The sequence below is a fragment of the Pteronotus mesoamericanus genome, unplaced genomic scaffold, assembly GCF_021234165.1.
Source record: "Pteronotus mesoamericanus isolate MK-2021 breed Mesoamerican mustached bat unplaced genomic scaffold, CSHL_Meso_final contig_180, whole genome shotgun sequence".
NCBI classification, from domain to species: domain Eukaryota; kingdom Metazoa; phylum Chordata; class Mammalia; order Chiroptera; family Mormoopidae; genus Pteronotus; species Pteronotus mesoamericanus.
Window position 1 is genome coordinate 354,901 of NW_026555076.1, and position 118,732 is coordinate 473,632.

A 118,732-nucleotide genomic window follows, 5' to 3' on the forward strand; every position below is an offset into this window, starting at 1 on the left:
CATCCACATGCAAAAAAAAAATGAATCTAGACAGAGACCTTACACCCTTCACAAAAATTAACTCAAAGTAGATTATAGACCTAAATGTAAAATGCATAATTATAAAACTCTTAGAAGATGAGGAGAAAACTTAGATGACCACAGCTATGAGGTCTTTTTAGACAGAACACCAAAGACATAATCCATGAAAAAAAGGGCTGACAAGATGGAATTCCTTGAAATCAAAAACATCTGCTCTATGAAAGATGATAACAAGAGACTTTGAAGATTCGCCACAGACTGGGAGAAAATATTTGCAGAAGACACATCTGATAGAGGACTGTATGGCAAAATACACAAGAACTCTTAAAACTCAACAATAAGAAAACAAACAACTCCTTTAAAAATGGGCGAAAGACCTTAATAGACACCCCACTGAAGAAGATACACAGGTCACAAATAAGCATAGGAAAAGATGCTCTGAGGAGAAACAGACTAACTGTTGCAGAGAACAGACTGATGGTTACCACATGGCGGGGGCATTGGAGGACTGCATGAAAAAATGTGAAGAGATAAAAAAAAAGTACAAATTGGTGGTTACAAAATAGTCATGGGGATGTAGAGTACAGCATAGGGAACAGAGTCAGTAATATTGTAATAACTATGTACGGTGCCAGGTGGGTCCTGGAAATATCGAGGGGATCATATTGTAAAGCACATGATTGTCTAATCACTATACTATACACCTGAAACTAGTACAAAAAATATTACATGTAAACTGTAATTGAAAAATAAAATTTAAAACAAATAATAAAAACTAACGGTATTACCAAAGTAGAATTGAGACAACATAATTTGCCCATTTTTAACTGTACAGTTCAAGTTCTGAGATATGTATACATCCATGAAACCATCAGCACGATCGAAAAATGAACATATCCACCACCCCAAACGTTCCCTTGTGCCTCTGACATTCTTCCATCCTGTCTCTCTCCACATAATTCCATCCACAACTTTCAGTGACTATTGGTGAGTTTGCATTTTCTATATAATTTTACATGCATGTACTCGCCTTTGTCTGTTTTCTTTTACTCAGAATAATTATTTTAATATTCATCCACTTTGTGTGAATATGAAAAGTTCATTATTTTTATTGCTAAATTGTATTCCACTGTATGGGTATACAATAATGTGTATATACATTCACTTGTTGATGGATGTTTGAGTTGTTTTGGGGTGTTTTGAGTATCAAAAATAAAGGTGTTATGAACATTCTGGTACAAAAAAAATGCTCTACATAATATGTCATCAGGGAAATGCAAATTAAAACAATGAGACATGACTACACACCTATTAGAATGGCTAACATCCAGACCACTGACAACAGCAAATGCTGGCAAAACGCGGAGAAGAGGAACTCTCACGCATAGCTGGTAGAACTGCAAAAATGGTACAGCCACTGTAGAAGACAGCTTGGTGATTTTTCACAAAATCAAATATACTCTTACCACACAACCCAGCAATCACACTCCTTAGAATTTACCCAAAGAAGTTGAAAACTTATGTTCATGTAAAAACTTGCACATAGCGTTTATAGCAGCTTTATTTATAATTGTTAAAACTTGGAAGCAACCAAAATGTCCTTCAGTAGGTGAATGGATAAATAAACTGTGGTACATTCAGACAATGGAACATTATTCAGTTATAAAAAAATAAATTATTAAGCTTTGAAAGACATGGGGGAATCTTAAATGCATAATACTAAGAGAAAGAAGATAATCTTAGAAGGCTACGCACTATATTTCACCTGTATGACATTCTGAAAAAGGTAAAAATGTGGAGACAATAAAAAGATTAGTGGCTGCTAGGGGAGGAACAAACAGATCACAGAGGGTTTTTATTTTATTTCTTTTATATATATATATTTTATTTTAGAAGGAGGGGAAGGAAGGGAGAAAGAGGGAAAGAAACATTTATGTGCAAGAGAGACATCAAGTTGTCTCTCGCGTGCCCCCAACCAGGGACCTGGCCTGAAACCCAAGTATGTGCCCTGACTGGGAATTGAACCAGCAACATTTTGTCTTGCAGGATGATGCCCTACCCACTAAGCCACACCAGACAGGGCCCACAGAGGATTTTTAGGGCAGTGAAAATACTCTATGTGATATTATAATGATGGATATGTGTTATTATATATTTGTCCAAACCCAGGATGTACAACACTAAGAGTGAACACTAACCTAAACTATTGACTTTGGGTGATTATGATGTGTCAGTGTAAGGTCATCCTTGATTTAGAAAAAGAAGTACCATTGTGGTAAGTAGTGTTGCTAATGAAGGAGGCTATGCATCTGTGAAAACAAAGTACATTGGAAATCTCTATCTCCCTCTCAACTTCGTTGTAAACCTAAAACAGCTCTAAAAAATAGTCTTTTTAAAAAGCAATCTTTAAACAAAGAGTAAGATACACTTTTTACACAGAAGCATTTTGGAATGCAAACATTCTTGAAAATTATATATATAGTAGCAGAAATTAAAACTCATTTGAAGGACTAGAAGAGAAAATTAAGGAAATCATCCAGAAAGTAGGAAAAAAGACACAGAATGCTCACTTCAGCAGCACATATATTAAAATGGAATGATGCAGAGATCCGCACGGCCCCTCACATGGACAACACACAAATTCATGAAGCCTTCCATGTTCAAAGAAGGAGGACTGGGAGGGGACGGGAGGAAATAGCAAGCGCTGGTGAGGGTGCAGAGAAGTTGAAACCCTGTGCACTGCTGGCGGGAATGTAAGATGGTGCAGCCACCATGAAAACAATCGGGCAGTGCCTCAAAAAATTAAACGCAGAGTTACCATATGATCCAGCAATTCTACCCCTGGGTATATACCCAAAAGAATCGAAAGCAGGGATTCGAGCAGATATTTTTGCATCCATATTCATAGCAGCTTCATTCATAATAGCCAAAATGTGGAAGCAACCCAGTTTACTGATGGATGAAGGGACAAACAAAATGTATATACTTACAGTGGAATGCTGTTCAGCCTTAGAAAGTTAAGTTCTGACACATATCACAACATGAATGAACCTCAAGGACATGATGCTAAGTGAAATAAGCCGGTCACAAAAGGGCAAATATCGTATGATCCCACTTACATGAAGTGCCTAGAGTAGTCAAACTCACAGAGGCAGAAAGCAGAATAGAAGTTACGAAGGCCTGGAGGTAAGAGAGAGTAGGGAGCTACTGTTTGAAGCGTATAGAGTTCCAGTTTGGGACGATGACAAAGTTCTGGAGGTGGATAGTGGTGAGGACTGCGCAACAATGTGAAGGTACTTAATTCCACTTACTGTAACTGTACACGTAAAATGGTATAAATGGCAAACCTTCTTTTATATATATTTTACCAAAATTTTTAAAACCAGCAGTCTAAGCATATAACTTAGAGATACAGAGGCAAATACAAAAAAAAAAAAACCCAACAAACTTCCAAGATTTGGAAGTATTTTCTTCTGAAAATAGGAACATGGTGGGGAGAGGAAAGCTATTTTAAAGCAAGCTTTGTAAAACTATCTCTTAAAATTATGTGTCTGTAAAGTTTTCAAAATACTATGAACAAATAACAATCAAAATAAATTCACAATAATTCTAAGTCTCTCAATTTTATAGATAACCTAATGAAATCATGGAGAAGGTAGGACCCTTGGCCAAGATAACCCAAAACAGTAAATGGCAGATTAAGGAGTTGAATGAACATGTTCTAAATCAAAGTTCAGCATCAGCACATTGCACCCTCCAGTAATATCTTCCTGAATATCCTAAAATAAACTTCTGGCAGTCCTGCCTTAAGTCTTCTTAAATTACTTTTCTTCATGTTTTATTAAATGTCTAATAATACTACAGATTTTTCCATTTTGCCTAGCATTATTTGTTTAAAATGAACTTTTTTAATAATCTAAACATAGTTTTGAAATAACTTACTTTTCTTCTCTATCCTCACAATTCAAACTAAACAGGATTTTTGAGTCTTGCATTTAATATTGCTCCCTAAATGGTTGGAGAGTCTTTGCTGCTGATGAGTAGACACTGTCCTCTATTTCTCACATGGAGTATCTTGCAGAATCTGAAAACCACCATGATAACTGTTATGGCAACAAACAGCATTTCCATTTAAACATTTCATTTCAATTCAACTCAAGTCACAGGTTTAATATTAATTTTAATGTTAATTTTTCCATTAGAAATATGATATCATTATAAAGAGCAGCTAGACTAAGCAATGATATATAATTTACCATGCTCCAGACTTTAGAGTAAAACCCTATGTGAATGCTGCTTCCAACAATACTCCATTAGTTATCAGTTGAACATATACTAATGGGCAGGTATAAAATAATTTTTTAAAGAACTGTAAGGACCTGTCAGAAGCATATCCTCCAACACTGACAAAGTGCCTTTCCCAGAATAATGTGTTTGATAAATCATCAATCTTAGAATTCTAAATAAGATGTATTATACTTTTAAGATATCTCCCTTTATCACAATACTGTACATTACTGTGTATGGTTTCTAATCTTATATGACTGTCTCACCCAGTTTGTGTGCTTCCTGAGGACAATGTAGCACAGGACTACACATGTAATAAATACTCATTAAGCCTTTGTAATAATTAAGTAATGAATCAGAGTAGGGAATCATGGAATGTTAACTCAAAACACTGATTCGAAAGAACATGAGCACCTCTAATAATACTACAGATTGTTCCATTTTGCCTAGCATTATTTGTCTGTGTTAATTCCAGCATTATTTACAATCACCGAGATGTGAAGCAGCCCAGGTGTTCATCAGTAGATGAGTGGATAAAACAACTATGGGACATTTACACAATGGAATACTACTGGGCTATGAAAAGGAAGAAAAGTTTACCCTTTGTGACAGTATGGATGGACCTGGAGAACACTATGCTAAGTGAAATAAGCCAGTCAGAGAAAGACAAGTACCATATGATTTCACTCCTGTGTGGAATCTAGTAAACAAACTGACCTAACCAGGAAAATAGAGACAGACTCATAGATGGAGAGCAGGAGGAGAGCTGCGGGGGAGGTTAGGGGGTGGAGGGGTTGAGCAAAAAGGTAAAAGGACTCACGAGCATGGACAACAGTGTGGTGACTGTGGGGGTAGGGGGAGGGGGATAAAGGGACTTAATGGTAATGGAAAAATACAATAAAAAATTAAAAAAAAATACTAATGAACACTATGTCAGACATTTCATGTGCATTTGCTCACAGCAGTCCCACTAGATAAGGAACCAGGAGGTTAAGTAATGTGTCCAAGGTCACACAGCTGATCGGAGTTAACACCTGGATTCAAAAAAAGGTGGCTGGAGATCAGAGCTCGTGCTTTGATGAAGCCCAGAGATAGACTTACTGACTCACGTGTGACCCCACGGCTGGCTGCGCGAGGGGTCAGGCCTAAGCTCAGACTGGCCAGCTTCTCAGGGCAGTGGCTCATTGTCAGACCCATTAGTGCATATTTTAAGTTTAAAAATGAGTTTCTGTTTGATGATGCTCTTGACAGTGATTACTCATTTTTATATAGTAAAATTTGAAAAGAGTGTACATGTAAATTACTTCTAGAAAATCATCTCCCTGAAACATCTTTGGAATTTTAAAAAAAAATCAGCTTTGAATCTCTCCCATTTCTTAAGTAAAACAGAGGCTCAAGATGAAGCGACTAGTGCAAGGCTGCCACAGCTAAGAGAGACCAGGGACCTGGGACAAGGTCACCCCCCCCCTCCTGGGGCAGGGCTGCCCTCCAACCCACACCCTTGGTTTTTTGTGTTGAAAGAGGTCTCTGTCTCTCATGCTCTATAAACCCATATTCCAGATATATCCTTCTGGAATTTTCTATTTCTCCAAATACTTTCATTTGTATTTACAAATATTCCCAGTCTCTGATTTATTTGCTCCTTACCCATTACTATCTATATCAGACCCTCACATTAGCTAGTTACCACTTGCGACTTGCTCAGTGGGAAGCTCTGGCCACGGCCACCCCATTGCCTGACTAACACAGCTGGAGTTCTCCTTGTCCAAGGGGGAGGCCAGAGGCTGCCATGGCCTCCATCAGCCCCGCAGGGCAGCAGCCATGGCAGCTCCAATGCCAAGTCCAATCTTACAGACCGACAGAGGCTCTGTGCAGTATGGCATATGGATATCCCATCAGCTGCCCAAAGGGGTCAAGTAACACAACAATGGGGCAAACTTTGACAGATAGGAGTCATAAGGCAGGAAGAAACCAACCGATAAATCCATTTCATTTTCTTTCTTTCCCATAACGAACTGCTTCAAGGTACAGTGGTTCCAAACAGCCTATCTTGAGATGTCCTGTGTGACCAAAGTGCCAGCTGTGTCTCTTTTGAAACTGTGGCCAGTACAATAAGGTTACACACACACATCTCCTTCTCTCTCTCTCCTCTCCTCTCCTCCCCTCTCCTCTCTCTCTCTCTCTCATCCTTGTGCTCCTTCCTCTCTCCTTCCTGCTGTCCTGGGCTTACATTCCCCAATAAAACATTTGCATGAATGCTTTGTCTTGGACTGTTTTCCAACCAGCTCATATCATAAAAGATTAAATTTTGGAGGAATAAGTCTCTTATGAATTAAAAATATTGTTACACACACTTAGCTGGGTGGATGAACCTTCTTCTGAGGTCTGAGTTCTGGCAACGGGGAGGGAGTACATACAGTAAGGGACACAGAAGATGGAGAAAGAAACCATAATGCTCATCACAGGCCTCTACTTTTCTCTACAATTTAGAAACCAGTTTAACATCTTTGCATTAGAAAACATTTTAAATTTATTAATGAACCTAGAAGAGAACGTCTTCATCTGAGGTGAGGGGATGGATGTGTATATCCTTCTAGGCTACCTGGATTATCCAGGCAATCACAGTGTGGAATCTTTGGATTGCTCTTAAATTCAATAATTGGGGCCAGAAACTCCCTTCCCTTTGAAAGTTAGATGCTAGCTACCCCCTCTGATCCTGTAGGAGGGAAGAGGTTTAATTTATGGAAGAAAGTCTCAGGAAAACAGCTAGGAGACCTTGGAACTGAGAAATACCAGTCCAAATGTACTAACCATAGTTTTTATTTTCTATACATTATGATGCTTGGACATCTTGGAGCCTTGAAGATTCAGGAGGGACTGCCCTTCCCAGAAGTAATTAATCCCTAGAGACAGCTAACAACTCGGTTCTGAGCATGCCTTTATATGCAAACCAACCAGTACAGAGCCTCTGCCCACAACCATCTCCTTTATCAAAACTCTCATACGCGGAGCCAATATTCCTATTGCCCTAAGTCATTCCAGGGAGAGATGCTGCATAAATAGAGACCACCCATATAATCCCGAGCCTGCATAAATTATTCAAACCAGCCAATTCTAAACTGTTTAACACACCCTACCTTACTTTTCTTAAAGAGACCACACTTCTCCCTCCGTCTTCCACCTAACCCACCTTGGTGCTTCTACAGTGGCCCTGCCTGGAATACTACACCCCTAGTTTTAGAGATCTGTGCATATAAACTTCTTCCTTCATGAACATTTCTATGTCTGCATGTTTTACCACATCTGATTAAAAACAATCTTGGGTACATTTTTCAAGACACCTTCCGAACAGCACCCTTTCTCAGAGACCTGACTTTCAGCTCTCCAGAGCCCCGCCTCTCAATTTCTAAGTTTTAAATATTTCAACCTCTTTCTTTCCTCAGTCCTAGGGGGTGGTGGTTACCTCATCCAGAGTTCTTCTTTTGTTTTTTCAAGATTCTCTCTACCTAGGCAACAATTCTTTATCTTAAATTTTCTCTGTCACAGTAACTATTGTGTTTTCTGCCTCTTGACTAGACCGTGACAAATACACCATTTTATGGTTAATCCTGGCACGCTTGGGTTTGCGTCACAGCTTAATAATTTATCAATAGCTCATGAGATATTGCCAAGGTAAGGGGGAGGTGTGTGTGGAATAAACCAAGCCAATAAAAATTCTGGGAAGCCAAAGAGATTCAGATCAACTTACAACATGTCATTCTCAAGAAAATAATGCAAAATTTCTCATGTCTTCCAATTCCTAATCTTATGCAGTGACAATATTCTAAATCTTCACCTTTTATTAAAACAATACTGGAGACATATCCAAGTGTCTGTTGGCACTAAAGGTCATGATACATACCTAATCCTATGAAAATCAAGAAGGTGTCAAAACATGTGCCTGTGTCAGTTTGGGCCTCGATAACAAAGCACTTTAAACTGGGTGGCTTATTTCTCTGAATTCTGGAGTCTAGAAGTCTGTGATCAGGGTGCCAGCCTGGTGGGGTTCTGCTGAGAGCCCCCTCCTTGGTTGCAGACTGCTGACTTCTCTTGCATCCTGACAGGAAGGAAAGGGAGTGAGCTAGCTTTCTAGCTTCCTCTGTGGAGGCACTGATCCCATCATGAGGGCTCCACCTTCATGACCTAATTACCACCCAAAGGCGACACCTCCTAATACTATCACATTGGGGGTTAGGTTTCAACATGTGAATTTTGAAAGGACTTAAACACTTAGTCCAAAACAACATATACAAGAGAGAATAAGATCGTGTCCTGCGAGAGACTTTTCAATGACATCCTTATCTTCCTAGCACACAAAAATCACTCGGTCACACCAGCTATCCCTGTGATGATGGCTAGATGGAAACACCCTGGTGGAGGTGGTAAAGTACCTTGGTTCTAACCTAGCTGTAGGACTTCATACTAATTTGGTGACCTTGCAGAAAGCATTAAGCTCCTTCAGCCTCAGTTTATTTATCTGTCAAATGGGGTTGTTAACAGTACCTATTCTACCTACCTGACAGGATTACTCAATTCACTCAATATATGTAGATCATCTATAGGCAAGATCTTGTGGTAGGTATTCCAGGATATACAAAGAGATGTAGACCATGGTCCTTGCCCTCAAGGAGTTGGTAATCCAGCATTTATTTACACGTTCAACAAATAGTTATGGAACACCTCCTCTCAGGCACTGTGCTAGGAGATAACAATACAGAGGTATCTAAGGTACCTTATTTCCTTCAAGGGGCTTACATTCTGATAGAGAGATAAAAGGGGGGCATTCACGTGTAACTAGAACAAGAAGTAGAATGTACAATGAAAGATTGAAACAAATCAGTGGGACAGTTAAGGAATAGCAGGCCCACACCTAGTTGAGAGGGTCAGGGGAGGCTGTGAGGCCCTCGTGCCATTTTAACTGACCATGAGCAAAAACCTGAAGGTAGAAATCAGAAAGAACAAATGAATATCATGCTATTGGATGAACAAAGCTTGGAAATCCATCTGGGATAATTATAATAGCAATTGAGAGTTACCGATGAGGATACAATGGCGAATAAAGCAGGTGTGGCCTTCGATTTCAAGGAGCTTTTGATGAGCTGGGAATAGGAAAACATTTGAAAGTGTCCCTAATATGGTCTCTGTTTTAAAATACAGTGTAGCAATAGAGAACTGGAGGTTCAGTAAGGCCCACAGGTACAGGAGATCGACAACAGACATTAAATAGACGGTTTTTCTATTTACAGGTCTCCAAAGGAGGTGGCCTTCCATGCCACACCATGGGGGCTACACGGGGAAACACCGGGTCTGTCAAGAGGCAAAGGAAGAGAGGGAAATCATGGGCAGGAGCCTTTGTTATGGTTTCCATGGGAAGGAGAAGTGAGGCAGGGTGACAGGTCTAGGCTTGGCTAGTTTGAATAATTTCCGTGGGCTCTGGGTATTTAGGGGCTGTCCCTAGGAGTGACCCTAAGGTGATTATGACAGTTGGCTGGTGAGAGTGCCTGGTAAGGAAGGAGGTAGGGGGTGTGAGCTCTGGACTGGCTGGTTCACATTGGAAAGATGCACTCACAGGTGAGTTGTTTGCTAGGTCTAGGAATTAACTAACCATGGGAGAAGACGTTCCTCCAGAGTCAGCAAGGCCCCACATGTCAAAGCTCCAGAATACAGAAAATAAAACTTGTGGTTCATGCAATCACCTTAAAAGTAAGGGAGTTTGTTTAGTTATGTATCCCCAACACTCAACCCCAATACTTTGTGCATTATAAGGAGACACACGATAAGTGTTGAATGATAGGGTTAATATAGCTTCTTTTTAACACTTTAACTTTGTTGGATTTGGACAACTCGAACACTTCCCTGTGCATCAGCTCAGCGGTCGCTTTCCTAGGGAGGCCCTCTTCTGACTTCTCCGAGCAAGCCAGGCCGGCACCCCTGCGGCAGACGTGCAATGCATCCCCCAATCCCTTCAGCAAAGGAGGGCTGACAGCAGCCAGCCTTCAGAGGTTGCCTTGGAGAGACTGTAAATAAAAGTCACATAAATAAGTGATCCTTTTAAAAATTAAAGATACTATGAAAACTAAAAATGAAAAGTGGTTACTTCGTTTGTGGCCAAGCTACTTTATATCATAATTAGTATTCTTTCCATTTCAAGAGACAGAAATCCAACTCAAATTTACTTAAGAAAAAAAAGACAATTCATTGGTAATGTGAATGGAACTGTCTTTGAGCAGGGCTGGATCTAGGGGGCCAAATGATAATCAGAGTTCTTTCCGTCTTTATCAGATTCTCACGTCTATTATTCTCTGTGCACGATCTCATCTTTCTTTTTTTAATCTCTGTAAAATTTCAGAGAGACATTGATGGACCTTTATATCAATCAGGATCCAGTCAGGAGACAGAAACCACATCGGTTATTTAAACAGGGAAAATTTAACATAAACAATTTTTAACTAAAACAGTAGAAGATAGTTTATTTAAAGTTAGCTCTCGTTTTAAAAAATGGAAGTTATTAAACAAAACAAAACAGAAAGAAAGGGACTCTAATGGGTCCAGAAATAGCAGGTACGAAACAGCAGCTACTAACTTGAGGCTGAGGATGAGTGGACAATAAAGGACTGAGGATTAAAGGGGCCTTCTCTCCCTGGAGGATGACATTCAGGCCTCTTTGAAAGGAGCGTGGCTTGCACAGGAACCAGAAACCTGCTGGGCTAACCTGACCTGCCATAAGGCACCACCCAGGGCTGGTCTATAGAAGCAGCCTGCCATTGTGGGAGGGCGTGGACAGGCTGTGGTCTGTAGAAGCAACCACTGGTTGCCGGAGGGTGAAGTGGGTGTTGATGGGGAGAGCACAGCCTGAGAGAAGACCTGGAATCCCCCTGTACAGCTTCCAGGTCGCCACTCTAATTAATAATAATGAAGAACCAGAATCTGGAAGGGAAATGTCTTCCTGCTGCTATTGCCTTGCAGGGTCACACCATTGTCCTCTATTGATGAAGTTTAACATTCCACTGGCAGGAAGAGGAGAAATGTTTACGGGCCCAGCTCCAAGATCACAAAGCAAGGCGAAAGAGGGTAGATTTGGAGCCAAGAGACAATAGGTGAGGCATCTAGCCTGCTTGGATCACATGCACAGCCCTGAACCAATCACTGTGACCAGAGGAAGGAGGACTCTCTTTAGCTCAGATGGGGCCAGGGTCATGTGCTCCTGCCTGTGTTCTGGTCAAGCAAATGGCAGGGGAGCAGCCCCACCCCCTACACTTGGGATGGCTTTTCCACAGAAAAAGGTGGATTCTTCTACCAGAATAAAGCAAAGAGTACTAGACAAAGAAAAATAATAGGTAACCTCTGCATGTTTTATATTGGTGGATGTTTGTATGCAAATATCTAGTTCTATTGCCTAGTTCTACTAAATGTCTAGTTCTATTGCCTAGTTCTATTAAATGTCTAGTTCTATTGGTGGGTGTTTGTATAGAAAAGAAAAAATGAAGGCCTTTTTTTAAAGACTAATAACTGCATTTTCATTCATTCAAGAGACATTTATGAAACCCCTACTCTGAGAGAATCTCACCCTCTTTATTCTGAACTACGGGCATCTAAAGACACATCAGAATTGAAAGGTCTAAAAATGAAGAGGCAACTGAGAAAAAAAAAAGATTGAGACAAGAATACGGTACCTCTATTTACCAATTAAATGTCCTAAGTAATATATCTATGACTTTGCAGCAAAGTTTCAAAATACTACTCATACTGTTCAAATTGGAACAAGGCAGTATGGCCCGGTGGTTCGGAGCATGGATTATAGAACAAGACTTCCTGCAGTCAAATCAGATCCACTGCAATGTGACACTGGGCAAGTAACTGGCAACTTGTGCCAAAGTTCACACAGATATAAAATTTGGTTAACAATAATACTTACCTTATAGGATTGTTGGGAGGATTAAATAAGCTAATATCTACAAAGCTCTTAACACAGTACCTGGACCATATTAAGTACTATATGCTTATTAGCATTTATTATGAATTGGCTGCTATTAGATTTTAAGTTATGAGACTTTCTCACCATTAACTAATTTGAAATCCTCTTATCTCCAAAATAAGAAAAAACTTTTTGAAAACATCTGTCTAGAGGCTATATATATTTTAGTGTAGACAAAGAAAGGCCATACTATAGAAACAATTTTATTTTCACTACCTTATGACTTTAAGGAGCCTCTTCATGAACATACATCATGTATTCCATGGGACCAAAAAGAAAAACAAAAACAAAAAAAAATGTTTTTGGTGCTATTCTGTAGCATACAGAAGAAAATCCAAACCTTTCCTTTACCACTTGTCTTTAAATGTTGATAAAATTGTATAAAAAGAAAAAAATCTTCCCTGAAAATTGACTTGTATATATACTTTGTCAAAAGGATACTTTTTTCCATGGACTACTTTTGGAATTTATTTTTCATTTTCACTTTGAAAAGGAAACTGCCTCTATAAATCTAATGTTTTTAAACGGTACTAGAACATTCCAAACAAAGAATGTACTCTGTCTCTGGCTGAGTCAGAGCAAGCCCTTCCTAATGAGGACTCTGGCACTGACTGCGAACCACCGAAGCCTTCCTATGGGGACACATTCTGCAATATTAGTGATACAATGAAGTCTGAGATATCAAGTATCTCAGTGAGTCCTCATTGGTGAATGTCAGAATGTCAGGGAAGAGGGGTCGCAAAAAGAAGGAACTGCTTTTCTTTTCCTTTTGGGGATAGGGTTGTATTTCCTAATAACTCTTACAACTGTCAGACTTTTGGGACTGTACTCCAAATATCTAAAACCAGAAGAAAATAAACGGAAACATGAGAAAACAACTCACAAAGTCCATCCATTTGGAATTTGTCCTAAATACACACACACACACACACACACACACACACACACACACACACACACTTTCTTGGTCAGTTTGGGCAGCTCTAATAGTGTATCATAGATTGGGTAGCTTAAATAAAAGTGTTTCTTATACTTTTCGAAGCTGGCAAGTCCAAGATCAATCAAGGCACCGGCAGGCTGGTACCTGGTAAAAACTTGTGTCCTGGCTCTTGCCCTGTGTCCTCACAGGGCGGCCCTTCTCTGGAACCTCTTTTATAAGGGTGCTAATCCAATCTGTGAGGGCTCCCCTCTCAGGATCTAGTCACCTCTCCAAGGCCCCATATTCTAATGCATCACATTGGGGGTTAGGATTTCAACATATGAATTTGGGGGACACAAACATTCAGTTCATTGTACATATTCACGTGCACACACACAAACAAAATGTCCCTAAACTAGAATTACCAAGGAAGAAGTTTGATTAGAGAAGAAATATTTCTTGGATTACGTAAACTGTGACGTGATATAGTAACAACGGATGTGTGTAATAGAAATGAAATATTTTGGCCAATACGGTCCAGATTCTTACAAATAGAAGTTTATGAAATATAACACAGAACTGGCATTTTTCAATTTGCTATACAATCACACATAAAATGACATCAAGTTCAGGACTTTAATAATGAAGAACATTTAGTAACAGTGACATTTCATTACTAAAGACATATTGCCAAAGAGACAAGCAATAAACGTGGGACAGAGATGCATCATCCCTTTGTGGGGGTTTAGGACAGGCCAGCATGTTTCCACAGAATTGTGTTTCCTCATAGGGAAATCGGGGACAGTCATGTATCTACTTCTTAGCTTTGTGGAAAGACTAAATTTAACAATGTATATTTTAAAGGCCAACACTCAGAATCCAGCATTGATAAGTGCTGATAAATAGTATTTTTTCTCCTCTCCGGGAGGCCACTCCAGGGCAGAGTGACGTGAGGGCCTACACAACCACAGCCTTTTGCTTAAGCAAAAGGGCTTTGGAATGTGGATCTGGAATACCACAAAGAAGTCAGGATCTCTTTTCACAGTATTTCCACTACCTTCTCAGGCACCTACAGAGCAGCCCTGCTTCCGCAAACAGCCAACTAGGCCAACCCTTTAACTCCGGAGGACCAGTAAGTGCCTTAGCCCTGAGCGCTGTGTAAACCTACCATTCTTATAACTTGTGAATATGCAAAAGGGAGAATCTTATGCACACGTTATTATCCTGTTATTTATGGACAGGTAGGATACTTACTCCCAGAATTTTTTTTAAGCAAATAAATAATCCTGTGTTTTCATGAGAATGTAAAACTTTTAAAGACTAGGTTGGGAAGTGATTAAAACAAGATTCCAAAACTGAAAAGGAAAATTAGTGAGAGTAAAATAGATTTGGACCATTTTTAGACTTAGAAATTATAGTCTACCCTTCTAGTTGAGGGTCTTTTAGAATTCAGGCTTCAGTTCCTCACCTAACACAAAAGTTACTTAATCTGAGTCTTATAGGCAAGAAGGTCTTTTCTTTGGAGTACTTTGCCTCCTGAACACCAGCTGGGCTCTGGGTACACAGACACGCCCCTTATGACTTTACCCAGGATAGTGGACTAGCTGGGCCTCCCTAGTGAAATGGTAGGTATGAAAAATTCCTTCCCTGTAGGAAATACATTTGGAGTACATTGGAATATTAAAAATAAGTGATTCCAGAAAAATGCAATCTCCATTAACAGTTTTGTAGCATCTAAGAAAATAAATGTATGTACTAGAATAATCTTTAGCTTTGAGGAAAGAATACCAGCATTTTAGTAACTCCATTAAGTATTCTAATGAACGCTTTTTGGATCTCTGTTATTTTTCTATAACCTCTTCTGTTGTTAGTTTTCAAAGGTTTAGTGTTATATTTCTCTTATTAACAAAGAAATCAGGATCTCTAAAGGTTTTCCTTATTTCTGCTTTTAATGAATTGTCATTCGCACTTCTTTTAAGGTTTTATTCTTTGAGTTTTTATTACTTATATAATTTTTTTAATACAAAAGAGCTTACAGTTTTTATTTCTTTATTACATAGTCATTATAAAATTAAGCTGCATGGAAACTTTACATATTTTAGTATGTTAATTGTATAATATGTATATTTATAGTCTGTTTTAAATTATAATATATATTTATATAATATGTATTGTGTATTATATACTTAGATAATGTTTTGATAGATTATTCTTATAGAACTAATTAGAACTTTAAGAAAGACATTTATTAGCATTTTAACATGACTTTTTCCCTATGACTGTCAATCAAATCGATACTATAAAAATATTCAAACCAACTGGCATATCACTTCAAGCACACTTAGTGGATAGCAAACATTTTATTTTGGAACTAAAAGATCCTTCTGTTAGTTCCCGAGCCTCTAATTTCAATGTTACTTAAGACCTTACAGGAACACAGAGCCACTCTTTTCTTAAGAACTTCCAGAGTAAGTTGTAGTATTTCCTGCAGAAGTGCATCGGAGACTCTCACAGCTAAAGACCATATATTCCTGGCAACGAAAGCAAATGGACATTGATAAAAAGATTAATGATTGGTAGGACTAACAACTGTTTACTTGACCTGTGAGGAAATATAACTGCAAAATCAGCTACACACACACACAAAATTGTCATTATAAGACTCGTTGATTCATTTAGTCTTCTAGTAAATATTTATGAATAAATTGGGTGAATAAATGAATGCAAAAAATGTGTATGATGTGCTAGGTACTGCATACCACATATCCTGGATTTATGGCAAACAAGAAAACCACGGTTCTTGCCCTTATGAAACTTACGGTCCGGCAGAGGAGAAAAGCATAAAACATAGAATCGCGTAAATAAATATCTAATTAAATTTCAATGAAAATGTTGCTGATGAGTTGGTCTGACTGCCATACCAGTCTCTCCTCTCTCCCTCTCCCTCTCTCACTCTCTCTCTCCCCCCTGCCCCCTCTCCATGTGAAAACAAAGACATCCAGGAAATAATTTTTCATGTGTAAAAGAAATAATTTCTTCTCTAGAAACCTACCTCCTGTGACAGGAGCCCATTTACCCGTTCCCTAGCTGGAAATACAAAGTGCTTGTGTTATATTGATGCCACCTTTCACATTCAGTTAGGTGCTATGGCTTATTGGTTTTACTATCCAAATATATCTTATATTTGGATATATCTACTCTTCTTTTCCATATCCAAAAGCATGGTACTAGTTCTCTGGTCCTCTTGTCCACATTATTTACATAGATTCCCAGAATCGCAAACAGATTAGGAGAATGTGAAGTGGGAAAAGGCCCTGGAGGTCATTCTTCAAATGAGGGACCTGAAGCTCAGAAAGGCAAATGTCTCACCCAGGACTCGGTGCAGACTAGCCACAGAAATGCCATCCATTTTTCCTTAGAGCAGCCACGGAAGACACTGATGTTTTCCTGCTTACAGTTATTCCCATCCGCCTTTTTTCTTGTTAGAAAATCCCCCTTCCCAGAATAGGAGCCAAAAATGACAAATACTTAACTTCCCTCAGCATGGCCACATTTTGGCCACTGACATGTAAAGGGAAGTCTGCTGCCTGGTTTCGGAGAAACAATTTGCTTTGAACAAAAAGAGAAATCAAGTAGAGCCACCCCTCACCCCCAGCCACTTTCTTCCTGTCTTTGGAGCTGAACAACAGCCGGTTGAGGATAGAAAGCCAACATCTGAGAATGAAGGATCAGAAAAAAGGAAAAAACCTGAGACCCTCATCTATGAGCTAAACTTGGGACCACCTTCTGGCAGACCTCTTATTATGTGAGATTGTTTGAAGGCTCTCCTGTTTCCAACTTTATGTCACATATTCTATTCCTCTAGTGCACTTTGAATGGACTAGTGCCTTGTTTATTTCTCTACCTTCCATCTACCCCACTAAGCTCCACAGGGACAACAGATTGGTTTATGTTTTTCATTTTCCATAGTCCCAGTTCCTACAGTAGAGTCTCGCACAGAGTCAGCCCTTGAAAAATATTTGTTGAATAAATGAGAGCCCCTAAAATCATGATTGGCTCTCTACTTCTATAAAATCAAGTCTAAAGGATTAACCTGGCATTCAAGGCCATTCATGATCTGGTCCCAATTTATCTTTCTAGCCTTATCTTCCTCCACCCATACTACAGCTTAGGAAAACTGGACTATTTCCTGTCCTCCCAAACACTCCCTGTGCTTTACTGGCTTACAAATATTCCTTCCACAGAATAGGCTCCTATTTCTCCACCTTGATACATTATTTCATTTCTCAAGCCCCAGCTCTTTTCCCATAGAAATTTCTCTGATGCTTTCCCAGTACAAATATATTTTCTATGTTGTCTTCTCTTTTGTGCCATTTATCACTTTTAAACATTTGTTATATTTGGGTACTCATCTCTATTAGGCTGTAAGCACTCCTTGAGGTTAGGAAAGTCCCTCTCCCAAGAAATAAATACAATGCTTTGCCTCAGTAAGTACCTAGTAAAATTTTCTTTGTGAGTAGCGAAATAAACAACACGGAAGTGAGCCCATTTTAAAAATAAGTTGGACCCAGGCATTGGTGCTGACTCTCTCAAAAAAAGCCAAGATCTGAATGAATTTCAGGAGGGGGAAGCAAGGAGGAAGAGGGACTTGTTGGAAGTGTCAGGAGCAAACGCGAGTGCTCTTTCTATTGCCGATGATGACAAAGTTCTTAATGGAAGATGATCCCAATCAATAGAGCCAAGCAGCTGATTTATATAATGGGATCAAACTGAAGTAGTGGTCTTCCTCTGCAAAGTCGTGGGAAAGGGGAAAAGGCTGCTACACGAGAACAATCAGGACTCCACAAGTACATCTGCTGGTGTTCATAAATACGTTCCCCATCAGCAAACCACAGGAGAGCTCCAGAGAGCAGCCGGCTTGAGCCTGGATGCTGAGGAGTGACAGTGGGCTAGTGCTGCTGCTGTGTTGTGGCTGCTGCTGCTGCTGCTGCTGCTGCTGCTGCCGCTGCTGCTGCTGCTGCCGCTGCTGCCACTGAGCAGATACCGCAGCGAGGGGTCTGACCACCGAATGCTCTGGGAGCCTGGGTCTGGCTAGGAATGAGATGTTAAGAGAGTGAGAGCTGGAGGTGGGCAGGACTCACCAAGGAGCTGCAAAACAAAACAAGAAATCTAGGCAGCAAAGGGGAAGAAAAGGGTAAGCTTAAGCCAAGATATCAGGCCAAGTGGAACTGGAGGAAATGTCATCATTGGTAAAGGAGGACTTGGAGAAGAAACTGTTTAAGCCGCTCTCGCAGAATCTGTATGAGTTTATCGAAATAGAGTTCTCGGTCCAGGACAGATATTACCTCTGTGTGTCAGGTAATATGTTCTTTCTGTTATCATTTCTAAATGTAAATAACCCCAAGAGGCATGGGTGATAGAGGGACATGCTTTGCATTTATTTTCCTATACAGTAATAGCATGTGCATCTTCTCATGATAGAACTTAGCTATGCCAAGTTTCAGAATTTGGATTCTACAGAATTTTTAAGTGCTAAAATGGAAGGCAGAAAAGAATATTGTATTAAGAATATTTTGGCTAATTGTTCAGAAATGAAACTGAGTATGTACTTTTCCCTATTGGATTATTTTGTCTCTGATCTTTTATGTAATTCACTTGCAAGGCATGCAGGTTTACTGTGGAAGAGCTCACTTTTAAAAATTCAGCAGAGAACTCTGTATATTTTTAAATACATTGGAAAATTGAGTTGTACAGCTCCATTTCCAAGTCGTCTGGATAACTAGGGTTCTTCTTTTGCATGCTGGGAAAGAAAAAAGATCTTAGATTTTCTTCTGAGGGTTTATTTTGAATAGAGAATGATCTTTTAAAATTTCTTTCTTTTATAGTAAGTATGCTCACAGGAATAATACTTTAATGGTAGAACTTAGTTGATGAAGATGGAACTTTAAGAGAATGTTCTCTAAGCTATTTAACGAAAATATTTTCCCTTATGGTTTTAAAGTGTATGAAAATTGTCCAAAGGTAGAAATAAGCTTTTGCACTTAATTATGATTTGCCTAACCAATAATTTTTGTGCTGAATTTAGACAGAAATACTTGTGCAGTTGTTGAATTTAATATACAGTATTCCATTTTTTTTATGCAGGCCTTTTAATACTTTTGAGGGACATAGGAGGAAAGAGCTTAGAAACTCAAAGTGTTCACTGTGGACTTTCCCTTATAAGACACACACCTCATGGTTTTTGGAAAACAACTCATTCAAATTCCCTTCTTGGTAATTGGCTTAGAAGGATTTTCTAAAGATGTCAAGAGGGAGTACTGTAAGGGAAGTAGAACATCTTACAAAAAGTGTTAAGAATTCTTTAAAATTCTATCAATCCTAATAAGTATAATATTTACTCAATAATAAAGACAGTGAAATATATACATCCAAAGGTTTACCTGCCATATTTTGCTATACATAAATACAAAGTGTGGGAGCTTGGCATTTTGGTGAGGTAAGAAGTTTTACTGGCCCAGAAAAAGAATTCAAAGTACAGAAAAAAATTAAATGAAACAACTTTAGAAACTACATTGTATCTTAACCATCAAATCTTAAATTATTTTGACTTACTATATTAGATAAGATGTTCATTCCAACAATAACATTTACCTATTGAGACTCTAATTTACAAAGCTAATTATATATTATGTAACATTAGAATACAAGTATTTTTTAAGAAAAACTTATAAAAAATGAAATAATCAGAATAATGTATATATTTAATATACCCAATAAATCTTAATGCCTCCCTCAAACTATATAATTAACTAAACTTGCTCTATCTAAGAAGAAAAAAGTCTCCTAGAACTAAATTTTTGGATATGGGTGTGATTTTTCTGCTCTGCCCTCCTCCCCACCTATCCTTGAGTTCTGAGAAAGACACTGTGGGCTATGATCACCTGCTGTCTTTGTTCATAAATGACATATATCTTTTTAAGTAGGATTGGAAGGTCAAGGGGTTGACATTATTAACATGTGTGAAGGCAATCCCTTTAAGGTTCAATTCTCTCATCTGGGAAATGACCAAGTAAAGTAGGTGATCACTGTCATTAGTAAAGTTCAATGATTCTAACATGTAAAAAGCAAGGAAAAACAAGGTCCTCTTGGATGTGAGGAAGAGAAGACAATATTGTGAAATTCCTGATCAAAGTTAAGATTGTAAGTCCTATTAGTTCACTAAGTTTCACAGCTCTCCTCTATATCACATCCGTCAATTTGAAAACACTTTCCCCAAATGTAATATCAACATCTCTTTATGACTATTTCAAATACATTTAGACAGAACAGTAATTTAAGATAAAATCAATGTGGAGCTTGACAGTCCTAAATCTTTGACCATACTTTACCCAGAAAATTTCCATTGATATGAATCAAACAGGCCATATCACAATCGTTGAGGCAGGTAAGTCCAGGTTTGAATGTTGGTCACCTCCGGGGAGCAGAGATACGTAGTTATGATTTCCTTTTATGTCCTACAACACAGCGGTTCCAAATTTTTAAGAATCATAGGTCTAGAGTAGTCAAACCCCATCATGCATTTTTCAAATTAAAGAAGATATGTTTAAATAAGTTAAACTTTCTGTTTATTTGATCAGAGCCTTTCACTTGCAGGGGTCTCACAACCAGATGGCTGTGATTTGCTGTTATTTTGACACATTGCCCGGTCAATGTCAAAAATCGGATGTTACACACTCAGTCACCTTCTCTGGAGTTTGCTAGGATTTACTGTGGGGATCTCTTGCCATCTTAGTACCCCCGCACCGCAGGGTTTGCACGATCCCTTCCCCTCAGGGATAGCTTCCCCTAGGCCAGAACATCATTATCACTAGCCGTTAAAAGCAGCATCTTCTTATGAAGGAGTCAGGAACCCTATTATGTGTGGGCGCTTGAAAGGGATAAGTCACTTGTGCAACGACAAGAGTGCAGTTGAATTAAAGAATTTCTGAGGAATTGAAATGGCATATAAAACATTAGCCATAATTAAATGGAAAGTAGCAGGGCATGGTGGAATGAATCTTGGAAGGCTTGGACTTGGAAAGAACTGGTGTGAAACTGAACTCCGCTTTGCCCACCTGCCAGCTGTGAAATTTGGGGCAAAATAATGAACCTCTATGGATTCAGTATTGATGTCTCTGAAATGGAAATAATAACACCTACATTGCACATAGTGCTCTCCTGTGAAGTCCTAAGGAGGAAAACCAACCATGATAAATTATATTCCAAATAAATATAATAAGAGGTAGGGTTATTATTTTAATATACAGAAAAATATATTTACTGTGAAAACATATGCTGAAATATATTTGTATAAATAGTATATTCTATAGATAAATATTTGTGAGAAAAATAAAATATGCAGTATATGTATAAAAGTACATATATTTAATATATAATAAAGAAATTATATATTAAATTATGGATTTTATCAATAATTATTATATATGTTCAGGTAGTTTTTTTGTATTTTCATATATTTAGTAGATATGTTCCATTCATGGAATTAATTTGAAAATAAATGGCATTTGCTAGAATTATAAAAAGTTTGCATAAATTTTCCACACATACTACATTTTGATATGAGAGCAGAACTACTTCTCTGTGAACTAGAGAATCTAACAATTTTGTCAAATGATTTATAATAAGGATGTTGTTACATAAAAATGTTAACAAGGGTGTTACAAAAGAAGAACTTAATACAGCAAGAGTATTAGAAAAGAAGAAAAAGAAACAGTGCTAGAGACTGGGTGGCTTATAAACAACAAGCATTTATTTCTCACACTTCTGAAGGCTAGGAAGTCTAAGACCATGGCATTGGCAGATTCCACGTCTGGTGCGGCCCCATGTCCTCACTCACAGTAGTCTTACTCCTATGACCTTACATGGCAGAGGGACAAGGGGTCTCTCTAAGGTCTTTTTGTAAGTGCAGGCACGCCATTCAAGAGGGCTCTCTCTCCCAAAGGCCTCACCTTTTAATACTGTCACTTTGGGGGTAAGGATTTCAGCATATGGATTTGGCTGGGGAACACAAACATTCAATCTATTGTACCCAGTATAGCCCCTAAATTGATTTTATAAAAATATTTCTAGTCCTGGCCGATTTGCTCAGTTGGTTAGAGTGTCCTCCAATGCACCAAAAAGGTCGTGTGTTCGATTCTGGTAGGGAAACAGACCTGGGTTGCAGTTTGATCCCCCGTCACCCCAGAGCAGATGGATGTCTCTGTCTCTGTCTCTGTATCTGTCTCTGTCTCTTTCTCTCTCTCTAATAAATGTATCCTCAGGTGAGGATTAAAAAATATTTCTGGAAAAAAATATGAAAATTACTTTCTTGATGAAATCAATAATAGCGTTCTCAATAACCCTGAGACATCATCGATACATTGAAACATCTTCACTGAAGCTTCCTGTCTTTGATAACTCACAGTAATTTTCCCCTAGTATTTAATTTCAGTGATGAAAAACACTAGGGTTGTAAAATAACAGTCGTTTGTTTCGTTAAAGTATTGCTGTGCAGCTTGCTCAGGAGCTACTTCTTCCTCCATTCTGCCAAATTACACTTGTTCAGTTGGCCCATCTTCTTCCATTTAGCCTCTAAATAATAGTAACTATTTTACCATGGTAATAGAGTTATTAATGACAATGTTTATTTTGAAATTAAAAGTAAAAATAAATAGTGGGCATGATTTAAGATTATAATTTTGAAAGCACCAACTAAAATATTGAAACTGGAGCAGGTTCATTCTGAACTTCCCTGAGCCTGTAGATATTACTCCCTAAACAATAATTATTCAATGTCATCTCTGATATTACTGAAACCAACTCTCTAACATTTGACTATATAAACACATTTCTGTTTTAAGACAATGTGATAAGTTTCCACTTTCCCACTCCATTAATGTGGATATGGCCATTTAATTTTGGCTGGCAGCACAGCTGAAGTGTGGGAATTAGGGATTGGGTCCAGTCCAGCCCGAGTAGACTTCTTTGACTCTTGGCTAAAGATAATCTCAGAGCCTCGTTGTCTCCAGAGGAGGCTATTTTGCCAAATTAAGGAGGCTGGACTGTATCTGTGCTGCATCATTGTACCAAAAGATTAATACTTAAAGCATGCTCTAATTTTCTTAGTTTGGTGTTAGTGGGACAATGACCACTAATATAAGGAAACTTGGTATATGATAGATTCTACTTCCTTAACCTCTCTTTCTTCATTCCCTCCCTCCAATCTATCCTTTACAGAATGCCAGGGGGGAAAAAACTTTCTAAAATTTAAAGCTCCTATCTATTCATTTAAAATCCTTTAGTGATAACCCTCCTCCCAAATCCCCACACACACAGCTTTCGGGGTGACACATAAACTCCTTCGCCTAGCATTCTAGACTACCGTGCTCCTTCCCATTCTCCTCGGTATCACCTAGTCACGCTCACACCTCAAGCCGACAAAACCAACTGCCTGTAAGGACTCAAAAGTGTCAAGTATTTCATGCTTTTGTACACATGCTGTTCCAGAATTCTCTTCACCCGTTTCTTCATTCTAATTCCCACTGCCCTTTACAACTCAGAAGACACCCTTCAAGAAGATCTCCCGAACCCCCAGAGGCATGAAGATGTCCCTTCTCCATGTTCCTAATTGTCCTTGCTACATTCACAGCACTGTGATCATGTGGGTTTTTTTAAACATAATTTTTCTTTTGACTTTGAAATAATTACAAACTTACTAAAGAGTTGCAGCAATAACAGTACAAATACCTTTCTTCCAGAAACAGTTGAGAGTAAATTGCCAACATGATGCCCCAGTGCCCACATTAAAACTGTAGTGTATACTTGCTACAGTTTGCTACAAGCAAGGGCATTCTCCCACACAATCACAGTACAACCCTCACAATCAGGAAATTAACACTGATTCATTACTATCAACTAATCCGCTAGCCCTATGCAAGTTTTAAAAAAACTCTATATTAGTTTCAGGTGTACTGCGCAGGGTTAGACATTTATATAATTTACAAAGCGATGAGATCATGCATTTCTTCAAAAAGCCCCCACTCCCTGTAATCTTGGTGAGAGCAGCAAGGAATGGTGCCTAAAGTATATTCTTTATTTCAACACTTAGCACAGAGCTTTATTCAAAAGGGCACTCAGACACTTATCAAATCAATGAATCAAGTGGCTCTATAATCAATTAGCTGGTTATCATAAAATGTAGATGAGGCAGTGGATTTGCTTCAAATTACATTTCAACACAATATCCTGTTATTTCTCCCTATTCCCATCCTCTCCCTGCTCTAAGTAGAGAGGCAGCCGGGCAGAACAAGAACATTGTCCTTTGGCTCAGAGGAGGAGCCTTTATCTGGACAGACACAACTGCCTCTTCTGTCCACAGACAGGCATTTTTTAGGACTGGAGACATGCACAAAGGCAGTAACGCATCAATTTTTGCACACAAAGCCATTTCTTTCTACCCCTGGTTAGATCTTCTGCTCTAGGTCCCCTCCAGGATGTGGCTCTCAGTCACTCCCTTGGTCTCCAAATATGCAATCCCTCCTCTTCCAAACTCTTAAAATATATGATCTAAATTATAGCCTTTAGTCTCTTCGTATTTCTTCTTTTAATCCTACCTAGCCCAGGAACTAGCAGACAGTGTGCATTCAGTGTTAGTACACGCAGGAGTCCGCAGCAAGCTGTCTTCTGCCTTTACTGTTCCACAAGGAGGGAATCGATGATCTCTCCCAAGTCAGATTCAGTGCCTGGGCTGAACTCTTGCTTTACCCAACAAAGTAACTGCACAGGATTGTCTCCAAATCTTTGAAATTCTCGTCCTCTTGTTATCTATAGCATTGCACTGTTAGGCTTGTTTCCTTTCCAGCAGCCCCTTCTCAGCCCACTCTGTTGGCAAGGTTTTCTCCTCCAACCTGTCTCACCTTTTTCCTCTGCTCTTTTCCCTACATGCCTAATCTTGCAAACTTGTCCACAGAGAAAAATCCTAAGTCCATATCTCCATTCTTAAACTATAAACTTCCATCTCTTTCTCTTCTAAGGTAGATCACTATTCCACCTATAAACCAGGGACTACACTCGGTCATTTATATATTTTACCCTTAATCTTTACACCCTATGAGTTTCTAATGTCTACTTTCTACATAAGAAAACTGAGTTTATCTTCTCTAGAGATTAAGTATTTTATTCAGACCACAGTCTAAGAAGTGATGTGTCAGGATTTGAATCCAGAATGTCTAATGCCATTAAATCGCTCTGCCTCTTCCAGGGTCCTCCAGTTCCACTTTCTGTTCTTCTTCAGCACATTCTCTGTATCACTGCTTCCAGAAAAATGCTCCTTCAACAGGACACTATTGTATTACTCTCCTGCTCAAAGACAGAGACCTATTAACTATGTGTTACTATCTGAGCTTTCACTGAACGCCTGTCATAGCTCCTCTTTGATTTGTCCACCTCCTGAGACTCGCTTCTCTAGGGGGCTGACCTGAGCTCCATCGTCAATTTGAAGCTCAGCTGGTTGTCTTGATTTCGGTACACCTGCACCTTCAGAGGAAAATTACTCCCTTCACCAACCGCAATTCTGGAGTTCACGCCAGAGTGTAGGGGTCGGGGTGGTTCAGATACCACAAGCCTGCAATGGTTTCTGTCACTTTTCAGATCCAGAGTTTTTAAAAACATTTCCGCAACCTTCTCAACCTAGTTAATCTGATTGCCCACTATATCCTAACACTAGTCTATACAGATCACTTTCTCCAATTCAGGCTGGTGCGGCTCTGTGTCTGTTGTCCATTCTCTTCCTCACACTGTCCTTCACGTTGGAATGCCTGCAGTCATCCCTGCCTTTCCAGACTGAAACAATTTTAAAGCTCTATCTCAAATGATGTTTCTTTGATAATTCCTACCTTAACTATTCCAGTCCTCCCTCTTCTCAGAACTCCCGTTGGGCATACAGTCTGCTTGCCATCACTTACCTATCGCTGTAATTATACTGTAATAGAATGCTTTATACAGTTTTAACTAGGAGGCCATGCCAAAGTAGCATTTTCCAGAACCAAAAGAGAGTCTTTCCTAAAGACAGATTCCACTTTCACTCTAAGAACACAGAACCAGTTTACATCTCAGTGACAGCATCCATCTTGAAAGAAAATTTAAGATATCTGATTTTAACTGCCAGCTCTATATATCTTTATAATATATGTCTGATGAAACTCACGTTTGTTAGTTTTGTCTTTCTTCAACAAAACCATAAATTTCTAGAGGAAAAAGACCATGTCTCATACTTGTATCCTTTGTGGCATCTATAATAATTCTATTGGGCAAATGGCAGGCACTCAAAATAAAATAAATACTCCTTTATTAACTCATCAATAATTTTCAATTCAGGAGTTCTAATATTAAATGTGGATTCTTCTGATGTGTTCACGTAAAACCAAAGACAATGATTTTAAGGCCAGGAAATTATTTCCTAATTTTGTTCACATAAAATAAACATTGATTTCCCCACATTTTTTAAAAGATAGTACTGAAACTTTTTGTCTGGGTGACACATTTTGAATACTAGAATTTTGGAGACACACTAGCGAGGATCAAAAATCTCAAGCAATACCAATCAGGTCAACAGTAGCTGTGATGCAAGCTTTTCTACATCAAAAATCTCACAGTGCCTTTAAAAGAAAGCATATTTATGATCACTCTTTAACACTGTGTTGCTGCGTGAGCAGCACTGTTTACTTTCCTGACCTCACTTACTTATATTGTCATAAATTAAAATTCCAAATTGTTCTGGTAAACACTTTGGCACTGACTGTATGCTAACGCTAAGCTTCTTATTTTCTGCCCTGAATTGAACCCCGTTCCGCACCACAAAGCATAGTTGAAAGCACAGAGCTCAATGTTCTATCTGACAGACATTACTGTGGCTGTATGTAACCACAACTGTAGCAAAAATAAACACATTGTGCAAATCTGGGGGCAAACTTGTGAAGGTTCAGATACATCAGGGTTCATCAAGGGGATGCAGATATAATGTAGGTTCAAGCTCATTATATGAAAAAGGGATACATAAATACTGACAAGTATGATGATGAATAACTTGTATCTTCTGGGAGTTTATGTAAACTAAGTGTTTTTCTGTCCTACAGTGACCAAAAATGAAGAAGTAAAAATAATTATGGTGAAACACTACAGAATAGGCTTAGATGAAAAATATGAAGTAACTAAAAAGTGGTCTTTGAACGATCTGCAGATGATTGATGGAAAAGAAGCAGATACCGTAAGTGTTACACTTTGTAAGGGAGATGTGGGATCAATAAGCTGGAGATGTTTATGTTCAATATCCTACTTCATATATTCTTGGCATGTAATTAAGTGTTAAGATGACATATTGTTCCTAAGTGGTAAGGTTCAATCTACTGGGATGATATACAGGTTTTATTTTTTTGTTCCATTTTTGTCAGCTTAAATTTGAATTTTGTCTATTAAATTTAAAAGCATCTTTCCCAAGGCTTCTTAACAGGTTAAACACACTCTCCACATCAACCCAGACACTTTAAATATATGGCGCATCCTCCGCCACTCTCTCTTACCACCCCAACTCCCTCCATAAGGTTTGTGGATTCCTTCCCTCATTTTCTTCAGATTTCACGATCAGTTGGCCACTTAATCCTCCAGAGGGAACAATAATTCTTGGAAATCTTACAATATTAAGGTTAAAAGGCGGGGGAAAGGGTATACACTCCAATCTCTCCGCTTGACCATGCCTCAAGTGGTTTTCCTGGTGTCCTTGAATTCTTCTACTGATGGAGAACTCGTTACCACATGAGGCAATCCACGCGATTTCTGAAATGCCATACTTTATTTTTTATTTTTTTAATGTTATTAAGTTTATTGAGGTGATATTGATTAATAGGGTGATACAGGTTTTGGCCATACTTTTTTTTTTTAATTTCCTACTTATGTTTAACCAAAATATCCACCCATCAGTCCTCATTGGGTCATTTGTAGCGACTCCAACCCTGCTTTCATATAGCAGCCTTTCCAATACTTGAGGACAATTATAACGTTCCCTCAAGTTTTCCCTTTTCTAGGTCAAATGTTCCTATTTCATTTTTTAAATGACTTTCATATGAAGATCACATAAGACAATATGACAGGACAATATAAATACTAAGAGGTAGTAGCATCAGTGTTATTGTTTTCCATGCCATTGCTTCCACACCCTTTACTACAACTATTTTCTCTCTTCCGGAATGCTTCTCTTTTTCCAGAATTAATTGCATTATTTTAGACTTAGGGTGACTAGTTGGTATTTTCCTTGATCTGGATTCCGTATTTCATTAAACACTTCATTGAAACCTCAGGTCTTTTGTGTATGACTTGCCATTTAATCTGACTTACCATACCCTCTACTTACATGGAACAAAATCTGAATAAAGGTCCTTGGTGACCTGGCTGCTTTGTCACTGGTCATTCCACCTTTAACTTCACACATCCGCCATGCTTAACTACTGACTCTTGAGGCTTAGAACGCCCAGTCACCTCTACCGCTCACCCTCCCCCCAGATTCTCCACTGGGTAAAGCCCTACTCGTGTCTCCCTCCCCCAAGCCCCCATTAAATTGTGGATATAAACATATTATAGCCATAACCCCACAGATGGCAACTGTTGGCTTTTTTGTCTCTTCTCAGGATGGAAAGCTTCTAAAAAACAAAAACCAAAAAACTAGGACCATGATATTTCATCTTTTACTGTAGCCTTCAACCTGGCATGTATTAGACACTCAGTAAATATTTGTATTATAGTTGGATAAAGTAGAATTTAAACTCGTTTATTCTTAATCCTACTAAATACTGTATTCTCAGTCTGGCTAATTCTTCCATCTATCAAATCTTCTGATAATATGATTTTTAGAAGTCACTGTGATGTGATGCAGGTGTAATAAGCATAACATTTAGGACTTCATTCAAGTCAGTAATAAAAACAGCGAAGCAGGGAGAGCTAAGAGCATTTCCCGAGGTAACTGATAGGTTATCATTGTACTACTATCAGTAATAGTAGTACTGCTACCTGCTACCATCTCACACTTAGTAAACTCTTGTCAAGTACCGGGAACCACACAAAGCTTTTTCCACATATAATTTCACATAATCATCACAAAACCCACATGAGTTCAATGTTATTATTACTCCTGATTTACAGATAAGGAAAAAGAGACTTAAAGACATTAACTGACTCGCCCAAGGTCACATAGCTATTAAATGGTAGAGCTAGACTTTACCCAGAAATGTATTAATTTGCCTTCTTTGGACTGCTCGTTTAACATCTCTGCAAATTCATATATATTCATTCTTTCATTGAGAACTCAGGCTCTGCCAGGTCCTGAGGCTACAGTGGATAATTAGATGCATATAAGTGCTTAATTCTGCATTACTTACTTAATTATTTAGTCTGAATACCTAAATTTTGTCCTTAAGATCTTTACCAAAATCAATATATGCAATCTGCTATTATCTTGACTTATCACCTAAGAATCCTATTTTAAAATTTGGTGTGTTTGGCATGACTTCTCGGTAAAAGCATGCAGGATTTCATTGCTTTCTTTTCTAACTACTCATATAGCATTTTGCTCACAATACATTCTACATAAATATTAGGAAATACTTAGGGGTAGTTAAATATATTTATTTTTACTGTATAAATATGCTAGAATATCTCACACACACACACCCCCACCATGTTTCCAAAAGAATACCTCAGAACACAATTGTTCATCATTTAATAAGTTTTTAAAAAGTCAGCCAAACACAAAACTTTTCTACATACAATATTCTCATTTATTTATATTTAATCTGTCCTATTATTAAAACTGAAATCTGAACTTTCAATTTTAATACAAAAAATACAGATAGGTATGCACGTGTGTGTATGTGTGTGTGTGTATAATATATATATGAAATAAACCAGCACTTTAACAATAATTATCTCTGTGTTATGAGATTACAAATTTTGGGATTATTAATTTCTTTATACTTTTATGTACTTGCCTAATTTTCTTTACTGCATTAAATTTTATCAGAAGTTAGTGTCAAGTTCACTTATTTGTAGTTTCAGGAATTACCATCCCCTCTTTTTCTGACAATTTTTAATTTTTTTGTGAAGTTCTCAAATATTATGATGGTACAACTATTTCTGCAAATTTGTTCAGTGTCTGGGAATGCAGTCAATGTAGAGTCATGGAAAGCAAATAGCTGTGTTCTACTTTCTCCTCACCTTTCTGATCTCTAATTCCATACCAACAATGTTGATTCTTCTCTTTCTTCTTGGAAGATCATTATTTTTGACAGTGAACTAGATATCAAAAAAGCTGAATATTTCTATTTTTCTCATCATTTGGGACCTAAAATATTAAATTGCCAGAAGAAAACCTATAATATCCAAAGAGTCAGCAATTATACACCCACACACATTCTCAATAGCAGTGATACAGTTTTAAATCGAGCAAACCAGAAAGTTGTCCACTTTAAAAAGGAATAGAACTGAAATTGAAGTCAAGTTATAAAGCAGATATCAAAATGTCTAAGGATTTGGAGATTACATGGTACAACGGGAGAGAAAATGATGTAGCAAAAAATGGGGTTGGGTTGACTGAGATCTTGGTTCTTGTCCTGGCTCTGCCAGTAACTTCATGTGTGACCTGGGCTTCACCTCTCTGGAAACTGTTATCCCACTATAAACAAGAGATTACTGAATGATGTGTGGGATCCCCTTTTAGCTCTAGGATTCTATCAAGACAGGCAGAGGGAGGGGAAAGGGTGAGAGAGAGGAAGGGAGGGAGAGAAGGAGGGCTGGAGGGAGGGAGGAATCCTATTTTTTAAAATGTGGTACATTTGGCACCAAGGAGAAAAAGAGAAACATTTTTCCCCTCCAAAAGTCTGTAAGTAGGTTTATTCTCTTCCTTTATCCCTTCCCATCCTCTCAAATTCATGAAGGAAGGAAGAAAGGGCAGGAGAGAGGGATGGAGGGAAGGAGGGAGCGAGGGAGGGAGGAACTTGTATTCTATGTGCATGACTGCTCAGCCTTCAATTGTTAGGCTAAAGGAAACTATCAGTCCTCTCCAAGTATCTCAAAAGCATGAAGGATATTTTCTACATGACAAAGAGCAAATGTTTCAGTGAGGAAATTATATAGAGAATGTGATTAGTATTTGGGGATAGAATGGGTATGATTTTCTTTTACTGAGATACTCTGCAGAAGTGTCTTTCAAGCTGCGATTATGACAGCTAGGAAAAATTTTACAAGGTGTGACTAGGGGAACACTGCACTTAAAATTACATCACTCTTATACATTCATTTTTTTTTAATCCTCACCCAAGGACATGCTTATTGATTTGAGAGAGAGACAGAGAGAGACAGAGAAAGAGAGAAAGAGACATTGTTGTGAGAGAGAAACATTGATTGGTTGCCTCCTGCATGCGCCACATCCATGGACCAAACCTTCAACCCAGGCATGCGCCCTGACCAAGAATTGACCCTGCCACCTTTCGGTTGATGACACAATGCTTCAACCACCTGAGCCACAGCAGCCAGGGCCCTTGTACATTCTTTTCAAAAGTGTTCTTTTGTTTTTAAATTTTGTTAATAGTATAAAGCAAGGTGACAGTAAGATCACAATCTTTGGAGGCAGATTTGGGAAATGAAACTATCATTTATTTTATTAACCTCCATGTTACACAGTTTATATGATTAATCTCATATAAACTTCATAGCAAACCTATCAAAAACGAGGAGAAAAGGCAGGGTCAGATAACATAAATACTTTGTCCGTGGTTGCATCAGAGATTCAAAATGGTTGTTTAACTTCAAAAACCCATTTTTTTTTCCTTGCCTGGTGCAAGAATTTTTCTATTTAAAAAAGAAATCACAAATACATAAATTGTTTGTATATAATGTTTACACACTACATGGTAACAAAGTATTCATAATCTTATTTGGCCTCTCTCTGCCTCGTTGTCAGTTAAAAGGCAATGTTTACTTCCACTTCTCTTTTTAGAGGACTTTGGATCAGTTCAACACACACTTGTTGAGAACCTAGTAGTTGCCATGAACACAAACAACTCAAACCCTCTGTCCTCAAGCAGAGTTAGAAATTAAGCAGATAATGAAAGCGAGAGCATTTTGTAAACTGAAAAGCACTTTATAAATGCAATGCATTGTTGTTACTGTTATTAGTAATAGTACCAAAGATTATTTTAACGTACAGGACTTAGATCAGGTTTGATGTCCGCTTTTTCTCAAAACATCCACACCAGAAGTATAACAAAGCCTAGAGCAATCCAATAAGAGGGAATCATTAGTAATTTTTCAGTTTCAGTTCAATGATTTAATGATCCTTGCTGTGAACTTCAAAGGTATTTCTCCCTTCTACCTTTGAAATAGCACAGGCACCAAACGCCTAGTAGAGAAAAGGAAAAATCTTTTCTCTTCTCCTTTACCGTCTCTACCCATCCTCTCAAATATGATACCCTGGAAGAGTTGATAATTGCACATTCTGAGACATGTTTTATTTGTATAATTAAAAATTACAGATCCTATAAAAATAATCCTTATTGTTGTTATTTTCAGAAGCAATATGTCTGAAGCAGGTAGCTTTTGAATGTTCATGTGTAGGTTTAAGAAATATGTTTGGTACTAATACTTTACAATCAAAAAGCACATACAAAAGAATATGCGAGAATCCAGTAAATCTAGTTACTTTTCCTGACTACAAACAAAATCATGTCTCTCTTTCTCTTCTAGGACAATCCATTTTTTGATCTGCACTTCAAGAAAGTGTACCGTTTGGAAGCATATAGTTGTGCTTCTAAATATTCCTTTGCTCGAACTATAAATAAGCTGAATCATGCATATCTCAAGAAGGACTTACAGATCGTTAACTTTGATTCTACTTACATTAATGATGATTCTATTTGGTCCTCCAACAACAAGGATTGCTTGGTTCTTATGAGAATATGCTTTTATGCTTTCAATCTGCTGTGCCTGTCCCTGTGTCCCCTGCCACTCTGAAGACGTATACTGTTTTATATCAGTACTCCATGAAAATGGTTCTGTAAGTAAATATTGGGAGTCATGATTTTGTTTTTTCCCCTTCATCAGTGACTGTTATTTATATGAAAATAAAGTGATGCTTTGTGAATTGCAGTAAAACATGTTTTAATGCAATCATTCAACATTTGGGACTTTTGCCCATGTGTTCCTTGGTAACTTTGGAAGGAGTCCAATGGATTTCCCTCAATTGGTATTCTCAATAAGTATCTTAAAAGACCTAAATATATGAAAAGACAGCCCATGTTCATGAATAGGAAGGCAATATTGTCAAGATGTCAGCGCAACACAAAGCCCTCCACAGATTCATTGCAGCCCCATCAAAATTCCAATGTTTTTTCTTTTTTGCAGAAATGGAAAAGCCAATCCTCACATTCATTTGAATTCCAAGGGGCCCTGAATAGCCAAACAATCTTGAAAAAGAAGTCCAAAGTTGAAGGACTCACATCTCCAATTTCAAAACTTACTGCAAATCTACAGCAATCAAAACAGTATTGCACTGATGTAAGGATAAACATACAAAAAAAATGGAATAGAACTGAGAGTTCAGAAATAAGCCCATCATCTGTGGTCAATTGATTTTTTACAAGGGTACCAATCTTATTCAAATGGGAAAAAATAATTACTTCTACAACGGTTCTGGTACAACTAAGTACCCACATACAGAAGAATAGAACTGGATCTCTGTCTTACACCACACACAAAAATCAACTAAAACGGATTAAAGACTTGAATATAAAATCCAAAACTAAAAAAAAACCTAGAAGATTTTGCCTGCAGCAATTATTACTTTGATATTTTTAATGGTGATTTTCTATTACTCTCATTTTTTTGTTTTTATTATTTGAGAAAACATCATATAACTGATAAGGGGCTAACATCAAAATATATAAAGAATTTGTACAACTCAATAGCAGAAAGACAAATAATCCAATTAAAAAATGAGCAGAAGATCTGAAGAGACATCTTTCCAAAGAAGACATACAGGTGGCCAACAGGTACACGAAAAAATACTGAACATCATTAATCATCAGGGAAGTGCAAATCAAAACAACAATGAGATATTACCTCATATCTGTTAAAGTAGCTATTACCAAAAAGACAAGAGATAATAATTGTTGGCAAGGCTATGGAGAAAAGAGGACCCTTGTGCCCTGGTGGTGGGAATGTAAATTGGTGCAGCTAACATGGAAAACATGGAGGTTCTTCAAAAAATTAAATGTGGGACTACCATATGATCCAGCAATTCCACTTCTAGGTATTTAAGTGAAGAAAACAAAAACAACAACTTGAAAAGATGTATGCACCCCCATGTTCATTGCAGCATTATATACAACAGGCAAATCATGGAAACAATCTAAGTGTCCATCAATGGATTAACAGAGAAATTACAGTATATATAATATTCTATTTTTCATATATATGTAACTTAATAGTAGAAAAATAAACAATCCAATTATATATATAATGAAATATTATTCAGCCATGAAAAAGAATGAAATCTTTTCATTTGAAACAACATGGTTGGCTCTTGAGGGCATTATTCTAAGGGAAATAAGTCAGACAGAGAAAGATAAATATGATCTGTCTTATATGTGGATTCTAAAAACAAGCAAACAAACAAACAAACCACAAAGCTCATAGACACAGAGAACAGATTGGTGGTTGACAGAGGGTGAAGAAGATAAAAAGAAAAATAATAATAAAATAAATAATAAGTTAAAATGAAATCAGCTTTCTGTGTCTGGCAAAGGGAAGGGAAACAAAGAAGAAAAATCTTTAAGACATGTATATTTTGTTTGATTTCCTGCATTAATTGATGTTTTTCAATTATATGGCTAGAGATCCATTCTTGATAAGAGGATTTATCTTGTACCTACCTCAAAAGAATATAGTGAGAATTAAACTGTAAAAGTCAGAACTAATGCTAGGCACATAGTAAGTTCTATTGAGAGCATATTAACAGTGAAACAGGCAATAGCAGCTCCAAGAGAGTGACCTCAGAGAGCCCTCAATAACTGTTAGTTCTTTTTTAAAAAAAAAAAGATTTTATTTATTTATTTTAGACAGGGGAAGAGAGGAAGAAAGGGAGGGAAACATCAATGTGTGGTTGCACCTTGCATGTCCCCTGCTGGAGACCTGGCCTGCAACCCAGGCATGTGCCCTAAACTGGGAACTGAACTGACAACCTTTTGGTTCTCAGGCCAGCGCTCCATCCACTGAGTCACACCCGCTGGGGTTATATGTTAGTTTTTAAAATTAGTAGGTGTAGTTGTAGTCTGATTATATCACAGATTAGTGGAACATCCATGTAGTTACTAAAAATTTTTTTTAAAAGTCAGTATCATGAAAGGTAAAGAAAGACTGAGTGTATTATTTGTTAGGGATGCCAATCAAGTACCCATAAACTGAAAGGCTTAAACAACAGAAATTGATGGTCTCACAGTTTTGGAGCCTAGAAGTCCCAGATCAAGATACAGCAACACTGGCTCTGTGAGGGCTGTGAGGGAAGGATCTGCCCCAGGCATCTCTCCTTGGATTGTAGGTGACTGCTTTCTCCTGGTACCTTCACATCACCTTCTGTCTGTGCACGCATCTGCGTCCAAATCTCCTGTTTTTATGAGGACAGAGTCCTATTGAATTAGAGCCCATCCTACTGACCTCATTTAGCTTGGTTATCTCTATAAAAACCCTAAGTACAAATAAGGTCACATTCTGAAATAATGGGGGTTAGAACTTAAATATATGAATTTTGGGGAGCACACTTCAACCCATAACACTGAAGAACAAGTTGGAGGACACCTAAGGGGCATAACAATTAAATTCAGTGTGGGAGCCTGGATTGGCTCCTGAAACAGAAAAAGGATATTGGTGTAATAACAGGAAAAACCTGAGTAAGATCCATAATTTAATTAGTGGTATTATACAAAGGTTAATTTTTTAGTTTTAACCATTGTACATGGTTATATAAGATGTTAACATCAGGGGAAGCTGGGCAAGGAGGATGGGGGAGCTCTCTGTGCTGTCTTTGCCATTGCTCTGTAAGACTAATTTTTCAAAATAGAAATTTCAAAATACCTACTCGAGTTGATGTTGAGGAAGTAGCTAAAAGATGAAAAAGACTATCATATATATATATATGACGTCAAAATGTGGACAAATGAGTTAGATATCTCACTCCCTGAAAGCAAGTCACTGGGCTACATAGCTGTGCTGACAGTGAAAAGGCCCTCTAGCTGAGTACAAGTAAAGCACCTTTTTTGTAAAAGCGGGTAGTTCAAATGATAGAAAAAAATCTCATACACCTTCTGGTCTTGCACTGCCTTTTCCAACTAATAACAACCTATCTGTATAGCTCATGTGCTTGCTTCTTGGGTAAAAAGTTCAGACTGTGGTTAACAAAAGTGACCACTTCCTATACTGGAGTGATGTTTTAATAGAGAGACTAAAGATGGTATCTTATTCACCTGTGAATTATACCCAGGAGGCATGCAAGATACGTGTATTTATTTTCTTGGCATGTAATCCTAATAAAGGAAATCTGATTTTTTAGGTACTTATTGAAAACCAGACCACATTTGCTTATTTTATGTTTTTTCTCTCTCCCCTTTACCTTCTCTGTGTTTTTATCTTCCCTATTCTTTTTTCAGTTTAATTCCTCTGCAACCTCAAATGTCTTTATTTCTCTATACTCTTTACATATATATATATTTTTTTTTTTTTCTTTTACTCCTCTCTTACCTTAACTACTGCAAGAAGTTTGACATTCCTAAGTCCTAATTGCCAAGACTGGCAGTCAGCCATACAGGCATGGAGTGGGCCAAAAAAAGAGGACCACATCTAAAGGAGAGTAGTTTATTTTTTCTTAAAGATTTTATTTATTATTTACTTTTAGAGAGAGGGGAAGGGAGAGAGAAAGAGAGGGAGAGCAACATCAATGTGTGAGAGAAACATTGATCGGTTGCCTCTTGCCTGCCCTCAACTGGGGACCTGGCCCGCAACCCAGACATGTGTCCTGACTGGCAATCAACTGGAGACTTTTCAGTTCAAAGGCCAGCGCTCAATCCACTGACCCACACCGGCCAGGGTGGAGAATAATTTCTTTATAGACATAAATAAATTTAGATAACAATTTACAGATGAAATCTCTAATTTCAGGCTGCCCAGCTGATTTCTGGAATAGTGGGGGACAGTTCCTTCCGTCATAACCTAACCCTCATCTGCACTCATGGAGCAGAGCTGTGAACATTCTCACTCTAGCAGTTGCCCACGGCCCCTCGTAACTCCATTCTGAGCATGTCTTTATATCACCTGGCTATTCTCACAATAATGTCATATAACAAACAACTTCAAGTCTTAGTGGTTTACAAAACAAGTATTTATCCCTTGCTCACACGTCTTTAGGTTGACTAGAATATGGTTGAACTAGGCTGAGACTGGCTGGGCTGGGCTCCAAGCTTCAGAGTGAGTTCAGGTTTGCTTCACATCTCTTCCTCCTTGGACCAACGGTTATCCAGAACATTTTCTTCTTATGATCAAAAACAGGAACACAACGGACAAGTCCAATTGTGAAAACACATACCAAACTTCTGCTCATATCATGTCCACTAGCAACCCATTGGTCAGAGCAAGTCACTAGGCTAAGTTCAAGGTCAAAGGCCAGAGAAGTACACTCTATGCACCATGAAGGCATGTCAAGAATGTGAATGTATAATAAGAATATAGAGAAGGAATAGAGACTAGTAACTCAATCTAACAAACTCTTGTTGGTTCTCTTGCTCACCTGCCACTCTCAGAATCCTGAGCCATCCTGACTTTGTCTTCTCACCTAGACAGGGGTTGTGAGGATGGCTGGTAGCAAGGAATGCATTCAGCAGGTTTGGGTTCTGGAAATCTCCATTAGGGGGAGTAATTCAGGTTGTGCAATAGTATACTACCTAAATTTTTATTTTATTTCTGAAGTAAAAAAAAATAAATAAAAAGGTATGTTTCATTGAAATTCATAGGAAGGCATTGCATGGGTAACGAAGTAGTAGCCCACTGGGTAGATAAGGTCCAGTGGTCATCAGTTTTCATTCCAAGGTCCTTAATGTCATGAGGAACACTGGTTCACCGTTGGTTTCCTCGTGACACATACTACAGTGCCTTTAACATGAACATAAAAGTGAGCCTTTATTTGGAAGAACAGATTTATTTTTTATAACAAGGAGACCTAAAACTTAAAGGTATTTTTTTGATTGATAGTCGCCATACTTCCCATTAGCAAATGATACACTTTAAAAAAAAAAATCCTTAAGTAAGAAGCAAGTAAGTACATGATCTTGCAAGTCCATTGACTTGTTATCCTTAAAGCTGGCTGGTTGTGGGAGAAGCTTGAAACTTTAAGTTCTTGGGTAAGTGGAGCCAAATCCTGCTAAACAGAACTGATGGACACAGTGGCCCCTTGTTTCCACCAGCTCAGAGAGCAGCTGATTTGTGATGTGAGAGCAGTTGTTTTTCCCTTTCAGGAAGTCTGAGCCAGGAAATGATGAATTAACAGAAGTATTTCCCAGATACTGTAAGGATTCTTTAAAAGGCAAACTTTTTTGTCATACGTAATATTTTAATCATTGAATTCTTTACCAAACCCCCTATTAAAAGAAAAAAGAATCATTGAGCATAAAGGTGGTTGCCAGGGGCTGGGGGAGGAGGGAATGGGGAGCTATTGTTCAATAGGATCGGAGTTTCAGTTTTGCAAGATGAAAAGAGTCACGGAGATAGATGGTTGTGATGGTCGCACAACAATATGAATGGGCTTAATTTCCCTGAAAACGCACTTAAAAACAGTTAAGACGATAAATTTTATGTTATGTGTATTTTGCAATAATAAAAAATGGGGAAAAAAGTAACTGAAGTTTGAATCTCTGGTCAGGGCATCTATGGGAGGCAACCAATCGATGTTCCTGTCTTACATAAGTGTTTTCTCCCCCTCTCTCCCTCCCTCTGTCTCCAAAATCAATAGATATATTTTTTAAAATTAAAAAAATAACTGAAAATTTAAAGAAAATGAACAATCCATTGTGCTTTCAAATTTTTCTTACCTTTAAACAAATAACCAGACAAATAAAAACTGTAAGTTGTCCTGAAAATGAACAATAAGAATATTAAGCCTCATGCAAATACTTGTAATTTTCCACCAATGAATATATTGACAAGTCCCATTTATGTTTCACTGTCAAGAGAAAAAAATAAATTGTGTAGACATCCATAGACTTCAGAAACAAATCTTTTATTTCAACCATGTTTATGGAAATTTGTTCAGGTAAACTAACCTTTATTGATGGCTAGATCTAATAACAAGTTTATATACATTGTTCTAATATAACCATTCCAGGCTGCACAACTCCCTGCAGACGACTTCTGCTGAATTTCTCCTAACAATGGTGCTTTTCTATTTCATGGTTTCACTGTCTCTGCTTGGCTTACTACTGACTTTAAATATTTTGCCTGAAAGACTGAAGATTCTGTGGAAAGATAAGTAACAAACTATTGCAGAAGTTCCAAACATTATATATATACAACTGTTATGGGGACTCATTCCATTCCTCTCCTAGGAAGTCCCTAATCCTGAAAGGCCTTCAAAAATGGCAAAAATTAATCATCTATACTCCCTGACACTAAGTAATAATAGCAATAACAACAGCTTTATCTTTGTACAGTTTAAGTGCTACTAATCAGAAAGTTACTTACAGGCTGTTATTTAAATACATTACTTAGTATATGTGAAAATATATCTTCCCACTGAATTTTATTCATACAAATGGTGAAAATGTTATGACTCTTTGGGATAAAGGAAAAATACAAGTTTAAAGCAGAGTATTTACCATTCGATCTGATTTTCAGCAAAAATGAATATGGTCTAGCCTGTGGAGTCATTTGTTTACAGCTCTAGGGTGTGGGTCTAGGCTTGCCAGTGGCATTGCTTCTAAATTCCCCAAGGGCAGAGAGCAGAAAATCCTATGGCCAGCGCTTGACCCCAGTGTGTTAACAAAGTCATGCTGAGAATCATGAACCTCTAATTCAAGCCAACATATGTAGACTTTTGTCAACGGTGGGCAATTCCCAGAAGAGATTCAGAATTAGGTGAGAGATGATCTGCACTTATGAGAAAATCTCTCCAAATGTTAATAAGGAGCTTAGCACTGTACCTGTTATTGTAATATCACCTGACAATGTGTATCTACACATAGAAAACGCTGTGAGATGCAATGTGATTTTGCAAGTCAACCTTGGCCTTCCTTGTGTCTGTACATCTTATTGTATTACTTCTCTATATAGTGTGTGCATCTATTACTTAGTTAATATTTATTTTTTAATACTTATTTGGTTAATAGTGACACAGGTAATTACCATCCTCATTTAGTGGCTCCCTAACTTCCTTCTATAAAGCTGAAAATAAATGGAAAATATTAAATAGATATTTAACACCTGTTTCTGATAAAGCTTAAACAATTGCTTTATGTGTGTAACAGTAGAAGCTCTTCTCTCATCTTGTCACTGTTAAAGCCAGTTTTAAAGTAAGATTCTGGAAAGTGGAACACTGTGGCACTCACTGCCCCCAAATAAGTACTCACTCTTCTTTGTGTTGATACTAATGGTCTGACACGTCTGAAAAATTGTTCACTCTTTAGATAGGAATGCGTATAACTGAATTACAAAAAAACAATGCAAAGAAGCAGAAAAGAGAAAAATCAAAGTAACTGATGTAATAAAAGCCCCCCCCCCAATTAAGAATAAGGAAAAAATAAAATCATGAAATCCATGTAAGTTTCTCAAACTTATAAAAACCCCTTGCTTCATGCTCAAATTAAAATCAATCAAACTTAAATTCAGGGACAGTTTGGACCACGGTAAGGGGGGTTATCTGAAAGCCCTCTCCTGTGAGATCTGCGGAGCTTCTCACCAAACAAAGTTGACAAAGCCAGGTGCCCCAGCCTCCCCTCGGTGCTTCATCAGGCAGAGTCCTAGAGGCTAGACCACCTCTGCCCTTCCTTCCTCAAGGCTTTCAAGCTAAGGAAAAGGGACTCCTCTTCATCCTCCAAAGTGTATGAAATGAGTGCAGGATACGCTGAGTGCTCTGGGATCATGAGGCCTCCCCAAGCTTCACACTTCTGCTTTATCGGTGCACAGTATTGAGTGATTTCTCTGAGGAAACAATTAACTTCACTGATCCTGCCAATATTGTTAAATCATCAATATTCACTACCGTTGGCCATTTGGATGAGGCTTTTCTCTTGGAGCCTATTAACAAAGAAAACATTATTGCAGGCTAGCCAAAAATGATTTCAGGCTAGTTTTACATATGATATATATTAATATATGCAGCCTTCTGTCTATGAAAGGGTAGCAGGACCTCGGGGCCTGAGTGACTATTGTACATTGTTTAAGAACCTAAGTCTACCCAATTTAATCTTCTAAACTAACTTGCGTGTAACAATTGCTACCATTTATTGAATGTTTGCTATGTGCTAAGCAATGGCCAAGTGCTTTACAAGGAATGACAAACTGCGTGAGGTCCCAAAAGATAGGGATTATTATTTTGAATTTACAGTGGCTCAGAAGAGTTAAGTAATTTGTCCTGTGGTCATTGAACCAGTAAAGACCAGATTTGAACCCAGGTCTGCATGACCCCAGTGACCATGTACTTCCCACAATTTTATGTTGCTTTCCAAGTCTAATTTATGCAAATGACTGTGCTGACTGTGGTAACAAAAAGATATTCCTTGAAACGCTACTATGTGCCACTATGTTCCACTATGTGTCCTTGGGTGAAATAATTAATTTGTGCTTCTGTTTTCTAGCCTTTAAAATGAGGAATAAAAATTCCTGCCTTATAATGTTGTTGTGCTGTGAGAAATAAATAGTCAATATATGAAACGTACTTAGAATAGTATATAGAACATATAAGTGTTTTGGCGTGATTTCTAGGAACAGGGAATATATCTCCCACAAAGCTTCACAAAGCTTCATTCTAGAAAAAGGGAAAGAGTAAATAAATAATCCAACAAATAAACACATATCAGGATGCAATATTATAGTATGTCAGGATATAATAAGAACCATGAAGAAAAACAAAGCAAAATAGGAAGATAAATAATGCTACTTTGGCGTACTATTTTAAATACAGCTACCATGGAAGACCTCATTAAAATGACACTTGAGCAAAGACTTAAAGGGATGCAGTCATGCACCACACAAATATTTAATAAAAAATAATTCCAAGAAGAGGAAAAAGCAAATGCAAAGACCTAGTTTGCCTAGACTTTTCAAGGAACAACATATAAGGTCTAAGGAACTAGAGTAGAGTGATCAAGGGGGGTAGTAGAAGATGAAGCCCTGATGGGTGGGGAAAGGGGTTGATTGTATAAGGTCTTGTGGGTCATTGTAACAACACTGATTTTTGCTCTGAAACTATTGGATGACTTAGAATAAAGTATAACAAGATTGGACCTGTGTTTTAGAAAGCATCCCTCTGGCAGCTATGTTAAGAATAGACTGTAGGTAGGGTAGCAAAACAGACTTATAGGAGCCTATGAGAGACCATTTGGACTGCAGTAATTGAGGAGAAACATGATATTGGCAATAATCAAAGAAAGAGTAGCAATGGACATGGTGAGAAGTGGTCAGATCCTGAACATACTTTGAAGACGGAACCAATAATATTTCTGGGAAGATTAGAGGTAGAATGTAAGAGAAAGAGAGGAGTCAAAGACTGACCCTGAGCAGCTAAAAAAAAAGAGATACCATCAACTCACATAGAGAGAACTCAGAGAGAAGGAGTGTTCAGAAATCTTTTCTGTATCCTGTTACCCTTCCAGCCTCCTCTCTTATTCTAGGTGTTGTGATCAACTCTGTGCAGGCATCAACTAGTTCCTCTCAAGAGCAATATAACAGCACCTTGCCTCTCTCACCCCCTGCCTACACATGGGATACCTGCAGAAACCAGCCCTCCACGTACATGTGCAACTAGAAGCATGTGGTGAAACATTGACCAATGGTAGACAAGAGCTGATGGATAAATGCTCTTCTCTTCCTTCTTCTTCACTCCCGTACAGAATTGTGAAATACATGCTATAAGGTTCCTCAAAATGTACCAAAGCGTCAGTCAAGCAATTACATATGGCATGGGTCAACTGAACGATGCATCCTTGTATTGGCTTTCCCTTCTCCTCTATTTCATTTCCCCTGAGTCCCTTATTCCATCCCATGAACTCAAATTCTCAGATGAACTACCTTTATCTTGAACTCTGCCTTCAAGGGAAACCTGGGCACCAAACCTAGCTCTAGAGAGCAAACCCTCAGTACAGAATTTTGAAAGCTGAACCTACAAACTGATCACAAGACAATAAGGAGTCCTTGCTGGTTCTAAGTGTTTGGTGGTAAATTGCAAGTGGTGATTATCCCTGACATACAGTAGCATCACCATTACTCAATTGTAGCAGATTGGAATGAGGTACAGACAAAAGATGATTCATTGGATTATATTGAGAATTATGGTAGCAATGATAATTATAAGGTAGGCTGACTTCTGTTAACTGCTTTGGATCTCGTAACAAAAGAAAATGACAGTCTCCCTCAGCCAACAATGAAATCATGGCACACCGTGAAAGCTCACTTCTTGGGCAATATAGTCCTGAAGCACTGTAGTCACTGAGAAGACTGTGCTAAAAATCAGCCCCAATATATAATAGTAAGGGTGGCAAAGCTGCAAAGGAATATGAGTGCACAATCTTGAAACATCACTCACTGTCAAAGCCAGGCCCTACTAGGAAAACGATAGGACCTTGAGATCTAGAATGTGGATGTTTGTGTGGACATTCCTTATAATCTTAAAACTGTAGGTTTTAGTCACCCTCTGTGCGAACAGTCTCCTTTGTCTGGAAATACCACGAAGAATATATCTGAGGCAAGTGTCTCTTTGTATGACCTTATTTTCCTTATTTAATATCCATCTCAGCACAGCCCATGTGGGGGATTGCAATCCCTGCTCTAGAAAGAACTAGACCAGGGTTCCTCAATCTCAGCACTAATGATATTTTGGGTTATATCATTCTTTGTTGTGGAGGGTTGTCCTGTGTATTACAGTTTGTTTAGCAGCATTCCTGTCATCTACCCACACGCTTGTATAATAAAACCCTCCCAGTAATGAGAATGAAAAATTACCACATGTCCTCTGAGGGCCAGAATCACCCCCAGTTGAGAGCTGAATGAGACTAACTTAAAGGAATTACAGAACTGGCTAACATGTACCAACAGGACCCAGGGGATTATGAACGGGAGTACATATTTAGGAGAGTGCATAAAACAAGGAATCAGGTTATGAGGCTGGAAAGGGGGGAACTTATGACATGGGGCCGTTTACCTGTGATTTCAGATTTAATGTTTTGGCTGGAACATCTAGAGTCAGTCCCAATACACAGCCTTGGTATCTCCTTAAAGCTTGGACATGATGATGGCTTGTGCTAAATGAGAGGTTGGAACATTTCTGAATGAACATCGACAAAGAAATCAAAAGATTCAGGGAGGCGGGAATGGTAGAATGCATTTATTACGTGAGACTGAAGAGCCACCATTGGAATGTGTTTCCCCAAATAAGCTACTGCACATAAGCTTTGTTTCAACCTATACTTTTAGGGGAATCCAAGAGGGGAGGGGAAAGGGGAGAATTTAATTTTTAGACACATAAGTTTGAGATGCTTAACAGACATCCAAATGGAAATGCTGGAGAGGTGGCAGATACACAAATTTGGAGTCCAGGGAAGTAGTCCAGGCTTCTGCCTCGACCCAGCGCTGCCTCGTCTTTCTCTACCGGGTCGACTCACATCCCAGCTTTGAGGAGAGATGTAAACATAAAAGTTAAGGAAAAAAGGGGGAGGGAGAAAATAGCACATGTGATTGTGACATAAAGAGTCCCCGCAGTGTTTTGAAACCAAGCAGGATGGACCTAAGGGGTTTTTGTAAAAATAAGATTAAATACAGATGCTGCTCTTAAAAGGGAAGTTATTCAATAAAATTAACAAGTGTTCCAAGTAGCACCGACTAAAGCACATTGATAACAGTAGCAAACATGTCCCTGTTTCTGCTGATTTTTCCCACAAATCATACGTTTAGATAAACACCGAAAGACATTTTATAAACAGCTCATTTGCCTCTATCTCAGTGAATCCATCCCTGACATCGAGCTATCGATACTTATACCTCTTTTGCATTCCCATGGAATTTAGTCTCTTTTTTTTACCTCTGTCGTTGGGTTTACTTCACTAGATTGTAATTTATCCACCTATTTAGTTCTGTCTCCCCAGTGAGAGTGTGCCCTCTTCTGAGTGGAATCTCCGTCTTTGTAGCTCCAGCACTTAACACGGTGCTTGGCATAGAGGTGGCGCGGTGTGTCCTGAACGGATCCCTGCAGGACCCTTGCAAAGGACTGCTTTGTGCAGGAGCAAAGAAGTCGCTCCTTTCACTTATCGGTCCTGTACCTCATTTTGGTCACTTACTGTGTTTTATTTTTATATGTCTTTGTGTGGGCATCTTGTTTAGCCCTACCGTCTGTGAACTTCTTCACGGTAGGACTCCTGCCTGAATCACCTCTGCACGTCCATCCAAGTGGCTGGCATAAAACAGCTGCCAGGAATATAGAGTGAAAGCATCATATGCTGTGCAACCAGCAACACTGGTATCATCTGTGCTTCTCAAGCTTAATTGTGCATAAGCGTCATTTCGTTAACACGTACGTAATCGGATCTCTTCTTAAACTGCTTACCATATCTGAATGAATAACTCCCCTAGAGAAAGAAATATGCAGCACTAAATCCGCAGCTCCAAGGTCAGTTTCTCAGTCTCTGACGTCTCGCCACGGCCAGTCCTTGACACGCCCCTCCGGGGAGGCCTCGCCCCGCCTCTCCACACCCAGCGCTGCCTCGTCTTTCTCTACCGGGTCGACTTCTGGCTTGGAGGCCTGTCACGTGCCCGGATATGGGAAGCGGTGGCTGCACCGCCGCTTCCCGTTCGCTGCTCAATTGATGGGTGCGCCTTAATTGTGGTGGCTCTCCCGCCACATCGCGTCTCGGTTTTGGAGGACCCGCCTCGGCACAGCCGGGCTCGGTCCAGGCTCGGTCCGGCCTTGCGGTAAGCCCTGGGCGGTGGCTGCCCAGTAGTCTCGGCGGCGGCGGCGGACAGTCAAACGGACAGGCGAGCGCCGGGGTCTGAGGCGGCTTCTTAGCCTTCTGCTGGCTTAGCGCCCGGCGTCCGGCACCCCTCGCTCCACTGTCAGGCCTCCCGCTTCCTTTCCCCGCCCCTGAGTAAGGCACGGAGTCCGCTCGGAGCTTCCCCCATCTCCTTGCCGCTCTGGGGTCTGGGAGAGGGAGTAATTCTCACACATCCCTTTACGGATCTGCCTATGGCAACCATATTTCATTTGGGCGAACGACCCTGATCGTTTACCTTTGGGCGTGGACCAGGACCGGAGGGCGTGATAGTGCCTTCCCCTTTTTGTCCAAATACACATTTGTTTCCTAAATCTCTTAAGTATATTTTCTTGTGTCCGTGCACCGCTTTCTCCTCTGGATTGCATTGCTCCGCGCATTTAGATGTCTCGATGGCACATGGGGCACAACCCACAAGGACACTCACATTGGCAAGTTGTCACTCAAGTGTAATGGTCCGGCTGAATTTAAGGAAACAACCAGCACAGAGTAAGCAGTGTCTGATTACCTCTGCAACGCGGTCAGACAAGGATTCTTAAATCTGGAAAATAGTTTTAGAGGATCTCTAGTGGTGTGTTATACACAGTTTTAACAGAAAGGTGTGCCTTGTAAAGACTGATCACTTAACCCTTAGAATGTAAATGCCCTGGAGCCACTGGTGATCTCCGTGAACGCGTCTGCCCTAGTCACCGCTGTAACCCACAACAGGGCCTCGCATCTAGTAGACAGCGGCATTTGCTAAATGAATGAGTGTCACATAGTGTCTTTCATTATGTCTAACTCCTTTATTAGGTATGGCCAGTCCTTTCTTTTTACCACTTACCATATACTCAGTTGTTGCTTTTAATCAAAGAGGGACTGTGATGTAAGCGTTGGTCACTAAGAGTCATTCATCTGACCTGCTTTTACTCTTCAGTTCAGGATACCTAGAAAGATACTTGTTGAATACTTACTAAGAAAGAACAGAAAACTATGCCAAAGTGTGTCTTTCTCCCTCCCTCCCCCTTCTCTTTGTCTCTGTCTTCCAAGAGCGCGCCTGGGAGCCACAAGCTTACAATCTCATAAAACAATTTGCAGCAAGTGCTTGATTGGTTAGTAAATACAGTAAGTGCTATAGCAATTGAGAGATCAATTTGGATTAATATCTTTATTGAATTAACTTTATGTAAACCATGAAGTATAATTAGGTTTTGGATAAATGATATTCCTTGCATGGAAAAGCACTGAAGCAAAGATTTAAAGACCAGAATGAACAACAGGGCTTGGAGTGGAAGGTTTGCATTTGGGAACATTAGTAAAACGTTGAACAAGGGCATGTTGTAATGAAAGCTGTGTTTTAATATTGCTTGTTCGTTGAGGGTTTGGGGGGTGCAAGCTTGCGAAGAGATAAACGTACTGTTAAATATAGCTGATGTGAAGCTGGTTCAGTGTGTTGACGGAACAACGTGGAAGGATAAATTTTGTGTAGATAAGGGGAAGTCAACAGAATTGGTAGCAGATTTCATGTTGACAATGGAGGAGAAGGGTCAAATATGACAGATTTTGAACCTGGACATTTGTTTACAAATGTCAGAGTTGGAAAGGAGGAACTAAGGTTAGGGAAGCTGCAGTGGTCATGTTATTTGGTGCTATCACTTTGGTTAATTTATTAGATGCCTACTATGTCCTCTCCGAGTTCCAGGAATACAAAGTTGAGTAAGATACTGTCCTTGTCTATCAGAAGCTACTTTTCCATGGGGCACAAACAATGAGCTAGAAAATAGGTTTTTAAGTGCTGTGTTAGCAGAGTAGAGAAGAAATATTAGAGAAGTAGAAAGGGATTATTCTATGTGTGTGAACACTTCACAGATTTTGAGAGATGAGTTGGATTTTCCCAGGGAGAAAAGAATTCCAGAAAAAGGAAATTGTGTTAAGAAAATGCAGACTAGAAAAGTAAACTGGCCAGTATCCAGTGTGGTTTGGGAATAGGATGGAGTAGAGCTTTTAACACAGTATGTAATTGGGTTAGTTGTTCTTTTATTATTGAGTTGTAATTGAGTGGTAAAAGTTCTTTATGTAGATAAGGTATATTTAAAGATTGAGCATGGGTTTTTAATTTCTTAAATCTTTTTTTTTATATTATAATATTTGGTGAGCACCTTCAAAGATTTTAGAGTTTGATGACACCAGCTCTCTAATTTCTTTTCCAAGTGTACAGCCTTTTATATTATGATATAAGTGTATTAATGTATGAAACCATTTTTCCTGGGCTTATTAGCCATAAATAAGATAATTTTTAATCATAAACAGAAACATGTAAGAGAGAATGATTTTGAGAATGAGCTTAATATCTATACTCCGAATTTTTTCAGCTGAGTGAAGATGACAGCAATCAAACATGCGTTACAAAGAGACATTTTTACACCAAATGATGAACGCCTGCTGAGTATTGTCAATGTCTGCAAAGCAGGAAAAAAGAAAAAGAACTGTTTTTTATGTGCAACAGGTGGGTATTTAGTAAAAAAAAGTTCCTATTTGGCATTCTTTTATTCTTAGGGGACTTTTACTCCTTATTTTAAATACTTCCATTATATCTAAAATTGGAAAAACTGTTGGACCAGCAAACTCATTTTTTAAATTGTTTTAGGTTAAATATTGAATAGACACAAAAGAATTTCTGTCACACACACATATATGTAAAAGGTATAATATTTGGGTTTTAACGTACTGTTAATATTTTCAACCTATATTTTCAGTTCTCAATCTGGGTGTGAATAGCGTTTTGCTGTGGTTTTAAATTGCATTTCCTTAGTAATGAGATTGAGCCTTGTTTCACAAATTGCCATTTAGTTTCCTTGCCTAAGAAATTTGCTTGTTAAGGCCTTTTGCTCATTTTTCTATTGTCCTTTTACTGATTTTTAAAAATTCTTTACATAATCCAGATACTAATCCGTTGTTGTTTATATGTATCTCAGTTTGTGGATTGTGCTTTCAATTTTTATGATGTCTTTTAATGAAATTTACTATTAATTTTTAAGTGCCGTGATCATATTTTAATTTATTTATTCATTTATTTTTTATTGTTGTTCAGTTACAGTTGTCCTGCTTTTTTTCCCTATTGCTTTCTCCTGCCCTGTCAAATAATCAGTCTTATTTTTTTATGGTTTCCCCTTTTTGTGTTTTACTTAGGATATCCTTTCCTATCCTGGACAATAAAAGTATTCACCTATATTACCTTCTGAAAGTTTTATAACTTTACCTTTCACATTTTAGTCTTTAATTTACCTATGTCCATGTTTGTAGTGATGTGTGTGAGCGTTATCTGTTTCTGGGTTCTTTCTTATATCTGGTTTTTATTTTGTTTTGTTTTGATACTTTATTATTTCACCTAAGATTTAGAATCAAATTATCAAGTTCCAGATTTTGTTGGGATTTTGATTGGAATTGTTTTGAATCTATAGTTCATTTGGAGAGAACTTGCTGTTTTAAACTGAGTGTTGTCCATGAACATGGTGCAGTTCTCCATTTATCTAGGTCTTCCTTCATGTCTTTCAGTAAGGTTGATGGTTTTAAAAGCTTTGTGCATGTGTTGCATTTATATGTCAGTATTTCTTTATTCCTAGATTTTTTGATACTATCTTAATAATAAATCAGCATTAATACATTTTTTAAGACTTTATTTTTTAGAGTACCTTTAAGTTTACAACAGAATTGAGAGGGAGGTAGAGATTTCCCAAATTCCCCACCCTTGCCCCCACACATACATAGCCTCTCCCTTTATTAATACCTCTCACAACAGTGGTGCATTTTTTTCCAAGAATTAACCTACATTGACACATCACAGTCACCCACAGTCCATAGGGTTCACTCTTGGCGTCATACTTTCTATGGTTTTGGATAATGTATAATGATATATATCTATCATTAAAGTGATCATACAGAGTATTTTTGCTGCCCTAGAAGTCCTCTGTGCATTCTGCCTGCTCTTCTCTCATCCCTGGTAATCACTGGTCTTTTTACTGTCTCCGTAGTGTGGCCTTTTCTGGAATGTCATATAGTGAGAATCACACAGTATGTAGCCTTCTCACATTAGTTTCTTTCACTAGTAATTGGAATTTTGGGTCCCCTATGTCTTTTTCTAGCTTGATACTTCATTTCTTTTTAGTTCTGAATAACAGTCCATTGTCTGGATGTATCACAGTTTATCCACTCACTACTGAAGAGCATCTTGGTTGCTTCCCACTTTTGGCAATTATGAATAAAGAAGCTATAAACATCTGTGTGCAGGTTTTGGGGCAGACATATGTTTTCAGCTCCTTTGGGTGGATACAAAGGAGCACAATGGCTGGTTTGTATGGTAGGAGTATGTTCAGTTTTGTAAGACACCTAGAAACTATTTTCCAAAGTGGCTGTACCATTTGCGCTCTTACCAGCAGTGTATGAGAATTCCTGTTACTTCACGTCCTCGTCAGCATTTGGTGTTGTCAGTGTTTAAGATTTTGACCACACTAATAGGTATGTAGTGTTCTCTTATTGTTATTTTAATTTGTGAAGCATCATTTCATATACTTCTTTGTGTTTTGTGTCTCCTCTTTGGTGAGGTGTCTGTTAAGGTCTGTGGCCCATTTTTTAATTAGATTTTTTTACTTATTATTGAGTTTTAAGAGTTTTACCTCTCAAGGAATCTGCCTCTCACCCTCTAGTATGATTTAAATCTTTCATTAGTATTCTGAGCATTCCTCACTTATAGCCTTGTTATGAAATATTACTCCTTTTTTAGAATTGTGTACAGGCACCTGACAGCTCTATTTGCAATAAGTAAATGAATGAATGAAAATGAGTGAGTGAATAGTATTTCTAATGAAAGTGTGTTTTATTCAACAGTGACAACAGAACGCCCTGTGCAGGTAAAGGTGGTCAAAGTCAAGAAATCTGATAAAGGAGATTTCTACAAAAGGCAGATTGCTTGGGCCCTTCGAGACCTTGCTGTGGTAGATGCCAAAGATGCTATTAAAGTATGTTTATTTAAGTTTTTTTGACCTTTGTTCAAAAAATGTCTTTCATTTTAAGCATAACATTGTCTTTTAAAGTGATCTAATCTTGTTTTTTGTTTATGACCCTCTGGTCCATCAACTAACCAAGAATTTGTCTACACTGTATCATTCGACCTTCTGTTCTCCCCCTCCTGACTCCTAGGCTACTGAAAATAAGTACATATGTATGTTTTTTTTATTATTTTTGCTTTTTTGAGCTATAGTTATGTTTGTGCACAAGCTACATAAACTAGAGCAAAATAACCTTGACTCTATACATTTCTGTATTTGCCAGGTGTACTTAGTATAATATCCATAAATTAATGCATATTTTAAAGTGGTATGTTGTTTGAGTAGTTTTTAAAAAAAAATCACTGTTCCAGTAGAACCTAGTTTAACATCACATATAATATAAACAAAGCGAGTCTTTCTTAGTCTTCACGAATAATACCAACTCACCAGCTGAAGCAGCCAAGCTGGTTTTTTGAGGCCATGATCTGATGTTTGTGGCTCAGGTAAAGGAAATAATAGTGAGTTACATGCTTTATTTTAATGAATTTAAAGAATAAGCCATAAGAATATAAATCTTACATCTTTCATTTCAGCCTTCAACTCCAAGAAAGTTGAATAAAACCGTAATCAAGTTAAAGGACCACCTTTATTCCTGACAATTCAGGGCTTTTCAAGGCTTTTCACAGCTATACCTTTTTCAAAGAAATCAAGTAGAGCTCCTCTGTTTAAATTAGGTGCTTCCGCCTCCTCATCCTCTCTCGGCTCATCCCTCATCTTCCCCCACAGCCGTAAGGCACCTGCAGAGCTCCAGGGAGTACTTGGAACCACGTCCACCAGTACTGACGCTGCAGCTAATAGCAAGGCTTACATTAATGTCATTATAGGTGCCCCGTGATTTCAAGTCTTGTAAATTTATTAAGAAGGCACAAAGAAGTACAAGCTACCTTTGTAGAGCAATCTGATAACATAAAATTCTGGTTTTACTCTTACCTTGGTACAAACCTGTGAAGAACTAAAAGCTGCACAAAATGGCAGATGGTTGAGTCAGGTGCAAAATAATTTTTAAATGAAGCAAAAACAACTTTAGGAGAGCCCTATATATCTGTAGAATTTAATTTCTTTCAGATATAGAGAATACCTTTTCTTTAAGTATTTTAGGCAAACTAGGCCTTTGCTTTTATCCTTAAGGAACACCCAATATTTAGAAAAATGTGGATACAGTGTTTGGTGGGTGCTTCGAGTGTATGCAGGTGGTGTATTTGGAAAGAATTAAAATGGGATTTAAAAAAATCTTTAAGAAATTATTTAACAAATAATATCTTTTACCATGGGGAAGGATCAAGAGTAGAGACTTTTTTGGTAGGTTTTTGTTCAAGACAAAATACTTTAAGGGCTTTTTAGAAACACACCTTTATTTAAAGCCTTTTTCCTTCAATAGTTTTGCACTTCATAACCCCATTGAGTTGCATAATTCGCTAACTTGGCTGAATGCTTATTTGAATGCTTTCTCACAGATGATGCCTCATTGCTGACTTGCTTAATGGATTTCTTTTTTCATTTTATGTAGGCACCCTGATGTGTGTATGCTATATATGGATATAAAACATGAAATTTTTATACACCGCCTAACATTAGCCATTTAGTATCACACATTGATTTATGTGAGTGTTGCCACTGGAGCACTCAGCTTGTTTTATGGCATTGTGGGAAATATTCCCAGGGAAGGGACCATTTCCCATCAAGTTTCATATTAGTTGCCAATACCCTTAGATTTTTTTGTAAGTAATAAGGCAACTACCTTTCCACTGTAAATGGTAGGTTTTTAATCTTTTGATGCTCAATGCTGTTTATTGAGCTATAAATTTTCTGTGCTACTGTAATATATATGATTGTACCATGCACAGGTCAAGTCCTGATCCCTAATTTATCCCAGGCCTTCACAGAAAAAGTCTGATATAACTTCCCTTGCCTTTAAGGTCTTTATTTACATATTGTTCCCCTTTAAAGAGCACTTTAATTAAATATATCATTAGCCTTATGTAGAATATTAAGAACATTTGAGCATATTTTTTAATTCTTTGGATGTGAAGAAAAGGTATGTCCATATGTTTCATTTTTTGTATAGTAGGCAAGTAGTTCTACGTTCAAGGGAGAATTAGGCTGACATGGAATTATTGCTGTAATGTGACTAAAGAGACATGTGTAGAGCATAGTGCAGTTTCTTCACATCGGCAGTCTCTGCTTTTTACCTGATTTGTTCTTGAAAACTACACCAGGACATAGATTGTATATTTTTTCTCCTATGTTATAATTAGAAGGTAATATTCTTTATCAAGGAATTAGTGTTAAATCACAGTTATGAATAATAGTACGTTATCAAAACCCCATAGGCAATTTAAAAAGAAAAATTAGGTCCACATCAAAACTAGAGACCATTGTCATTTTACAGATTAGGAAGCTGAGACACAAAGCTGTTAAGTAGACATCCTATAATGTTACTCATATACTTCAGGGGGATAAGAAAAAAATGATCAAAACACAGTTTTTTTAAATCCAGCTTGTTTGGGGAGGTAACATTTTTGCTATAAATTGAATTCTCTGAGCCATTCTCTGTGAGTCACTTAGCTGATTTTTAACGGTGATTTGTTTTTTTCAAGAACAGCTACAACTTATTTTTGTTTTATCAAAATACAGATTTTACAATAATAAAAATGGGATATGATCAAAAACAGTATCTTGTGTATTCTTATTTCAGGAAAATCCTGAATTTGATTTACATTTTGAAAAAATATATAAATGGGTTGCCAGCAGCACTGCTGAAAAGAATGCATTTATTTCATGCATTTGGAAATTGAATCAGCGCTATCTCCGGAAGAAAATTGATTTTGTCAATGTTAGTTCACAGCTGTTGGAAGGTAAAGTTAAATAAAAATGTACATGTGAAATCAAATGCATCTATAACTGAATATATAATTTGACATTATTCAAAGTAATTAAAACATTGAATTACCTTTTTGTAAAGGAATTTAAAAAATAATGTTTTTATTGAAAAAGTGATCTTTATAGAAAATTGATACATTAAATTAAATAAATAAAAATTACATATAAACTTAATCCTCAGAGATAACATTTTGTTAGAACTCTGCTAGTCTTTATGCGTATTTAAAGAAATTTATGTTGTGTCCTAACGTACTTTTTCATATAATATATCGAACATTTTCCAAGTTATTAAATAATTACCCAACATTACTTTTAATGGCGCCATAGTATTCTGTTATGTGGATATGCTATAATTGATTTAATCATATGTCTTTAATTTTCCAATCTTTGCTTGATTTTAAAAACTCTGAGATTAATATCTTTGTAGTTGTGTTTTTGTGCAGAGTGTAGGTGGAGTGGTTAAGAACACAACTCTGGAGGGAGACTGCTTGGCTTTGTCACTTACTAGCTATGTGACTCATTATTCTATGTTTGAGTTTCCCTTATCTCAGAAATAGACATAATAATAGTATCTATCCCATAGGATTGCTGAGGGTTAAATTACTTAATTAATATAGGACCATGATGAGAGCAATGCCAGATATATAGTAAGTACTCAATAAATATTAGTTATTATATTATAAGGATAAAATCCTTACACATGGTGTTAATTAGGATAATTTTGATCATTCTATCTTCAGGAATGTTACTAAAGATTATTTTGTTTTACAATACAAAAACTTTTGTTAATTATTGAAAATATATGAGACTTTATTCTTTTAAAATATCTTTAATAAATATATAAACATTGTAAGAAAATTATTGTATGCCTTGTAGATGCAATTTGTGTCGATTCTTTATCTCAAAGAAAGCAGTTGAAAGAACAAGTTGTTGCTCTTTTTTGTTGAGGAAAAAACCTTAAATTAGTCCTAAATTATATATTAGAAAGAAAACTTAGATTTGTCCTAATTGTATTTTAACATTTAAAAATAGAATCTCTATCTTTTAGATGGAAACATCTGAAATTGTCTATATTCAACCAATCTCACCTATAAAAATAGTAGTTTCAGATGCTTCAAACTATTCCTTTTCTTAGTCCCTTGCCTCTGTCTTCTCTGTGTTGTTTTACTTATTCCTTGTTTGGTCATGGATCTTTCTCTCCTTAAATGTAGAGTTCTTTCTTGTTAGTTATAAATTAGTGAGCTTGTTACTGGTTTCAGGCTTAATACCTGGAACTAGCGGAGGCAAGTCACATCTGCTAGGCCCTCGTGGTGAGGCCGACCTTGTGTGGGAGCGCTCAGCACGGGCCTCTCACCAGCAGGAGACCCCAGGGCCTTGGTGATTGTGCTGAGGAAATAACCTTCAAAAAATATATGGTAGTTTTTCATGACTTGAATAGTGGTTTAATTTTTTTTGAGTGGCCTTTATTTTTTATTTTTATTTTTTTTTACTATTTCAGGGTTGAACATTCTGTTAAGTGAATTTAAAAGCAGGCTGTCTTGTTTTCAAGTAATAGTATCTCCAGTTGTTATTTATTGCCTAAAATGTATTTTAAACCAACGTATTTTACTAAGTCAGCAATATTAGGGAAATAGAGCCCCTACCTATATTTACCTCATTAAGAAATACTACCAAAATCAGTGAGTATAACTCTTATTGAGAATGAAGTGTCTAGCTTTAAAAAAAGACAATTTAATTTTTCAGGTCCTAAAACAAAGGTGTAAACATTTTCATTTTTATAAATGTTAACCCATATTGAGATAAATTTTAAGAATACTGCGATACTAAGAGTCTCATTTTGGATATTACTTTCTGTAAATCAATTAACCACTGGTTTGGTTTAGTAGAGTTCAGGGAGTAGTTTTGTAAAGTTTACAAACCTATTTAATGTTTTTTGGACTTGAAACTCGAGGCTGTTAACTCCCATTAAAAAAAAAATAGATGTCTCTAAACTTTGGGTGATGTTAGGAAACAAATTATCACCCTCTCCTTTTATTTGTTCAATGTGAGTATTAGCAGTGGTGACTTCAGTAGTTTTTCTTGGTGACAGTTGAATGTTCATGCTGATAATTGGTGCTTCTCAGCAGAATGATTTTTAAAAGAGGACTTTGTTAGCAGTTAAAGTAGAGTGAAGTTTTTATTTGGCCTTTCCTTTTTCATTTTTGTAACCAGATTTTAAAAAAATCTTTGACTTGAATACTTAAATGCCAGCTTGAACTGATATCTTGTGTGTTTTTTAATTGCTTCAATTTTGTCCCTTCTAACAGTGTTTTATGACTAATCCATTGTGAGGGTGTGTTAGTCTGGGTAAAGGTTTTTGGGCCCTGAGTGAAAAAAACTAGGCTAAATGTGTTAGTCACAACTGACCTAAAAATAATCCCCAGGAAGTAATCTATTTCCCAGTTTTCTCCTCCAACAACTAGTCAGTACTGTTTCTTAAAAGACTGAGAGAAAAATAGAAAGATAAATGTAATTTTAGTAAATGTCAGAAAATGAGTAAGAAAAATGAACTCTCGAAATTTAGCTTGTCATGGATCTTTCCACTTTGTAGGTAATTTTGATACTGTCTTTTAAACCTTGATTTAGCATGAAGTTCAAATAAAATATGGGTAGTATTTTAAAAATTTAAACCTGTATACTTTTCTACCCAGCTAATATTCTTTGCTTACTTTCCTCTGCTTTTTTCATACCTTTTTACTCTCCAGAACTGCCTAAAGTTACAGAAGGTGCGTAACACCTTTTCTTCTTATTCTATTCTATATATTTTTATTACTTGCCATTGTTATGTACTGTTGGTTGCATATTTTATGAAATCATGTTTAGGGACAACTTTATTACTGCAAAATCCATACAGTGATAAAATTAATGATACTATTAATTATTAACTTCCAAAGGATTGTTTCATAGGAAAGACAATACTTCTTCTGAAGTAGTTATAAACTCTAAAAATATTTATTTATTTTAAATATCTACTTGTGTAAAGAGATGTACTGAATGTTTTGGGCAGTCCCTGATCCCTAGTAGCTTAATAAGCTGTCACACATGACAGTTCAACATTTCCACAGTGAAATGAACTCATTTTAAGGGCAAAGACCCTAGTGATGCCTCTCAAAAGAACTTATAATTTTATACTGTAATCTGCAATTGCTGGTACCAAAAGTTGTAGTCTCCTCCTTTTTTTCCTTTTTTTATGGGACATTATCTAAATCTGCCTAATTATCAATTCTTAAGAGTAAATCCTTTCTTACTTTGAAATAGCTCCTTTTTGTTCTAGGACAAATTAACATATGTCAAGTCATATTGAATGTAAATATTCATTTTCATGGAAAATAATGAATAGTTAAAGCATCCAGAGTTTATGATTTAAATCATGTCCCATTAAGTTTATGAAACTCAGTAATTTTATTTAGAGATTTATATAGGGGATAAAAGTTATTTTTTTCATTTTACCTCTTTTAACCTCAAGCTTTATATAAACTCTCACATGCTACATGTGTTAAAATTGAACTGAAACACTTACCTAGAAAGCACCTCAGATTTGACCTCTTGGTCTTTTGTTAGGAAGCATGAAGGCCTGTGTAAAGTTTTGTAATTTCAAACAGCCATGTTGTTGCTCTTTTTACTATGGAGTTGTTGAGAAAGCTTCTATAGCTGATCTTTATCAATGCATGTGAATTCTTTTAAACAAAAAAGACTTCAGTTAATATTTTCAGTGCCCCAAATAAATTGTGAATTGTAGATGCATTTTTCATTTCAATTAAAAGTTACTGAAAAAAAAGTTACAAAGATGAAAAGAACAAAAATAACAGGAGAAAAATGTTACCTGGGGGAAAAAAAAGCAGATTGCTTTCATGTGTCCTGAATTAATAATTGTTGTTTTGTTAGAGCAACAATCACCTCAGGTAGGAAAAAAAGGTTAGGTTTGTTTCATGTATTTTGTTTCTGTTCTTGTGTTTGTTTTTTAGTTTAATTGTGTTTTTGGGAAATTGTGACTAAAGCCTATTTTAACACTTACATGTCAGTGAATTAGACTGCATGCTTTTATTATCATAAATTAACATGCCATTTTTTATAAAAACAGGGTTTTTTCCATATATTTTGAATCATTCTTTCCTATTTTTCAGCCACTAAATGTGACCTGTGCTTATCATTGACCTTACCTATAAGTATCGTGTTACTGTCCTGCTTTTTTACTTTTTTATTTTTAATTTTTACCTCTTTAAGAATCTGTTCCAAGTGGAGAAAACCAGAGTGTGACAGGAGGCGATGAAGAAGCAGTAGATGAATACCAAGAGTTAAATGCGCGAGAAGAGCAGGATATTGAAATAATGATGGAAGGCTGTGAGTGTGCAATTTCTAATGCGGAGGCCTTTGCAGAAAAGTTGTCCAGAGAGCTGCAGGTGCTAGATGGGGTAAGACTGTCTTGTAATCCATGGACAGCGATGTGTAGTGGCTTGGAAAGACCGGTGATGATGGTCTTTTACTGCCGACGTGTGATTATCGCTCTCTTTCTCTGCAAGCGCATTACTGGCTGCCCTCAGTCTTTCACTGTTCTTGGTCAAATGGAAGAACCATTCCTAGTAGTCAGGACAGTGAAGGCAGTTGGCTAAGGTTCTGGATTTTGAGAGGTTCTTGATATGAAATGATGGAAATAAAAAGTAGCCAACCACAGACCAACTTGGGAGTTGATTCCTCCAGCCTCGGAAACACCTCAGAACAGTTTAATACAAAAGAATAGCATTTTTGTTTGACAAAACATAGGTAAAAATTAGAAAGAGAAATTGGGCTAAAATAAGTGAATCATTTATTGAAAGGGAGCAGAATAAGTGTGGTGAAAACAGGAGAGTTGGGGAAAGGACATTTGTCTCTGCTGAAATGTTTTGGAATAGATCCTTTAATTTGTAGGCACAGTTTCTGAGTCTGTGTAAATGTACATCTTTAGAACATAAAGAGTTAGAAGGAGCAGTATTGATGTGAAAAAATCTAATACGAACAGTTGCGGGTTTTTTTGTTTTTGTTTTTGTTTTCTTTAGACAAGGTAAGCATTTAAGAAAAACCCTTGGAGAATAAGCAGTATCTTAAGAATTTAAGAATTTTGACACTGTATGGACGAAATGTACAAAAGTTATGAGGTTGAACTCAGGCTCAGAGATTACATGAATAGTCCTAGTTTACAAATTTACAGACTCACTAGGAATAAAGCCTGGAAGAGGCTTCAGGACATTAAAGTGGAAGTTGTCCTGGACAAATTCAAGCCCCAGCTCTGCTACTTCAGAGATACTAATGGTTCTGAGCACTCTCAACTATACTGTTGGCTGCACTTACATTTGAGTTATGCATACTACACAGAACAATATGTGTGAAATTACAGCATCAGCTGTACAATAATATTCTTTTAATTCCTTGTCCAAGATTTTTCCTCATACCATGTTACCTGCCTTCTTAATGTGGCGTAGTGATTTGCATTTCCTAATTAATATTGCATATATGATCCCAGTCATCATACTGCTTTGCAGTTTAATTTTGGATTTGGCAACTTCCATATTTCAGGGAATTGAGAATCAATAGTCAGAAACATTTAGAAAACAGTGGTTAAGGGTGGTGGTTTCTTACTGTTTTGCCTAGAAAAAAAAGTAGTTGCAAACGAAAGAGAAAAGAAAGACCATAGAAAGTGCTATCTTATGGCCATGTGCTCTTCCACATCCTATACAAATGTAGTTCAAATGTATTGCAGTTATAAATGAGTTCCATGTAACCTTCAGAGACTAGTATACCATTGTGAGTCTCTTGAGACCATGGTATTGCATTGGTGATGATGCATTTATTTAGGGTTTTACATAATGTTAAGAAGTACAGGAAATTCCTATAGCCAGTAGAATTGGAAGAAATGCTAGAGATGACATAGTCCAATGCCTCTCAATTTACAGAAATGAGAATATAGTATTATGTAGTTGGGCAGAACCATACTTGTGCAGTCTGTGGAAATATAAAATACTGAGAGCTCTGGTCCCTAACCTCAATAGAGAGGCACGTGTACCTTCTTGAAATACTGTGTGAAAAGTAGAATGTAAACATAAAGTGATAAACTAAAGTAGATCTGTAGATGTACCTATCAATCTTTGTTAATCTGCTGTCAAAGAGATTTGGCAGTATTTCATTTTTGTACTTCTTTTATACATTGAAATAATATGAAGTGTTACTTTTGTTTATAACTTTGTAGGCTAACATCCAGTCCATCATGGCCTCTGAAAAGCAAGTGAACATCCTCATGAAGCTGTTGGATGAGGCTTTGAAGGAGGTAGATCAGATTGAATTTAAACTCAGCAGTTATGAGGAAATGCTCCAAAGTGTAAAAGAACAAATGGATCAGATCTCTGAGAGCAACCACCTAATTCATCTTAGTAACACCAATAATGTAAAACTCCTGTCTGAGATAGAGTTCCTTGTGGTAAGTTTGATTATAAATTACCAACAGCAACAAAAACCAAAATCTAATGATAGCATGTAAAACCCATTTGTAAATATTTTCTAATTTCCTTACGAGAGCAAGATTTAAAATAATTACAAAGATGTAGTAATGAGACTGAATGGCCACTTACCTGTGAATTTCCCAAAATTACATGTGAAAATGTTATATTTACCTACTTTCCAGAACCACATGGACTTGGCCAAAGGTCATATAAAGGCCCTTGAGGAAGGGGATCTTGCTTCCTCTAGAGGCATCGAGGCCTGCACCAATGCCGCCGATGCCCTTCTGCAGTGCATGAATGTAGCTCTCCGACCAGGTATGTTCGCTGGAGATGGTCAGATGTGACCAAGAATCTGAGACTAAGCCTGTAACTTAGCATAATGCTTTTGACAAGAAATAAATGGGGCAAGTGGTTTAGGGTTACATTATTAGCTATTCAAACAAGTTTCACTTATTTCCAAACATGTTTCTATTGGCACTAATAACTTTTTCATTTCAGTTCCTTCTGATTGACCAACAGTGACTCAAGTAAACACTACGAGTTTTCTTCAATACTGTCCACAGAACCTAGCACTAAGTGGATACTTTAGTTAGATCAGCGAGCATGTTTTGCTAGGCCAGAAACTTTATTTTGCATCAGAATCACCTAGAAGGCTTGTTAAGGTACAGATTACCAGGCCCTACCCCCAGATTAAGTAGGTCTGGGGTGAGGCCTTAAAATCTGCATTCCTAACACTTCCCAGATGATGCTGAGGAAGGAGCACTCTTTGAGAACTACTGTGCTATACTGTTTTTTCCCGTTACCTTTCTTTAATAAAAGCAAACGAATAAACCAGAAAAACTTGGGTTCTTCAAAACTGAAATGTGGATACTGTTATAAATACATAAATAAAATATCAGAGAAATCTTTTTATCCATTAAGACAGTCAAGAAATATTCTGATTTCAGGCCATGACATGCTCCTGGCAGTCAAACAACAGCAGCAGCGTTTCGGTGACTTGCGAGAGCATTTTGCCCGGAGACTGGCCAGTCACCTCAACAATGTTTTCGTTCAACAGGTAATTTTATTATTAATACTGGCATGTTCCTGTAGCTTGTTATACAATATATTACCTTAAACTTCAGTTCCTACAAATATTTCAATGTATTTCATTGGGATCACAGCATAATCTTCACACATTTGATTTTAAGATTTTTAAATATGTGCGTGTATCCTCGTAGGTATATTTTGGGCAACTGCCTTCGTAGGTAGACAATTGGTTGTTTTCAGCTATACTTCTCTAATTCTAGAAATCACATAAATATGTTTCTTACTGCATATACTATAAGATAATCTTATTTATAAAAATAATCCCAAACTTTTTTACATGTTTACTCTTTGGCCTGTTATATTTTTCAATATTTGAGGTGAGAACCAGGACTTGATTCAGTGTATGAAATGTTTCTGTGACTACAACTCAAAAATGACTACAACTCAATTGGAAATCCCAGTTGATTTAATCTTATGTAAACCATTTGTCTACATTTTTATGTGGAAAGAGATGTTATAATTAAGGTTATGGCAGTAATATTAATAATAATAACACTACCTTAGAGGGATTTGAATAGAAAGCATTTTACTACCTAGTATAATAAATTATGTTCTTCATCTCCTTTATTAGGATTTTTGGGCAAAAAAAATTGTGGGAAATTTTGTTCATCAAAAAAATGCTGTTTGAAACATTGGATTCTTATTTTGTTTTCACTTTGCAGTGTTCTAAAACAATGGTATTTACTATATTTTATTTCTGATTAGTTTACTCAGGCCCTCCTTCAACTCTATAACAGGTCCTACTTTCTTTCGGTGCCTGTGAGTACATCAAATTTGGCTCAAGCTTCTCTGATTCTTTTTTTTTTCCTATAAAGTATGCTAAACTTAACAGCAGCAAAATCTTTATGGATTATAACTTACTGATTTAAGCTACCAGTTAACCATATTTGTAGTTGTTTTTAAATGCCCGATAGTAAAAGTTTATTTTGGCCAAAAAGACATCTAATCTCATTCTGCTTGCCTTTCTTCCTATCATTCTTTTACTCACTCACTTTTTCATGTATTTAGAAATCACTTGCCAATTGATTGAGATTCATACTAGACATTTATTTGGGAAAGATGAGCAGCTGATCCTGCCTTCAAGTAGCTCACAGTCTAGGGAAGGGAGATAGGTGACCTCAGAAAGGGTAAATGTTAGGATAGTGCTATATGGGAGCATAAAAGAAAACCACCTAACTAAGCTTTTAGGAGGGAAATTAGGAAACACTCTGTTAACATTTCACTTGACTTGAAAAGTGTCAAGAAAAAAGCAAACCTACCAATCCCATAGAAAATACTAATTCACATTGTTCTTACAGAATGGTTTCAATAATATCTATTTTTATACACATCCTTAGTCTTTAAAAATGACACTGTTGACAGTGATGGTATCCACATTTCTCGATGGCATTGAAAATATCAGTCCGTAAACAACAGTCCTTTCTTCACCCTTAATTGTTTGTTGTAACATGCAATTATTTATGATTTTGCTTATTTGTCTTATAAACTAATGGCTTGTTTAAAATGAATGCTTCGCAGTTCTGAAAATCTAATATATATGTATTGTTACATGTGAATGATGCATGTTAAAAACCACAATGTTGCAATACACTGGGATATGCCGAAGAAGGTGGAAGACGATGTCCCAAGTACAGAAAAGAGATTTCCTATGTGTTGAATTCAGTGCATCAGGTCAGCTAGCAAAAGAGTTGGGAAACTTGGGTATTTCTATTCCTGGTTGTCAGACAAACTAGCTGGGAAAATTTGATTACCTAATTATGGTACATTTCTTTGTCAGATTTTCATTGTGTGCCTATTATGTACTCAATGTCGTTCATATGTAAGAATAAGAAATAACTCCCACCCTCAAGATACTTGTAAGGAAGCTAATGTTTTTAAAGCTCTACAACAATGTGTATATTAAAGTGCTAATTGTATAACTACATATACATAGTATACATATATCAATATGTAAGTGCTAATGAGGTTTAATTAAAAGTAAGTTTACTGAGGCCCTGGCCAGGTGGCTTCATTGGTTGGAGTGTCTTCCTGTATACCAAAAGGTTGCAGGTTCAATCCCGGGTCAGGGTGCATATGGGAGGCAACCAACTGATGTCTCTCTCTCTCTCCCCCGCTCCGTTCCTCTTCCTCTCTCTCTAAAATCAATAAACACATTCTTGGATGAGGATTACAAAAAAAGAAACCAAGTGAGTTTATTGAGGATCCTAGTGGTCATATATGGCATCACAGGTAAGACTTGAACAGAGTCTGTGCAATGCAATGTGTAGCAAACATATAGCTATTATAATGTTTATAACTACTCTACAGAAGAATCCAATGTAAATAACCTACTGATCAAAATATAACAGTAATTTAAGAGCATTGAGAGTCCCAGTCTTTAAAATTCACAACATCAGTAATTAAAAGAAATAACATTTGGGGACTGACCAAGTCACCAATTTTTTATTTTACCAAGCAAAACCCTTAAACAGAAATACTGTCATCTACTTTCACTATCTTTTTATTTTAAATATGATGTTTTGGCATTAAAAAGGAAGAATATAATTTCAGACTTTTGAAATTAATACATTTACCTCTATGAGAAGCAATCCTATCATTTTATTTTTTTCTTGTTGCTATAGGCCAGTAAAAACTTCTTCACATTTGGGAATCACTGATCCAGAGCATGCACTCTATGATACAACTTTCATATAAATACTTCTACATAGCTATATTTTAATGAAACCTGAAATGCATTTTTATTTAATATTAACTTCTTACTTTAATATACTCTGAGTAATATTTTTAAAAATTGGTTAGATTCTTTTGGCTCTTTTAGATCTTCTTTCACCTTAGTTTCCATTGAAATAACAATAGTCATCTATAATTTTTACATTTAGTAAGGATGTTTAGGAGAATCAGGCCAGTAACACTAATGAGGATTCTGACATTGAAATAAGGCACTTGAATTAAGGCTAATAAAATTGAGGAAATACTTGCATAAAGAATATGTTATTTTAAAGTCTTTGGGGTGTTTTTTGAAAGATTTGTCTTGAGAGGATAACTGTTCTCTGCCCTCCCTTTGTCTGCCTTTGGTTCTAGGAGACCTCATGATTCTATTCTTTGCTTCGAGCAACATGAAGAAACTGATTATGCAATGAACTAAAATGAACGATTAGGGAAAAACTGAAGTTGCAGTGTTTTTTGCTATATGCTTAAATTTGGAAATTTTTCTTTCAGCATGTTCATAGAAAGATCATGTAGTAAAATAAAACCTGTGTAACAGACTGCGAGTGTTCAGTTCATGTCACAAAATTGTTTCCTTAAGCACACACGTTTCACATAGGTTGATGATCTGTAGTTAAAAGTGTAGAAAAATTATGATTATTTAAGATCAGTTTTCATGGTTTTTGGAACTTTGCTCAGACTTTCTTTTTTCTTTAAGAAAGTAAAAATAAACATGACATAAAATAGAAAGAAAGAGTTCCCAAATCTTGAAAATTTATTTACCATTGCACATGAACATATTCCTGTTAGACACTGAGTATAGCAAAGCATTTCAGTGTGAACCACAGGACCAAACATCTGGATTGAAAATCCTGACTCTGCTCAGTGACTTCCTAGCTGGGTGACCTTGGGCAAGTTAATGAACTTCTTTGTGCCACTTAGTTGGCTTATCTGAATAATGGGGGTAATAAAAACTCCTACCTCAAAGGGTAGTTATGAGGATTCATGTCATTATATGTTCAGCATTTAGAACATTGCTTTGTTATGGCAAAGTGCTCAATATGAGCTAATTTTATTATAAATTCTAGTAATGTATACACTGATGAAAATTTATAATTCACTATGTTTTTAGAAAATATATTGGTCTTAGACAATAATTTGGACAAAACCTAATATATTATTTTTAATAGGCAAATAATTTGGAAAAATAATTAGACAAATAATTTGGACAAAACCTAATACATTATTTTTAAATAATGTTAATTTGGACAAGTAGACAAATAATTTGGACAAAACCTAACATACTATTTTTAAATTATGTTAATAGAGTTTTCTATTTTTTTAAGTGAGTAGAAAAGTATTATTCAAGATTATTGTGGAGATTGTAATTTTTATATATATAGTACCTAGAATGGTAATGGGCTTTCAATAAATTGCTATTATTACTATTTTATTTTTATTTATAATAAACTTTCAACAATGTCTTAATTTTAAAAACTAAAGAATAAAATTCTTTGCACATTAGAGTTTTAGATGTGATAGTTATCAACATTGTTGCTTAATTAAACAATTTAAGTATTTAATTTTCCTATTTCTATAGTTATTTTGGAACTATTTTCTCTAAAGTTAAATCTTGTTAACACTAAAATATTTATCTGAATAGTAATGGTTTGAAGGTAATGATGTTCTTCATATTAGAAGTCAATTTTTCAGTTGACAGTGATCTTAAAAGGCTTTTTGGAAAAGAAAGGTTAGGATAGTAACATATATGAAAAGGCTTTGCAAACTGTAAAATTCTCTACAGATGTTAATAACTATTTTCCCCATTTTAGGAGAAGACGAGGTTTTTAATTGAAGAGCTTTCCTGATAAATAAATTAAATAATGTAACTTAACATGTAATAGTCTGAGTAAACAGTTGTGGGAGAAATAAACAATAATTCTGAGTCTTGAAACACTGAGAAAAAATAATTAGGAGAATTATTTTAGATAATGAAAAGAAATATAATATTGTTATTAATAAAGGCAGACTATTTGGAAAACATTTATAAGCTAGAACAAGTCTGTCAAACACTCTTTCCCTTTCATCACTGAAACCAATTAAGATACACAATTTGGAATTATTATTAGCCCTAAAACTGTAATATCTGTCTGTGCTTAGTATGTAATACTTGTGATTTAATGTAATCTCAATAATCCTTCTCACGTGGCCATGAAAAAACATTTCTGTAACATAATGTTTATATTGACATTTGTCAACTATAATGAAAGGTATAGTATAGTTCAGTGGTAGTATCTGCATGTTTATTTACTATTTTTGATTTTGTTCATTTTTATTGTTAGTCTTCACAGAAAAGATACAGGTGCTCAGGCATTCCCAATATATAGAATAGTTTCACATGCTGGATGATTCTTTGGAGGATGTGATTGTTTTTTATTCAGTCAACCATCTGGAAAAGAACTTTCACACAGCTAGCTCTATGCTCCCTTATCCAAGCCTCTAGTATCAGCTGTGTTTTTAGAATTTTTTATATTTTAGAAAAATAATACAGTACATATACTGTATATTATATAACCACTCCAGCAGGCGCTAGAGCAGGGCCCTATGATCAAGCATATAATGTTTCTACACCAAAAAAAAAAAAAATTGTTGCTTTAAACACTATAAATAGCCTTATGTTAGTTCAAGTCAATTTTTGCCATCAAAATAGTTTTGGTGGCAAAATAGTTTTAGAGCTTTTTGGATTTTAGAACTATAGAAAGGAATTATGGATGTTGTAATAACATACCTTGTATATAACATGTATGATAGTGATGAACTTCTGTTACTTCTACTTTTTGGCTCTTGGTATTTTGAATTGGTCAGTCTACTTTTCTGATACTTTTCTGCTGTGGTCCAGTTTCCCAAGTTAACCTAAGTAGGTATCAGTAAGGCTAATCTTCAAAGTATACTGGTTGTTCTATACAGTTTTAGATGTAATTTCTGTGTAATGGATCCTTATTTTTCTTTTTAGCTCTGTTTTATATCGGGGATATAGTACTACAAGAAGAAAACTCCAATAGATTTATTTGTAAACTTTAATGAAGAAGGGATTTAGATAATGATGGTTTTAGTACTTGGTGTGTTTAATACTTCTGTCTTTCTTACTCTAAAGGTACTTTTCAACTAATAGGCCACAAATTTTTTCTTTCTGGATACTCTGTATTTAAAAATAATTGTTTTTAAAAATTCATATCTACTACATTCTACTATTGTGTATATAATAAAGCATATACATTAGAAGAAAGAAATCTCTCATATTAAAAGAATTTAAATTCTTTAAATTCAGGATGTTTATAAGCTAATATATCTCAGCTAGTATAGTACACGTTGGTTAGCTTTAGGTAACTTTACCAGGAAATGAGTTACCTATTCCCAAAATTCCAACAGCCTGTGCCATTTTAATACAGTTTTCACAATATGCTAACAAATAACTAACTTCTGACTATCTAGCAAATCAGATTGAGTCAGAATGACTGTAAATAACTTCCTTCTGTGGCCTTCCCTTATTCTTGGGAACTTATGTTTTCAAGGAGAATCTACTTCTTTTATCATACAACTTCTTATCTCTTAGACTCTGGTTCTGATTTCCATGAAAAATATTGATTGACCAAGTAGCAGAGAAGGAGAGCTAGATTGTTTCAAAAGGGAGCTGGGAAGATTTTTATTGTTTTATTTTTTAGATACCAGTAACTAGTAGGCAGTTGTATTTTTTTTTTGAGAGAAAGGTAGGGAGAAAGAAAGGGAGAGAATCATTGATGTGAGAGAGAGAAACATCTATTGGTTACCTCTTTTATGTGCCCTGACCAGGACCGAACCCACAGCCTAAGCATGTGCCCTGACCAGAAACAGAACTGACGACCTTTGGTTTATGGGACGATGCCCAATGAACTGAGCCATACCAGTCAGGGTGGCAGTTGCAATTTTTGAGTCTGGTTAAAATGATTTTGTTTGATATGTTCTTAAAAGAAAATAGAAGTGCAACTCACATGATAAAGATTCCAATTCTAGCTTTTCTTCTGTGTGACCTGTGTAAAAGACTTAATTCTGAGTTTTAATTTGTTCTTCTAGAAAGTGAGATTATTGGATTAGATAATTGCCCAGATCTGTATTTTCTAAAACAAAAGTCAAGATACATCATCTGCCTTAGGCTGCTTGATAACTTATTAATTTACTTATATAAAAACCTTATCAAGGTTTAAAAATAGTATAGTTATTTAACAAAGTCATAGAAAAATTAAAATTATGTTATCATTAGTGGTTATCCTGGAAAGCCCAGATAAAGTCATCTATAGTCTTTTTTAGTTCTAAAGTTCTGTATCCTATATGTTACTTGTTTTAAATATTGTAGTCTCAAATGGAAATACCATGGATGTAGACAATTTGTTTTAAATACTTCCCTATGTGGTATGTTTCTTTAAAAAAATACAGTTTGTATAATCATGTTTATTTGTTTAGTAAATTGTAAAATGATAAACATGCTTTATTAAAACATTCATTCTCAACTCCCTTAGAAGATGAAATGAGTAGTTGATTTATCAAAGTGCCATTCTTGAGTGTTCATGACTATTTTATGGTGGAAATGTTCAGTTGATATACACAGGATGATAAAAGAAGACATCAAGTCCTCAGTTTTTATTTTTTTTGTTCTGTTGGCTTTGCTTGGTCACATTTGGTCACTGTTTTTATTTTGTTTTTAATTTTCAGTTATCACAATGTTTATACTGTCAATGATATTTATTTATTTGTTTGTTTACTCACTCTAGGGTCACGATCAGAGTTCAACTCTTGCTCAACACTCTGTTGAGCTAACTTTACCCAATCATCATCCATTTCATAGAGACTTGCTCCGATATGCTAAGCTGATGGAATGGTTAAAGAGTACAGATTATGGAAAATATGAGGGACTAACAAAGGTATGGATTTGATATCAATTTGACATCACTGAGTACAGAACATAATCTTTTAGAATTAGGAGGTTATGTATTTAGTTCCCTAAGTGACATTTGAAATACTCTAGTACATTCTTAGCAAAACAGAAAATAACAGAGTTTCTGACTGCTCATTAATAAGAAAGGACATTTATTTTATTTACTCGGATTGATTTTGAATTTCAGGGTAATATAGTATTAGGCCATACTGTATGTAGTCTGAGGCATCATTCAGTTTAATTAAATGCTTTAATTATTTCCTGAGTTTCTTTACATTCACTATGGAAACTAGAAAGTATGACGATATGAGTGAGGCGTTCACCCTTTAAGAATCTATAATCTGTTCTATTAAACAAGTACAGAGTACCTTTTTATTAAGCAAGCATTTCACTGTTTCAGGAACATGTGGCCTAACAAACAGGTGTCTAATTCTAAAGAGCTTTAAGTCTTAGGGGAAAGAAAAACAATCAGCAAAAAATTAAGTTCAAAACTGGAAATAAGTTTAAATATATGGTAGTTTAGAGAAGGAAAATCTATGACCTGAAGCTATGGGGGAAAACTTTATGGAGGATACTGGACTTGAATTGAGTTTTAATAGAGTGGGATTAGAAAAGCCAGAAATGAGAGGAAGGGCATTCCATGGGTGAGGAACAGGATGTCTGGACAAAGCTGGGGAAATGCCCTTTTCCCAGGACAACAACGAGGCAACCTGACTGAGGCAGAAATTTCGTATTCTGAAATAATGAGAAACTATGTTGAAAAAGATGAGCCGTTAAGACCTAACAACATTCCTCCCACACATCAGAAAACACTCGATGGAAGAAATAAGAACCTAATGCAATAATTCAAATGAAATGAGATCTTGAACCAGGAAGAAGGTGATGGGAATAGAGAGAGAATATGAACCAAAAGAGAGACCCCAGAGACAGAAGGGACAGGATGATGCCACATTGCTAGGCTTAGAAGAACAGCGGCATCTGTCACTGACTGAATGTGAGCCGTTGGGGAAGATAAGAGTCAGTCACTCGTATCAGTCTTCATATATTTTCTCTTCAGAGTGTCTACCCATTTACAGTAAAATCTGACTCTCTTTTTCTAAACTATGATCATAAGAAATTGGATATAAACCTTGATAAAAATATTTTTAAAGTTTAAAAATGCTTTTTAAAAAGAATATATATTATATTCTGGTGTGTTTACATATATCTTATCTGGCTAGCCATTTTAGTTAAGATTATTGTTCCTCAGAATTAGTCTTTTAAGTATTATGCAACTCTGCTATTGTGTTATATCTTCACTTATTTTGTTTTCATTCAACAGAATTCTGATTTGGAGATATCTTAAGAAAAAATATTTACATTACTGGAATTCTTTGCCTTTTGAAGTTTTAGGAGGATTAATATTTTGAATAATTAAACAATATTGTATCTCCTTAAGAGTATTGTGCCAACACATGCTTTGTCCCCTAGTGAATATTCAAATAAGTAATCAATAAGCTTTTTGCCTAATTGTGTTCTCAGTGAGTATTATTGCCCTGTCTTTATATATAATGCAGTATTCATGAATGTAATTTAAAGTGAAGAAACAAGACTATAGCCAATCCAGTGATGATTTATGGAGTGTTTCTCTGCCTCCAGTATATTTTGGATTGACAACATTAATGAGCTTTTTTAAATGAAATCGACTCATTTCCCAAGAATGTTACTTGATCCTGTGGTTTGAACTTTTGACAGACTATGTATTTTTACCTCGTAATCTAATTTGGTTGCTGAAGTGTTGTCGGAAACAGGAATTGTATTAAAAAGGAAGAAGGAGGGGAGGAATGAAAGAAGAAAAAGAAGAAGGAAACAGACAAACCAATGTTTTTTTACTAAGAAAAAAAATTAATCCAGATACTATTTGCATATTTGCACTTGGTTTGGTGTATACAGCTCACACTTTTTGGTTGTAACAGGAAAAGCCTGTTTCAAATTCTTTCAGAGTAAGAATTGCTAGGTACTACCCTGGCTCTGCTTTGACTGAATCTAAGAGAAGCCCTGATTTTCGGTGTACATACTTAGAGTCTATGGAAAAGAGGAGTGCCTTGGTCATGTAACAGGCTTAACTGCCCAGATTCCTTCCTCCCCAAAACCACGACCCTTGTCTGTGGCTCTGGGTTTCGCATATACGGTAATTAATAGAGATGGTCCATCCATGCTTGGTAGGAAATGGGCTTTCCTCTCCCAATAACTTCCTGAGGTTGATAATCAGTCTTGAAGATTACTCAGACACCTTCCTTTCACCACTGGTCTGCATCTGTGGATTTGCCTTGTGTTCAAAGGAAAAGTAATCATGGAGGTCTCCATAGTACTCTGCAGTCAGCACCAAATAAAAATGAAAAGACTGAGATAAGATTTACACTTGGGATAATTAAATTTTAAGCTAGTGCTGTATATAAGGTGCAAAGAGGAGAAAGACATACTCACAGTGAGAGAGAGCTTTCAGAATTTGGTAAATGAATGAACTCATAGTCACACCTGCCTGTGGTTTTGCCCAACAGTGAGTTCTGTTGAGTACCTGGAAAAGGTGTCCAGTTATTTGAGTCCACTTGAAAAGGGGTGATTTTCAATATTCTGTTCAAGTCACTGTCTTCTAGATAACAAAATAGCTATTTTGAAACCATTTAAATTGCTTGGGTGGTAATGAGCACTTTAAACAATTTAGGTATTGGGATGTAGTCTCCTGTATTGACTGATTTCTGTAGTAAACCACTAATGAAGATTTTACAAATAATGGAAAGCTACTTTCCCATTTGTCAGTCATTTATTGATTTGCAGTGATCAATATTTTTATGAGAATTTGAACTTGAAAAATGAGACACTGAAAAAAGGAGACAGCCCAATGTACTAGGAATTAATTTTAGGGTATATTTTAATTTATATTTGCTTTTAAAGTTATGCAAAGATCATGGGAAAGAACTGCCCATTTAACTAACTTTTCTTATAGAGAGTAATATGGCCTATAAATTGAAAAAAGCAGAATCCATATTATGTTTTATCCAAATACTATTTTGTAAGGGTATATCTATAAAATATCTAAGAATATCTGAAAGTTGCACCTGATGTTTAAAGCAAGGTAAACCTGTTCTAAAACTGCCTACATTAGCTTGAAATAATAAAGGAAATTGAAGCTTGATTCCATAATAAACTGAAAAGAATAGCTCTGTACAATTTTTCTGCTGTGGATTTATTTAAATTTAGCCAAACTCCATGTATGGCATTTAACTTAGGACTTGGAAAAACACATAGTCCCCCATTGTGGAAGAATCTTTCCTGAGGGTATGTGATAAGCAGATAGATGAAGAAATGAGTGTGTGTGCCGAATAATAGATGTTTTCACTGAGCTAGAATAAATTAAATGTGTTTATAAAAAATTAATTATTTAATTATGAAAACTGTAAGATATACTAATTCAGTTCATATTGATAACCACCTATATTGGGGTAACACCTGCAGCTGACAGGTACAGTGAAACTGAATGTGCTCCATCTTTGCCGTGGCACTGTCCGTGGGTATCTTCGTTTCTAAAGTGGCATGGCAGTGTGGAGGGAGCGTTAGAAAGAGTCCCATGTTGTTTGGTCTTGTGATTCCACCCTTAGGAAATTATTCCAAGGGCACAATTTTCATTGGAGATGAAAAGTTTATTGTAATATTGTCTATCCTAGCAAAACACTGAAACCACTTAAGTGAACTCTGTTAGGGGATTGGTTTGCTGAATAGTGGCACATCAACAAAGCATAATACTCTGCAGTCATTAAAGGTGCGAAACTGGAGAAACGTCACTGTTCTTACTCAAATATCCAATACAGTTAGATTACAACTATACTTAGAATATATGAAAGTTACATAAAGATGAAAATGTAATTGTTTTACTTCATATTTTTGTAAATTGTTAATTTTTTTTTAAGACAGAAAATAGTCTACTTTTTATATCCTATGAAATGCATCAAAATTTTAACCACAAAATTTAAAACAAACATGAAGGATTTGGGGAGGTTAAAAAATGGGAATTGTTATCTTTGTTTTATTAATAAGAAGTACATGTTACTTTTATTTAAGAATTACATGGATTATTTATCACGACTGTATGAGAGAGAAATTAAAGATTTCTTTGAAGTTGCGAAGATCAAGATGACTGGTACAACTAAAGAAAGCAAGAAGTTTGGTAAGCTTAGGCACCTCAGTTCATTGTTTTCTGTTCTATTAAAAATGGTTTTATTTATGACAATTAATTCTAAGACTTTTTAAACAAGGAGGAAGAAGATACAGTAGAATTGATGAAAGTAAGTTTAATACATTGGTTTGGTTTTTAGGTATTTCATAGAGGAAATATTTGTATCTGCAAATTTTTTTTACTAGTTAAAATTCTGTATGTGAATCTGACAGCTATTTTATATTTATGCTGTAATTAAAAGCATATATTCATAGGAAAAGCAGTTGGCCAGAAAATGAAGTGCAATCTGATAGAGAAAATATTAGACTAAGAGACATGTGTTGAGAGTTCAGTTTCTGATTTTCTAAAAGATGTTTATTTAACAGTTGTGGGCAAATCATTGATCTCTTTCTTAAGTCATCACTCTCCACAGGAAAATGAAAGTGATTCCTGGCTTCTTACTTCTCACTGGCTATTTTGAATTAAAAAAAAAAAAGGTTGTATGTGTTTTATCTCCTGCTGTGGGGCTATAAATATGTCACCAGAATTTCTTCTGTAATCATACGTTATTTTCCCAAAGATGTAGTTTTGAAGTATGTTTTTTTGTTGTTGTTGCTTCTAAATATGTTAAATGGACCAAAAAACAAAAACACAAAAACCAAAAAAAACCCAAATGGTTTGAAAGGATAACCAGTGAAAGTATCAAGTTGTGAGGAAGGTGATTTGCCAAGGCCACATTCTGCTCTTGCATGTACCCATCTCTGGAGTTCCTTTTGGATGGAGTTCTGTGCCTATGGAGTCAAAACCTGGCCTTAAGCGGCTACAATGTGTACTCCTCAGTGTGTCTGCATAGCTCCCTTTAGAAAGATGAGCTTAGCATTTGCTTGTTGAAAGGAGCCTATGCCCTGAGCAACTTCAGTGATCAGGAAACGGGGTTGAAATTGATAGCTCATCTTTCCAGTCTTTTCTTTAGGACAGAGACGACTTGTCTCTAGTGGGTAATTATTTTGTAGTTCACTGGATTTTTTTTTAATACAACACTAATATATTGATTGTACTAGTCCAGACTTTTGAAATGGTTTGAATCTGTGTACCAATATACTATACTTAGGTAGATGCTGATGAGAATCTTGGGACAATAGGCTTTGGAAACAGAAATGCTAACTCATCCTAAAGGTTAATTGTTATTAAACAGCAGTGTGTTTATATCCTTGTTAATGTTTCACTGTGAATATGTAATTTTTTTTTTAGTGGACACATATTATTAATGCAAGTTACATGTTTAATGTTTTCATTTAGTATATTTGTCACTTGTTAGTGAATCATTTTATTTTGAGATTACTCCTCTACAGTAAATGAAAACGAGGTAAAAGGGAAATCTTTCTAAAATTATCCCCTCAGGAGGTCATTAATAGCAGTATCACAATAGATTATCAAGCCTAAGATTCACATTGAGATAAATGACATAATAAAAATATAATTTAAATCAAGTACAGTAGTATCTTAATGGTATCATTGCATTAACCTGAAACCTAAATTTTTTCATTTCCTACGCCTTGAAAAGTTCTTAAATTATCTTGTTGAAAATATTTTATATTAATATAATGCAAGTGTAGAATGCACATTTACAGTAAACTTCTAATAGATTAATAGTTATCTATTAAATAATAAGGCATAGAGGAATACTTTGTGGAGGTTGATAGCACTAGAAAATTAAATAATTTCAGTTATTTTGATGTCAGCTATAACAGAAGAAGAAACTAAAAAGAACTCAGAGGATAAAAACAGTTTGGTTCATCTTTGAAGATCTAACTTGTTACTCAGCATTTGAAAATAAATTTCAAGTTAAATACAAATGACAAGTTCTAAATAAGGTAGAATATAAAAGTTTTAAAAGATCTTTTTCAGTGATTCAAATTATGTTTAAATCAACTTTAATAATAATTATAATTAAAGTAGAAATCTGAAATTTTAGAAAGATAACTTTTTAATGAATCAAAGTAATAATAATATTTAAATGTGTTCTGGTTTTTTTCTTGCTCTGAAAATGCTGGGTCATAGATGCTAATAAGAATAGAAAGTCAAATTGAATACACTTTACAAAAGTAAATTGCAGTCAGTGTAGTCATAGAGATTCAGGGCGTACTCTTTTTGAACCACTCTGGACTCAAATCTTTAACATTGACCTAGTTCAAATAATTCAAAATAATGTTAAAATGCCAGTAAAGCATCTTTTCCTTGTGAACATGTCTTTGATGTAGGTCATTCCCTTTTTTGAAATCCTCGGAGACATGGAATTTTCTCTCCAAGATTGATACTTCAGTGTTTTTTTTTTTTCCTGTTTTGTAGTCTATAACTGGACTTAATGAAATGGCAGGGAGAGTAAATATAGTAATTTTTAAAAATCACCAGTTTTTTCTTTCTACAGCTAAGATAACACACACATTATTTTAGTTCATTAACATATGCATTTATATAATTACTGCCTCATTTATTTTAATATTTAAAAAATTTTAAAATGGTATGCCAAAATTATTTTTTTCATTTTATGTTTCTTCTTTAAGAAATCTTATCGATGTCACAGAAAGTCTTGAATAAAAGACTGAATTTATGGCTGGCTGGAAGATTCAATAAATATTTATTAATTATCTATTATATAATAAGCACTGCTGTATTCTGAGAATGCAGCAATGAGGAAAGATCCTACCCTCATGATGTTTATAGTCTAGTGAGGATTTTTAAAAGATACTTAAAAGTTTACCTGAAGATTGTTGCTTATTGCTGATAAATAATATGGACTTTTTATGAGCTCCATATAAGAGTTTATTAACTCTACTAGTAATTCTGTATTCTTTATTGGCTACTAATAAAATGTATATAAAGTATTAGGCCTTGCTGTGGAACTGGTGACTTAGTATAGTGACACATTACAGCCACTATAAGGTACTGTTCAGATTGGCCAGCCAGTAGCTCCAGCATGATCCTTGCTTGCAATTTTAGTATGCAGCCTTATTCTCTTGAGCTTCGGGTAGCCAAGGCTGGGAAGATATACATGTTGCTCGTATGACATGTTAGTAGCTTATTTGCCTTGAAGTTTGCCTTGAAGTTTGGCAGTGACATTTGACACATTGTTTTTTATTTTAAAATATTTCTGGGTTATGTTCTTTAATTTTCTGTTTCATTCTATAATTTCTTTCTTTGCCTTTCATATCTACTTCTAATTTGAGTTTAGAGTGTTTCACAGGATGATCTCTACAACTGATCTAATAAATATTATATATATAAAAGTATTAGAATAAAACTAAATGATCCTTAAAAGGCTCAAATTCCTGTATTAAATCTGTTCCCTCAGATTTATTCTTCCATCCACTCATCTCCTGATAAGTAGTATTTTGATATAAAGTTTTCATTCCACGTGTTCACAAAGCCAGTTACTAAGTGTTAGTGCAGCTTGATATTTGAAATGGTTTTTTAAACCCCAGTCATATAAATTTTTATCAGGAGTAATATAAATTATTTAGTACAGTGGAGAGTCCTTTCAGGAGCTTTTAGGGAACCTAAAATTGTTGATATATAATGTCTAAATCTACAACTTCATTCTAATAAATTTCCACTGTATTAAATTATTTATTTGGAACCATATTTTCAGAAACCAAAGCTTGCAAAGATACTCTTTTAAATTTAAATATACTGGCTTCATAAACTTAATATCATTTAAAAGTATGGGGGTTATTTAACAAATCTAGATATTTTATCTGAATCATATAGTAAAAATAATACATGAAAAGATAAGGATTTTCTTTCATATAATTTTTCAGACAGTAGCTGACCAACTAAACACATGTTGCACCTCTTGTTACTTGATGCTCATGGTTCTCTGCATGTGTCTTTTAACTAGAGCTTAACTTCCTCTTGTGCATGGTTTGTGCAAATTGCAGTTTATTAACTTGTCTTTGTCTTTGATGCTTGCAACCTAATCCATCACAGCTACACTTCCTCGAAAAGAAAGTGCTGTCAAACAGGAAACAGAGAGTGAGTATGCCTAGTGTATTAGTAGGTATTCTCAATGCATGTTTGTGTAATGTCTAGAAATTAGTTATTTGTCTTGAAAAAAGTTACAACAAAATATTGATTGCTCTGAGTTGCTGCCAGGTATTGGTGAAAGAAAACCAACATGGTGGTAGTGGTGTGGCTACATCTATATAGTTAAAAATGTACGGTGGGTAATCAGGAATTTATGAAAAGCCTTAACCATTATACTTCTGTTTCCAGGCTATGGTTAAAAACTATAAAAATCCTTTTACATATGGTCAGAGTTTGCATAGTGAAATCAAAAATTGTCTTTAATTGTCCTTATTGTATCTTCATTTTTCCCTTCTGACCATCAGCAAACAATATAGGTTAACTGAGAGATACCCAAAGAAGAATAAAAAATTTTTATTTATATGTAATTCTGAAAAAAGTATCACATATTCTTATAAAAATAGAATACTTTAATTCTTTGATATATGTAAGATATTGTCCAGCCATATTGTTCTAATTTTTCTTCATGGCTATGATGGATACCTATGTTTATACCTTAACACAGATGTCTTATATTAATATAGTTAATGATGTATTATAGTGTAGTTGTATTTTAAATACAACAAGTGTTCAGGGTGGTTTTTTTCCCCCCTTGTTTTGTTTTTAAAGAATGCAGTTAATCAGTTTACTTAATGTAAAAGCAGTTTCTGGGTCCAGGAATGTGTAAAGTTGAATTGTATGTAACTAACTTTTTTTGTAGGGCAAGAATGATACAGTATTGGCAGTTTCATATGGTTCAATATGGTTTCATTGAACCATGTGAACCATATGAAACCATAAGTAGCAACATACTAGAACTCTCTAGTATGTTGATTTAACTGGTATATGGCAGTTGTCTTCAGAATATAACAAAGTGATGTTAAGCTAGTACTCTACGGGGTCAGTGACCATCTATATTCATGTCTTTTGACTGGGAAAGAAAGAAATCCTCATTTACGGATAGCAGCAGGAAACTATGATGAGACTGGGCAGGGCACAGATTTTGTAATCTTTAAGATCCTTTTCACTCCTATTTTATAGATCTGTGTAGTTTCTGCTACTCTTTACAATATGCTCAGGAATAGGACACAAATGTAAATGAAAAACGACACTCTACAACCTGCCCCATGTGGTAGACTAGTACACTAACTAGTATGAGCCCTGGAAGACTGAGATGGGAAGATAGCCCAGATTTATGGTATGGATCTTCTATTCATGAAGGTCACAACTTTCAAAGTTTTATTATTTCTTAGGTCTTCATGGAAGTTCTGGGAAATTAACTGGATCTACTTCCAGTCTAAATAAACTCAGTGTTCAGAGTTCAGGGAACCGCAGATCTCAGTCATCTTCCCTGTTGGATATGGGAAACATGTCTGCCTCTGATCTCGATGTTGCCGACAGAACCAAATTTGATAAGGTAAATAAAATAACAGGTACTTCTTAAACATTAATATTATCAGTTTTCTAACAGCAGTTTGTTATTGCATTAAGTGGGTTCAAAGATTTGGGCTTTCTCTTAGTTAACCACTTCTTACTTTCCAATACTGAATCTGAAAAAAAATACTAGACAAATGGCCACTAAAGTGTGAATCATCAATTAAATGACATTAGATCTTATTAATTTTATAAATCATAAAATGCTTACATCTCAAATCTAAGTTCTTTGAGCAACTACAAAGTAAAGAGGAAATAACAGCTTTTATGAAGCTGAACTGTTCCCTGCGATGCATTAAATAAGTTTAAAAAGTTTGTCTCTGTGTTCCTCTTTGCAGATTTCAAGTGAATAGTTATTGTGAGTTTCATTTTAGGTATCTTCTGGCACTGCTATGCCTTGATAAACTGCATTGTCCTGTCAGTCTTGGAAGAGTTTTGGGGATTTTATTAAAATACGAATAAAAGCATTTATGGTCCTGGCAGAAAAGTGATTAAAATGTGGAATGTTATTTTGAGTATTTCGTGCAGTTCTTTCATTTTGGTTTTCTTCAGATCTTTGAACAGGTACTAAGTGAACTGGAACCCCTGTGTCTAGCAGAACAGGACTTCATAAGTAAATTTTTCAAACTACAGCAACATCAAAGTATACCTGGAACTGCGGTATGGCTCATGTTTGTTTATTGGCTAGAGTGTATGATCTGTAACATAATCAACCTAATTAATATGTTGTCACAATTTCAATATTAGTACAGAAAAAGAAAGGATTTATGATGTAAGAACTTCTAAAATAATTTTTGTTATACCATGAGATAATAAAAACAGTGATAGAGTTTGTGCATCTAATCTAACATTCCAGACTGTCTTAGGCCTAAACATTCTCTAAGTTATAGAGGAGGAAAATGTCTGAATTTGCAAAAATTATTTAAAAAGCAATTTTAGCATCATTTTAGTGGTCATGAAGTAAAAAAATATAATTTTCCCCCCAAAATATGTATGATGTTTGAGTATATATACCATGGTCTAGCAAAATAAATGAGGAAGGAAGGAAGGGAGGGAGGAGGCAGGGAGGGAGCGGGGAGGTGGGGAGGGAGGGAGGGAGGCCTCCAATCTGGTGTTTTTTATGGCTTTGTTATTAAGCAGCTATGAGTTTAAAACCAATTATTTAATCCCCAGTTCCCTCATCTCTCATCTGTTCAATGGATATAATAATGCCTACTCAGCATGCCTCTAAGGTGGAAAAAATTTAGGAAAATAAAATGAGACATTTGCTAGAACATGAAGAACTTAAAAGTACGATGCAAATGATTTTAAAATTAAGGTCATCTTAAAAAAGAATGCACATATAAAAAACATTTACAAAATGAATGAGAAAGTGTCATCTCAGATGGATAGGGATTTGTTGTTGTGGGTGGTGGTAGTAAATTTGCTTACTTCCTAAGAATTTTTGATAGTTATGTTTTCAAATACCAAAGTTCTTAGAATGATTGATGAGCTTTCTTTAATTTTTAAAACTCTCTATCATAGGTTGCTTCTACTAGATATTTCCTGGTTTTTGTTGAGCTGCCCACTCATTCCCATCTTCCCCCTCCAGCCTTCTGTACATTCTCTCTCCCCACTTTTCCTGCATGTGCACACAAGCACAACTTCTCCCCATAAATCTCGGACAAGATGTAAGAACAAAATTTCATGCACATTCTTAAGTAGCATACTAAATTACATAGTTTTATTGCTGCCTTTAAAAGTCACTATTTTTCATAATGTATTCTCTCCTAGGAATTTTAAGACTGAGCAGGCTTTTGCTTATGTAAACTAGTCAAATTGTTGGTCTTTTATTATGTAAAGTACCTGAATAATTTTTGCAGACTGAAGCAGATGACCTAGACGGAGGAATGTTATCCAGGCAACATAATTCTGGCACAGCACTGACCGTTTTGTCTGAGTATGTGTTTGTTACTATCTATTGTTTATTTTGGAAAAAAGTAAACTTTAAATTTAGGATAGAGGAATGCTGCTCAATGAGGCATCCAGATGGCTCACAGTAACCGGGCAGCACTCAGCTCTGAGACACACACATGTGCCCATTGTCTTATTAAACATTCTTACTGAATGAAAATTGGTCCTGTTTTATGACTCTATGGCTCCTCTTTGCTCTAGTAATCACAAAAAAACGCAATCGATGTTGGCATTTGCTGGTAGGAAGTAGTATTTGAATTGCCATGTATTTCTTGGATATCACAAAGCACATTTCAGGATCCAGCTCTGCAAATGACAGTTATTTTGAATGATAAAACTTAACTTCAAAAAAAAATTTATATGGAAACTGCTGTAGAATAATTAATTGGTTCATCATATTTGGACGTCTTTAATGGAAATGTCATATTTTAGTCATTTTGTATACACTTAGTTCGTTAAAGATGAATACACCTGAAGCTTTTAAAACTTTCTATATTTTGTATGTTTTCTGAACAGGAAGGATATGATCCGCCAAATGATGACTAAAATATTTCGCTGCATTGAGCCAGAACTGAACAACCTAATTGCATTAGGAGATAAAATCGATAGCTTTAATTCCCTTTACATGCTAGTCAAAATGAGTCATCATGTGTGGACTGCACAAAATGTGGATCCTGCTTCTTTTTTGAGTACTACATTGGGAAATGTTTTGGTGACTGTTAAAAGGAACTTTGACAAATGCATTGTAAGTTGTTTGTTTTTTTATGGGGTTTTTTTTGGTAAATAACTCAGAATTGTAATCATTGCAAAAAATAGGTAAGTGTATTTAAGTCAAGAGATTTCCAGCTTTCCTTTGGGGGATCTACAGTTCACATCCCCCAATACCTTGAAGCAGGGTATTGGCTGCAATATATATGAACAGAGGTAGTTGGGAGATACTATGCCCATTAGCTTCTCTTCTTCACTGTGAATCATGGCAAGTTCTAGAGCAGGTGGCATAGAAATGGTAGCTACTTAAGAGATCCACTAGGTAACCAAAATCTCAGTTAACTTCATAGTGACTATAGAGTTAGTGAAACAGTTGAAACTATCATTTGGATTTATTGTTGTTCTAATATATTTAATAAGAAAATAATTGGATTATTTTAATTGATTGTATAAATTATGTACTCAATTTCATGTTTAATTCTTTAATTAATGATCATACACTTTAAGAATTATTTTTATAATTGCTTCCAAAAATCATCCTTTGCTTCTTTCTCATAGGAAAGAAAAAAATCATTAACTACTTTGTTTTTGTCTGTTAGTTTTTGGCAGTCTTATAGGTATCAATTGGACTGAGCTAGATTCTTAAAAAACTTTTAAATTAATGTACTTGGTATGTAAAAATGGATATGTATCATGAATATTTCTCCTATGTAACCTTTAAGTTATATACAGCTCTTGAATATTCATATAATAATAGAAGATACAAACAAGGGTAATTAAAATCCATACAATTTTTCAGACCTTAAAAAAATAAAATTTGTTTAGTTTATGAGTGTATAAAAAGCAATCTATGTCCACTGTGGAATCTATTGCCTCAATAGGCCTGTTAATCCTCCTTCCCTACCAAATGATTTCACTTGGTATTTGAAATACTATGAAATTTGACCATTTAAGACTTATCCTTGCCCTTACTGGTGTGGGTCAGTGGACTGAGTGCCGGCCTGCAAACCAAAGGGTCGCCAGTTTGATTCCTAGTCAGGGGACATGCCTGGGTTGTGGACCCAGTTGCCAGGTCCCCAGTTGGGGGCAGGCAAGAGGCAACCACACATTGATGTTTCTCTCCCGCTTTTTCTCCCTCCCTTCCTTTCTCTCTCAAAAAATCTTTAAAAAAAAGAAAGAAAAAAAGACCTCCTCTTCCCTGTCTCCCCCTCTCCAGAGGTGGTGATAAACCTGGCAAGGCTTGCAAACTGAGAGCTAAAAGGAAAAGGAAGAGCTACCAAGGGCTAAGATAATGAGTCATATGACGTAGCTGGAACACTAAATCATGTGGACACTATACAGTTCCAGAATAGGAAAGCTGTGCTGCTTTTATCAGTAAAATGTAACTTTATATAATACCTCTCAACCCAGTAGACATAATTGTTAAAAGCATAATGTGTCATGTCAGGTAGACGTCAGTGTAGATCCAAATGAAATGCTTAGCACATTGCCTGGCCCGGAATAAGAGCTTACTGAGTAATAGCTCGTAATGATGGTGGTGGTTGTGGTTGTGATTGATGGTGGTTATGGTGATAGTAATAGTAACAGTAGCAGAAATTACTAATAATTTCTTAAAGAATGTTCATGTCACCCTCAAGACAGGGCAGTGAAGAAATGGAGTAAAATTAACCTAGATAATGGTGTAAACTCATTTTCTCCTAAACTGTATGAATTTCTAATAAAGGAGGATTGGTTCTTTCTGCTGCCTAACATCTCAATCTCTTCTCTTGGTTTAACTCACATCTTCTCACACTGTCTGGTAGATTGTGTGTGCCCAGTAAGTGTTACATGTTTCGGTATATGGGACAAGACCAGGGCCTAAAGCATACCTTGGAGAAGTAATGAATGGGCCTGTGTGTATTGAACCAAAAGCATGAATATCAGATGGTTGTACGAAGTGGAAGAGAGAGCACCTGAGTCTGGCTCTGTCACTTGGTGGCCATGCCCAAAGTGTTCTTTAGAGAACGGGACTAAGAAAGCTAGCCTAGCCTGAATTAGAGCCAAAACAAAAAAGTAACTGATACATCAAGAACTACAAGCTGGACTTTGCAGTCCAGTACATGTCTTAACTGCATTTAATTTGCTTTTCAGGATTCCTCACACTATAATGACATGGGTGTGCACTCTCAAACCTTTAAGAATAATATGAGTTGGTTAATTTGCCATGGACAGAGAGTGGACAAGTAATACAGTGATATGTGGCTAGCATCTAAGCTGTAGCCTGGACACTGAACTTCTGTATCCTTCTAGTGATCGTAGTGTGATTTAGGCAGTCAGCTGGAAGTTACGCATTCCTTTAGTTTAAGTGTTATTTTTGTGAGATTTAGTTCATTAATGGCTCTTTTCTTAAATGAATGCACTGTTTTTCTCCTACCAGTTACAAAGCCAGACAAGACAGCTGTCATTTAGAACATTGCTTGTTAATGTTCAAGTGTATTCAGGCTATAATTATATTCTTTGCATTTAAATGCCACACAGAAAAAAAATCTTCATGTAGCTTAGTAACAGCAAGAGAGCAGCATTCACAAGTTAGTACTTAGTACATACCAGGCACTTGTCTAGTACTTTGTACACATTATCTCATCTAATCCTCACAGTCTCCTCCCTCCCATATAAGGTCGGTGTTCTGAGAGGTTATGTTCCTTTCTCAGGGTCAACAGTTAAAAAGTGATGGAGTTGGTAGTCATACCCCACAATTTACTTTCCATACCTAGAATTACATACTGCCCTCTCTACTGTGTCCATTTTTATTCTTTACAGTTATTTATACTTACAAAAGGTAATAGTAGGAAAGATAGTAGGAAATGGTTGACAGTAGTCACAGGGTCACAGGATTTTCTTACATTAATGCCTATAGCCTCAATAATTACACTTCTAATCCACATGTCTATGGTTTTTAAGTTATACCCTCAAAATCTCAACACGGCGAAATGTTAGGTAGAAGCTGAAAATGGTCCAACAGTATTTGGCTATGTAATTCTCACTGTGAATAGATCTAGATCCCCTGAGAAATACACAGAACCATAATTGAATCCATGGATCTTTATCAATCCAGATGTCTAGATTCTGTCTATATGAAACATCCCTTTTGTACTTTGTCACCATCACACATGAGCACTTTCCTGAACTAATGTAGAATAAGTAACAAATACATACATGGGAAATTAACTATATAATCTAAATCCATAGTAGAAATACCTGTTCTCCCACCCCAAAAATACAGAACTTGTCTATCCAAACAGAAATTGTATGCTGATGAGAACTGAGAATGGCTATGGTTCTCAAAGTTGGCCACATGGGCACTAATCAGAGGAAATCTGGAGAGGTCCTATGTGTGCTCTGGTATCGGCTGTGTGCCAAAGTGGATGATTGCCTATACTTTCATAAATGATAAAAAATGTTTATTGGTTGTTTTTACTTTGAACAAAGAACTTGAGGTTCATAGGCCTTAATTATATCTTGCTTTAAATAGTTGGACTTTTTTCTTGACTTTATTTCTTAAATAAAATATATGTACTTTTTAATCTATAAAAATAATTTTCTTAGTTATCCCTATTTAAGTATTAATCTTTAATTAGTAAGCATCCAAATTGCTCTAGGTACTAAATTATATCCTCCTCTATGGTGTATACATGTGGTTATAATTATATGTTGTTTTTAAGTTGTTTGGCTATTTCTCTCCATTGCTGTCTAACTTTAGAGCAACCAAATAAGGCAAATGGAAGAAGTAAAAATCTCAAAGAAGAGTAAAGTAGGAATTCTTCCATTTGTTGCTGAGTTTGAAGAATTTGCTGGACTTGCAGAATCAATCTTTAAAAATGCTGAGCGTCGTGGAGATCTAGATAAAGCATATACTAAACTTATCAGAGGAGTATTTGTTAATGGTAAGCTTTTGTTCTAAAGAATTTTTTATTGGTTTTTGTTATTTCTGGTAACTCAAATGCTGAAGGGCAGACATGTTCATTATTTTTCATATGTCTTTTTAAAGTTTTCTAAAATTAAAGATTTCTTAAATTTGAAAAACAGTACATAAAACCCATTCATATTCATCAGAAACCACAGATTTCATAGTTCATATGGGCTTAGCACTATGCACAGCTGAACTTTTAAAACACAAAAAAATGACCTGCCAGATTACACTGCATTTTTGCAAGTCTTCTGAAGATGGTAGGCGATGATGTCTGTGTGAGCTGAAGTAAATCAATTCACTTCTGTAGGTCTCAGTTTTCATGTCTGTTACATGAGGTAGATTAATGCTAAACTTACGTAATTCACTGTCTTCCTGTGTCAAATCCCACAATTAAGTTACAGAGAAACGGCATGGACATGTCCTTTAATTTGAAATAAATGATTTGATTGCACATATTCAGGAACTTTAAATGCTAAAAAACTGACAGGAAGTAGGATCATCTCATCAATTACATATAACATAAATTACATGATTCAGTGTTTGTATGGTTGGTATTTCTTTTAAAATTCAAAGTAGCTTTGTTTTATCTGATATTTAAAGTAGCATATGTTCATTACACAACCCCCAAAATCAGAAGACAAATTTTAAAAATCACATAATTTATAATCTCATCATGTAGAGATACCATTTAATTTTTATCCTTTGTATAAATTTTCCAATATGTCTCTCTCCCTCTTGTAAATGTGCATGTATTGTATGTATATGTTCTCTAATATAAAAAATTTTATCATACCTTCTTGCTGTCTTGGAAAGCCCTAGATTTTAAAAGTCCTAGACTATATCCGAGTCTCTCCTTGTCAGTTAATAGAGATAACCATAATCATTTTAAATGATTGCATAATATTCCATGTATTAACATTTACCAAATCCCCTATTAAATAGGCATCCAGTTTCTAGCATACATTTTTGCATATTTGTCCAATAATTTCCATAGGGTAAATTACTAGAAATGTAATTACTGGGTCAAAATGTTTGTATACATCTTAAGGCTTTTGCCAAATTGCCATTCTGGGAGGTTATACCAGTTCAGTGCTATGAGCAGTTGGTTACAGTTTCTATCACATCTGCACCAGTAATGAAGATTACTAGGTACAATATTATCAATTTTTTTAATTCTTTGTCATATTAACAGGCTATAAATTTATCTTGCTTATGGTATTTTTTTACCATGCAAGAGCTTTCAAATTTTATGTCAAATCTATCCACCTTTCCCATGATGACTTCTAGGTTTTGGGGTAGTGTTAGTAAGGAAATACTGTCACAAAGTTATTTTTTTAATTAGCTTTGTTTTTTCTTATGATTATATATATACAGGGTCTGGCACAAATAACACCCCCTTTTTATTACAAAGTCTTTTATTACAAAATCATAAGCATGTAATTCTGTAATGTAACAATATCATACTCAAACACACCATATGACATTTTAGGTGAAAAGTTCAAATTAAATCTATAGCCCTAGCTGGTGTGGCTTAGTGGATTGAGCGCTGGACTGAGAAGCAAAGGGTTGCCAGTTTGATTCCCAATCAGGACGCAAGCCTGGGTTTCAGGCCAGGTCTCCAGTGAGTGGCGCAGAAGAGGCAACCACACACTGATGTTTCTCTCCCTCTCTTCCTCCCTTCCCCTCTCTCTCAAAAAAAATAAAAAATTAAAAAATACCCTATAAATTATTATACCCATATCATTACCCTATCAGCCACAGTCAAGCAGGTGTTAACTTCTGCCAGACCCTGTGTGTGTGTGTGTGTGTGTGTGTATTGGCCATGTGTAACATGCACCCATGTTTTTGTGCAAATTATACACAGGATTATTATACCCATGGTATGTAATCATTATACCCAAGTACAATGCACATCTTTATTTTTCCCTCAAACATTTGGGCAAAAAATTGTGCATTATATGTGGCAAAATAAGGTGTGCGTGTATGTGTTTTGTTTTTTACATTTTAAGTACTTAAGTAATTTAGAATTTATTTGGCTGAAAGATGTGAAATAGTAATCCAAATGTATTCAAAAGAACGAGCTGATTAGCCTAACACATTCTGAATAATTCATTATTTCCCCACAGATTAGAAAAACCACCTTTACTATATACTAACACACATGGGACTGTTTTAAAATGATTTTTTTATTAGGTTTATGTGGATGTAAAGATCCTTCAATGCAATATATTTTATTCAGTCCAGAAATGTGCCTAGTTCTTAAACATACAAATTAAAAAATCATGTAAATATTTTTATAACTAAATATGGTCATACTCATATCAGGATGGGTTTTTTTTTTCCTTTCCTGTTTTTATTTAGTGGAGAAAGTAGCAAATGAAAGCCAGAAGACCCCCAGGGATGTAGTTATGATGGAAAACTTTCACCATATTTTTGCAACACTTTCTCGTTTGAAAATCTCATGTCTAGAAGCTGAGAAAAAAGAAGCCAAACAAAAATACACAGATCACCTTCAGTCTTATGTCATCTACTCTTTAGGACAGCCTCTTGAAAAACTAAATGTAAGTATATTTTCATTTAGTATAGTTTTCCTGGTTTTGAATACATATACATATGTTTCTATATGAAAAACACGACAGACACTTACCCTAAGTTTGCTCTTGTATGGATGCAGGAGGCTAAAGGAGAGACTCAGTTATTGAAGCTGCCAAGACACTGCTAGATGTTCTGTATACATTATTTCTTGTAATTCTTATTACCAATGATGTGGGGTAAGATAATTTATCCCTATTTTAAAATGAAGAAACTGAAAGTAAACTTGCTTGAAGTTATAACTGTCAAGTAGCAGAGTGGGGGAGATGAACCCTAGATTAAGAATTTTCCATTATACCAGACTTTCCCATTTCTTACTTTATAAATAGTCATCTCTACCCCTAGTTCAGATGAAGATTTTTAAACTCTTATCAAGACAAAAGAAAAACCAAAAAGTGTTTTCTTTGTTGCCTTTTCCTTTCCCTTCCTTTCCTGACTGGAATCATTTCCCAGAGCAAGTTCAATCATTAAAATTAAGAAATGATGATTATAGAAAACTTTGCAACATACAGCAGGTCCATGATTAATGCTTCATTCAATGTTGTTTCTTTCTAACACTGATGAGATACCAGAAACTTAATTCTTATTTATGTTAATTAGCCTGTGGTAAAATTGGTTCTGTTAAACATGGCTTCATTTAGTCAATGCATTGTTTCATTTGGTCATAGAACTTACCAATACCATTAAGACTTGCCGTATAAGCTGAAATGGACCCTTCTTTGTCCACAGTGTGATTAGTCACCTCTTATAAGTTTGTAACTTGAAATTAGAGGCAAATAAAAAATATGCATCTGTTGTCAACAATTCAGAGAAATATTTAGGAGACATTTAACCAAATGCGAAATCAATACCTTATAAAACTTAAGGACAGATATTCCTTTAGGGGAAAAGGTCTGTCTCAGACCTAAAGCTATGTGATATGTAACTGTAACATCAGAAGCATTCCCTTCGAAATCAAATTTAAAGCAGAGACATTGCTACATCATTTATTATTTAACATTGTTATGGAAGCTCTAATCAATGCAGTAAGACCTGAAATAAATAAAAGATAAAGAATAGACATTCAAGATTATAATTACCTGTATATAATATGCTGAAATGATTGGTCTCTGGTAAGTAGCAGGATTCAAAATAAGTATATCAAAAAAAGTATTTTTTATGTCATAATAACCAATTAAAAGTTTATGTAGAAACAAAATTTAAAATTTTAAAAGCCCCAGGAATAGACTTGCCCAAAAAATTATTATCTAAAAGTCACTTCATGAAGAATAAACAGTTATTGCTAAGAAAACTTTAGAGGAAGGTAATGAGAGGGGATTTGGCTTGTCAATATTAAATCATAACGTAATGCTCAGATAAAGACGTGCCAATCAATAAAATTACATATATAAAAGAACAAATATAAATTACATATTTAAAAAAGCAAAGTCAACCTGAGACACATTAATATTACAACAGTCAGTATATTTAATATACAAGGTCTTTTTAAAATAAATAACACTAAGACCCTAATATATAAATGGGCAAGCATTCTGAATATACTACTAAACATCTGAAAGCAAGGTAACAAAAAATTGTGAAAACAACAAATAAACCTTTTTCACTCATCAAAATGGAAGCGAGTTTTTTAAATTGTGATAATGCTCATGGTAGTATAGTAAATAGCAGTCTCATATACTGTTGACAGAAATATAAATTGATTGAACTTTTCTTGGAAGTAGTTTTTGTATATGAAGAATCTTCAGAATACTTTTACAACTATACTCTTCAACTGAGGAATTATAGTCCTAGAAATTTATGCTGGAAAGTAATCAATAATGAACTAACCAGGCCCGGCCCTGCTTAGCTTTTGAGATCAGATAAGATCAGGCATGTTCAGGGCGGTATGGCCATACACTAATGTGGGTAAATACTTACGTACAAAAGACATTTATGACAACTGTATTTATAATAGAATGCTTTAAATCTGAGTTGATTTTGCCAACTCTGGAAAAAAGTTAAAATTATTAAATGTCCAATAATGGAGGAATGAATAAATAAATTTTAGTTCAGTCATTGGATGTAATATAATACAGCCATTAAAATTTATCCTTAGGAAAAACCAAAATATTAAATGGAAAACACAACATACAAAATTATAATCTCATTTATATACCCACATATCAAAAGACTAGAAGGAAATCTAAAATGTTAACAGTGGTTGTTAGTTATCTCTGAGTGGTGGCATAATAGGTGATTGTTATTATTTATAGTTTTACACATTACCTGTTTTTTACAAAGTGAATATATACTATTTATTTTATAAGAAGATTTTTTTTAAAATTTAGGTAAAAATACAAGCAGTTCTTAGCCATTATTTCTTTTCATTCCCTTGAAGCATTTCTTTGAAGGCGTCGAAGCTCGTGTAGCACAGGGTATAAGAGAGGAGGAGGTAAGCTATCAACTTGCATTTAACAAACAGGAACTTCGTAAAGTTATTAAAGAGTATCCTGGAAAGGAAGTGAAAAAAGGTCTAGATAACCTCTACAAGAAGGTTGATAAACATCTATGTGAAGAGGAGAACTTACTTCAGGTATGCTTTTAGTTCTTTTAACCACCCTAGATTGTATATAGATGTCCTTATATACATTGCTTTTCTCCAAAACATCCCTCTAGAAATGCTACAGATTTTCTATTTTTAGTACAGGAGGAAAGTTCCATAAAGTATAGACTGGATTAATGAATTCCAAGAAAAAAAAGGAATAATATTTACATAAGTTTATATGTGTTTCACTATTTATTTTATATTTATGTTTTATTGTTTTGAGGCACTAAGTTGTTTTTCTTTTGTTTGGGGATGGGTTTGTTTATGGGCTTGGGGGGGTTTTTTATATTTGGGAGGAGAAAGTAAATGGAAAATAGATTAGAATAGTGGAGTGACTCTGAGCACGGGGGTTGCAGTTAGACATGAGTTCATAATCTGGGCCCAGAGTAAGCTGCCTGACTTCGGGCAAATTAGTTAATAACCTCTCTGAGCCTCAATTTCCTTCTCTGAAACGTGGAAATAATACCTCTTCATTATAGTAGACATTATTGGTGTTGTCATTGCCATTTTATAGGTAAGAATATCAAAGCCTAAAAAGGTGGAGTAGTATGACCAAGATTCCATAGAAAACTGATGGGAGAGCCAAATTTAAACTCCAGATTGAGCCATTATTTTATTTATTTGTTTGTTTGTTTGTTTAAACATTGATTTGTTCTTCCACTTATCCATGCGTTCATTGGTTGACTCTTGTATGTGCCCTAAATGGGGATTAAACCCACAACCCTGGCATATCAGGATGATGCTCTAACCAGCGGAGCTACCAGGCCAGGGCTAAGCCATTGTTTTTTGTTTTTTTTTTTGTTTCGTTTTTAGTTTTTTTAATTTTTTTAGTTTTTTTATCCTCACCCAAGGACAGTTTCTCCTTGCTTTTTAGAGAGATTAAGGGAGAGAGAGAAACATCAGTTGGTTGCCTCCCTTCCAATGGCTGGATCAAGGATTGAGCCCAAAGCCTAAGCATGTGCCCTGACTGAGAATTGAACCCACAATCCTTTGGTTATGGGACCACACTCCAACCAACTGATCCATACCAGCCAGGGCAAGCCATTATTCTTTATAAACCATATTGAAATGCCCAGAGATGAGTGAGAATAATTCTGATTTCATCATCATCAAAAGCTTCATGTGGGATACTGTATTTGTGTTAGCCTCTGAAAGTCAGTAATTTAACAGAATGGGAGGAGTGGTGCTCAGTGTGGCAGAAATACTATGAGCTAAAAGATGAAAAGCAAGAAGTGTAATACCATTTAGTAAATAATCTTGAATTGACAGAAATTTGGGATTTATGAAATTTAGGGCAGGGGTCCCTAATTCCTGGGTCACAGACCTGTAGTGGTCCGCGGCGTGTTAGGAACCATTAGGGACTGGGGCAGCATGCGAAGCTCACCTGAGCTCCGAGCTCTATTTCCTGTGCCCCCCTCACAAAAATGGTTGTGGCCCGCTCATTCAGGGTTTATGAGGAAAAATCCTGGAAGTATACATCCCTCAACTGTCAGATAGTAATGATGATCACAGTATTCTCCCTCACCAGGTTGTCATGAGACAAATAGGATAATAAACACATAAAGCACTTTGTGCTTTGATAGTACAGATTAAGCATCAATAAATGTAACCTACTAGTATTAGGTAATATGTCAACGTGTGCATCAGATTGTCTCAATGGTTGTTTACAGATTATAAATTCTGTGGATTGCTGATAACCCATTGGTCTCATCCTAGCACCATGGCATCAAGTAATATTTTGTATCATCAATTTTAGATAAACAGATTTCTAAACTTTCATTTGAAATGAAACTTAAAACATTAACTATTGCATTTCATTTAGTCACTAGTCTTAGTTCCATACATAATTGTGCATCTCCATATCTGTATTGGATATTATAGTAGATATGATAATAGGTAAAATATAATGAGTGCTTACTATGCCCAACAAACACTGTTCTAAGGACTTTACATACATTCACGCATTTAACCTTCACAAGAAACTTATGAGGAAGGTATTATTATTATCCTGGTTTACAGATGAAGAACTTGAGGCACAGAATAATGGTGTAACATACTCGAGGTCACATATACGTAGAAGGAAGTAGGATGCATATTTTCTAACTATTACACTCTGCCTAATTTTTAGAATGCGAGGGGGGACCCAAAAATCCCCAGAATTTATTTATAAAAAATTGTGTATTTATTCTTACATATTTAAACTTGTCACCTTCAAAGCACTCTCCATTTGATGCAATACACCTATTGAGACATTTTTTCCACTGCTTGAAACAGTTTTTGAACTTGTCAATTTTGATGCCTTTTAGTGCTGCTGCCGTTTTTTTGTTTCACTTCATCCACATTGGCAAAATGTTTCCCTTTGAGGACTTTTTTCATCCAGGGAAACAAAAAAACGTCTCTTGGGGCAAGATTGGGTGAATGGGGGGAGCGTGGGGGTCGTGCCATTTTTGTTCCAAAAGTGAACACTCAGTGCAGCGTGGGCAGGTGCACTCATAAATCACCCATGAAATGGGCAAATGCATTGAAAGAGTTTTAAGAAAAAATTCACTGAAGCTGAACACAGCCACTCACAGCAACACCAGCTGGTGCACTGATACAGATGGGTCCCTAGAACACACCTCGCAGGGAAAACCTGTACTACAAGAGGCCCGCCGCCAGAAGATAATTCTGGGTGGTTTTTTTTGGATCCCCGCCTCGTATGTCCTGACATTATTTCTGCATACTTGATTGTGTATTATTTCCATTTATAGTTTAATGATTTTTTTTACTTTCATTTTCAAAATAGGTGGTGTGGCACTCCATGCAAGATGAATTTATACGCCAGTACAAGCACTTTGAAGGTTTGATAGCTCGCTGTTACCCTGGATCTGGTGTTACAATGGAATTCACTATTCAGGACATTCTAGATTATTGCTCCAGCATTGCACAGTCCCACTAAACCTTATGAAAGAAGAAGAGATACATGAAGAAAACACTCTGAGTATACTAGACACTATAAAAAATATCAGCAACTGTTTTGAGATCCCACACTTGAAATTTTATGTAGCATTAAATGTCAAATAAGTGATAGTACTATACTACAAATATCCAAGAGTAAAAGTGCCAACTTATATTAACAGTTTTATTTGGTCAATAGGTTGTGTATTAACTTAAAACATTTATAAAATACCGTTGGCTGAACAGGAAGTTTTCCTTTATTGCCTAGCTTCTTGTATTTGTGAGTGGTTATTCTAAGAGTAATGCATTGGGAGTTTTTCAGCTTCCACTAATTTACTATAGCGTACAAGTCTTGTAACTACTAAACATTGTACAGAATTTTTTGTCCTTTGTCTAATGTGTATATGGATAAGGGATCTTGTAATGATCAGTTGTAAACTTGAATTTTGAGGATCATGTGACTATGTAGTGATGATTCTGAAATAAATTTTCCAAAAAGCTGAAATAATATTATTAGATCTGTTACATGCTTAAGAAGTCAGTATACAAAAAAGTTCTTACAAAATCAATACACAAAAATTACATGTCCATTTATTATAAAACACTTAAAAGTATAATAAGGTAAGCCCTGGCCAGTGGGTCACTTGGTTGGAACATCATCCTATATATCAAAAAGTTGCATGTTCAATTTCTGCTCAGGGCACATACCAAGGTTGCGGGTTCAATTCTTGGAGCACATACAGAAGGCAACTTATTGATGTTTCTCTCTCACATTGATGTTTCTCTCCCTTCCTCTCAGAAATCAGTAAACATATCTTTGGGTGAGGATTAAAAGATAAAAGTGTAGTAAGAAAAATATTTTCTTAAATATTATAATATTTTTTTATAAATTATTTTATGCTATTTAAAAATAGCATAAAATATTTAGTAGTTAGGACTAAATCTAACAAAACATGCTATGGACTAAATTGTGTCTCTCCAAGATTCATACACAGGCGTCCCCCCATGTGACTGTATTAGAAACAGGGCCTTTAAGGGAGTGTTTAAGGTTAAAAGAGGTCCTAAGGGTAGAGCTTCAATCCAATAGAACTGGTACCTTTAGGAGAAGAGAGCTCCCACCAGCACTCAGAATGCTGACATGCTAATCTCAGACTTCCAGCCTCAAAAACTGAGAAAATAAATTTCTGGTTTTTAAGCCATCTAGTCATCTTGTTATGGAAGCCTGAGCTGACTAATACAAGATATATAAAACCCTTTTGAGAAAACTATAAAACTGCTGAAAGATGCTAAGGAAGGCCTAAATAAGTGGAGGAGCATCTCATGTTTCTAGATAAGAACACAGTAGGTATGGCAGTTGTTATACCCAAACTTAAAGATTCAGTAGAGATTTCCAGTTTCCAGTCTAGCACATAAGTTTGGAAGTCACCTCTCCATCCTAACAGATAAAAATCTGAATACGCTGAAAAGTCAACTCTTAGATTTGTAAGAGAAGTGAGGTCACAAGGCAAACCACTGACATAACTGGACAGACTGACAGGAGAATACAGAGAAACCATTTAATGGAGCAGAAACACACGCTGAAACACCCACAGGAACCAGTGCTGAGGTGGGAAAACAAACTAATTGACTAATTGCTGGAGGTTGTGTAGGGGTAAGTCTGAGAAATAAAAAATCCAGGGGGACCTAATCATTGGGAGTCCCACACACAATCTGAGTTTTACTACCTGTAGTTCAACCAGGTCTCAGAGTGCGTATCCAGAGGAAAATCTGCTCTGGTCGGGGCGGGGTGGGGGGCGGCGGAGAACCATTTTTAAATATGCCAGAGCGTTCTGGTTTAAACAAGTTCTGCCCTCAGGAGAAACTAACCGGAGCCTAATTGACCTGGGAGAAGGGAAATAACCAATTCCAGCTGGCAGAGGACTTCTACGTGGAAGATGGGAAACACCAAAATTCAACCCACTCTAGTTATTCTTTCCCATCTAAAGGGGGAAAGGGGACTGAAAAGCATAGGTGATATTCATGATATGGAGGTACAGGATCACTAAAAGACAGACCTATTTATAGGACTACAGAACACTTACTTCTCCCAACAACTGTAGCAATACATTACTAAAGGTCAATTTACAGCACTTCATTTTACCCAGCATCATATCTATCAAGAAAAAATTGCAAGACGTACTAAAAGGAAAAAAAAAAAACAGTTTGAAGAGACAATCAAAACAAGATTCAGTTATATCAAGGATGTTGCAATTATCAGACCATGCACTTAAAATAACTATGATTAATATGCTAAGCACTCTAATGAGTCAAGAGCATGTAAGAACAGATAGGCAATGTTACCAGAGAGATGGAAATTCTTACAAAATACCAGAAGAAAATGCTAAAGGATCAAAACACAGAAATGAAGAATGCCTTCGATGGGTGTATTAGTACACCATCCATGGCTGAGGAGGAAAAAAATCTCTGAAATACAGGATATATCAATAGAAACCTTCAAAACCAAAAAGCAATAAAGAAGAAAAACAATATCCAAGGACTGTGGGACAACTACAAAAGGTGTAGCATGCATGTAATGAGAACACAGGAGAAGGACAGAAGAAACGTTTGAGACAATAATAGAGAATTTTGCCAAGTTAATGGCCAACACCAAACCACAGATCCAAGAAGCTTAGAGAACAGCAAGCAGAACGAGTGCCTGAAAGAATACATCTGGCTATCATTTTCAAGCTACAGAAAATTAAAAAAAAAAAAAAAATCCTAAACAAGCCAGAGGTAAGAAAAAAAAACAAAAAACACCTTACCTATAGGGGAACAAAGATAGGAATAACACCTGACTTCTCCTCAGAAACTATTCAAGTGGAGTGAAATTATTTTTAGTATTCACAGCAAGGAAACCATCATCCTGTGAAATCCTTCAAAAGTAAATGAGAGATACTTTCTCAAACAAAAATCAAGGGAATTTGTTACTAGTAGACCTGCCTTGCAAGAATGTTAACAGAACTTCTTTAGGGAGAAGGAAAATGATATAGGTCAGAAACTCAGAGCCACATAAAGAAAGGAAGAGCACTGAAGGAGGAATAAGTGAAGGTAAAATAAAAACTATTCTTACTTGATCTAACAGATACAGTTTGTTTTAAATAACAGCAACAATGTATTCAATTATTTGTGCATATACATGTACATATAAATGAAATGAATGGCAGCAATGATAAGAGATGAGAGCGAAGAGGTTAGGATTATTTCGTTTTGTTTTTGTAAGTACATTTACTATTCATGAAGCTGTACACGGTGATTTGAAAGACCTGGATTAGTTGTAAATGCATGCTGCAAACTCTAAGGCAACCACTTTTTAAAAATTTTTAAAAGAAGCATAATTGACATGCTAAAAAAAGGAGAGAATGGAATCATAAAATCAGTTAAAACCTTGAAAAGCATAAAGAATGAAGACAGATATAGGAACAAAAAACAAGGGCAACAAGTAGAAAACAGTAACCAACATTGTAGCTATTAATCCATATATATCAAAAACTTATTTTAACTACACAATACAGTGTAGGTAAATGCCAGAAAAGTAATGTCAGATGAAAAAAAATCAATAGAACAATAAAACAATATGAGCCTATTAATATAAAAGTTCCAAAACCTTCAAAATTAAGCAATATGTTGTTTAGAGTTACAAGTATGCTACAAAGAAAAGCAAGGTAATGATGAAAAATTCTGGAAAGGATTGGGGGGCAGGAAAGGAAGGGTTGGTACCTGGCAGGGACACACAGGATTCTAGAGGCATATGTGTAATGTTCTTAAACTGGGCAGTGGGTATATAGATTTCATTGTACCATGAATACTTTAATCCCTTACATAAATCTTATTTTATATCAGTATAAATCCCAAATATAAATCTTATTTTACATCAGTTCAATATTTAATTTAAAGGCTTTAAATTATATCTCTGTGTACATATCTTTATTGCTATATAATAAAACCTGAACATTTATAGATGACAATCTGGGGCCAAAGGAAAGCCAGTGACTTGATCAAGGTCCAAGCCAAGCATTATCAGAGCTGACATTCCACACAACACTAAACTCCCTCTCAGAGAGCTGGCCTTTCCCTCTTCTCGTAGCAGAAATGATGCAGCTACAAATATATATCACATCTAAGGACCAAATACTGTCTAATATCTCCAGTAACATAACAGGTGGCATGGCTCTTACTGAAAGGGTAAAATGACTCACCAGTTATAGTTTTCTAGACCTTAAAGATCTATGCTATTGTTTGTTAGAAGGGATAGGCAAACAGGAACATAAAAGATTTGAACTACTGAAAATAACTTAGAGAATAACTGTAGATGAAAAAGTACCGAGAAAGTAAAAAAATGGCTCTGCCAGTAAAGTTAAATATATAATATCAGAGTGGTGTCAAAGAAGATTACTAATTCTCCTAACTGTCTGCTTTGGGATCCTCTACATCTGTGCTTCTCAAACTTTAGTGTAGATACGAAACAAATGGGGATTTTGTTGAAATGCAGATTCTGATTCAACAGGTTTTGGTGCGGTCCAGGATACTGCATTTCTAAGAAGATCCCAATATCAATACTGCTGTCTAAATGTCTACATCCCACAGTTTGAAATGCAAAGCTTTACAATGTAGAGTTATACCATTCATACCCCCCAAACAAATCAGGATTATTTGTTTTTTAATCCCTTAGGATATGGCTGACATTAATGCTTGTGATTTAAAGAGTGCTCAGGTTGTTAAACTTGGTGGCACTATCATACAATGCTCACTTACCTAAACTCCTAAACAGATATTGTACCAAGTACATTTAGGAATGATTAATATTTTCAAAAGAGGATTGGGGAGTGGTCAAGAGGTAGTGGAGAAGATGGGAAGCAGGAGACAAATATTTTTAGAAGGTAGGGAAAGCAGGTACTAAGAAGCAATGGGGAATATAGCAAGACAAAGTAACATCAATCTATGAGTAATATGAGCAAACTGCTTGCCCAACAGTCCTGAGACAGGAGCTTCTCTGAGTTAAGCATCTCAATCAATTTAAACTGTCTATGCAAGATGGTGGGTCTTTCTAGTAGTTAAATATTTTGTCTGGTTGACCAGAGAAGAGGATAGGAAAGAAGAAATTAAGAAATTGAAGAAATGTGCTTTGATATGAATTTTATACTTGTCTCCTTTTAAACTTTTACAAATTTTCATTCTGGATGTAAAGCTCTTTTTATTTTTTAATTATATTTTATTGATTATGCTATTACAATTGTCCTGATTTTTCCCCCTTTGCCCCCCTCCACCGAGCACCCTCTACTCCCTCAGGCAATTCGCCAACCATTGTTCATGTCTATGGGTCATGAATATAAGTTCTTTGGCTACTCCATTTCCTATACTGTACTTTATATCCCTGTGGCTATTCTGTAACTACCTATTTATACTTCTTAATCCCCTCCCCCCTGACATCTGGTAAACATCTGGTAACTAATTTCTTTTCTCTTGCTGCTTGTCTCTCTTATCCTTTGCCCTTTAATTATGATATTTCTTGGAGTAAGCCTCTTTGCATCTGTCATTGTAAATCTCTTTTTAATTAAAATATAGTTGATATACAATAATATATTAGTTTCAGGTATATAACACAGTGAGATTTCATGTTTATACACCTTAAAAAGTGATCACCACAAAAAGTCTACTACCCATCTATCACCATGCAAAGTTATTTTGATATTATTGACTGTATTCTCTATGCTGTACTTAAATTCCTGTGACTTATTTTTAAGTTTGTACCTTTTAATCTCCTTCACCTTTTTGCTCATATTACCACCATGCAACCCTCTGGCAAGTACCAGTTTTTCTGCACTTGAGTCTGTTTGTTTTGTTTGTTCATTTGTTTAGTTTTTTAGATTCCATACATAAGTGAAATGATACAGTATTTGTCTTTTTCTGACTTATTTCACTTAGCAAAATACCCTCTAGGTCTATCCATGTTGTCACAAATGGCAAGATTCCATTCTTTTTCATGGCTGAGTAATATTCCAGCGTGTGTGTGTGTGTGTGTGTGTGTGTGTGTGTGTGTGTCCACTTCTTTTTTATACATTCATCTACTGATGAACACCTTGTTTGCTTCCATATCTTGGTGATTATAAATAACAATGCAGTAAACACAGGGGTGCATTTTAATTAATTGGCGTTTTGTTCAGATAGCACCTAGAAGTGGAATTGCTGGGCCCTTCTTTATCTTTTGTTATAGCATTTGTTTTAAAGTGTATTTTGTCTGATATAAGTGTTGTTATCCCAGACCCTTTTTCTTTCATTTCCATTTTCATGAAACATCTTTTCCATCCTTTTACTTCGTCTGTGTATATGTTTCATCTGGAGTCTCTTATAGGCAGCATACTTAAGGGTCTTGTTTTCTGATCCATTCAGTCACCCTTTTTTTTTTAATGGAGCACTTAGTCAATTTACATTTAAAGTAATTACTGATAAGTATGTACTTATTGCCATTTTAATTGCATACTAAATTTGTAAGTGTTTGGTCTACTATCTATACTATATGTTTGCTTTTATTAGTGAGCTTTTGTTCTTTCATATATTTCCTTATTTCTAGTTTTCGTCTTTTCCACTTAAAGAATTCCCGTTAACATTTCTTGTTTAATACTAATAAACGCCTTTGTCTTTTGCTTGTCTGGGAAAATCTTTTTTTTTAAAGATTTATTTATTTTAAAGAGAGGAAGGGAGGGAGAGAAACATCAATGTGTAGTTGCCTCTTGCACACCCCCCTACTGGGGACCTGGCCCACAACCCAGGCACGTGCCCAGCCTAGGAATCGAACCTGCGACGCTTTGGTCCACAGGCCGGCACTCAGTCCATGGAGCCACTCCAGCCAGGGCCTTGTCTGGGAGAATTTTGATCTCTCCTTCAAGTCTGAACAATAACCTTACTGGGTATAGTATTCTTGGTTGTAGGGTTTGTTTGTTTTTTTTCCCACTCATCATGTTGAATATATTGTGCCACCCCTTTCTGACCTGCAAAGTTTTCTGTTGAAAAGTCATCTGATAGTCTTATGGGCATTCCTTTGTATGTAACTAGTTGTCTTTCACTTGCTGCATTTAAGATTCCTTAACTTTAACTTTCAACAATTTAATTGTAACATGTCTTGATGTGGGTCTCTGAGTTCGTCTTGTTTGGGACTCCCTGTGTTTCCTGAACTTGGTTGTCTGTTCCCTTCACCAGGTTAGGGAAGTTTTTAGCCATTACTTGTTCAAATAGGTCTTCCATTCCCTTCTTTCTCTGGGATCCCTTTGATTTGAATGTTAGTACACTTGATGTTGTCCCAAAGGTATCTCATGCTATCCTCATTCTTTTTCTTTTTCCCTTTTGATTTTTCAAGTGGGTGATTGCCACTATCCTGTCTTCCTGATCACTACACCATTTTTCTGTGTCATCTGATGTGATGTTGATTCCCTCCAGTGTATTTTGCATTTTAGTTTTTATATTCTTTAGTTCTGATAGGTCTTTTTACAATAATTATTTATTTATTTATATTTTAATTTTTTTAATCCTCACCTGAGAATATATTTGCTGATTTGACAGAGGGATAGAGAGAAAAAAACAAACAAACATTGATTTGAGAGAGAAACATCGATTGGTTGCCTCCCATATGCACCCTGACCAGGGATCGAACCAGTAGCCTAGGTATGTGCCCTGACCGGGGATCAAACCTACAACTTATTGGTACATCGGACAATGCTCCAGTCAACTGAGCCACCCAGCCAGGTCAAGTCCTTTTTATAATTTTTATCTCATTGTTTAAGTTCTCATTGAGTTTATCCGTTTGTCTACAGGTTTGATGAGCATCTTTATTACTAGTACTTTGAACTCTTTATCTAGTAGACAGCTTACCTCAGTTTCATTTAGTTCTTTTTCTGGGATTTTGTCTTTTTTTTTTGTTGTTCAGAACATATTCTTTCCTCTCCTCATTTTACCTCTTTTTTTCTACGTATTTGCTAAGTCAGCTGAATCTCCTGGTCTTGAAAAAGTGGCCTTATTTAGAGGGTGTCTTGTGGGGCCCAGTGGTGGAGCCCCCCTTGTAACCAGAGTCAGGTGCTCCAGAGGTGCTCCCTGTGTGGCCTAATGTGGCCTCCTGTAATGGCAGGGCCACAACTTCTATGGACACATTGGCAAGCGAGGCTGGTCCCTGGCCTGCTCCCTGTGAGGCCAGCCCACAACTGTTGCAAGCGTACTGGTGTGCAGGGCAACTCTTCGGTGTGGCTGGTGGTGAGGCCCAGCCAGGCTGTTGTAGACACTGCTGTTTGCTCATGCCAACTGAGGCCATGCACTTGGTGTGGCAGGTCAGGAGCTTCTTTGGAAGGGAGCTAGCCTGGGTGGGTCCTCAGAGAAATGCCAGGGTGGGGTGAACAGTGTTAGCAAGGTTAATGGAAAGTGTCAGAAATGGTGCCTACCAGTGCCAGACCAGCTAGATTACAGAAGCAGGGGATGGTGCCAGTCAGGACCTCTGACTTGAGAGAAAGTTCCAACAGATCCCTGTCTCTCCAGCACACATCTTAAAATTAGTCAATATATTACTTTTCCCTATGATCTATGTGTTGTTCAAATTGCTACTTCTGTGTCAGGACTCAGAAAGAGTACAACCTGGGTTTCCTGCAGCCCTTTGGCTCTTCCAGACATAAGGCCCGCTGGTTTTCAAAGCCAAATATTATGGGACTCCTATTCCTGGTGCAGGTCCCCCAGGCTAGAACTCAGACTCCTGGTTCTTCAGGGACAATCTCTGTGGTTGTGATATCCCTCCCACTTGTGAGTCATCACATAGGGAGCGGGAAGTAGAATAGGTCTTGATTACACTTAGTCTCTACCCCTCCTACCTGTTTCAATGTGGCTTTTTCTTTATGCCTTAGTTGTAGAAAATCTGTTCTGCTAGTCTTCAGGTCATTCTCAGAGATAGCTGTTCTATATGGAGTTGTAGTTTTGGTATCAATGAGAGAAGGTGAGTTCAGGGTCTTCCTATTCTGCCATCTTGAACTGAAGCCAGGAACCTTGCTCTTGAATGCCGATTTAGCTTGTCCATGAAATGTCATTCCTTGTGGTTGGTGTACTATCCCTGCAAAAAACATGTTTACAGATAGGATCTCCAAGTCACTGCCCCTCCATTTAATTTTAAACAGCCTTTCCTGATCTCCTTTAATTTATAGTACATTGCCCTGTATTTTTCTCAAAAGAGACTGTTCTTTCTCTTCATGGCACTTACCATAATTTGAAATATATGTATTTGTCTTTTTGCTTTTTGGGATTTTGTCTCCCCCATTTAGACTGCTTTATGACTAGGAAAAAGATTGTTCTGTTTACCACTCTGTATCAGCACATATAAGTATTGCACTTAATAAGTGCTGAGCTTAAGAAGTGAACAGGTAAAACCTGAACTGTTAATTCATGGAAGGACGAAACTATCACTCATTTCTTTACTATACCCTTCAATGTCTACAGCATGATCATACTCTTGAAAATAAGCTCCATTAGGGCAGAGGCTCTGCCTCCTTTGTTCACAGCTTGAGCCCAGTACCTAATATGTTGCCTTGCTTTAAGTGATCAGTAACTAGCTGTTAGAGACTAATACTCCTAGGTGCTGAGTAAAGGAATTGTTATAAGGAAATTAACCCAGAAGCTAAAGAAAAATCATGCTCTGCTACCAGTTTTTACTCTGTATACATATAGCAGCCTAGCACATTTAAGTAGTATGAATTCAGCAACTGTTTGATGAATTAAATTCATGGAACAGTATCTTCTGTAGAATTCAGATATGCCCTCTTTGGGAGGAGGGTTCTTTAAACCTACTTCTGCTAAGTTCCTCTGGTAGACACTGTGGGCTGTCGGGTCTGCCTACTCTTCCTTGCTAACAGCTCACTCTTATAGAATAGTAACATGCTCAGACTAATGTGAAAAATCAATATTGGCATAAACCATTGTAACTCAACCTGCTATATATTCAGATCACTGGGGAAATGTTTAAAAATACTGGTATTGCAGCCCACCCCAGACAAACAATTAAGAATCTGTGAAGGTGGGGCCAGGTTTTTTTTTTTTACAAACCTCCTAAGTAATCATAATGCACGGCATGGTTGCACTGGGCTAAGCCAGCCATAACAATCCACTTCTCCTCTGCCTACTTGTGGTTTAAGGGTGTGAATATGTAACCCAGTTCTAGTCAGCAGATATGAGAAAACCTACCAAGAGGGCCTAGAAAACATTTTCCAGCCTAATAAAAGAGGAAGTTCATAAGACATACAGGATCTCTCGCCTCTCTCTGTCTCTTCTTCCATCTTGGTATGTTGTGCTACGAGGAGATAATTGGAGCTGTGGCAGCTCTGATCACAGAGACATGGCTGACACAGTGAGATGACTGAGCAAAATAAAGCAAGAGTCTGCTTAACTCTGAATCTGCCCAGCCTTCCTGTTATATGAAATGATTCAATGTCCTTGTTGTTTAAGTCGTTGGTCATCAGTTATTCTGTGACTTGCACATAACTCCTTTTCTCTTCTTACTCATTCTTTCACTCATAAGTGCATTCCTTTATCAAAGTAAGATGCATACCAGTTAAAAGCATGAGTTTTGCAATTAGACAGCCCTAGGGCAAAGGCCCAGTCCTACTTAACTGTTATTAGTTGCATGGCTCTCTATGCTTTGTTTCCTCTTCTATAAAAACAATGGTGTCTATTTCATAATTCTATTATAAGAATTAAATGAAATAAAATGTGGAAAGCACTTAGCACAATGCCTGGCACTGTACTCAGTGTTAGCCTGCTAATATACTATTATATACCTGCTCTGTACCAGAAATTGCTTTTTGTTCCATTACATTAAAAAAATGAAAATAACAATAAAAGCAAAAAAACAAACAAAAATAATATTCAGTAATGCATTTGATTATTACATATGACCCTCAGGATTTTCCCAGGCACAGTAATCATAATTAAAAATCTTACTCACAAATTATACTTCAGAATCCCCACATACCACTCAAAGTATGAGATCTGTAACTGGATAATGATTTGTTTGTTTTCTGGCAGTATTCTATGAAAAGAAAAATGGTGTTCAATCATCAGTGGTCTGGCTCCATTCATATGCAATCAAAATCAGAAGGGGAGAGACATAGCAGCAACCACTCTATTGTAGATTAGAAGATTGGTGTTTTGTTTTATCAATGGTTTTGTTATTTTACTACTCAAGTGAAATATCAAGCTATTGTTTTCAACTAGCTAATGAATGAGAAATGAGTTTTAAAGTCATGTGCCCATTAGAGCTAAATTGACAACAGAAGCTATGCCCTTGTTCAGGAAGGAAAGAGGAACTAAAAATCTTTCTGTTAAAATGTGTATGCCCTGGTGAGCATTCTCAAGTGAGAGGGAGTAGATTGGTTTCTTTTTGTCCTATATAAGGAAAAAGATAGGAGGATTATACTGAGGGATCAAAGAAAAATGTACATCATAGAATTATAGTGTGTATTAGTAGCAAATATGTAAAAAATAACATGTATATAAACAGAGTAGGTGCAATTACTTGAAATTTTAGAGGATTGGATTTAATCTCTTTAATGGTTCTCTATATGTTACTATAGTAACATACAGAGGTTTATATATTTTATTTATTTCTTTATTTACTTATTTTTAGAGAGAGGGGAAGGCAAAGAGAAAGAGAAAGAGGAACATCAATGTGTGGTTGCCTCTCACATGCCCCTTACTGGGGACCTAGCCCACAACCCAGGCATGTGCCCTGATTGGGAGTTGAACAAGCAACTCTTTGGTTCTCAGGCTGGCACTCTATCCACTGAGCCACAAAGTCCAGGGCTAGAGGTTTACATTTAACTTTCATTCCGTAGTGGATTTAATATATGCTGAAAAAGTTTTTTCCCCAACTTTTACACTAATTTACTGGGTAACTTTATGCAAGTGATTTAACAATTTTGAAGTCTTGAGAAGAACAATTATGATCTTTAAGGGTTTTGTAGATTATTTAAATAAAATGTATGGGGAGGCTTGACGGTTATTTGGAAGAAATTGTGTATTGTTTCATTAGAATTTAACATATCATGCATCTCTATATTTTTAAAAAGAGCTTTTTTATCTTAAGATGGTTTTTCTGGTCCAATAGCTCTTATTAGTTTACCCTCTTGTTTTCGCCAAGCTGTAACTAAGCCAATATCGATTCTCTGCAACTATTGTGAGCTCAGCATTGACCAGTCAATATTATAGCACTTAGAGAAAGAGAACTTTCTAAAAGGATTTCTAAGTAGTGGAATACAACATTGAATCCAAAATATCACATGCTTTCACAAGAAAGTCTGTAAACCCTAAAATTTAATTTGAGAAAAAAAATTCTTGAACTGGTTAGTATTAAAATTTACTATTATAACTTTACTTGAAATTTGTAAAGCAAGTTTAACTATAGCTATAAATGTACTACTTGTAAATTGTGCTTATAAAAATTCATTTCCATATTTGCTTATTCAAGAGGCATAATCTGCTGTAAGACTGATCAAACCATAAAATGGTGAACAGAAGAAGTAGGGATATTTAATGAGTATAATGGATAGAACACTTCGATTTTTCCTGATGAAGCCCGAAGTGATGTGCTTCTCCCTAGGGCATCATCCTAAGAATTGTGGTGTCTATGTTTATTGTCAGGGTCCCTTGTCTTTTAAATAATTTCCTGCCTCTTAGTCATTTCCTTGGACCACGGTTTCTTTTTTTCTGCCTGAAAAATTATATTGTTCTTTATCAGGGGGTATAAAATTTATCAAAATACTCCAGAAATAAACTGAACTATTGCTCATTCTAGATCACAGTAGACTCATTCTGGATCCTGGTCACAATCCACCACAGGCCCCACGCTCTGCGAGTATCAGGCAGACGACTACGCTAGCTGGACCCATCAGACTCTCTGCCTCTGCCATAAACCTGATTCTTGATCAGAGTGGCACTGAGTAGAATAAAGACACTTGGAGTTAAATCATTCTGATGATCATACCAAAAGCCACTGTCCATAAATTTACTCGATAAAGATCTTCAGATTAATTCTCTCATACAGCTGGTGGTTGATGTTGGCTGTTGGCTGGGAGCTTCAGTACCTCTCCCTAGGGATCCCCCAGGTAACCTCTCTATGAAGACTGGTCTGGACTCTGTCACAGCATGGTGTCTAGGTTCCATGGGAAAGGGAGAGAGAGGGAGAGGGAGACAGAGACAGAGAGACAGAGAGACAGAGAGAGAGAAACAGGGGAAAACTGTATTTTCATTGTGATCTACTTGTAAGTCACATAGCTTCACTTCCACCATCCTCTATTTGTCAGAGAAGTGACAAGCTTCATGCCTAGACTCAAAATGAGGAACCACAGACCCCACCTCTCAATGGTAAAGTTTTAGTCACTTTGTAAGAAGAGCCTGGAGGGGGGATTACATACTGGTGTGGCCATCTTTAGAAAATTCCATCTGCCACACCTTGCAATGGCTCCTTGTTGCTCTTAGAAAAAGTCAAACTCCTTATTACAGCCCACAAGGCCCTGTGCAGCTTGATATCACCACCTATCTCTCTGAACTCATCTTCCTCTCACCTGAATTTGCTGTCACACTTGCCTATTTTCGGTTCCTTGGACCCACTAAACTAAGTGCATTTCTTGTCCCTGAACCACTCTGACCCCAGATCTCTGTAAATCTGCTTTCTTGCCATTCAGATCTTAGCTCATATGCCACTCCTCCGAGAAGCCTTTCCCGACCACCCAATCTAAAGCAGCTCTCCTCTTCCAGTCATTGTTTTTCACATTACCTCATCTCATTCTTCATATCACCTATCACAACCTCAAGTAAAGTTATTCACTTATTTATTTGTACTCATTTCTCTATCTCCCACGCTCCCCATTAGAAGGTAAGCTCTTTAAAAGCACGGATCTTGCTTCTGATTCACCTATCTCCAGAGCCTAGAAAAATGAGATTACATCTTTTAATCAGATGTAATCTTACCAAGAAAACTCAAAATTAAATAACATCTTAACAAGTTTATATAACAGTGAGTTTTTTCTTAAAGCTATTTCATTTGGTATTAGTTGATTATTCATTATTCAATCATTTATTCATTCATCAAATATTTATTGATGGCCTGTAGGACTACAGAGACCAGCTCAAAAAGCTTACAGTATAATGGGGAAGATGAGTAAGTAAAGAGATCCAACCAAAATGCTTACAGTCACTACCTTTAGGGAAAAGAGTAGAATCTGGGGCCAGGACAAGGAAAATACTAGAATTTAAATGGGGACTTTCACTCAGTAATCTTGATGATTTTACATTGTTTGAATTCCTCTACAAGTATATACTAGCTGAAAAACTTGAAATATGGTAAAGTGTGAATGTTAATAAAGTTAATATCTTAGAAATTAATATAATTTTTCACTTTTCCTAGCACATAATTTTTTTTTCTATTTGGCCCAAGACACCAACCAGTCTCAGAGGAAGAAAAGAGATTTGATACAGAAAGAGGACATTGATTGTTTATGGGGTGCCAGGCACAGTTGTAAGCAATTTACTTATAATGCAAGAGAGAATTAACATTCAGCTTCTGACCTTCAAAATAAGATTATGCAGCCAATCAATAGTCTCAAAAACCAGGCTATTGAAGTGGGAGAGAGTTTTCCAAATTCTTTCATTCACTTTCATCCTCCAACCATGAGAAACCAAGCCTGCATGGGAGTTCTCTGCCGGGGGAGAGAAGACACTCCACAGAGGGAGGTCTAACTACACCATAGTGCAAAGAAGGTGTGTTACGAAGTATCCCGACGGTGTATCAGGTGAGCAGGGGGGACACCACGGGCAGAAGTGTTCTTCTCCCTGACTCCCTGTTTGAGACTCTGAGAAGAGGTCTCATTGCAGCTGCCTCATATCAGTCCTAGTGGGGCCAGCATGCCCAGGTGGAGGAAGGTCATGAGGTTTAACTTTAGAGTCACCTGTATGTACCACATGGGGTCCTTGTGACCAAGAATATCTTGAGAATATTGCTGGGGATCTCCAGTGCTGGTGGGGTGGGTAAGGGAGTGCAAGATGGGCCAGGGTGAAATGAAAGTCACAACCAGAAGTCAGAAGAATATGTAATACTGGGAGGAACCCAGGAGTTGGGGGAGGAGAGAGAGGAAGTTTGTGTATCATACCAGACACAAGCTTCAGCTGCAATGCCAGCAATGCCAAGGGCAACCAGGTGGACAAGGGTAGAAGAGGTTCCCAAGGACCACAGTCTTCCCCTCGGTCCCATGGTCGGGCAACCTCACACCTCCCCACAGCCCATGTGCAGTTAACACCCTGGAGCTGAAAGGGTAAGAAATCTGACAAACTAGGCTTTTGTTTTCCTAGGCAGACTAACATCCCCTAACGGGATTGTTTAAATTATTGGATCAGATTAAGTTTAAACAAGGAAGGATTTAAACATTATTTTTATTCCTCACCAGTATGTGCAAGCTGAGGAAGAAGGCTGGATGAGTTAACAAATGGACTATAATTTCTCCATACTTCTGAGATGTGGTGTAAGTTAAATTCACGATCCTGCTAAATAAATTTAAAAATCAATTACAATACAGAGTATTAAACGCTATGAAAAGAAGCCTAGGGTGCTATGGGAGCTCTAGGCAGCGAAAGTAATTGCTGTATTGGATCAGACCCACAGAGCATCCAGCCCAGGATTTGGTCTTCCCAGTGAAACCAGGGCACATCTGCAGAGGGGTGGAGTGAGGGAGCATGGTTGGTTTTGACTTTGCATTTTGTGAACTGGAAAATTAAGAGTATTCATCGAAATATCACCAGTTTCTCATAATAACCCATTATATTTTTGGCACCCATTGATTTCTTCAACTCTGCTTGAACATTGTTATGCATCTGTACCATCTCTTGGAGGTTCGAAGTCTCCACAGAGGATATTTCTGAAAGTTCTGGTTGTTGTCATCCAATTTTGGTAAGCTGGGAAGAGTGATGTAAGGCAGGTTCTATTTGTTTTTCAGAATCTTACTCTTTAGATGGTTTTCCCCTGCTTTGAGGGGGAAAAAAAGCCAAAGTATATTCATGATCAAGGATTAGAGAGTGAGTATGGTTTGCTCAGAACAGCTCAAAACACACATTTCCCCCCTCACATCCATTTCTTCTCCTTGCCCTGGATGATAACTCAGACAGAACTCTTCACTTTTTTGGCTTCTGAAGTAGAGTAAGTCCTTGGTCAGTAATTAAAATGTCTAGTTCACCGTCACAAGCAAAACTTTAAATGTGGCTAAATGGTGAGCTCTCTCACCCTTTCCTTGCTTGGGCTGCCAACTGCAGAGAGAAAAGGGAAGTGGTCACTGCTCTCCTCCTTTCTGGTTCCCGATTTCCATTCCTCTTCTACCCAGATTGCTAACGGAGGGAGGGGAAGGAAAGGGACAAGAAAGTTCTTATTCCAACAGTATTGTAGTGAACCAGCATCTGCTCTCTAGCTCTGCTAGATGGTTAAATTTGACTGTTTTTTGTTGTGGGAGCTTTGGAAACCCACTTCCCTTCCCCGAGGGTCTATGACCAGCAGCTCACTTCCCTTCCCAGGGATCACTTACCACTTCTTCCACCCCTGCAACCAGCACGACCTCCAGCTTCTCTCCAGAAGACTCCTTGTTCTCCCTGGACGTCTACCTAGGCAGGACCTTTTCCTGTTAGGTTTTAGTTGCAGACCACAGAAACCCCTCTAGACAGTTACATAAGAAGGGGCTGAACTAGGCCACAGGAGGCTTATAAAACTGCTTAGAAGGGCTGGGAGAACAGGCTCTAGGCAAAGCCTCTAGAAACAGCGCCACCTCCCAGGGTCACAGCTCCTTTGTGGTCAGTTTCCACCCATGTGCAGGAAGCTCTTGATGCTACTCCCTCTGCCACTACCCACCGCAGCCAAAAGGACGCCTCGTATCTTGCTACTCTCCCTCCTTCATCCTGTTCCTCATGCAAGTTTGGTATGAGTGTTGACAAGAGCAGAACTTCAGCTTAAGGGAGCCCCTGAAACACGTTGATTCAATTTAGCTCTCCAGCCTCGCGTGTATGGAAAGACACACCTGGAGCCAGGAGTGCATGCAAAGGGACCCAGCCCACAGGACCCGAGTACGGAACCGGAACCGCGGCCTTCTCTCACGGGAGGCTCACACCTGGCTGTGGAAAAGATACAACCGACTCTGAAAGGGCATTAACTCAGGATTTTCATCTTTACTCAAAGGATACTTATTAAGTGATCTCTTTAAATCCCCTCTCAATTTGAGATGAAGAGAGAAGCTCTCCAAAAATTCCCGGTTCAAGTTTAACATTTACACTTTTCGAGCCCTAATTTGGTCTGGGAATAAATCATAACTGATTCAAACCTTCTTTGCCAGTGACTGCTCTAGGGGTGAGCACAGAACCCAGCTGCGGCCACTACAGGGAACTCTACTAAGGGATTCTGGGAGACATTTTTCTCCCTGATGAAAGAAGAAGCTTATGAGGCAAAACATTATTTTTTTCTTGTCATGAAATTCCTGTCCCCTGCCCTCACTTCTTGTTTCGGATGCTACTGAACAGGTCTGTTTCTTAGACTTGTGACAGCCATTCTGTGACCACAGATCGAAAGGTTCTAGGATAAAAGCCTCCCACTGAGGACAGAGTGTGGAAGGATGAAAAGGGGTCAGGGCAGGTCCTTGGCGGTACCATTGAACTTAAACCAAACTAGAACCTGCTACTGCCAGCTATTTTGTCAAGTGAGACCACAAAATGCTTTTGTTACTTTAACCAATTGTTATTCAGATATTCTGATACTTGCAGGAAAATGCCTGCGGACAGATACTCAGGATGGCTCCCTAGAACCTGTTGAAAGACAAGAGGGAGGGAGGGAGGGAGGAGAGAGAGAGAAAGAAAGTGAGAGCCTGGGCCTGGAAAAGATTTGGACCAAGCCCAAGCCCAGTGAGTATTTTCCTGTTTCTGCAGTTAGGACTTTCTGCAAGTTTTTGAGCAAGTTTTTTTGGAATCTGTGTTAAAGAACAAGCCTTGGACGTTAAATTATGACTATGACTGGATAGTAAGAGAACTCTGGAGACATTTACCTCCCTGGAGTGTGTTTACATTTCGAAGTATGAGGGCAAAACCTGGAACTGAGGTGACATCCCGGGAGCAGCTGGCTTCTCTTCCTCCTCCAGACGTTTATTTACAATCCAAAAGGTAGGAACTCAGGACTTGTCCCTTCTCTTCCCTGGAACAATGAGTGCAGCTGGCAGCGAAGGTTTCTCTCTCTCAGGCAGGAAAGGGAGAGAGCTGTCCTTCTCACAGATAAACCCTCAGATTCTTAATTTGTAGGAACGGGGGCTGGGGCAGGGGAATCTTCCTCCCTGCAGTACAGAACCCAGTACATATAGGGTGCTGTCTGGTTCTCCTCATATTACCTTGGGGTGTTGGGCAAGGGGACCAATAGTTATTGATGTGACAACTTTGATCTCTGCTCCGGAAGCCTCATATTTGCATTTAGGATACTATACATAAAAATAGATATAAAAATGTAGCAAAGACAGAGGCTTTTGTTTGCTTCTTCACTGGAGAATATGTGACTGGGTTGCTAAAATGGCTAATGTGATGCTACACTGTGTTAACATGCTTTGAATGTGCTGTGCAGATATAGCGAAGGAAATATAGCCTAGTGCTTAGCCCTAATCTGACACAATCACTTCTGGGTATCAATTTGAATAAGAAGACTGAGAAACTGGAACGATTCTACTCCAGAGGAAGAAGCCAGGGAAATGATGGGCTTGGAGACCACGTCACGTGAGTAAAGGTTGAATGATCTGGGGCGTCGCCACACGAATGAGGGATAAGATTCGCATTCTTTTGATTGCTCAGAACAAACTGCTCACACGGAGAGGCAGCTTTTAGTTCTGCCCATTTAAAAATTATCTTCCTAATATATTCTATTGTTTGTTAGTCACTTTACTGCCAATTTACAGGAGCTCTTTGCACATTAGGTCTACAGTAATAGTTGTAGATATTTTTCCCACCTTATCTCTTTGACCACAGAACTTCTATGTAGGAGGTTTTTTTTTTTTTAATATTACTGTTTATCAATCTTTTAATTCATACAGAGTTCCTCCTCTTATCTCTACTCTTACTGACTGCAAGAGGTGATTAAAAGGTATAATTCCTTATGCTACCATTATGAAATAAAAATTTCTGATGTCTCTGTAGATACACAAAATAAATCGCTACATCATCAAGATGCCTTAGCGTTGTACTTTTAAAAGGGATCCTTTCCTGAGAATTATTTTCCATTGTCTCTGCTGCTAAATAATAGCTTCTCATAATATCTGATCATTTACACAGCTTGAGTGCCTTCTGTAGCCAAGTCACTATGGAGGCTCCACTGCAAGGCTCCAGACAGACTGGAACTATCATAAGCATTATCCTTATCTGCCAGTAATAATCAGGTTGCTAGCCAAACCATACACCTGTGGCAATAGAGGAATAATGACATTTTAGCCCAATCTCTGGGCTACTCACTGAAGGCAGGCCACTTTGCCATTCTAACTTGTCTTGGTGTCAGAAAGCATAGTTCATGCAGCTCAGTTCTGTTCAATGCAATTCAACTTGATTCAATTCGTATTTTTTTGATCTTTTATGAAACTCCAGATACTCTGCTTGGGTTATGGGTACAAAGAAGAGCACATTAGTCTTCTGTGTACTGTAAAGAGTTCACAGTCTAAAGACTGAAATGGGCCCTGGCTGGTATGGCTCAGTCGGAGTGCCAATCTGTAAACCAAAAGGTTGCAGGTTTGATTCCTTGTCAGAGCACATGCCCAGGTTGCAGATTTGATCCCTAGTCGGGAAGCGTATGAGAAGGCAACCAACTTAGATTTCTCATGTTGATGTTTCTCTTTCTTTCTTTCTCTCTCTCTCCCCCCACCCGGAAAAGTAATGAAAAAATGTCCTCAGGTGATGATAAAAAGAAATAAAGACAGAAACAGGATAATTAATGAATACAGTAGAGCTAACATCCAGACACAGAGTGATTTGAAAATACAGAGAAGAAACCTGGAAAACAGCCTTGTTAACAGTTTGTCCCTGTTAAGTTTCTCCTACACATTACCTGCATATACCCTGGTGTTTCCTGGTGAATTATTTTTACTTAAAACACTTCTGATATCCAAAGAGAGGGTTTTTCTCCCTCCTGGCTCAAGAAGACACATTCCTTACTATTATCTGTTTACTGTACAAAGGGTAGAAGCCAGATGGAAGAGGTGTGGAGAGCAAGGGACGGGGAAAGGAGCATGGAGTGTCCATGTTCTCTCCAGGCGCTCCATCCTCCTGGCTCCTTGGTGTGTTCACCAACCCAGATTCATCAGATCCCACCATTTCGGATTTTTATGGAGGTTCCATTACACAGGCATGACCGATTAAGTCAGTGGAAATTGGTGATGCTCTCAATCTCCCTGTCCCCTCTCTGGAGGTTGGGGAGTGAGGCTGAAAGTTCCAAGCTTCTAATCAAGGCTTGGCCTTTTTAACTCCCATCCTGAAGCTCTCTCGGGCCCTGCTGAGAGTCGCCTCATGAGAACAAAAGAGCTCCCTGTTAACTTTGTCACAAGGAAATTCCAAGGACTTAGAAGCTCTGTGCCAGGGACCAGGGACAAAGACCAAATATTTCTCTTATTATGCCACCCCTGGATATTTTTGTCGTATCGCCTAAGCCCCTTATATCACAGGCCAAACTTACTATCTACCCCTTGTCCCTTTCCTGCCCCAGCACACTCCTGGATGAGTTTCTAACACCATCTGCATGGAAACACAATATTCGGTCTCTGAAGCTCAGAGCCTTGACAGTTCCCTGGATTCCTTCTGCTCCTTCACTCAGAGGCTGGTCCCTCACTATGCCCTGCCCATTCTTCCTCTGTAATAGTTCTCACGTTTCCCTCAGACCTTTATCTCATTATTAAAATCATCTTCTAACTCTTGTCCTACATAATAATATTTCTACACCATTCCACCCTCTACCACCCAGAATAACTTTCCTAAAACTAATTTCATTGTGTGATTTTCCAGTTTTAAAATGTTCACTAATTCTCCATTACATAGTGGATAAAATTCCAGCACCAAAGTCGGACATTTGGCAAGTCCTTTAGTAATTATATATAATGTGATGTCACTTCTCACTTCCAGTGTTGTCTTCTCTGCCACTCTGCCCACCAGATTGCTGCCTTTGTTATTACCGAAGCAACCCTGCTTCCCCGTCAGTATCTTTCTCATCAATTATCTCCTCCCCTTCTTCCCTTGCCCAAACCTCTCTCTCTCTTCTTTATGTAGCCAAGTTATGGTTGCTTCCAAGGTTGCACTCCATGATGTAGTGCATCTTTATGCACTACATAAAGTTTCTTTATGGCTCCTTGTTTAAAAAAAAATTGTTGCTCAGCAGAAAAATAATTGTACATGTTCAAGACTACAAAAGCCATCTGCAGAACCTAACTCATGGCTTTGAAATTCCATGAAACAGCTCAGGAAGGCAGGTAGGAAAAGAGACAAGGCACACAAAGCAGAAATGATAAAGCAATATATGAGCATCTATAAAATTATTCACTGCTGTAATTAGGACTGCTCTAACAAAGTACCACAGATTGGGTACTTTAAACAACAAAAATTTATTGCCTCACAGTTCTGGAGGCTGGAAGTCCAAGATGAAGGTGTCAGCAGGGCTGGTTCCCCCTGAGGGCTGTGAGAGAGAACCTACCCCATGCTGCTCTCCTAACTTCTGGGGGCCTGCCAGGAATATTTATTTGACTTTCCTTACAGATGGGGTTCTCCCTGTGTCTTCACATTGTCTTCGCTCTATTTGTACCCCTTTATCCGCACATGGCATTCTTTATTTTATAAGAACAAGAGCAGTATTAGATTAGGGCCCACCCTACTCCAATATGACTTTATCTTAAAGAATTATACTGCAATGGCCCTATTCCCAAATAAGGTGACATTCTGAGGTGTTGGGGGTCAGAATTTAAACATCTGAATTTTGGAGAAGACACAATTCAACCTATAACAATATGTAAAGGGGTTTTATCACAAGCAGTTACTAACACAAATTTAAGAAAATGCTCTCAGTCAAGAAATAGGAATAAGGAGAAAGGAAAGTCACAATTTGAATAATGGAAAATGCTACTGTGCTGTACACCAGTCAGTCACAATTTCCTCCTCAGAATGTGATCTACAGTAAAAATATGAATTTAATAATATGTGATATTTACCTTAGAGGCTGGCTTTATAATCTAACTTCCAATAAGATGCTATTTCATGCGCTACTGTGCTGCTTTTACATATCACCGAATTCTTTCATTTTTACCTGGAGACTTCCTATCCTTCTTCTACTCCCAGCCACAATTAGACAAATAAACAAAGATGGAAAATTCTTGGCTTTTAACTGAAATGAAAGAAGAAGGGTGGAAGGAAGAAAATGGAAAATGAAAAACCTTTATGCAAGTGTAAGGCTCTGTAGGATATATAACATGGTCTTGTGTTCCTGCTCACCCCGACTAAATAAAGATGTCAAGAACTGGGGGAGTGTGGTTGATTGAATAGTAGCCTCTCCAAGAGATATAACTACATCCTAATTCCTAGAATCATCCAATGTTGCCTTATTTGGAAAAATGGATCTTTGCAGATGTAATTAAGGACCTATAATTGAAGAGGTCATCTGGATTATCCCGGTGGGCCCTAACTCCAATGACGAGAGTCCTTATATGGGAGACACTGAGGAGATTTGACAGATACAGAGGAGAAGGCAATGTGGAGATGGAGGCAGAGATTGGAGTGATGTGGTCACAAGCCAAGGAAGCAAAGAATGCCAACTAGAAATTGGAAAAAGCAAGGAAGGATTCTTCCCTAGAGCCTCAAGAGGGAGTGTGGCTCTAACAATGCCTCAATTTCAGACTTCCGGCCTCCAGAACTGCAAAAGGATCTCATTTTTATACATTCCGATTACTTCGTGTTTGGGACAAAGGGAAGCTAAAGAGTTATCTAGACTGGATGGCTGTTGTATAGGCATTTTGCTATGATATTAATTTCTTTATGGCTCCCTGTTTTAAAAAAATTGTTGCTCAGCAGAAAAATAATTGTACATGTTCAAGACTACAAAAGCCATCTGCAGAACCTAACTCATGGCTTTGAAATTCCATGAAACAGCTCAGTAAGGCAGGTAGGAAAAGAGACAAGGCACACAAAGCAGAAATGATAAAACAATATATGAACGTCTATAAAATTATTTACAACCTATAGAGAGGTTACATGATAGACAATAAGTGCATTTTCAGACTGGAAGACCTATTTGGGAAAGTAGTAAACATAAAGGAATTGAGTTCTTCTCTGATCATCTAGAAGACTTCAAGAGAGAAATAGAATTCTAGGGTTTGAATGTGTGTCTTCCTTATATGAGCAGGTTCTCTAAAACCAGATTATTTAACTTTAACTCCACTCACAAATGTTTAATGTGCTCAGCGCTAAGGAAACATAGCTGAATAAGATAATCTCTAAGTAAAGAAATTCAGGCTATATAAACAAATAATTATGTTTTTAATGAGTTGAATTCTGTAATACAGCAGGTCCTTGAATAACGTCATTTTGTTAAAGGTGCTTTTGTTACAACATCGATTAGAGAAAAAAAAAATTCCTGGCTGAGGCCACTCTCTGTAGAGTGCCTGTTTTCCTCACTTCTGCGTGAGCTTTCTCCAGCATCTCGGGTTTCCTCCTACATCCCAAAGATGTGCAAGTTGGGTTACTTGGTGTGTCTACATTGTCCCTGTCTGAGTGGGTGTGGGTGTGAGTACACCCTGGCCTGAAGGATGCGCTGCTCAGGGTGGGTTCCCACCTTGTGCCCTGAGCTGCGGGGATAGGCTCTGGCCACCGGCTGCCCAGAACTGGAATAAACAGGTTGGAAAATAATTATCTTACTTATTTTAATTACTCTTTCTTAAATATCTGTATAGGTTACGTTTATTTCAATATTTATTTAATGGTAGAAGTGTTTTGGGTCTTTCTTTAGAAGTTTGGCGATGTTTTTGTGACCAGAAATATGTAGTAGGAACTTAAGTCTTGTTTATATCCATTGGCCTACGGTGAATTGGTTTTGTTATACGTCTTTTTGCTTAAAGCCAACAGGCTAAGTGAGGACCTGCTGTGTAAGGATCTACACAGTCTTATCGGGACATGGGCCTGGGATCAAAGATTGTATTGGATGGCTGTCGGGGAAAGCTGCAAAGACAATGTGACTTGTAAGCAGGAGTTTACCTGGTGAGTAAGCGTCCACCTTAAAGGTGGAGGTTAATCCTCTGCAGGAACCCGGTTGGACAGCATTTCAAGCCAGTGCCCAGATGTCAACACACCGGGCCTATAGGAGGACGCCATCTTTGACATCCTCTGAGCTTCTGGGCTT

At 36.8% G+C, this 118,732-nt stretch overlaps 2 protein-coding genes across 9 annotated transcripts; both read left to right on the plus strand.

Moving 5' to 3' along the window:
• The first annotated feature begins 18,478 nt into the window (after nucleotides 1-18,478).
• EXOC1L (exocyst complex component 1 like) lies at nucleotides 18,479-33,332 on the plus strand. The gene is made up of 3 exons (XM_054566724.1): nucleotides 18,479-18,599; nucleotides 27,413-27,543; nucleotides 33,066-33,332. The coding sequence occupies exons 1-3, from the start codon at nucleotides 18,479-18,481 to the stop codon at nucleotides 33,330-33,332; spliced, it is 519 nt and encodes a 172-aa protein (XP_054422699.1).
• Nucleotides 33,333-46,369: 13,037 nt separating this feature from the next.
• On the plus strand, nucleotides 46,370-94,768 carry EXOC1 (exocyst complex component 1). 8 transcript variants are annotated; one of them, XM_054566757.1, is made up of 22 exons: nucleotides 46,370-46,535; nucleotides 46,997-47,101; nucleotides 48,964-49,097; nucleotides 51,476-51,606; nucleotides 54,392-54,551; nucleotides 57,321-57,341; nucleotides 58,840-59,027; nucleotides 60,836-61,063; nucleotides 61,268-61,400; nucleotides 62,033-62,142; nucleotides 62,880-62,933; nucleotides 69,686-69,835; nucleotides 73,948-74,053; nucleotides 78,029-78,073; nucleotides 79,357-79,520; nucleotides 80,090-80,197; nucleotides 81,400-81,476; nucleotides 82,007-82,235; nucleotides 85,938-86,121; nucleotides 88,509-88,708; nucleotides 91,117-91,311; nucleotides 94,109-94,768. In XM_054566757.1, the coding sequence occupies exons 3-22, from the start codon at nucleotides 48,974-48,976 to the stop codon at nucleotides 94,259-94,261; spliced, it is 2,760 nt and encodes a 919-aa protein (XP_054422732.1). In that variant the 5' UTR covers nucleotides 46,370-46,535; nucleotides 46,997-47,101; nucleotides 48,964-48,973; the 3' UTR covers nucleotides 94,262-94,768. The 8 variants fall into 8 exon arrangements, with proteins under 8 accessions (XP_054422732.1, XP_054422731.1, XP_054422734.1 ...); XM_054566756.1 differs by lacking the exon at nucleotides 46,997-47,101; XM_054566759.1 differs by lacking the exons at nucleotides 46,997-47,101; nucleotides 78,029-78,073.
• Nucleotides 94,769-118,732: the final 23,964 nt, after the last annotated feature.

Bases quoted from the DNA above. Each gene is read 5' to 3' on its own strand.
- EXOC1L (XM_054566724.1), top strand. From the start codon at position 18,479: ATGTCATCATTGGTAAAGGAGGACTTGGAGAAGAAACTGTTTAAGCCG. The intron at 18,600-27,412 runs GTAATATGTTCT...TCTGTCCTACAG, and splicing joins ATATTACCTCTGTGTGTCAG to TGACCAAAAATGAAGAAGTA. The intron at 27,544-33,065 runs GTAAGTGTTACA...TTTCTCTTCTAG, and splicing joins ATGGAAAAGAAGCAGATACC to GACAATCCATTTTTTGATCT.
- EXOC1 (XM_054566757.1), top strand. From the start codon at position 48,974: ATGACAGCAATCAAACATGCGTTACAAAGAGACATTTTTACACCAAAT. The intron at 79,521-80,089 runs GTAAATAAAATA...GGTTTTCTTCAG, and splicing joins ACAGAACCAAATTTGATAAG to ATCTTTGAACAGGTACTAAG. The intron at 82,236-85,937 runs GTAAGTTGTTTG...GTCTAACTTTAG, and splicing joins GGAACTTTGACAAATGCATT to AGCAACCAAATAAGGCAAAT.